Source organism: Xenopus laevis, chromosome 5S (genome assembly GCF_017654675.1).
Source record: "Xenopus laevis strain J_2021 chromosome 5S, Xenopus_laevis_v10.1, whole genome shotgun sequence".
Taxonomy (NCBI): Eukaryota; Metazoa; Chordata; class Amphibia; order Anura; family Pipidae; genus Xenopus; species Xenopus laevis.
In genome coordinates this window covers 115143872-115288050 of record NC_054380.1, presented here as the reverse complement: position 1 = coordinate 115288050, position 144179 = coordinate 115143872, and the positions used below count along the sequence as shown (strand labels likewise).

The following is a 144179-nucleotide window of genomic DNA, read 5'->3' as shown; positions in this document are numbered from 1 at the left end:
TTTATTACATAACAAATATAACTTTTATGCAAATTTAAAGGGGAAGTAAAACTTTACATTCACATTAATAAAATTGCCCACTACCCTAGGAACCTGTAGCAGTCCAGTTCTGGTAATTCCCTGCCAGGAAAAGTCCTGCACTACTCCATTTTGGCAGCCCACGAGTCTCAATCCCTTGTCCCCAAAAGAGTACCAGTCCTATGTAGCCCACATACCTGCCCACATACTTTCCCACTGGAAAGTATTCGCTCCCACGTGGCAGGAACACAAACAGCCTGTTTCTGCAAACAGGAGATCGCTGGATCCTTATCCTTTCCTACCCCTTCCCTCAGTTAACACTCACCCCAAAGGAGTCATACAGACGAGTAGTCTCACACAGAGCTGACAGGAATCCACAACAATGAAATCTTTATAGGCTCCAGACTCTCCCAGTCGAGCACATCACTTGCTTGATACATTTGCTGAACTGTAGCTCCCAGTACTGTCTATAGCACGAGCCTTTAAAGTCCAGTGTCTGGCATCCATCTTCCAGAATATCAGGGTCTAGTTATCTCTGAGCCCACACAGGGCATAGCAATCATGTGGTGTGTCTCCATAGCCTGAGGTCTGCCACTGCAGCACCCCAACCAACGATCACTCTATCCTGCATCCAAATCAAGATGGATTTGTGAGCACATGGCATCTCCTTTTATATCGGTGCACAGCAACACCTTGTGGTTTCTTTGGGATCAGCCATGCTGCACCAATCCAAGAGCTCTGCCCCTGGAAACTCTAGGAAACCCCACTCTCAGTCATGAGGCACCGACCGAAGGGGAAATGAACCCTTCGGCTCCTTACACACTTTTCAAATCCAAAAATTCATTTACGCAGAGGGAGAAGTACATTATTCTGGAATGGCCGTCACAGCCCCCCTACTTGAATATCATTGAAAATCTATGGGATGATTTGAAGTAGGCTGTCCATGCTCAGCACCCATCAAATGTAACTGAGAGATTTTGTATGGACGAATGGTCAAAAATACCACCATCCAGAATCCAGACACTCATCAAAGGCTATAGGAGGCTCAACTAAGTATTGATGTAATATCTCTGCTGGGGTGCCCAAATTTATGCACCTCTCTAATTTTGTTATGAGACATATTGCATATTTTCTGTTAATCCAATAAACGTTATGTCACTGCTGAAATACTACTGTTTCCATAAGGCTTGTTATATATTAAAAGGAAATTGCTACTTTGAAAGCTCAGCCAATGATGAACAAAACTCCAAAGAATTAAGAGGGGTTCCCAAACACTATATTTTATATATAGATATATATAGATAGATAGATATATATATGGGAACAATTTCTGGACTTGTATAATTATTTAAATATGAATAAAGGACTAAAATGACTACAGCAGAGTTATTCATCTTGAACACATGTAGAGCAGCTCAGGTACAATGGGGTCTGTGAATAAAGCTGTCCATAGATGTTGAGATTTTTAAAAGATCCAATAATCATCCTAAGACCACGATTTTCTCGGAACGATCGTACGAATTGACCATCTACTAAAAAGACCAATTTGCCAGGAAAACAAAGGGGAGCTGCCTGCTTGGCCCTGCAAACATAGATAGATTTCACTGGGACCGACAAAGATTTTTTGACCTGGCCGATCAATTTTCTGACAGATGGCCGAAAAATCGTATGATGTACGATCGTTCGAATCCCACTAACCGCACAATAATTTCAAAGGATTGGTCGGACTTCCCTAAAATCGATCGTTCGGCAAGAACAATCATCGCGTCTAATGAATTGTTTAATTTTATAAACACAAAATAATGACATTGCACGAGAATGACTCCCTTTCCACTTTTATTCATCTCCCCATATATTCAGGCAACTATACCCAGAGAAAAAAACCTAATTGCAAGATATAGGCTAAAGGGACTAGGAGGCTGAGATGAATAACAGAAGCTTTTTATCAATGAATATAAGAACTGACAACGGCAGCATCTTTTTGATTATGCAGAGGTCAGAAATAGCACAGCCTTAAATGCAAACTATTCCACAATAATTACTTTTTTTTGTGCTAAATCAAATACAGCAAAGCCAATTCAGGCTTTAGTAGATAAAAGAAATAGTAATAAAGGGAAAAGATTAGGCACAGGGACAATTAGTAGATAACAAGGTAACCCAGAAATCTTCTGCTAACGATATGATAGTTTAAGGGCTAGTCCACACGGGGAGATAGCGACGCGTTTGCGGTCGCGGCGACAAAGCGCCGCGACAGTCGCCGCGACCGGCGCAGGCGACAGTTTTGTATGGGCGCCTATGTAAAAACGCCTGTGCTAACCACACGAGGCGATGCGCTTTTCAACAGTCGCCTGAAAAAGCCTGGCGAGGCATTTTCAGGCGACTGTTGAAAAGCGCATCGCCTCGTGTGGTTAGCACAGGCGTTTTTACATAGGCGCCCATACAAAACTGTCGCCTGCGCCGGTCGCGGCGACTGTCGCGGCGCTTTGTCGCCGCGACCGCAAACGCGTCGCTATCTCCCCGTGTGGAATAGCCCTAATGGTTGAAAACACATGCCCTGTAAGTAATAGCTTTCAGATGAGCATTCATTGACTAATAAATGAGACTTCTCTGATGAAATGAGATGAACTTGCAGCAGGTCATGCTGAGAAAAATGAGCTAGATTATAAGACTAGTAAAAAAAGGAAAGAAAATGAAAAAAGGGTCCTAGATTCCTTCCAAAGGGTATCAGAAAAAACAAGAGACTGCTAAATGAAAGGCTCTAAGAATGATCTGAAGACTTATCAAGTCAGGCTCAAAGAACTAAAAGATTATGGATTGTAGGAGAAAAGACAGAATGTGGATACTGATAATATTTTTCATAGCATCATTGCCATGATAGTGATTTTCAAGACAGGAGTTTATTTCAGACAAGGCAGTGGATTTCCTGTGGTGGGTCATCCAAAGGGTTTAGAGATCCCTGCTGGAAGGTGTGGGGCCTCAAAAAAACAGTATCCCTTGGAAGAAGTCCAATGAGAATTTTGATCGCTGTTTCTACATCAAGGTGTGTCAGCCTGTAGCAGACATGTTCTGTGCTAGGATCAAAAATGCATCTCTCAGGACACGGAGAAAGCTGGATAGATCCCACAGGTAGAGCCCTGCTCTCATTCAAGATCATTGCAAAAGTACTGTCTTTTACTCACTTCAAAGGTTTCCTCAAAAAAAATAATTTGTGTTTGTTTTACTCTGTAAAAGCAACAGTTATCTAAAGAAAACTATAAGACTGACAGACTGGATATTATCTGACAGATGACAGCACCGTAGTGTCTTCAAAGATTGTGATGACTGTTTATTTGGTAAAACAAACAAGAGAGCAAAACAACAGGAATGAGCATTCCAAACAAAAAGAATAATAGAAAAATATCTGCACAAGGTAATCTGGAATTGCACTGGTTGATACTGGGGACCAATCGAACCACTCCATGCACCCAAAACCCAAAAATAATGAACTGCCTGAGCTATATCTGGTCAAAGATTGGCCATATATTAATTGAAAATCCAATGGGCAAGGTCCCCCAAGGACTATCCAAAGCACTGGCTGACACTCGGTGCACTCCATGCAGCACCCAAAACAATGACCTGCCTGAGCTATATCTGGTCAGAGATTGGCCGCATATTTGTTGAAAATACCGATGGGCAGGGTCCCCATGTGTTCATGTCTCTTCTCTAGATAGGCCGCAGTTGTGATCTGGTCAGTGACACAAGATAAAAGCTGCCTAGGGGGGTCACTGAGCTGCTTCTTTATTAGTAAATGAGCAGATCTTTCTGTGTATGGCTAACTTGAATTGGTATATAAAAAATATCAAAAGCAAGGGCTCATTTATTATTTAATTATTTTATTTTTTTAAATGTATTAATTTATTATTACAATTCATTTATTTATTTTTTCTTCTTTGTTAACAATAGCTAGCACAGAGTATAAACATGGGAATAATATCCTATTTAACAATGCACATTGCATATGTGGAACATATTTTCTTTCTTAGAGTGACTTGTTCCAATGGGTTTGAATGGGTAATAATATTCAGTGCTGCTGCTGAGCTGCAACTAATATTGACACCGATTTAAAAGAAATATATTTGACTGCTCAAAGCAGTCAGAAATTGTGCATACACTGATGATGTTGCAAATTCACATGCCCATGAAGGCTGGCACTCAGTAATGTTCCTTTTATGGCAGGATAGAACCTATTTTACGAATAAGTGGGTAGGATTAGTGCAGGAGGATCTGGTGGCCCCATTCTGTGTAGGTTCCCATGTGTGACTGATCGGTGTTGTTATAAAGGCTGAGGTGGAGTTTGTTCAGCTTCTCTGCTATTGGTAGTGGCTGGGCCAGGGGATTGAAACCATAATCAATGAGTAGTAGCCAGTTGGGAGGAGGAGAAAAGTTCTATTAACATGAGAGAGTTAGATAACCAGGAAGGCTAAGGTGGAAAATAATGGTGTTGTATTTACCCTTTTGTTTCTCCTCATTTCAAAAGAAAGCAAAGCTAAACAAAATGCAAAATGCATTTCTCTTTGTAATTTTAATTGGATTCAACAATACAATTTTGCAAGATTTATTCCTTCAGCTGTGGCATATTCCTCCACTGAGTCATTGTGAAATACTGTTTTCTATCAACATGCCCAGAATATTGTTAACTAGAAATAAACCGCTAATATATATATATATATATATATATATATATATATATATATATATATATATATATATATATATATATATATATATATATATATATATATATATATATATAAAAAAGCTTGGGAAGAATAGATAAAGTCTTGACCGTTTTGAAACTATGGATCAAACCAGATTAAAATCAGTTTTTTCTGTTACGGTATGTTTCCAAATTTGCTCATCGCTAAAGGTGAACCTAATTTTCTGCTTGATTATTAGTGATGACCCCTAAACTTAGCACTGGCGGTGTCAGTGACACTCCTACCAAAATCCAAGATGGTGAGCTCCTGTGACAATTTTGATGGCCTGGCTCATTACTGATATAGAAATGTTGATCCTTTAGGGCGGCGCAGTACGTTCACTATATAAATATATAGCACTACTAGCCATATTCATTTTAGTTCTCTTTTAATAAGGAGTGTGAATGATATTATTATAGTACAGGTATGGGACCTGTTATCCAGAATGCTCATTACCTGGGGCTTTACGTATAATGGATCTTTCCATAATTTGAATCTTCATACCGTAAGTCTACTAGAAAGTAATGTAAACATTAAATAAACCCAATAGGCTGGGGTTGCCTCTAATAAGGATTAATTATATCTTAGTTTGGCTCAAGTACAAGCTACTGCTTTATTATTACAGACTTTTAAATATTTGGATTATTTGATTATAATGGAGTATACGGGAAACAGCCTTTCTGTAATTCAGAGCTTTCTGGATAACGGGTTTCTGGATAATAGATCCCATACCTGTATATGTTTGTCTGTGTGGACCAGAAGTCTTTGCCTTGGTTGATTGGCTTGTTGACCCTTTCCATTGTAGCAATGTCAGGGGCTAGTGCCCTTCTTTCTACCAGTGCTCATCCTGAGGATCAATATGATAACGGTAGAGCTCATATTCACAATCTTCAGGATCAGACTATGTAATAAGCACTGCCTACTGCTGCTATTGCTTTCTAGTTGTGTTGAGAGATATGAGAAAGAAAATAGAACATTTTTTTTTTTTGCTGCAATCAAGGAATGGTCGTTTATTGATAACATTCCATTAAAAAAAAGTAATGGCAGTTGGAAATGATGAAGCAAGTGTTATGGCTGACTGTAAATATTCTGTTCACTCATGTTTTCAGCCTGAATAGCCTTATTATTTTCATATTCATTGCTCTTGTCATTCTGCTGCTTTGAGCGCTGCAGATGCCGGTAGAAACATGGTCGAACAGCTTTGCAGGGATATACATAATGGCATTGCTCTTACCTGCAAACGTCGGCAAGTTGATCACGAATTCCAGGAAAGTGCGGAAGCAGAATTTTTATTAATACTACAACTTTGCTCAACAAGGTGGCTCGGTCTGCTGGAATGTATAAATTCTTAATCCATATGATGCACTTTCAGGTTATTTCCACTCAAACAATGATGGCAACAACAAAGACTATAAGAAGCAAGATCAGATGGTGAAACATTCCTTCTTGCTGTATATATAGTCATGCTGCCTTCACAAGTTTTTCTCTGCACATTTGAGCAATTTGTTCCAGGCAACTTTTCCAACAGTAAACTTGCATCTGCAGGCTGGCTGGTTACTGAGATGTCCCATGGCACTATAAAAGAGTAAAGACTTCAGTGTTTGAAATCAAGTCACTTATACTGAAAACCATAACAAGAGAGGATTATATCATATCTGCAAATACATTTTAGTTGCAATAGAAGATACATCGAAGTGAAGCTCCTGCAGGCTCAGGTGTGAGACATGCTTATAACTTTGTGAGGCCCATGTGGGTTCACAACTGCTATTACATTGGCTTCATAGGGTTTCAAATGGGGGGCCTGGGAACAGGGGGGCCAGAACTATGGGGTGTGCTTCCACTGTAGTTCTAAAGAATTCCTTCCTTTCCCACCTATCTTTGAGCAGGGAATCTGGGGAGAGAGGACACAAGGGGCAAGAGAATGGGTTGGTAGGGGCGAGAGGTATTGCTGTGCCCCTCTAAAGATTTTTTGTGGGGAGGGGGGCCCAGCGCAAACTAGTTACACCACTGTTCTAATTGTTCTAGTTGCATACCTCCCAACTGTCCCGTTTTTCACGGACAGTCCCAATTTTGACAGCTCAGCCCACAGTCCCAGTTTCTAAGTGTAAGGGCACACCTGGCGATTCGGGGAGATTTAATTGCCTGGCGACTAATCGCCTCTTCTTTGAAGTGACTAATGTCCCCGAACGCCTTCCCCCTGTCTTGCGCCGGCTATAATAAAAGGTCGCCTGCGGCATGGCACATGCGGCACTTTGTATTCCGAAGTTGCTTTGGGCGACTTCGGAATACGAAGCGCCGCGTGTGCCATGCCGCAAGGTGACTTTTCATGTGCCATGCCGCAGACGACCTTTTATTATAGCCGGTGCAAGGCAGGGGGAAGGCGTTTGGGGGGAGATTAGTCACCCCAAAGAAAAGGCCATTAGTCGCCAGGCGACTATATCTCCCCGAATCACCAGGTGTTCCCTTACCCTTACCGAAATGTCTGGAGTTTCTCTTTGATCTCCTGCATTGAACAGCCAGAAAAAAGATACAAAGTTAAGAATCTTAATTAAAAAAAAAGGCTTTTGGCAGAGAGCCCAGAACACTCAGCACCTGCACTTGTAACTACAGTGTATTTAAAATAAGAAAGTCTCTTGGGAGAACTGAGATTTGAAACATAAAGGGCAAGTCACCTTCATTAACAAAACTGTAATAACACATAAAACATGATCTTAAAACCTCCAGAAATGTGTTCAAGCTTTCCAAAACTTGCCAAATCTTGTAAAATGGACATGGTATTCAGAGAGTGTGGCCACAAAATTGGCATGGTCAAAAAATGATGCAGATCTTTTTGTCTCACTTTCCATTTTTCGAATGTTGGATGGTATGTAGTCGTAATGTTGTCTATGGAGACAGTGTAAAATATCTAATGGTGAGGTCTGCAGATATGATTAGATTTAATTTTTGTGGGAGGTGATTTGTGGGAGCTTGATTTTGACAACAATAAGCATGCGATTATTTGGTGGAAGAAGCATTAGAATCTCTTACACATTGCAAAGTACAATACACTGACTGAACCAACACCTCAATCTTGATTTTTTTTTGTAGAAGCTTTTCCAACTGGTAGTTAATGTCTTGCACAATAAATTGATTGATGATCTACAGACTGAGCATAAAAGAAGTAATTTACAAAATACCTGCTGCAAGTGCTAGAGGAGTAAGGAGGGAGCAAAATGATGTCCCTTAGTGCTCAATTACAGAACACTTGTGGCCGGGGATTTCGGTTCCTTGCATCTCAGAATTAATCCAGTGTAAGATGTATGGAGCAACAATGCAGGAACAATTTAGCACTATCCATAATATCTACCACAGGGCAGGTAGTACAGGGTCCTGGTAGTGTCCTATTCCAGTCATTTTTCCTCTTAGTCTCTTCATTTCTCCACTAGTCTCTAGGAACCATATGACACATTAACCATTGTTTGTTCAAATGCTTGTAGATTAGTTAATGCACGCTTTCTTTCAAGGTGCAAAGGATGCTTAACCACATTAAATTAAATTAGCTAATTTACTCATTCACTTGTGCCTTTTTAGTGAGGCCTGTGTTTATTCTATGCATTGAAGAAGCAGCATGGCTGAAGCTGTATTAGTGAAGTTGCAGTATATATTATGTTTGGGTAAATTACCGTATATACTCGAGTATAAGCCGTCCCGAGTATAAGCCGAGGTACCTAATTTTACCTCCAAAAACTGGGAAAGCTTATTGACTCGAGTATAAGCCTAGGGTGAGAAATGCAGCAGCTTCTGGTAAGTTTCAATCAAAAAATTGAGGGTTTCTGCTCCCATTGGAGGTGCTGGCGACCATTCTTGGACGCTGGCAAATATTCTTGGAGACTATTCTTGGACGCCGGCGACTATTCTTAGATGCCGGCTACCGTTTTTGCGCTTGACCCGAGTATAACCCGAGGTAGAGTTTTTCAGCATATTTTGGGGGCTTATACTCGAGTATATACGGTAAACGTATTCTAGTAACATACATAGTAAGTTCGGTTGAAAAAAGACACACATCCATCAAGTTCAACCTTTTAAATCTATATATATATAACCTGCCTAACTGCTAATTGATCCAGAGGAAGGCAAAAAAAAAACAATTTGCTTCAATAGGCACAAACTTTTTAGTGTTGATAATTACTGCACTTATAACTTTATTGATGTTTCTTTTCTGCAAAAGACCTTCACCAGACATAGCTGGATAACTTTGCAAAGACTTAACTTTACACAGGGTGCAAACAGTGACGAGAGCAAATTTTCACCATGTTCAATTTTGCAGCTAATTTCTGTTTTTCGCAGCGGGCAAAAATTTTCATGAAGCTGCAGCAAAAATTATCCATCCATTTAGTTTTGCGTGTCAAAAAAATCACATAGAAAAAAGGCACTCATTTTGATGCCCTCCAAAAAATATGTTTCTGATCTTTTTGCTGTTTCACGATTTTTGTGTCTGTTTCGTAAATTTTTCGGCAAAGCGAAACATCACAAATTTGCTCATCACTGGGTGCAATGTGTGCAAGGGTAACAAGATTACTTAATTTCAGGAAAGCATGGAAATTGATTATTTACAAAAACACTCCAGCTTTGCTCAATGAGGTGCCACCGTGTGCTGGAATGTATAAATCAACTTCTTAATCAATACGGTGGGCTTTCGGGTTATTTCAGGTCAAGTGATGATGGTGTCCATTTGCTATCACTAGAGAGGTTAAGCACCAGGCTGCTCCATCCAATTATATCATGTTAATTCTTTCTCGGGTTGCGTTTACACAGTTCAACAGATACAGGCAAATTTGTTGTTTTACTAGAATTAAATCTACTGTACTGTGGCCAATATTTGAAATAAGTATGTGTTTCAATTTCAATTGTTTTCTTTACGAATAATTTAAACATCTCATAAGATGTAACAAACATTAGTAACGGTTAGCCTAAAATATCCAGTTCTAGTCAGGGATAAAGGCAATGATCAGTATTGACAGAGAGTAAAATGAGTCAACCGCGTAAAAATTAATGGAGGGAGCAGGTGGGAAGGGGGATCCTGTACTGGCTAACATACTCCTTCCAATTAGTCAGTGTCACTTAGAAGAATATATGGGTAATTAGAGCCCTGCAGCTCCTTTATTTATTTATATAGTGCCAGCAAGTTACTCAGTGCTTTACATTCAATTATAACAATTAGCTGTATTAAAATAATTTAACAAACAATGGGAGACAGAATATATTTATATATATATATATATATATATATATATATATATATATATATATATATATATATATATATATATATATATATTATACTTCATGTACCCACTGTGTAGTTGTTGCTGTATAGTACTGTACAAAGGGGGGTTCAGGACAGGTACACAAAAGGTTAAATAACAGTGATTATTTTAGGTTGGAAGCCTCTTGTGAAATCAGTTGCCTGTCAGTGATCGTTTCAAGCTGAACACAACTTGTGTCTCTAAGATAAGGCTTAGGAAATCTGTATTAATGATTCCTGAAATGTGCTTGAATAATACACGTTACCAGTAATGATGGGTGAATTTGTCCCGTTTCGCCAAAAAATGTGAGAATTTCCCGGCGAAATTCGTGAAACGGCAAAAAATGTGCGAAACGCGAATTTTGACGCTCGCATCAATTTTGACGCCGGCATTAAAGTCATTCGAATAATGCTGATGCGCGACGGTTTTGACGCAAGCAAATTTTTCTGACGCACATCCAAAATTTTATGACACTGACGAAAATTCTCGCGGCATTTTTGCAAATTTATTTACAGGCGCCGAAACGCGGGAATTCGAAGTGAATTCAAGGCTGTCAAATTTATTCGCCCATCCATACCCATCAGTAAAGGTTAATCTATTTAACTGCACCTGTACCTATATACTTGATTAGCATTTACAGCAAGTGCTGTGCTGCTTCAAGAGTTTTATAGCCTTTTGGGGTCACATAATGATTTTTCACCTGGCATGGATTTACTGCAAAATTCTGCATTTTGCCATCTGTGAATATTTTGGTGAAAGCAAAATGACCATTGATAATGACATCCATGGCTCCAATACAGGTATGATCATATATTATCTTTTCCTTGGCTTTTCTGGATTTGGGATCTTTCTGCAATTTGAATCACTATGCCTTATGTGTGCCAAAAATTATTTAAACATTAAATAAACCCAACAGGATTACTTTGCCACTAAAATGGATTAATGTACTTAGTTCCTATCAAGCACAAGGTACTTTTGTATTATTACAGAGAAGAATCAAATAATTGTTAAAAATTTGAATTACCGTATATACTCGCGTATAAACCGAGTTTTTCAGCACCCAAAATGTGCTGAAAAACTGTACCTCGGCTTATACGCGGGTCAGCTAAAAAAGGTTGCCGCTTACTCACTGATTGAAGCCTGCAGTGCTGCCCATACTTCTCCCCGCTCGTGGCTTCCTTAGCACTCAGCCCCTCCCCTCTCAGCCCCTCCCCTCTCAGCTCTCGTCACTCAGTACTCAGTACTGTGTGCGCATTACCGTATTGCGCGTAGGAGCGCACAAGAGTTTAGAAGAGGAGCGCTCGAGACGTGGATGAGGTGCGCGCTCACTCTGTGATACGAGCACGCACCTGTACAGGGAGCGGAGGCGCGCGTCTTCTCCCTTTGTGATGTGCCCTGGGACGCTGCAGCCTCGTAATAGGGGGAAAGGAGGCGGCAGTTTACTTCTCTGTGTAAGTTTGTGAGCTACCATTGTCATTTGAGAGGGAGGACTGATTGACAAGAGCTGAGAGGGGAGGGGCTGGAGCAGAATTATGTATACTTGTGTGTGCAGTAGACCATGTGTGTTAGAAAAATAATGTGAATATATAACACTAGGTATAATTGAAAGGTTAACAGTTCCAGTAATGGCCTTATTGCATGACATGTCCACCTTTTTCACCTTGACAGCAGCATGGAGGAGTCAGTGCATGCTTCAGATCAGTGAGTAAGCAGCAACGTTAAAGCTTTAAATTGGCCATGTCCTAAAATAATTTCTCACCCCTAGGCTTATACACGAGTCAATAAATTTTTCCAGTTTTCTTAGGTAAATTAGGTACCTCGGCTTATACGTGGGTCGGCTTATACACGAGTATATACGGTATTTGCTTAAAGGAGTTGTTCGTCTTCATAAAAGTCTTTGTTTGTTTAGAATCTGAAAACAACTAAACTGAAAAAAGTGTTTGTAAGATGTAAGGTGGACAACCCTTTTAAAATGAAGTCTACGGAAGATGGTCTTCCCATAATTAGGATCTTTCTGGATAATGGGTTTCTGGATAAGGGATCCCATACCATAGGGCTTAATTCAGATTGACCTATAGTGGTCTTTTGATTCACTCTAGGCAGCTATTTCCCTTTCCTGGGGTTATCAGTAATCTAGTTCAAAGTTAGCCCACTAGGTTTCAGTAGGGATGTAGCGAACGGCGGAAAAAATGTTCGCGAACATATTCTCGAACTTGCGTCAAAAATGCGAACGGTTCGCGAACATCGCGAACCCCATAGACTTCAATGAGAAGGCGAATTTTAAAAGCTAGAAAAGACATTTCTGGCCAGAAAAATGATTTTAAAGTTGTTTAAAGGGTGCAACGACCTGGACAGTGGCATGCCAGAGGGGGATCAAGGGCAAAAATGTATCTGAAAAATACATTGTTGATACAGCGCTGCGTTTTGTGCTGTAAAGGGCAGAAATCACACTACATTTCTAAACTTGTGTAATAAACTGCTTTAAAACGTCCGGCGTCTACATGCCAATCAAGTTGTGTAAAGGTTACAGCCTGTTCACACGCAAAGACAAAACGCGGCGCTTACTGCAACGCAAAAAAACGCAAAGAGCTTTCATGAATGATACCGTCAAGTGAGCAAATAATAGTTTTTAATTACTAGTTGCTTGTCACCTCCAGGATGTTCGTCCTGTTGGTGGCAATATTTCTGTAGTGGTGTGTTTAGCAGTCACCGTGCTTGTGCGCACGTGCACGGTCAGGCAGAGGTAATTCAATGTACAGTGAAGTGAACCAAAAAACACTGATTCTGCAGTGTGGGCCCAGTTTTGGTCTACTTTTTTGATCACCTGCGGTGACCATAAAAGATGCGATTTTGCCACTGTTGCAGAAAATTAGGCATGTGTACTTTCCTGAAAAATTATGTTTTTTTTGTCGCAGCCACTGAAGCACAGAGGCCAGAAAAAATATGCCATATGAATGCTAAAAATATAAAAAAATTTTGTCGCAGCCACTGAAGCACAGAGGCCAGAAAAAAAATGCCATATAAATGCTGAAAATATGAATTTTTTTTTGTCGCAGCCACTGAAGCACAGAGGCCAGAAAAAATATGCCATATGAATGCTAAAAATATAAAAAAAATTTGTCGCAGCCACTGAAGCACAGAGGCCAGAAAAAATATGCCATATAAATGCTGAAAATATGAATTTTTTTTGTCGCAGCCACTGAAGCACAGAGGCCAGAAAAAATATGCCATATAAATGCTGAAAATATGAATTTTTTTGGTTGCAGCCACTGAAGCACAGAGGCCAGAAAAAATATGCCATATAAATGCTGAAAATATGAATTTTTTTTTGTCGCAGCCACTGAAGCACAGAGGCCAGAAAAAATATGCCATATAAATGCTGAAAATATGAATTTTTTTTTGTCGCAGCCACTGAAGCACAGAGGCCAGAAAAAATATGCCATATAAATTCTGAAAATATGAATTTTTTTGGTTGCAGCCACTGAAGCACAGAGGCCAGAAAAACCCAGGATTTACCTGTCCAAAAAGTTTTGATTAAAATGAAACCAGTAGGGTTTGCACCCTAGTTTGTAACGGTGGCGGAGGGAGGAGGACGCTAAAGGACAGCTGTGTGTGGAGTCATGCGGCGTGCAGAGAAGGACAGCTGCATGGGGAGTCAGAACAAGTTTTCCGGCGTGCAGTAACCCTCCGAGATCCATGCCTCGTTCATTTTAATAAAGGTCAGGTAATCCACACTTTTGTGACCTAGGCGAGTTCTCTTCTCAGTTACAATCCCTCCTGCTGCACTGAAGGTCCTTTCTGAGAGGACACTTGAGGCGGGGCAAGACAAGAGGTTCATGGCAAATTGTGACAGCTCTGGCCACAGATCAAGCCTGCGCACCCAGTAGTCCAGGGGTTCATCGCTCCTCAGAGTGTCGATATCTGCAGTTAATGCCAGGTAGTCCGCTACCTGCCGGTCGAGGCGTTCTTTGAGGGTGGATCCAGAAGGGTTCTGGCGCTGCCTTGGACTGAAAAACCTTTGCATGTCTGACGTTACAGAGTGGCCAAAGTGCATTGTCCTTGCAGGTGCGCTCGTGGCAGGATTACTGGCACCTCTGCCCCTGGAATGTTGATGAGTTCCTGAAGTGACATCACCCTTAAAAGCATTGTACAACATGTTTTGCAGGCTGGTTTGTAAATGCAGCATCCTTTCGGACTTGTGGTACGTTGGTAACATTTCTGCCACTTTATGCTTGTACCGAGGGTCTAGTAGCGTTGCGACCCAGTACAGGTCCTTCTCCTTAAGCCTCTTGATACGGGGGTCCTTCAACAGGCATGACAGCATGAAAGACCCCATTCTCACAAGGTTGGATGCAGAGGTATCCATTCCGCTTCCTCGTTATCAAGGACTGCATCATCCACGGTCTCCTCCCCCCAGCCACGTACAAGACCAGGGGTCCCCAAACGGTCACCACAAGCCCCCTGGGAAGCCTGCTCCTGTTGGTCCTCCTCCTCCACAAAGCCACCTTCCTCCTCTGACTCCACTTCTGACACCTCTCCCTGCGTTGCAGCAGGTGCCTGGGCTCGTTCTGGTGATTCCGACCAGAAATCGTGCGCTTCCTGCTCCTCGTCACGCTGGTCTACAGCCTCATCTGTCACTCGTCGCACGGCACGCTCCATGAAGAAAGCAAAGGGTATTAGGTCGCTGATGGTGCCTTCGGTGCGACTGACCATGTTTGTAACCTCTTCAAAAGGGCGCATGAGCCTGCAGGCATCGCGCATAAGCACCCAGTAACGGGGGGAAAAAAATCCCCAGCTCTGCAGATCCAGTCCTACCACCCAGTTCAAACAGGTATTCATTGACGGCTCTTTGTTGTTGCAGCAGACGTTCAAACATGAGGAGCGTTGAATTCCAGTGAGTCTGGCTGTCGCAAATTAAACGCCTGACTGGCATGTTGTACCGCTGCTGAATGTCAGCAAGGCGTGCCATGGCTGTGTAGGAACGTCTGAAATGGGCCGACACCTTCCTGGACTGCCTGAGAATGTCCTGGAATCCTGGGTACTTCGAGACAAAACGTTGGACTATTAAATTCAGAACATGTGCCATGCAGGGCACATGTGTTAAATTGCCCAGTCTCAGTGCTGCCAACAGATTGCTTCTGTTGTCACACACCACTTTTCCGATCTTCAGTTGGTGTGGGGTCAGCCACCGATCGGCCTGTGACTGCAGAGATGACAGGAGTACAGATCCGGTATGGTTTCTGCTTTCCAGGCACGTCATCCCCAAGACAGCATGACAACGGCGTACCTGGCACGTCGAATAGCCTAGGGGGAGCTGGGGGTGCACAGGTGTGGAGGAGGAGGACCCAGCAGCAGAGGAGGAGGAAGCAGAGGAAGAAGACGAGGTAGAGAGCGAAGGAGGAGTAGAGGTGGTGGCAGAACCGCGTGCAATCCGTGGCGGTGACACCAACTCCACTGTTGTTGTTGAGCCACACATTCCCTGCTTCCCAGCCATTACCAAGTTCACCCAGTGGGCAGTGTAGGTGACATACCTGCCCTGACCATGCTTGGAGGACCATGCGTCAGTAGTCATATGGACCTTTGCCCCAACACTAAGTGACAGAGATGCGGTGACTTGGCTCTGCACATGGTGGTACAGGTGTGGTATTCCCTTCTTGGAAAAAAAATTGCGGCTGGGTACCTTCCACTGCGGTGTCCCAATTGCTACAAATTTGCGGAAGGCCTCAGAGTCCACCAGCTGGTATGGTAAAAGCTGGCGGGCTAAGAGTGCAGACAAGCCAGCTGTCAGACGCCGGGCAAGGGGGTGACTCGCAGACATTAGCTTCTTACGCTCAAACATGGCCCTCACAGAAACTTGGCTGGGGGCAGATGACTGGGAACTGGTGGTCAAGGTGGAAGGCGGAGTGGAGGGTGGTTCAGACGGGTCAAGGACAGCAGAGGTAGAGCAGTAAGATGCTGGACCAGAAGGAGGGTGGCTTTTAGTTTGTCTGCTGCCTTTGAGGTGTTGCTCCCATAGTGCTTTGTGCTTGCCGTTCATGTGCCTTCGCATAGAAGTTGTACCTATGTGGGTGTTGGGCTTCCCAAGACTCAGTTTCTGACTGCACTCATTGCAAATTACAACGCTTTTGTCAGAGGCACACACATTAAAAAAATCCCACACTGCTGAGCTTTTTGAAGCTGGCAATCTGGTGGTAACAGTAGAAGTTGGCAGCAATGGCGGGTGCGTTGGCCGGCTGACCACAGGTGCCGATACATGTTGTTGCCCTACTGTTCCCTGCGAGCTGTCCTCCCTGCTTCTTCTAAGTCTTATTCTCCTCCTGCCTCTCTGACTCTCCGTCTCTCCATCTGAACTATCCTCCTCTTGCTCTCTTCTACTGGGCACCCACAAAACATCAATCTCCTCATCATCATTCTCCTCAGATGCATCAATTTCTTCTAACAGCTCACAGAAGGAAGCAGCAGCGGGGACCTCCTCATCACTCATTATGTCCATCTCTGTTGTGTTGTCTGCCAGAATTATATCTGGTGTAACGTCCTCATCTCCTTCATCTTCTTCTGCCAATAATGGTTGCGCATCACTCAGTTCAAGAAACTCATGTGTAAATAACTCCTCTGACTCCAGTGAAGAAGGGGCGCTGGTGGTGGAGGAGGTGTTACGTGGGGTGCCCATAGCAGAGGAGGATGAGGATGTTGTGGCAAAGTTAGAAACGGTAGAGGATGGGGTGTGCTGTGTAAGCCAGTCAACTACCTTTTCAGCATTTTGGGAGTTCAGGGTAATTGCCTTTGTAAAACTGGGCAATTTCCTAGGGCCACAGGATAGCATAGCAGCACGGCCCCTAGTGCCTCTGCGTGGCGGCCTGCCTTTGCCTGGCATTTTTTTTAAAACAACAACAACAACTCAGGTGGTGTTTCTGGAGACGGTATTACTATTGATATTTAGACAGAATGTGAACAAGCTCACACAGCTAGGTGGCAGTTGTTTGAAGAACACACTGGGCAAACAATGCCTGCAAGGTCAACGTATACACTACAGCAGTGGATACGGAATATATTATTGCTGCTTGGAAAACGTCACTCAGGTGGTGTTTCTGGAGACGGTATTATTATTGATATTTAGACAGAATGTGAACAAGCTCACACAGCTAGGCGGCAGTTGTTTGAAGAACACACTGGGCAAACAATGCCTGCAAGGTCAACGTATACACTACAGCAGTGGATACGGAATATATTATTGCTGCTTGGAAAACGTCACTCAGGTGGTGTTTCTGGAGACGGTATTATTATTGATATTTAGACAGAATGTGAACAAGCTCACACAGCTAGGCGGCAGTTGTTTGAAGAACACACTGGGCAAACAATGTCTGCAAGGTCAACGTATACACTACAGCAGTGGATACGGAATATATTATTGCTGCTTGGAAAACGTCACTCAGGTGGTGTTTCTGGAGACGGTATTATTATTGATATTTAGACAGAATGTGAACAAGCTCACACAGCTAGGCGGCAGTTGTTTGAAGAACACACTGGGCAAACAATGCCTGCAAGGTCAACGTATACACTACAGCAGTGGATACGGAATATATTATTGCTGCTTGGAAAACGTCACTCAGGTGGTGTTTCTGGAGACGGTATTATTGATATTTAGACAGAATGTGAACAAGCTCACACAGCTAGGTGGCAGTTGTTTGAAGAATACACTGGGCAAACAATGTCTGCAAGGTCAACGTATACACTACAGCAGTGGATACGGAATATATTATTGCTGCTTGGAAAACGTCACTCAGGTGGTGTTTCTGGAGACGGTATTATTATTGATATTTAGACAGAATGTGAACAAGCTCACACAGCTAGGCGGCAGTTGTTTGAAGAACACACTGGGCAAACAATGCCTGCAAGGTCAACGTATACACTACAGCAGTGGATACGGAATATATTATTGCTGCTTGGAAAACGTCACTCAGGTGGTGTTTCTGGAGACGGTATTATTATTGATATTTAGACAGAATGTGAACAAGCTCACACAGCTAGGCGGCAGTTGTTTGAAGAACACACTGGGCAAACAATGCCTGCAAGGTCAACGTATACACTACAGCAGTGGATACGGAATATATTATTGCTGCTTGGAAAACGTCACTCAGGTGGTGTTTCTGGAGACGGTATTATTATTGATATTTAGACAGAATGTGAACAAGCTCACACAGCTAGGTGGCAGTTGTTTGAAGAACACACTGGGCAAACAATGTCTGCAAGGTCAACTTATACACTACAGCAGTGGATACGGAATATATTATTGCTGCTTGGAAAACGTCACTCAGGTGGTGTTTCTGGAGATGGTATTATTATTGATATTTAGACAGAATGTGAACAAGCTCACACAGCTAGGTGGCAGTTGTTTGAAGAACACACTGGGCAAACAATGCCTGCAAGTGCACTACTATTGGTGCACTACTATGAAGAACAGCAAACAGCACTGGACACGTTAAAGAACAGTAAGATAAGTAAAATAAAAAAATATATATATGTATATTAAAAAAAAAAATAACTCTGGTTGGTGCTGAACTACTAGGAGCAGCACACCAGTCCCACTCCCCAACACAGCTAGACTAATAGCACTGGGCTCTTATAGTAGCAAAGTAAAAAAACAAAAAAGAAAATAAAAGCAGTCCTTACAAGGACTATTGGGTTACAGGCAGCAGTCAGTAAATGAGAGATCAGCAGTAGGACAGCTGCCCACAGCAGCTACATACAGAGCACTGTAGTAGAAGGTAGATTACTAGCCAGCAAAGCTACCTAACCTAAAATGTCCCTCAAATCCCTGCAGAGTTCTGTCCCTACAATACAGAGCAGTATCAAGTAGATTACTAGCCAGCAAAGTTACTATCAACTGTCCCTCAAATCACTCAACAGCTCTCTCCCTACACTAGCTCTTCCAAGCACACACAGGCAGAATGAAAAAACGCTGCAGGGCTTCAGTTTATATATGGAAGGGGAGTGGTCCAGGGGGTGTGGGGGTGGTCCAGGAGGGAGAGCTTCCTGATTGGCTGCCATGTATCTGCTGGTCTGGGGTGAGAGGTCAAAAATAAGCGCCAGCTAAGGCGAACCCAAATTGGCGAACGTCGCTCGACGTTCGCGAACATTCGGCGGACGCGAACAGTCGATGTTCGCGCGAATTAGTTCGCGGGGGCGAACAGTCCGCGACATCCCTAGGTTTCAGTATAATTTTGTATTAAAGAGAGAACACACATGCTGAGGTCTCTCTTCCTGAATCACAACTTGCTGGGAGGTGGGTACAGGGGACAGTCTGAGCAGGTGTCAGGTCACAAGTTAAGGATAGTTTTAATTAGTTATAGAAGGCTTTGTTACAGTCGCTCTAAGAGGAAACTTTAGAGGTAATGTATCTAGTGAGCTGTTATTTGGTTTCAAGAAGGAGAGTATTTGGGATTAGCACCCATGCGGTGATTAAGCCACCAGACAGGAACATGAGTGGGTTCGCTCAGGAGCAGGGAAAGTGCCAAGGAGCAACATGGGGCTGGGTAAAATCAAGGAAAGAGGAACGGGGGATCACTCACTGTTCCGTATGCCTTCTGCGCTGTGTGCCATGTGTAGAATGCCCCTCATAGCAAGAAAGTCCAAATTAATTCTGTTTTTTCTGCTTATGAGGAAGTGGTTTGGCCCATGACACGCGTCAAGCGTGTATCTTTAGTGCGCTCCATGATTTTAAATGAATTACCAATAAAAGTGTGATTTAGCCCCGTGAGTGCTCCTGGTTACAGAAAATTCAGCTGGGTCAAATCACCAAGACAGGCTGTACTTCCCCGAAGAGGGACCTCTTTGAAATATCACAAAATGTGGAGGATTCTACTGACTGCATTGAATATATTTTAAGATTCTATTGCCTGACTGCTGTGAAACAGATCTACTGCCTATGTTCAACAAACAAGTTCACTGTTCGAAGAAACAAATAGACTACAGTTATTCCAATCTGGTTGGTCTGTGACCAGAAAACAAACAGAGATCTGCTGGACTGAGAAGCAGTAAGGTAATATTGCACCTCACTGGGAGTTGCCCATGCTAAATTAAGAGGGTTATTTATTAAAGTCTGAAGGCCAAAAACTTGAAAAGTTCAAGATATATTATACCCCGAGGATAGAAAAAGTCAGAATCTGAAAATACAGCATCTTAGACCTACCGAGTTTGTATATAAGTCAATATTAGAGGTCCCTATCCTATTTGGAAGTTTCTGCATTCTGTGCTGGTACTAGCCCGATAATCCGACTATTTCGGACTTTTCGGGCAAAAATCCAAAAAATTCAGGCTTTTCGGGAAAAGGTTCCAAAAAAATTGAGCGAAAACCCTGAAAAATTGTACAAATCAGATTTTCGCTCAATTTTCTCCTGTTTGTCCCCGATCTGATTAAATCATGCTTTTTTATTAATAAATAAGGTCCAATCGTGGATTCTAGTTTGGTCTGACTTTTTTTTACTAATTTTTTCCCTAAATCTGCCTCTCATATAAACATAATTCTACACGTAAAAAATGTTTATGTCTATTTTAAATAATTTTATAGAGGCTTGGAATCACGCTTGTAAAAAAAGACTTTGCATTCAGCTTTGTTTTGGTTTCCATTGGAGCCTTCACAGAGAATGCAAAAAAAACCATAAACAGCTACAGGTAAAATGTTTCTGCTGTTCCATGCCTTTCATCTCTTTGTGTTTTCCTTTGCCTAGCAGCCACCTTTTACTCTTATCTGATCCTAATTCAATCCTGAATGTTAGACTTGACATTTGCCTGTATTGTATCTGCAGGGTCAGACTGGCCTGCCGGGAGAAATTTCAGTGGCCCAAGGCCCTTGTGGCACCAACTACATCTGGGCCCATCCATGATTTGTGGGGTGGAGAGAGTGTCTTGTCTAGAGGTGGGTGGTTGCAGAAATGGGCAGAGAGCCACAGGTAACCTTACCAAAGAATTATTCTAGATCTGTTAAAGGAAGCAGGAAAAGCCTCCCTCCTTCCCAAAATATATTGGGCTTGTCTTGACATCCCTGGGATTCTGAATTTTTGTAGGCACCAGTAATTGCAGGGAACATACTGTTCCAAGCTGGGTTTTTTTTTTTATAACTTTTTGGGTTTAATCACCGCCTTGATGGTCTAACATTTGGTCAGGGCCCCCCTTGAAATAAACCAAGGTTTCATATATGTACCCAAGTATTATGTTATATGTCATACTGTCATATTTACAAAAAAAGTATAGGACAGCAAATGAGTGTTAACTCTAAGGGGAAAATGTATCAATATATGAGATTGTGTTCACAATTTAAGAGATAGAATACATAAATGCAATAGAGCCTGCACTGAGCATACTTTACGCCAATTATTTTAATCATGAAAAATACTTATTTTTATATCTTGCGCAAAACATGTTTGTTCCATACAAGATAAATAATAAGATTTCCAGCGATACAGGCTATTCCCCTGCATTATGCACTCCTGCTAATAAAACAAGGGGGAAGGGAGGGAAGTTGTATACTGGTAATGTAAAAAGCAATGAAGGTAAGAAAATGCAAGCGAGTTAAGGAACTACTCACATTTTTTTCTTTACCATCAAACAATTGATTCCAACTCTCGAAGGATAATAAATCAGCTCCTAAGTTCTTTGACAATGAAGGTCTGATTTATTATATCAATGTATGGAATACGAAACTTATGAAAGGTTTATTTTTCATGTTATTTTGCTTTGTAAGGTTTTTAACATTCCAATTTGCCATTTGTATGCATGATACAATGTTATTGAAATTAGTTTTTTTATATAAAGCCCTCACCTCACCGTGCTTGTCCTTTTATCTCGCATTCACGTTCAGGAAGGATATTGTGCTGCAAAGCAGTGGTTTTCCCCTTTTGTGCTGGTTAATAGCAACATTTTATTTCTCTGAGAAAAACAGTACAACGGTGCAAGGACCTTTATTGCAAATTAATTGTTATTTATAAGTGTCCAAACATTGTGCAGTGCTGAGGAACAGGCATTAAAGCAGCACACTTCATAGTGTTTATTTGAAAGCACTGCAGTTGACTCAAGAAAGACTGCAAGCAGTTGACTGCAATAAAAGAAAAGAAGAAGAGATATCAGAGATCACTGGGATTCAGCTTTTTCTTTTTCTATATTAGGGTTCCTTGGCTATTATAAGAATTTTGACAAGACAAGCCATTAACAATTGAATTATTAATTAAATGTAGTGTCGGACTGGGACACCAGGGGCCCATCCAAAAACCTTAGACCAGGGGCCCACCAGTAAACCTTAGACCACGGGCCAATTCTCTATTTTTCTTCCTCTCCTCACTCAACCTCTATTCTCCTAGTCTATTTTGTTTACATACTATAATCTATTATGCATGAGGGCCAACTGACACCTACACTGATTAAATGTGCCATTAATGACAGTTAGATGGGCATGTTTAAGTTTGCCATTTGCAGGTCATTCCTGAACAGCCGCCTTTCTATTGTTCTATGGATCAGGGCCAACAGCCTGGATGAAGTGAAGAGGAGCTACAGTTGCAGCCCATGGCAGTATACAGTACACTTGCTGACATTGTACACTAGCAGATTAAATATTTAGACTTGCCAGACATCTATATTATATAGAAATGGATCGGGATCATTGGGCCATCATAGACATAAAATTCTATTAAATAATTCAATCAGTATGTGTATGGCCAGAATTAGAGGATGGAAGAGATAACCCAAAATTCATACAACATTGACAAATGCCACTAATTTCCCTGGAGTTAAGGGCCGCATACACTATATCAAATTCTTGTGTTTTTGCCCAAAGTGATGAGTGAATCGTTTTTAATGATGAACCAATGGCATTGGTTAGGGGTGATTTTTGCAGATGTAACTGTTATTGTCAGTGGGGCTCTTTCAGTTGTTCTAATCACTTTGATAATCATTAGAAATTTCTATTATATGTCCAACCCACTCAGAGATTCAAAGTCTCACCCCGTCATGCTCCTAAATTCACTGCTCTGGACAATTATGGAGTTTTTTGGGTGATGATGCATTTCAGTAGAGTAGGTGAGTCAGCTTTGGGTGCAAATACCTGAGAACGTGGGAGAAGGACCTGTTACTGTAGTCCAGGAGTCCAGGGGCTTCTAGCAAATACTGGGATAGTCTTTCTTTCCATTTAATATTCTGTTTGAAATGAGGTAGCAGAAGTAAAAGCCATTGTGAGAACTAAAATCTTGGCTGGAGAAGAGCTGACTCCTACTGCATACATGCAGAACCAGCAGCGAGTGCCGAGAACAGCAAGGGGCAATTGGTGCTTTCATTATAGCAAATACCTTTACAAATGACTGAAATGCTCTTTAAACCAACAACCCCCATATTAATAAACATTATTATGTAGATAGACAGGATAAGGTTCCCTGGATACAATATTCTCTGCCAATGGGTCTGGTTTACTAAAGTGCAAAGAGCTACACCCACAGAAAAAAACAGCTATATTTTTCCCTACAGAATATACACTTTTTCCACAGAATTCCATTTACAGCTGGTGTACACCTGCTCAAAATTCTAAACATGCCACTAAGGAGCTTATTTATTATAATCTATAAAATTGTCTGTTTTCCTTAAAGCTGCCTAGTCACTGTATTTACCTCCATTATTTTTATGGCATTTTTTCCTTCAGAGACTGCTTCTTTTTATGCCAGCATTCTGCTCAGAAAAATGTTATGAATACACATCTTGAAAAACAGGCCATTGTTTAGTGTAAAAATATGTAGCAATATGGGCAAAAACTTGCGCCTGGTAGTAAACAGAACGTTAAGGGCAGTGGGGCCCATTGCTGGGCCCCCCTATTTTATGTAGGAAATAGCTCATATAATTCAGTAAATATTTATTAGTGCTTCTAAATCAGTAATTTCAGTAGAGGTCAGAGGCATTTCCTCAAAGTATAAACCTTACACTCCTGCCCCTGTGTTGCTGCTCTGCATTGTCATTATTTTATATGTAAGTCCTATAAGTTTCTATGTACAGGTATGGGATCCGTTATCCGGAAACCTGATATCCAGAAAGCTCTAAATTACGGAAAGGCTGTCTCCCATAGACTTCGTTTTATCCAGATAATCCACAATGTGTAAAATGATTTCCACTTTTCTCTGTAAAGCTGGCCATAGACGCAAAGATCTTATCGTACGAATCAAGGATTCGTACGATTTTCGGAACGTGTGTGGAGAGTCCCGACATTCTTCGTCTGGTGGAGATCGGTCGTTTGGTCGATCGGACGGGTTAGAAAATTTATGTTGGCTGCCGATAATATCTCTGCATGTATTGCCGATCGCACGATTTTCAGTGGGAGACTGTCACTAGCTTTGTCTATCTTACAATTGCTGTCAGGGGCAGAACATCGGCTGATCTGTTCTTTAACTACTTTATTTGGAATGGTAAGACTTTGATCTGAATGGTTAGTGGCAGGTCGGGAGATGTGAAAGTCCGATCGTACATTGATTCGTATGCTCGGATCTTTGCGTCTGTGGCCACAGACTTATTAGAAGCAAAATCAACTTTTTGGGTTTATCTAATGTTTACATGATTTTCTAATAGATTTCAGGAATGAAGATCCAAATTGCAGAAAGATCTGTTATCCAGAAAACTCCGGGTCTTGAGCTTCTGGTCCCATACTTGTACACTCCATATGCTTATATGTAACTTACGTTAATTACATGCCTTTTTACATAACGTTACACAAATACTTGCATTTACGTAAGTTTGTGCTACCTGGTCAGGGCCCTGTACCCACTCGAATGCTGGCCCTGAGGCAAACCATTGAGTGTTTTCGTGACTATTGTTATGACCAATAAGCAACATTAACTGAGTGCAGAGCAGGTTGTAAAGTGCAAAAAAAAGGCATAGAAAACCAAAGACATATTGGATGATATTGTCACTCACATAGCAGGGAGGCAGCGTCAATAGCTTCTCTAAAGGCTACATGAGCCAACCCATCATTCTGACTTTTCCTCTCTTCATCTGATGATCTTCCAGCAAGAAATCCATTCTGCCTTAGATCCCGACAGTCTTTTCACTTTACTATTTCAATGATTCTTTTTCTTTTAAGTATCAATGGAAATGGTGATGACTGATTTATTGGCAGCTGAATGTATTTCTCACATAAAATATATTTATATTTAAAAAGCATTATTTCTTATGGGATTTCTGAAAATATTTTGTGCATTGTTCTACTTTCTGCTAATGGAACGTTCTCGTGTCCAGCTTTACAGCACAATTTAGACATAAGCATGTAGACAATGAGACAGTAATTAACTGGTAAACAAATCAGGGTGTTTAGTGAGTTTAATGAGCTTCCTCTTGTATTGGTTATATGTTTTCTTGTATGTTTACTGTATACCCTTTTCCCCTCACGGCTCTGGAATATGTTAACACCATACAAAGTAAAGGTAGCCATAGACACACAGATAATAACGTACAAAACCAATTTTCGTATGATATTAGGTGCGTGCATGGTGGGAAAAGAGCTGACCAATATCGGATATCGGTCGGCTCGTCGATCAGGCTTAGCGGAAAATTTTATCGGGTGCCCAAACATCGGCCATTGTTAGTGCTGAATGGTCAGAAACAGGTCAATTTCTATTGTTTCTACCTGTATATCTGATGACTCAGCTCTACACTTGTGTATTGAAACAAACGATCTTTCTTGGAAAGATCTTTTCCAAGAAAGATTGTAATTGTTACATCTATGGCCACCTTTAGTTGCTCTACCCCTGCACACTGTCCATGGTACTGAAATATTCTGCACCATGAGGCATTTTATTAGAATACAGGTTATCCAGAATGTGCAGTACCTGTTTTTTTTTTCTAGATAAGGGGTCTTTTCATAATTTGGATCTCCATACTTTAAGTTGACTATAAAATCCTTTAAATATTAATTTAAACCAATTGGATTGTTTTGCTTACAATAAGGATTAATTATATTTGTGTTGGGATCAAGTACAAGGTACTGTTTTACTATAACATAAAAAAAATGTAATTTTAATTATAATATTTAAATTATTTTATTAAAATGGAGTCTATGGGAAATGGCCTTCTTGAATTTTACAGAATGTTACCTCTTTCGCCAGAGTTTCCTTCACCAGCTTAGACCTGGTGAATAGTGATGGGCGAATTTAATCGGCAGGCGCGAATTCGCGGCAAATTTGCGCGATTCGCCGCCAGCGAATAAATTCGCAAAACGCCCGGAAATAAATTCGCAAAACGCCCGCAAAAATTCGCGGAAAAATTAATCAAAAACGAGATGCCGGCGCTGTTTTGCGAATTTTTCGCCATTTCGCGAATTTCGCGCAAAATTCTGGAATTTTTTGGCAAAGTGAAATGGCGCAAATTCGCCCATCACTACTGGTGAACTGTTTAGATGAAGCTACATCCTCCTCAATCTTATGTCAGTGACATCATATCCTTTATGCCAAAAAGTCATAAATTTCTAAAAAACGCTGGCGTTTTTTTCATATTTTCAAGCGAGATTGCTTTCCAAAGGGCTAATTATTAAAGATTTTTGTGTTAACATTTTTTTTTAACCATTTGAGGGGCATGCTACTTTTGTTTTAGGGTGGGCTCATGTCTAGGGCATTAGAGGATCTCTTTTGTCTTTAATATTCTTCCTTGGACAATTGAAAAAATAAGTGGCCACTTTGCAACAATATCACTAATAAAGACATCTATGTGACTTATATGAACCTACCCTATTTAAATTAATCGAAGCGTAAGAGTACTAACGAAGTTTCGCTAGGCAGAAATGAACGCTAGCGAAAGTTTGCTATGAAATGCTTGCACTGAATTAACTCTAGCAAACTTCACCAGCGTTCGCCTACAGAGACGCAACTGCGCATTTTAGTGAATTAGCGTAATGGCGTACGCCTGGCAAAGTGGCACAAAGCGCGACAGATCCTTTACTGACGAAAATTCATCCTTTGGTGAATTTGCCCCAAGGTGTTCAAGGGTCCCAGTGACCCAGACCCCTCCTCCGCCTGGACACAGCAAATACCATAAAAGTTTTGTCAAGGACTTTGCTTAGTGCACAGAAATGTACCTGTACGAGAGCTGGCTGTGCCCCCAACGATATCTGTCTATGCCTCTGGACTGCTCTGTAGTGGTGGGTGAATTTATGCGGCAGACGCGAATTTCCTTGTTTCGCCACCAGCGAATAAATTCATGAAATTTCAGGGAAAATTTAGTGGTGTCAACGTTTTTTTGACGCCGACAACAGTTCCGACGCCAGTGAAAATCAGACGCACGCCATTAAAATTAATGCGCGCCAAATTGTCACCGGTGTCGGAATTGTCGCTGTCGCCGATTTTGATGCCTGCTAATTGAGGCCGGCGTCAAAATTCATGTTTCGTGAATTATATTTTGCCATTTCGCTTACTTGTTGCTGTTTTGCAAATTTCGTGGGAAATTCGTGGGAAGTTTTTTGCTGAAACTGGACAAATTCGCCCATCACTACTGCACTTTGCCCTCTCTCGTAGTAATTACGTTAATTACAAACTAAAATGAACTATAGTGAACCTTTAAAAAATAGAATAACACGGGCTGACAATAGAGATATCTCTTATAAAACACTCCTCAATGACACATATACCCTATATTCCTGCAGAGACAGACTTTTCTCTTATGGGTACTATAACTATCAGGATTATAAGGACTCCCGCTGAGACTTTATTTCAGCTATTACCCAGTGGTTCAATACGTGTGTAGAAGATGTTACAGGCATATTCTTTACATTGCTATAAATCATCATCAGTCCTGCAGCACCGAGGCAGCAGTTCATATTTCTGCAGGAGAAGTGAAGTATTTCTGTGGCCAGTCTTGTGTTCCAGCAAGCAGCTAGCCAGAGAGCAGGGAATAACTCTTTCGCTGGATTGTGCAGTTATTGTGTTGCTATTGGCAGAATTATTTCTTGGGAATGTAGAACTGTCACTAGAGATCAATACAGGGAAGCTGAGGCCCCAATTTGAAGTGAAAAAAAAAAAAATATATGTGTATATATATATATATATATATATATATATATATATATATATATATAAAGCAGGTGGTATGCTACCTACAATCACCCATTAGCTGCTTAACTACAACTCCAAGCATCTCTTCTTTGGCTGAATTCTTTCATAGATATACTCAAAATATCAACGCAATATTATCCTCTGAGCTATTAATATCCTTATCCCAGCAGGGGACTCCCTGCAAAGATTGAAGCCCCAGGCATCCCCTACAGCAATGCAAGGGATTGGTAGGATATAAGCAGCTATGAGATACTGGATCGGGCATCCCTTTCTACATTGGTCATTAGTAGCACATTGCTGTGATAATGGTTCAAAATGAATTAATCCAGTACATGCCAAAAAAAGCTCTAAATGAATGCAAGTTTTCAACTTGAATTAAAATTTTGAGTTCTGCAGCTTTTAGACAGTGCAAGTACAAGATGTAAGGGATAGAGGGGATTGTACATCTGGATCTATTGTTGCCAGCATCCTTACTCCCACCTGGTCTTAGCTCAGCCCCATCTGCTAGACGAGTGTCCCCCTGAGAGGTGCATGCCGCACCCCCTTTAAATGCAGCACATAAAAAGGCAGAGCAGATGCAGCTTTCAAATGGCCACATGGTGGAGCCGGAACCTTGCATAGACCAGAGCCTGCTCTGCTCTCTCAGCTGCCTTAACCCTTCTGAGCCCTGAAGTCCTGTAACAATCCCAGGAAGAAGTAAATAAATAAAGCAGCATGCTAGAGTGTGTATGAGAAGCCCTTGTTTATATCACACAGCAGGCTCCTGTCACTGTACACATGGCTTTTCACAGCTCAAGCCCCAGTTGCAGTGACAGCAGCAGTGTCACCTGCAGGAGTAGCATTCAGCAGTATGGGCCAGAAAACCACCCAAACTTGTCCCCAACTGGCCACCTGCTGGTAGCAGTGTTCCTAGGAGTTATTGGAAGTTTGGGTTTTTTCAATAACCTTCTGGTGCTGATACTTTTTTGCCAATACAAAGCCCTGCGCTCCCCAATTAACTTGCTCCTGATGAACATCTCTCTGAGTGACCTGATGGTCTGCATCCTTGGGACACCATTCAGCTTTGCAGCCAGCACACAGGGACGCTGGCTCATAGGAGAAACTGGCTGCATCTGGTATGGATTCATCAACACGCTTTTTGGTGAGTTTCCCTATATTTAATCAATTTTACTTATTCATGATGTGCTTTCCCAAGAGAGCGCAAGCCACAGCATGCACGGAACAAGACCACGAGGCAGGGAACTGCATACAATAACTCATCAGGCATGCAGGCATTTGTGTGTGTAGTGCTGAGTGTACATTGTGCTTGGCAGTGGAAATAATACAAATAAAGGCACAGTGGCAGAGACTGGTCTTGTGAAGGTTTTACAGGTTAGAGGGGCAATTGCTAAGATATACAGCTGCACTATGTGGGTTGTTTGACTCAGGATGAATGGATTTTGCTATAGCTGGGGATTTACATAATATTAATGTCACAGAATAAATACTTTGGAGTACAGAGTTTGGAGATCTTTAAACGTTCTTTAACTGAAAGAAATGTAAAGGGCAAGTCAACCCCAACCTGATAAAAGAAAACATCATTCTAAGCAACTTTGCAATATACATTCATTACATATTTTCTATGGTTTTCAATTTATTTGTATATGTATTAGTATTGAAAGCAGCGTTTGTCGGTCCCTTTCTATTCTCTGCCTTGATGGCTCAGACTGTTGATACAATGTAAGACAAGGCAGCTGATTAACAGACCTGACTTTGCTGGGGAACCAAGACTTTAGCAAAATTGTTTAAAAAGTAACAAGTAAAACGTAACAAGCCAGCGTTAAGCAAATGCTGCTTTTTTTTTTTTTTTTACAAATAACTTTAAAAGTACTGGACATTTTTAATGAATCTATATTGGAAAGTTGCTTAGAATTATGTTTTCTTTTATTAGGCAAATTTTTATTTTGGGGTTGACTTGCCCTTTAAGACAGATAAAGAAAATATGCCAAAATGCTAAAAGCACCACCTAAACTTATATAACTTACTTATTCAACTTCCAGAGAGTAAGGAAAGAGACACATGGGGGCAGATTTACTAAAGGGCGAATTGTCGCCAGCGTCCGCTTCGCACACATCACACCACTTCGCTACCACTACGCTAATTCACTAATATGCGAAGTTGCACCCTGGGCGCCTAATGCTGGTGAGTTTTCTCTAGCGTTACTTCGGCAGTACGAGCATTTTATAGCAAAGATGCGCCAGCGTTCCTTTGTGCCTATAGGAAATTCGCTAGTGATCTTGCACGTATGTCAATTTGCATGCGGCTGGTAATTTAAAGGTGTATGAAGGTCTTTATCATAAATGTTGGTGCAAATGCTTGAAGTTACCACTTTTTCTTATACATCTCCAAGGAACCTTAATAAAGACAAGAGAGTTAATATAATGCCCTACACATGAGCCCACTGTAAAATTAATGTTCCATATATTATAAAATGTCTGGAGAAAACTGGTTACCCAAAAAAAGTTTGTCAGCCAAAAAAAGTTTAAGTCAGGACTTTAGCAGGCAATTCCGCTTCAAAAAAATTAAAATTTTCGGCTCACTGGATATGATGTAAGTGACAGAAGATTGAGGAAGATCTAGCTGCTTTATAGCACTTCGATTGGTCTGAGGGGCAAAGGCAACTCTGGCGAAAGAGGTAACGTTCAGTAAAATTCGCATTTTAGTGAATTATTGGAGTAACGTCCATTGCCGAAAAGCGAAAAGTCGGGGTATGAATCACCACTAGCGACTGTCCCGTTCACTAGCGAATTGGCGGCTGCGGGTTGCAACGCTGGTAAAAAGCCGCTAGCGTTAGCCACTTACCTCTATAGTAAATCTGCCCCATGGTGTCTAAGCTTAGTGCATTTGTATGAATACTTTCACAGTTGCACAGGTAGATGAGTACACAATGCCAGGGAGATACACTTCCTGACCCCACTGATTTGCAGTGTAACTATCCAGAAACTTTGCACTACTGGAAGGAAACAAGGAATGTGCACGTTTACAAACACACACACCCAGAAAGTTGTGACACTTACAAATTCAACAAAATAACGCGCACACAGCAAATTTTGTGTATACACATGAAACATGAAACATTAGATGTTTTTGGTGCTTCCAAACATGCAGAATTTATTTATCGGACACTCCAAAGGCACTGCTTGTGCTTCACACACTGTCTAAAAAGTTACACAAAATAGCATAGTCTTCAAACAAATGATGGAATATTGTTATCTGTACTCCTGCAGTCCTAACGAAGAATAGAGTTAAACTTTATTAAAACAACATTGTTCTCCAACACATTTTGAACAACTCAGGTTACCTTCAGAGGGACTTTTTTTGTTTTGCCTTTGACAATGCCTATGATGGTAGAATGTTTTGGGGATAAATGTTGTTTCACCTCTTTTTTTTAACAGTGCCCTGCCTAGAGCTATATTTTGGCTATATAAATCATGTTTCAGGTACCAATCTGGCAGCCAGGACTCAGTTGTAATGTAAGTGAGGTGTGCCATTCCTCTCTTTATTCCTATGCTCAGTTTATGTTTATTATGTCAGGGTTAGGGATGTCGCGGACTGTTCGCCCGCGAACTAATTCGCGCGAACATCGACTATTCGCGTTCGGCGAATGTTCGCGAACGTCGCGCGACATTCGCCAATTTGGGTTCGCCTTAGCTGGCGCTTATTTTTGCCCTCTCACCCCAGACCAGCAGATACATGGCAGCCAATCAGGAAGCTCTCCCTCCTGGACCACCCCCACACCCCCTGGACCACTCCCCTTCCATATATAAACTGAAGCCCTGCAGAGTTTTTTCATTCTGCCTGTGTGTGCTTGGAAGAGCTAGTGTAGGGAGAGAGCTGTTAGTGATTTGAGGGACAGTTGATAGTAACTTTGCTGGCTAGTAATCTACTTGATACTGCTCTGTATTGTAGGGACAGAACTCTGCAGGGATTTGAGGGACATTTTAGGTTAGGTAGCTTTGCTGGCTAGTAATCTACCTTCTACTGCAGTGCTCTGTATGTAGCTGCTGTGGGCAGCTGTCCTGCTGCTGATCTCTCATCTGCATCTGTTCTTCAAACAACTGCCACCTAGCTGTCTAAATATCAATAATAATACCGTCTCCAGAAACACCACCCGAGTGACGTTTTTCAAGCAGCAATAATATATTCCGTATCCAACGGCTGTAGTGTATACGTTGACCTTGCAGGCATTATTTGCCCAGTCTTTAACCAAGTGCCACCTAGCTGTGTGAGCTTGTTCACATTCTGTCTAAATATCAATACTAATACCGTCTCCAGAAACACCACCTGAGTGACGTTTTCCAAGCAGCAATAATATATTCCGTATCCACTGCTGTAGTGTATACGTTGACCTTGCAGGCATTGTTTCAATTTGTTTGCCCAGTGTGTTCTTCAAACAACTGCCACCTAGCTGTGTGAGCTTTTTCACATTCTGTCTAAATATCAATAATAATACCGTCTCCAGAAACACCACCTGAGTGACGTTTTCCAAGCAGCAATAATATATTCCGTATCCACTGCTGTAGTGTATACGTTGCCCTTGCAGGCATTGTTTGCCCAGTCTTTAACCAAGTGCCACCTAGCTGTGTGAGCTTTTTCACATTCCGTGTCCAGAAACATCACCTGAGTGACGTAGTGTGATTTCTGCCCTTTACAGCACAAAACGCAGCGCTGTGTCAACAATGGATTTTTCAGATACATTTTTGCCCTTGATCCCCCTCTGGCATGCCACTGTCCAGGTCGTTGCACCCTTTAAACAACTTTAAAATCATTTTTCTGGCCAGAAATGTCTTTTCTAGCTTTTAAAATTCGCCTTCCCATTGAAGTCTATGGGGTTCGCGACGTTCGCGAACTATTCGCATGTTTTGTCGCAAGTTGCCTTTTAAGACATGCTCACTGGGTGGCATCAGGGACCTAAAAGTCAAGGTAATCGAAAAAGTAAAAATACCCAATAGGGGAGGGGATGTTATCCATGGATTAAATCTTAGAGAGGCCTTCTGGATTCTCAAATTGGATACCAGAATTCCTAATGGTCTTAACTCTAAACACGATATTAGTTATCTATACTAGACTTGTCACCTTTATAAGGTCCAGAGCTGAGTAGAAGCTAATCTCTACCTGTCTTCCATCTCTCACTTTTCTCCCATCCCCTCCCCTCTCCCTCCCCCCCTCCCCCTCCTCTTCATGACCTTAAATCAACGTCAAACCGAATTAGACCGTGATACACAAGAAATGTATATTTACAGTTTGTTTGGGTTTTTAACTTTTTTAACAGTATTACCACGCAAGACGTTTTAGAGATATTTAAATAAAAAAATAATATGTTTTTATTGAGTACCCACTAGGGGTCACTGTTATTTTTTGTATAAAATGTGGCTGTTTGGTATGCACTGTTACCTATGACTAAGGGATTAATTCCCGAAACGCGTCAGGATATACAGCAGCAATAAATCTTTTCCAGAAGTGCCGTCTATTTGTTCCTGAACCTATTGTATGTTTAGCAGTCGGATACTGCTTGACAGAGCACCTGGAAGAGTACCTGTGGGGAGTAGTAGCGGTCCTTTTTTCCTTGTTTCCTATCTTCTTACTCACAGCAGTGAATGCACTGTTACGACCTATAAGATATAGTCATTTGACAGTATATTTTATTATCTGCATTAGGCAGAAAGGAGAAGGGGAAAGTATTTGGAACCTGTGCCTCTGGGGGATTTAACATGCCACAATCCTGCATGTTATCCAACAGTGTTACTGCTTTAAATAATCGATTTATTGTTGGCTGTGAATATACAATAATCACACAGAGATTTATTTAAAGGTCTTTCCTCAAATTCAGGCCTGGATTTGTGGAAAGGCCACCTAGGCCCGGGCCTAGGGCGCAGCATTTTAAGGGGGCGGCATGCTGCCGAACCACACCCAGATTAATTCAAAAACACTGGGGATGTGCTGGAGCTACAATAAATTTCCCGTGCACCGATCCGTATTGCTCCAGTCCAGATGATGAAAGGGGGCAACGAACGGCAGTGTGCCTAGGGGCGCCCACTATGTAAATCCGGCCCTGCTCAAATTATTGCTTAACTGTCTAAAAAAAAAACCTCACTATAACTTCTGATTGGTTGCTAATAATTACTCTTAAAAGAAGTCTATGGGGGAATGTAATATGTTTCGCTAGTGCAAGGACGTTTGCGTCCTTCTTTGACCTTTTTTGCACCAGAATATTTAACAAAACTCCAGAGCAGGTGTTAATGCTAAAGCTTTGCTTAGCTAAAATGTGCAAAGTAATGTTCGCCAGTGACTGATTTTACATTGAGAGCAGTGCTTAAGATGCCATTTTAAATAATGCTTGCAACTTTTAATTACATTCCCCCTGATGTGTTTGGGAATTATCCCCTTACAGCTTTACACCACTGCAGACTGGACAGAGAGTAGATGGCACCAAAATCTGGGTACTGAAAGCATTACATTATTTTGCTAAAATGAGTGCTCCAATGTGGCAGACAACAGTGGCGGAACTACCGGGGGAGCAGGGGGTGCAAGCGGGCCAGGGCCCCCCGGCAGACCGCGCAAATGCGGCCAAATGCGGCCGTTCGGAGGGGGGCGGGCTCGGCTGTGTGTCATGCACCAGGGCCCGCCCCCCTCTAGTGACGCTTCTGGCAGACAATGTCATAGTGCTATATAAGCATGTGTACATTTTGAATTAGATTGACTCACTGGAGAACTCAACATTTATTCCCATCTTAGAAGTTCTTTACTGAACAAAAAAGGGAGAACATGCTGAGAAAGTGAGAAAGTAGCACAGTTTCAAAGAGACAAGTACAGATGAGTATGGAGTACACAGTAGGTGGAAAACTGTGAAGCTATTACAGGAAATGACCTGTTATCCAGAATGCTCAGGACCTGGGGTTTTCCAGAGAAGGAGTAATTTGGATCTACATACATTAAGTAAGTAGTCTTCCCACACCTGTGCTTTGTACTTTGAGAAGTAGCATTTGAATGTGGGTTTATATAAAAGCAGGATGATAGTAGATTGATTGCCAGAGGCACTGACAGCAATAGATTATAACACACAAGATAGACAAATATGACTTGCCAAAGCAAACTATCAAGCTCAATTAGAATCAAATGAGAGGAGGGTAGTCTGGAGTCATTGAGGTTTGCATTAGAAAATAAAGGAGTAGATTTTAACAGAAGATATTTCTTTTGCTTTTCAAATGAAGAAAAGGTCAGAGAGGAGGTTGTCCGTGTATTGTGTATGTGCTTGAGTTTGCCCATTGAATGAGATCAAAGAGAAAGTGAAAAATAAAAAACCCAAGTTGGATCATTACTGTGACAGCAAAAGTCACCTCGAATGAGGAATGTCAATGAATAGGAAGAAAGAGAGCCAGACCTTGGCATTGCCCTTCTTTTATGCTTGGGATAATGTTAGATCTATCTTAGTCATTTAGCCATCCCCATGAATTACCCATGCATTATCCCTCGCCACTTCTGCAGCTGCGACTTTTATACTCTGTGTTTGTAAAATAACAACTTGTCTGATTAAAAGCTTATCACAATGGCACAAACCACTGTTTTTCCTACAGCAGCTCATACTTAACATGAATTAACCATTCATTGCTGGTTTCATCAAAATATCTGTTTAGCAATAAGTTCAATCAGTGCCTGTTTCTTAAAGGGACCTTAACATCCACATGATTTCACAGGGCAGAATTGGTTGCATTACCTATATTGAACAGATTTTAGATTGGTAATTTCAGCTCCTCAAACACATAGCAATTGTTTGACCTTTTTAGTGATCACAGTGTAGAAAATCTGACCTCCCATTGTCAAAGGAGAAAAGGTTAATCACAAACTGAAGGCTATTATCAGGCTTACCGGAGTCTGGAACCAATAAGCTGATGGAAGGCCGCTCTTACAGTACCCCACGAGGTGTATCCTCAATATGCACAGAGGAGAAACTTGTAGGGGAAGGTATGAGAGCCGCAATAATGATGAAAAAATGAAGGACGACTCTCTCACTGTAGAGAAGAAGTAGAATGGTCAGGCAGGCCGAGTCAGGGATGGTAGAAATCAGCGTAGTCGGGGACAGGCAAGGTCAAATCCAGAATGTAGCTGAGTTCCAGGCGTCAAAACAGGAAGGAGGTTCAATAGACGTGGTCAGGAAGTTCCGGAGTCAAACACAATCAAGATTATTCCAAAAAGTTTTAAGTATTAGCCAAGACGATGTCTGAGGACAGTCCTGAACTAAAAGGCAGGTTTAAATAGGCCTCAGCGTCCAATGGCGACGCCTTGCGTCAGCGTCAACGTCACGACGCTGGCGTCGAATGTGGACGCGATGCGTCACGCCGTTACGTTGGTTCTGGACGCGCTGCGTCACGACGTGGATTCTGTCGTCCGCGCCGAAGAGTAGCGCCAGCACCCTTGGACTCCTGACATTGCCCCCCCTTAGGTGCGGCCTCTGGACGCGACCATAAGCAGTTTTACCAGAATTCCGTGACTGAAAAATCCTCACAAGTCTAGGAGCATGAACATTAGCCGCTGGTTCCCACGAATTTTCTTTGGGACCAAATCCTTTCCTACTTGATCAGATACTGTAGCTTGCCCCCTCTGCGCCTTGAATTCACGATGGACTCTACTTCGAACTCCACATGATCCTTCACAAGAACTGGATCTGGAGTAGAATTTCCCCGACCAGGAAATTGGTTTGAAACCATCGGTTTCAACAGAGCGGAATGGAATACTGGGTGTATACGGAACGACTCAGGCAACCGCAACTTATAGGCCACTGGGTTAATCTGCTGAAGTATCTCAAAGGGCCCCACAAAACATTGCGCTAATTTTTGTGAAGGACAGTTCAGTCTCAAATTCTGAGTCGACAGCCACACCTTGTCTCCGACACTAAACTCCGGATCTGGATTCCTCTTTCTGTCAGCAAAATACTTGATATTAGTTTGCGCTTTTAGCAGATTCTGAAGTAGAATCTCCATATTTGATTCCAACAAGGTAAGTCTTTCTTGTGCAGCAGGTACAAATTCCTCCTTTAATAACCCAGGAATCATGGAAGGGTGATAGCCAAAATTAGCATAGAAAGGAGTTTGTTTAGTAGATGAGTGCATAGAATTATTATAAGCAAACTCCGCCATAGGTAAGAGCTCAACCCAGTTATCCTGAAGAAAACAAGAAAAACACCTCAAATACTGCTCCAGTGTCTGGTTGGTTCTTTCAGTCTGACCATTTGTCTGTGGATGATATCCAGATGAAAAAGACAACTTAATTTGTAACCCACTACACAGGGCCCTCCAAAATTTTGAGGTGAACTGGACACCCCGGTCAGACACTATATCCTTTGGTAGTCCGTGTAAACGCACCACTTCTTTAATAAAAGTAGTCGCTGTTTCTGCTGCAGTTGGAACTCCAGGCAGAGCAACAAAATGAGCCCACTTGGTCAAGCGATCCAAGACCACAAATATAACTGAGCAACCTTTGGAAGGTGGAAGATCAGTAATGAAGTCCATAGAGATGGAAGCCCACGGACGATTTGGAATAGGTAATGGTTGAAGCAGACCAATTGGTCTCAAGGTAGAGGTCTTACAACGGGCGCAAGTGTCACAAGATCGAATAAATCTAGAACAGTCGCTACCCAATTTTGGCCACCAAAAATGTTGTTGTGCAAGATCTAAGTTTTTGTAACCCAAAATGTCCAGCCAAAGGGGAATCATGAATAGCTTTTAAAGCCTCAGTCCTTAAAGGTGCAGGAACAAATAATCTCTCCCCAAGGAAATAAAGACCTTCTTGGAAATGTAAGGAAACATTTGCTGGAGGGAGATCAACTTTAGACCTTTCTTGAATCCTATGCAAAAGTGAGGATTGAAATAGTAAGAAGCTGTTAGCTGGAAGAATAGTTTCAGGAGACTTGACCGAAGGAACCTCTTGAGAAAACATGTGAGACAATGCGTCAGCCTTATTGTTCTTTGAGCCAGGACGGAAAGTAATATGAAGTTGAAATCGTGAAAAGAAAAGGGCCCATCTTGCTTGTCTAGGTCTCAACGTCTTGGCAGTTCATAAATACTCAAGGTTCTTATGATCTGTGTACACCAAGATAGGATGAAGTGCGCCTTCCAAAAAATGTCTCCATTCTTCCAAAGCTAATTTGATAGCTAACAGTTCTCTATCTCCCACACCATAATTGCACTCCGAACTTGATAGCTTCTTTGAAAAGAAAGCAACTGGATGAAGAAGGTTTTGGGCTCCCGATCGTTGGGATAACACTGCTCCCGCAGCCACTTCTGAAGCATCAACCTCCAGCACGAATGGTTGAGAGGGATCAGGATGCGCCAAAATAGGAGCCCTCGTGAAACTCTTCTTTAACGTGTCAAATGCCTCCTGGGCTTGAGAAGACCACTCGAATCTGGAACACTTCTTTGTTAAATCAGTGATTGGTCGAATAATCTTTGAAAAGTTCTTAATAAATTTGCGGTAAAAGTTCGAAAACCCCACAAATCTTTGTACAGTTTTGCGATTTGTGGGAATAGGCCAATCCAGAACCGCAGACAATTTCTGGGGATCCATGATGATTCCATTAACAGAAATGATGAATCCAAGGAATTCAATTGTGTCTTTTTCAAATTCACATTTCTCGGCTTTAGCCACCAAATTATGAAGGCATAAACGGCGGAACACTTCTCGCATATGACACCGGTGCTCTTCTAACGACGAGGAAAACACCAAGATATCATCGAGATAAGCCACCACATATATGTCTAGGATATCCCTGAAAATATAGTTGACGAAGTGTTGAAAAGTTGCCGGCGCATTGCATAGACCAAACGGCATTACGAGGTATTCAAAATGTCCGTATCTGGTTCGAAACGCCGTCTTCCACTCATCCCCCTTCCTAATTCGTATAAGATTATAAGCTCCCCTCAAATCCAATTTAGAGAATACTATAGCAGAGCAAAATCTTTGAAATAGTTCATGGATTAAGGGAAGAGGGTAGCGGTTCTTGATGGTCACTTTATTGAGCTCCCTATAGTCTATGCAAGGCCGTAGGGAATGATCTTTTTTCTCCACAAAAAAGATTCCTGTTCCAGCAGGTGATGTGGATGGTCTGATAAAACCTTTTCTCAAGTTCTCATTAATATATTCCAGAAGTACTCCAAGCTCTCTTTCCGAAAGAGGAAAGATGCGCCCAAACGGTATAGGAGAACCGGGCAGCAGATCGATTGGACAGTCATACGCACTATGAGGTGGAAGGATGTCCGCACCTTTCTCATTGAAGATATCCAAAAATTCATGGTAAACTGAGGGCACTGTTGAAAAGAGTTCTTGTTATACCGTAGTACATGCCACCGTTCTGGGACGAACCTGAGAACGAAAACAATTCTGAAGACAATACGGAGAGGAAAAGGTTACAGTTCCTAATGACCAATCAATCACGGGATTGTGTGCTTTTAACCAAGGTAATCCAATAATAATTGGAAACAAAGGAGAGGAAACCACATCAAAACGAATAAACTCATAATGTTCATAATTTATTGAAGAAAATAAAGGTGAAGTCTCCAAAGTAACGGGGCCAGAACTAAGTGGAGAGCCATCGGCCATTTTAATAAGGATTGGTTGAGACTTAGTTAATAACGGCACTTCATGGGTCTCTGTGAAGGTTGCATCCATGAAACAACTGCTAGCACCCAAATCAAGGATTGCCGCTACTTGTAAAAGGTTTTTTCCCCACTGTAATGACATAAATAGAGAGATATGGGCACTTGAAAATTGAAGTTGAGACTTAAATTCAGACTTGAACGAAAGGATTACCCTCAGGTCGGACAGGACAGGAACGCAGGAGATGATCTGCGGAACCACAGTATAGGCAAAGATTAAGGTGCCGTCTTCTCAATTTCTCTTCAGGAGACAAGCCTGGACGGATTAACCCCAACTGCATAGGTTCTGCCTCAGGAAATGAAGAAGCACCGGAAATAGTCGGAGGAGCTTTGGGCATGAACCAAGAGACTTGGGGGGGATAACTTTTCCACCCGACGTTCCCTCAGTCGTCGGTCAATTTGAATGGACAACTGAATCAGCTCCTCGAGACTGTCAGGTACTCCTGTTCTAGCCAACTCATCTTTCAGTTGAACAGAGAGACCAAAGCGGTAATGGTGCCTCAAAGCTGATTCGTTCCATGAGGTATCAACAGCCCACCTACGAAACTTGGCCGCATAGTCCTCTACTGGCCTCTTTCCTTGAGTCAAATATTGTATAGCAGTTTCAGCTGTAGTAGGCCTCTGTGGATCGTCATATAAAAAGGCCATGGTGGCAAAGAAAGTCTTAGCATCAGCCAGGAGAGGATGGGCCCAAACGATGGGCCCAAATCTGGGGTTCCCCGAGAGGAAGGAAATTAATGCTCCCACCTTAGTATGTTCATCGTGGTACGTCCTTGGCTGGAGTGAAAACAAGAGCCTACAACTGTTCCAGAATGTACGAAATTGACTACGGTCACCAGAAAACTTCTCCGGCAGCGCTATCTTTGGTTCTGGGGGAGGTGTCCCCAAAGCTGCCTGTGTCGAAGTGGTACCGGATGTAGAGGGCGAAGCAGTAACTGGAGCGGTAGGATGTAGTTCAGAAAGCCGGGCTTGTACATGATATTCACCCTGAAGATCTTGTACGGCTCGTGTGAGGGCCGCGATCTGCTGAGATAAAGTCTCTAAAGCTGTGGCTTCCCCAGCTGGTTCCAATCTGCTTGGCTCAGACATACTATCAGGCTTACCGGAGTCTGGAACCAATTAGCTGATGGAAGGCCGCTCTTACAGTACCCCACGAGGTGTATCCTCAATATGCACAGAGGAGAAACTTCTAGGGGAAGGTATGAGAGCCGCAATAATGATGAAAAACTGAAGGACGACTCTCTCACCGTAGAGAAGAAGTAGAATGGTCAGGCAGGCCGAGTCAGGGATGGTAGAAATCAGCGTAGTCGGGGACAGGCAAGGTCAAAACCAGAATGTAGCAGAGTTCCAGGCGTCAAAACAGGAAGGAGGTTCAATAGACGTGGTCAGGAAGTTCTGGAGTCAAACACAATCAAGATTATTCCAAAAAGTTTTAAGTATTAGCCAAGACGATGTCTGAGCAAAGGCCTGAACTAAAAGGCAGGTTTAAATAGGCCTCAGCGTCAACGTCACGACGCCGGCGTTGAATGCGGACGCGATGCGTCACGCCTTTACGTCGGATCCGGACGCGCTGCCTCACGACGTGGGTTCTGTCGTCCGTGCCGAAGAGTAGTGCCAGCCCCCTTGGACTCCTGACAGCTATAATTCATTAAGGAGTATGTTCCCTATTTACTTGTTGGATAAGATAGTCTGGGTAACTCATCGGAAGGTGGCAAAAACCATTCATAATGAAAAGATCTACTGTATTGTGCAGTTATAGTAATATTAAATGAGAAAAAACAGTTTGGACTTGCTCATCTTGCCCTATGGTGTATACATAAAAGTAATTGGTGCTACTTGTTTCTCCCTTTTGTTGTAAACAACCTTATTTCCAGTCAAGCTCTTGTTCTTGATCTGCTTGCTGTATTATTTATGCTTAGTTCCCATAAAATGTCTCTGTGCTGTTTTTCTACTTGTTGTAAGTTCCTTAATCTTTTGTTCCTAGGAACGGTCTCCCTGGTGTCCTTGGCAGTCCTGTCTTATGAGCGATATTGCACAATGCTCCGAAGCACCGAGGCCGATTTGACAAACTATAAAAAAGCCTGGCTTGGAATACTGGTATCTTGGATATACTCGTTGGTTTGGACACTTCCTCCACTTTTTGGATGGAGTAAATATGGGCCAGAAGGACCTGGCACAACCTGCTCTGTTAACTGGCACTCACATGACGCCAATAACATATCTTACATTATCTGCCTCTTTATCTTCTGCCTGGCCTTGCCTTTCGCAGTCATTGTTTACTGTTATGGGAGACTGCTTTTTGCTGTTAAACAGGTAAGAGGAATTGTTGTATTCTACTAAACTCTTTCAAAATGTTCCATTTATTTTCTGACCACAAATGACATATATACGACTGCTGAGAATTTTGTAGTCTTTATGTTTTTAATAGAAATCAATACTTGTACTCACAAAGGTTGCGCTATATTTATAAGAAACTATGGTTAATGCATTGACAGTAGTGATGGGCGAATTTCTCCTGTTTTGGCGAAAAATTTCCAGCGAAATCTGCAAAACGGCGAAAAATTTGCGAAACTTGAATTTTGATGGCCGCGTCAATTCGAGTCTATTTTGATGTTCGAGTCAATGGGCGTTCGAATAGTGTTGACGCCTGATGGTTTTGACGTTAGTGACTTTTCTGACGAGTGTCCAAATTTTTTTGTTGCAAATTTATCCGCTGGCGGCAAAACGTGGATATTCGCCACTAATTCGCGCTTGCCAAATCACTGATTGACAGTGAGACCCCATTCCTTTTATTTTGTATAACTGTTCATCAAACCTTGCACCCATGAAAGAACTTTATATTTGCAGCAACTACAGATTTGCAGACCATTGCAGTGGTGTAACTATAGAAGCATCCATTTTTTAACTTTATTATTTGCAGTCACTGCACGGTGTATACATAAGCGAGTTGGGGGATTTGCTGGGGTGGGTGCAGGGATTATGTGATCGCTGCCCGGGCCCCTCCAAACATTTTTTACTCAGGGGGCTTGGTCGCTGCTAGTTACACCACTGGGCCTTTAGCTGTCAGTTTTACAACATATTATGGGGTAATTTCAACCCACACCCAATGTAGCCCTTCCCAGAGTTGCATTAGGCTTGTAGAGTATCTATCTCTCATCTTCCCACAAGAGTTATACAGTTATTACCGTATATACCCGAGTATAAGCCGAGTTTTTCAGCATCCAAAATGTGCTGAAAAAGTCTATCTTGGCTTATACTCGGGTCAGCGGGCAGTAGCTGGGATTGCAGTCACTTTTAATCATTCCTATACCAACAGTTCACTTGGGGAGAGACTGCAATATCCCACAATGCCCTCTGTTGGTTATATGAAAGAATAACAGTGCGCCCTCTGTTGGTTATATGAAAGAATAACAGTGACTGCAATATCACACAGCGCCATCTGTTGGTTATATGAAAGATTAACAGTGCGCCCTCTGTTGGTTATATGAAAGAATAACAGTGACTGCAATATCACACAGCACCCTCTGTTGGTTATATGAAATAATAACAGTGTGCCCTCTGTTGGTTATATGAAAGAATAACAGTGACTGCAATATCACACAGCGCCCTCTGTTGGTTATATGAAAGAATAACAGTGACTGCAATATCATACAGCGCCCTCTGTTGGTTATACGAAAGATTAACAGTGATGGCAATATCACACAGCACCCTCTGCACATGGTAGTGGGACAATGCACACAGTAATCCGTTTGGCAATTCTCTGTCACCATCAACTTTGCAAAGAAGTCCGGTTGATCGCTGGGGGGGTCGCTTTGGCAGAATGTGCGCTGCTGGGAGACAGGGCTGTAGTTGTGTCTAGGCTTATACTAGAGTCAATAAGTTTTCCCAGTTTTCGTAGGTAAAAATTAGGTACCTCAGCTTATACTCGGGTCGGCTTATACTCGAGTATATACGGTAGTACAAGAGCTCTACAGTACTTCAGCTTGCTGTTTACCCCCCAAACAAATTATACATAATATAAGTTATTATTGGAACAAATGTACAAAACCTGGAGATGTTGGTGGGATGTTCACCTTTGACTTAAAACACAGAACACAATGTGGTAGTGGATTAAATGGTAGAACAAGATCTCTGGGAAACACCAGTATGAAGAAAGATTTGAGGGTCAAGTCTTATAGGAAATCTTTTGGTAAAATGTGATACTTTCACTGGTCAGAAAATCACTGAATAAAACTTATGCACCAAGGAAAAGTCAGTAGAAAAGTTGTTGAATGATAGTTTAAGGTGTCTTGCTGAAGGCTGGTATGGGATGGTACAGGTATGGGACCAGTTATCCAGAATGCTCAGCACCTGTTTTCCGGTTAAAAAAATCTTTCTGTAATTTGGATCCTCATACCTTAAAGCTACTAGAAAATCATTAAATAGACACAATGGTTTTGCCTCCAATTAGGATTATTCTTAGTTTGGATCAAGTACAAGGTACTGTTTTTTTATTATTATTATTAAGAAAAGGGCAATCATTTAAAAAAATTGGATTGTTTGGATAAAATGGAGTCTATGTGAGATGGCCTGTGAGAACGACTGCCTGTGGGGAGTGAACCAGGAACTGGGAACACCAGGGTCATGACAGGGCTAGGAAATAGGGAACTGGTGCAGGGTGTTAGGGAGTATGGGCATTTTTGTTTCCTTGGTTGCTATGGGGATGGGGGAGGCAAGAGGGGATAAAGGAGGAAGCAATTGAAGGGGGTGTTTTTGTTTACCTTGAAGAGCTCCTACCCACCCTCCTCAGAGCACAGGGGTAGCGGTATAGGGGGGTGGTATTAGTATAGTTTTGCAGTGGATGAGGCTCCATGAGGGGGGAGTAATATTGGTATCAAATGTAGGTGTAAAAGGACTTAGGCGTTGGGCCAAAGTGATGGAAGGGGCCTAATGGAAGGGGCAAGAATTACAGAGGAAAGCTGCACCTAGGACAAACAACAGGCGGCCCACTCACTGTTGGGTACAATTGTTTGCAGCCTTCAGTAGGGCCTTCGGAGGTCACAAGAAAGTTAATGGTTAAAAGTTATTTAAATGTAATTGTTTAGATATACCAAATAATGTTGCTATATATGTATGTTGGCCATGATTTATGTGAATTTGTTAATGCACAAGTTGCAGACTTTTTCACCCAAAATATCTCATGTGGTCTGGTGTGTTATCATTAGAAAAGGTGGGAGGAGCTTGGTGTTGTTAGGAGGGGCCCATCAGATTGACTCTGCCCCTTTCAAGTAACAGACTAGGACAAACCCTTTGTATTTATGTGGCAATAGATATTTTTATTTATAATAACCATTGAGGTGTAAACTGCATGAAGTGTCATGAGCTAGCAGAGGTCTCTTTATTACAAAACAACAACATGTGTCATTAGCCCAATAACTTGCAGTAAATCCATGGCAAGGTTGTCAGGTAATTTATTGTATGTATCAAGGTATGGAATGTTTTACATACTGTGTATATGTCTGAAGGTTAAAAAATGCATTTCCATACTATGAGTGCTTCAATCCCTTTACAAATCAGCCCAAGAAAATCAGAAGTACCCAATGCAGTTTAACAATTAGAAACATATTTTTATCTAAGAACAGCAGCTGAATTACTGTCCCAAGTAATTAGTGAATTGAAGAACCATTTACAAATACTTCTATAAATCACAAGAATAGAAACAGTCTTGAAAATACAACTGAGAGGAGACATCCCAGCAAATAATGTATACTCATGCATGGAAGATTTATAGGGGTGGAACATGCCTGCATACAATCTAATCGATCTCCGCTGTTTCATTACATTTCAAAGCTTTGTTTGTACATATGTTTTATTTGGAGTTCTTCCCGTGTGTAATTGTATACAGTAAAAGTCAATATGGCTGTGCAGTCTGCTCTGTATATAGCACCTGTGGACCAGGGGATGAATTCATTCTTTTGCTGGGAGAACCCATCGTTAATTGCTGACTTTGCAAATATTTTGTCTTGTAAGCTCACTTGATTATTGAAAAAACTTGGGAGCTAATATAAACAAACATTACTTAGATTCATTCTGAGCCATAGGCACCGGTGGAATTTAGTTGATAATGCATTAATCTCACTAAACTCAAGAGAATCTTTTTGTAAAACCTGCCACTTAAGGGTAAGTCCACACTGGGCGTTTTGGGGAGATTTGGTCGCCTGGCAACTAATCGCCTCGTTTTTGCGGCGACCAATCTCCCCAAATGCCTTCCCTGACTCTGCGCCGGCTAAAATGAAAAAACATAAATGAAAATCACACGCAGCGATTAGTTTTCCGAAGTCGTCCGAAGTTTGATTGGTCACCGCAAAAACGAGGCGATTAGTCGCCAGGAGACCAAATCTCCCCAAATGCCCAGTGTGGACTTACTCTAAGCAGATGAATTGAATGAATTTTTCTCTTATGAGACTAACCTAATATAGTCCATATGCATTACCTAAATCTCATGTGTTGTGGTCTTTAACACGTATATAATGTATAACTAAAATGTCATTGGAAATATAGAAGTATGGTTCCCTAAACATGTAAGCATAAACGGGGGCAAATAAAATGTGAAAAATAATATAACTATGATATATTATGCAACCCCATTTCTATCCATTCCTTTCAAGGGAATGTGTTAAAATAAGTATCCTTTAAAGACCACATTCTTTAAGATGTGTTCCAACTTGACATGTGCTTGAGTCTCTGACTTCATGGGATGTACAAATATAACTTTTTATACCCAGATCTATTAAAAGAGGACAAAAACCTTCTCCACCTAATCGTTGCTGTACTGCAAATCCCAACTTTAGTCTAGCAATATGGGCTAAACCCTCAAAGCAGAATTGCTAAATAAAATGTTCCAGAGCTCTACAAAGTAGCTGCATTCCAAATAAATCCAAATAAAGTATGGATATAAGGTAATAAGGTATGGATGGATATTTGCTGTAATGAGAATCTTGTCTCTTTCTGTTCTTCACACATGTGATGATCTCTCTGTTATAAGCACCTAAAACACTAGACCCTTATGATTTCTGATTGACTAATATCAATAAGCAATTATTGCACAGTAAACTCATTAAGCTAGATAGCATCAAAATAATTGTCAACATGTTCTTCCTTGGGCTACAATATGTAGGGTTGCAGGAAAGGATTACAACTTGCTTCAATTTGAATTACTTAACAACTTTTAGTGATGGATCAGCTCTTTCAGTGTTGAAAAAGAACTTAAAAATGATAATCAATAGAACTATACAAGTGACACACTGTCTAGGGCGAGGTTTCCCCACCGTTTTTTTCGATATTCAAATGTCAAAACAAGTTTGAGACAACTCAATCATCAATCATCCCGGGGGTGCCAAATATTGGTTCTGATTGGCTATTGGTAGGACACTTATTTGGATTGCAAGCCAACAAGAGTCTCTATTTGGCATTACAAGTTTTTCTATGCAACTAAAGCTAGCCTTCAAGCCATGAATTTAAAAATAAGCACCTGCTTTGAGGCCACTGGGAGCAACAAGGGGTTGGTGAGCAAAATGTTGCTCGTGAGCTGGGATCACTGGTCTAGGGCTACATGAATTTTTTCTATGGTTTTATTTCCGTTGTTTAGTGGGTGCAACACCTGTGCTGGGTTTCAGAGAGCCACTAGGGGTCATTTGCTGACACCCTGGATGCAAGTAAGGATGATGGCATGCAGGAAGATTTGTTGCCCAGGGTTACATCTTTGTTATTGCTGGTGACTCTTGAAAATAACATGCCATAGAATAACACAACAAGATCACCGCACGTTAAAGCTATTATTGTGGCAATCTGGCTGAAGGCATTTTCCTGTGATTAAGCCAGATCAGTTTCTTAATCATCAGGGCCAGATATACCCCCCATGCCCAGCATCATTCTTTCCCCCAAAACTCCTGGAAGCATAACACAGTTGCCATGGCACATTAAACTAAGCATGTGAGGAGAAGAGAAGCAATGCTTAATAAACTACAAGGTAGACAATTGTGCATTTAAAAGTTATAATTTATACATGGGTTCATTTTCCAACCTGAACACAATGCTTCCTCTTCTGGCCTAACTAACAGCCTTCCAGCGTAGAGTCCATATTCCAGTCCATCCAGTAGCAGCTGCACCATCTCCTATATATACCTTAGTGAGAGTCAATCTAGTTGTCTCATCGTATCACCTATGAGCCTATGAGTAAGTGCCCATTGGCACGGAACGCGTTGGGCTATACATGTCCTAATAAAGATTCTTTTACTTTTATAATTATTTTAGCTACTGCATTACTACTATTGGGTCTCTTCTAATCTATTTTGTAATTTTTGAATTTCGGCTACCCTTGGACTGGGTTTTTTTGACAAGACCACATTATTATTATTAATCTTAAAGAATATGATTTCTCACTTGATTCTAGGAGCAGGGACACACACCACCATATTTTGAACTCATTGTATCATTGCCAATGATTTAATCCAAGTATGACTATATATGGATGCAATGCAATTAAATATACTATACTCTGGGCATTGGATTATAAATTTTATAAGATTTAAGCAGGCTTGGGTTTTCCTTTCTATCTCCTTAGGGACAACCAAACATCTATAGAAAGGCAACAATGACCTGGGCCATTTTTCCCTTTCACTAATGTGGCCCTGGTTGTCATCAGTGATACACCTGCAAGACTCATAAACTCCTACCCTAGGGTTAGCATTAACATTGATTGCAAGCAGAATCTTAATGGGAGAGATCAATTAAGTATGCTGAGTTGTTGCATAAAAGTTATATACACTTGTGTGTTTATATGTAACTAAATTAACTTCAATAAAGTGGAAAAGCAATATTATTGATTTAGGCTTCAACAAACATTAGAGGACTATTATTGCAATACTTCAAAGTGGTCGATTTAGAGACAGTGATATTTGGTGTGCGACTAAAAAGTTACAAAAGCAGGGAATGATACCATTTTAATTGGATTTACAATTTGCGCTGCAAGACATGCTTTCAGGAGAACCCCTGTTTTCTTTAGGTTTACTAGTTCTTATCAGGTATATATGGGATAATGTAGCCTAGATGGACGCAAAAACTTAAATGTAAATGTTATATGCAAGAGCCTTTGCCTGTTTATTGGAGCCATAGATGTGACCTATGAGAAAGCAATGCTAAAGGGGAACATAGGGAAATTCAGGGACTAGGCCTCCCTTCATTCCAGGGGACTAGTGATGAGCGAATCTTTTGGCAGCCATGGATTTGCAGAGCAAAGCTAAACTACGGCAACAATTTTCCGTGGGAAAATTTGCTGCAACAAAAAAAAAACACCCTTTGACTTTAATGCATTTGGTCAAAAAAGTTGCCTTAAAAAAAAACAGATATTGACTTGAATGTCTTTGGACAAAAAAGTCACCTTAAAAAAAAAAGCCCACTTTCTTTAATGAATTCGGAGCGAAAAAAATATTGTCCAGCGGAAATTAATTTTTTGACGTCCATTGACTTCAATGCACTTTGAATTTTTTTTGCAGTTTCACAATTTTTTTGCAGTTTCGCAAATTTTTTGGTGAATCTAGACAAATTCGCTCATCACTACAGGGGACCAAGCTGTCTTATCATATGGAAAGAATAGGTCATATCAATGGCATTAATAAAACGACAATGGGTCTTGAATTGCATTATTGTGTATGCAGCTTATATTATTATTGTCCAGGTATCCAAGGAATCCCAGCACCATTTAAAAACACGCTGAAGTGGCTATTTCTATTCAAGTAAGCCAAGTTGCACATAATAGGATACTACAAATAACAGAGGAGTTGTGTCACCATATAGATCTGCTTAGTATCTTTATAAAGGTCACCGAACTACAGATGAGCCACAATAACAAAATACGGCGGGAGGTCCATTATTGCTTATTATACACAAGTATTCGTTTTTTGAGATTAGAAGCAAATGTCAATGTTTTACATGCAAAAGGGAGGGAATTCCCAGCAGTAGAGACTGTGCAGAGCACACGATAATATAAATGTCTGTCTAGTATAAAAAGGATTATAGAATGCATTGCTAACAGGATTAAAATGTTTTTCCTGATAATAGGGAGATCAGTAATTTAAAACATATTTCTGGCAATAAAGGGGTTTAAAGGAGAACTAAAGTTTAACTGAAGAAGTAGGGCAGAAATGTTTCGGGCTTCTATACCAATTTAATGCCCCCACAGCCCTTTAGCAGCAACTGTGCCTCCAAAAATGCCCCATAGTAGCTCCCCATCTTTTTTTTTTTGCTCATTCGCTGCCAGGGGTGCTTCGCTAATGAGGCGAGTTGAGGCTGTCGCCTCAGGCTGCAGTGCCCCACTAGGTACCAGGGGCGGCAAAAATGCTGCTCCTGGTACTTTAAGAGCGAATTTCCGTGGGAGGGGGGGCAGCAGCAACTGCTGCTGCCTCAGGCGGCGGAGGGGCCAGGATCGCCCCTGTTCACTGCACATATTCTGTGCTGCTGTCACTTACTGAGCTTAAGGACTGATGCACAAGATACTGAATGCATATCATATAAATGTCACAATATGGGCTAATTAGTAAAAACAATATGATTATTGGTATATATATACTCAGAAACCAGCACAATTAATATCAGAATTTAATAATCAGCCCTGTAGCATCAGCTTAAATGACAGGCAAACCTCGATTTTGCTTGATGATTATGCTTGATGACCTCCAAGCTTAGCTTCTCAACCGCTGCTCAGAACACACTGAGCATGTGAGTGTCTCAGATACTGTACTCCTAACAAAATCCAACTTTTAGGTTGGTTCAATACGTTAAGTATATAAAATATGGCATTTTTAGCCATATTCATTTTTAGGGTTTAGTTCTATAGCACTGTACATAGCAGAGTTGTGCAATATAGTTGTGTAAACAATATAGAATATAGAAAAATCACACGACAATTTAAAGGCTCTAGGTTGCAGGTTGGTGATCTGACCGAGGAGGCTAAACCCCACATAACATGCTAGAAGGTAAATAATATATTTATGGATTTGGTATTTGTATTATAAATGAATGCCCTAGTATGGCTGGCTCAGCTCAGAGAGTTCAGTTCTGTAGTTAGGGGTCTAAAAGGAAATTGATATTTTGTAGTCTTGTTACAGAACGAGTACTGATACATAAATATCTTGGCGAGGGTGCAAACAGATGCTGCCTGAGCCATTCTTCTAGGTCTGGAGCAGCTGCCTATTACACATTGTGCATAACATCACTCTGCTGTTCACCCTCTATTATTTGAATGGCCCCTATGCACAAAATGAAATAGAGAACCAACGCAATCTGTATTGAAGGACACCATGGGGCATTCACCCTGGGCTTAGAGCCTCAGAAAGGGGCCCTGTGCACCATGGGGCATTCACCCTGGGTTTAGAGCCTCAGAAAGGGGCCCTGTGCAAAAAGCACCCCTAGTAAAAGTAGACATTTTTACATTGTTCTATAAATGGTAAATACTGTATTATTCATATAATGTTCATTGTTCTATCAGCAGAAGTTCATCCATTGCTTCCCTTGTACCCACGACATTCCCATTTGTTTAATGCTGAGCATCTGCAAGCTTCATTTTGTAAATGTGTAATTTAGGATGGCCGTGATCCGGCCAGTGTTGGCCACTACTGATCAAACCCGCGGATTATTTGTAAATATATAATGTTCTATATATTTTCCTTCCTATCAATCATTAACTGGAAGCCAGACATATATCAGGAAAGCTGATAATCCGCTCATGTGAAGACCATATCAGATACAGCCTTCTCCAGATGGGTCTCCAGGGGTTATCTGATCATTTGACCCCAGGCCCACTCTTTAGTCCTCCACTTTTTGCTCCCCATTCTCAAATTCCATCTCTGCTCTTTCCTTATCATGTAGACTACAGTGACACACATATGCCCCATCCACAGCGTAATGTATTCCTTTGAGACAAGTCTCTGGCAGTTTGAACATTGCTAGAATTTATTTCCCTGATAAGCACAGACTGAATTATGTTCCCTCCAAGGGACTCTTAGATTCAAGTACAAGTTTCAAAGCATGCTATTCATCAACATGATTTATTGCAGAAATATATCGGTGATGCTCCAGATTCTCAGTCTGTATGTACGGAATCAGTATGCAAATCCACTGTGGCAATACTGAAGAGTAATTATGAAGAAAAATCCATATATTTTTATTTAAAAAAAGCTTCTGCGTTTTATTACACAGGGACAGAGTATATTCTCTTCCTCTGTTATAGAAATAGCCATAGCAGACCATTTTCTAGGAATAAATTCAGGCATTTATCATCCTACTTTTTATTGCTTCATAAGCAGTTTTTCGTAATAGCCTGGATCTTTGCACTGTCATTTCTATAAGTTTGACTTGCTTATAATTATAACAATGTACATAGGATTCATGAAAATTATTCACTGTTTGGTGAGGTTCCAAGTAGTGGTAGACCAATGCTGAAGTCTTCAGGGCTGGGGAATGGGTTTGGGTCCTACCCTGAATGACATAATCATATGTGTATAAAACATAAATATGGTTTTATGAAAATGTAAATTAATGTGAAATTGTGCTGCATAAGTGGACTGTGGGTAGTGATTAGCCCCCATTAGGCTCTGCATAGACAGGCAGGATTGACTGGTTGGACAAAATGGAAGGGAGGTGAGAGTGAAAATAATAATGTTAATTAGAAAAATACTGATTCAATGCTTGCAAATACACCCTCAAGTCCACTGTTGAGAGTCTGTTTAGTGTTTTATTGGCATGAGCAGGCACCATTTCAATTACTGTATGAGATGGTGGAGAATTTAAGTGGCTTAAAACAGATCTGAACCATAAATGTAAATAAAACAGGAAACACGTATTAAGCAAATAAGGAATGGTCATAATGTGTCACAGAGTGTCCTACATAATACTCAAACTGAAAATTGATTCCTAATTGTGCATACTAAACTAAATATTGCTTTCTGCCTTATAACATGTGGAGGGCAGGGAATGAAGCCTTTTATGATTACAAGATCAAACAGCCAAAAAGGCAATTCTTAAATTTCCCATTCAATTTTTCAATAAAAACGAATAAAGTATGCAGAGGAAGAAGCTCCCTAAACATCACAAGTAATTCCCTAAACTGCCATCTAAACTGACCTGTACAGCTAGCATACACATAACCATCTTCTGATCTCACAAGTGCTCATTGTAAGTTATAGAACAGCTGGAGCCCACAGTGTCACATGTAACGTCTTCTGTTTCTATTACATAGTGTAAAGTGATACTGACATTACTTTGACATATTTGCTAGATTGGGAAAAAGAGGTTGCAATTGTTCTATAAATCATGGCATTTTTGGAGTTACAGTCACTTTAACTCAAGGGTCTGAGTCACTATAAAACATCAAAGATCAACTCTGTGGGAATAAACAGCAGTCCAACTTCCTAAACCACTCAATAAAGCCTCAAGTTGGAATTTTAGGCTGCAATAGTCTCAAAAACATGGCAATTTGAAAAACTGTAGTCTCCAGTCCATTGGGTTTTTGGACTTCACACTGTAACAATGCAACAAATTGTGAAGAATGCCTTTAAAGGAAACGTATAATCACTGGGGGTCAAACTTTAGGCAGTGATTATAATCGCTTAACTGAGACACTGGGAAAAAATCAGCGGCATTGGGTAATTCTGTAGGAGCACCATGTTGCAATATTTTTTCGTTCTTCTCTTTGGCCCCTGGCTAGGAATAGTACAATGGAGTGAAAAGCCACCTTTTCACATCTGATTTTTGCTGTTCACCAGGACTTGGGCAGAAAAGATGAAGAGAAAAATGAAAGAAGGTGGCAATTAATGAGCTCCTACAGAAACAACCTGGTCCGGGGATTTTGTGAACAGGATCACTGGCCCAGGGTTTCAGGTAAGCGATTATAATCATTGGGGGGAGACCTAACATTTGGGCAACCCCATGTAATTATAACCTTCATTCGATAAAGAAGAAATAAGTTTGCTGGATATACTCCTGTGGCTGACTTCTTGTGTTTTTTTTTGTAGTTTGGAAACCATATTTTAAAAATAAAAAGGAACTTTCCGGTAACAGTAATGTCAGCCACTAACTGATTTGTCTTATAACCTATCACATTCACACAAGGGCCAATGTTAACCTACCTGTGTGCTTTAGAATTAGGGGAGGGGAATGAGGAGTAAATCCAAACTCCTTGCAAGCAGTGCCCAAGCTGGACTTAAACCCCAGATACCCACTGAATCTCTGTGCTGCGACTGCCCTATACAGTTCAGCTGCCTGTTATTCATCTTTTGGTTTCAACTCTCTCATCCTCTTTCATGATTCATAATTGGTTGTAACATACAAAGTCCAAACACCATGAATATTCCCGCATTCTGCACAGAATCTACTTCCACCTTCTTGTACTATCTGCAATTACCCTTGGTTAGGATTCTTCCATGCAATTTCACTTTTCTTATTAGACTATCCTATGCAATTTCCTATAAATGTCAGCACTGTTAGCTAAAATGATGGTTGCTTGTGATTAGTTGCTGCAAGTCTACTGTGCCTATTGACACAACCTGCTTTGGGTAGTCTGGAAATACAGTACTGTCACATTCAGAGTGGTGGCTGCTAAATCGTATTCCAGGCTTATTTGTGAATTGTTTAGCAGAAAAGGTAGGACAGTTGCATTTTTGAAACTATATGGAAGTGCAAAGAGTGTTTTTTTTAACAAAATCACAATAAGATTCCAGTTGCCTCCTCTCTCCTGCATATTCTTATCCTCCCCCAAACTCTTGACTCTTTTCTCTACAAATCTGCTGATTTCCATGCAAGTAACATTATGTTGCTTTCCCTGTAGAGTTCTTATTTTTTTCTACTGGAGCTACCTACCCTTTGCATGGTATGGTTATCCAATATATTGGTTCAGTTGCGAGATGTTTAAGTTGACAAGCGGTTATTTATCTCCCCTTAAGGTGGCCATAGACGCAAAGATCCGCTCGTTTGGCAACATCGCCAAACGAGCAGATCTTTCCCCGATATGCCATTAACGAGCATGGCTATATCGGGGGTAATCTGGTTGTTCAGCCGTATGGCCAAACGATTCGATTACGATGTGCAATGGGCTCCGGCGGAATCGGTCGGGTCAAAATCAACCCTGACCGATCGACCAAACGACCGATCTCCGCCGGACGAAAGATGTCGGCACACATGATCCGAAAATCGTACGAATCCTCGATTCGTATGATAGGATCTGTGTGTCTATGACCACCTTTATGCTCTACAACAGATCTTGTCTGCCCTCCTGTCAGTGCTCTCCTATCTTCCTCAACTTGCAGCAGTGAATGGGAATTCAGAGTTTCTATGATAATAAAAAACAATTAATATGGCAGATCACTTTGGGACACATTTTATAATGGAATGATTTGTTTATGGAAGCGATAGATATAAAAAATCCTCCACTAGAAAAACTTGAAAATGTTGAATTTAAATGTGATGGCTTTTAGTGTATTCTCCTACAGGCTGTAAATGTTTTAAGGCTGGATATAGAATTTGCTAACAATGATGAACATTCTTGCAGCACATTGTACAATTTTCCCTGTACAGATCTTTTCTTGGAAAAGGGCAAGTGGCAGATGATTAAACTGCCAGTACTGAGTGGCTTTGCTATTACCTGTTCTTTGTCAGATTAAAAAGATTCCTCTTCTATCAGGCAGGTCATATCCACTTCTATTCTTTTCCAAAATTTAATTCTGATGTTCCTGCTGTATGTCTTCCAACTGATTTGTCTGTAGTGATGGGTGAATTTGCGAAACGGTGCGAATTTTTTCGGCAGTTTTGTGAATGTATTCGACGGCAGCGAATCGCGCACATTCGCCATGAATGTGCGCCTGGCGAATAAATTTGCCCATCACTATTTGTCTGTCTGCTACAGATGTAAGTCACTTAATGTAAATGATATCCTGAAAAGTTTACAGAGCCATGAGCATCTTCTTGATGTGGTGATACTCTCTAGCATGGCTTAGTTTTTCTCATTTATATTGACAGCCTCCTATTGCTCCTCACTTTTCTTTCCACTTTCTATGAACCCCATGTTTAACAGATCCCATACTAGTAGCACACTCAGGGCTGCTTGCTATTATGGTGTGTTTATATTGTATTATTCTCGGTGGGGTGCAACTGCTGCAGAGTTGTGGTTGCCATTTCATGTCAATGAAGAGTTACTTTTCTATCCACCTGCGGCAATTCTATTGATTTTTTTGTACATGATATACATGATATATATATATATATATATCTATATATATATATATATATATATATATATATATAAGCATTCACAAAGTACCTGCACTCCTTCCTTGTTGCTCCTATGTGGGTGCTTGGTCAATCAGCGTATACAATGTTCAAAGTGGACCAGCACACCGAAGTTTTCAATCAAAAGAGTTTTATTTCAACATCACTCATGTGTCCACAGATCCTATCGTACAAATCGAGGATTCATACAATTTTCAGATCGTGTGTGCCGACATCTTTCGTCCAGCGGAGATCGGTTGTTTGGTCGATCGGTCAGGTTTGATTTTGACCCGACCGATCCTGCCGGAGCCCATGGCACATCGTAATCTGATCTTTCGGCCATACGGCCGAACAATCAGATTACCCCCGATATAGCCATGCTCGTTAATGGCATATCGGGGAAAGATCCGCTCGTTTGGCGATGTTGCGTCTATGGCCACCTTAAGGGTCTTAATCCTCTGTCCAGATAACTAGTTGATTTTTTTATTGAAAAAAATCCTAATTCGCTCACATACATGCAAAATTGCACCACAGGAGCCATACTCCGGAGATTAACCAAAGCTATGAGTCACTGCACTAGTAAAGTACTACGCTTACAGTATGCTGGTAAATGATCCCCATGTAGAAGTATTAATTACTATGTGCAATTGGTAAAATTGCACATAATCAGGCTAGAAAATCCCACTGACAAAAAACTGCATTAGCGCATTGATGCAGTCATCTTCCAATAACTGCCTAGGCCCCAATTATAAAAAGATTGTTGGTCTGGGAGCCAAATGATTGGATTATCCCAATTTGTCCCACTGACCTCCCCAAATTATTGGATGTGACAGTATATGGCCATCTTATGGTGCACCCCTTGAAAAATCATTTCTAGAACCAATGAATAATACTGTTATATAAAAATTAGGGATGCACCGAATCCAGGATTCTGTGCGGGATTCGGCCAGGATTCTGCTTTTTTTAGCAGGATTTGGATTTGGCCGAATCCTTCTGCCCAGCCGAACCGAATCCGAATCCTAATTTGCATATGCAAATTATGGGTTTGGAGGGAAATTGCGTGACTTTTTGTCAGATAACAAGGAAGTAAAAAACTCTATTTATAGATTGGCTCTATTATAGATATGGTCTATTTATACATGGGTTCTATTATAGGAATGAAGCTTATTTAAAGATGGGTTTTATTATAGTTAAGAAGTATATATATATATATATATATATATATATATATATATATATATATATATATATGGATTTTATTATAGCCATTAACTTTATTTATAAATGGGGTTTATTATAAGAATTTATCGATTATATTTATTGCCAGTAAGGGATTTGTTATCCAGACACCATCTGTGTCATCTGTGTTTAAACAAAAAAGTCTTTATCTTTTACCAGTTTACTTTTACCTCCTGTGCTGGCACAAAAAACAATTTTTGAATTTGAACTCGAATGAAAACTGGCAAGCTTTGGGAGTTGCATTTTCTGTAATGCAATATTGGTGTTATTGACCCGGCCTGTGACCTCGACTACTCTTTCGTCTCCTGAATTTGTACTGCTCTGCCCTGTGGTATCGACTCGGCCTGTCTCTTGACCATGCTCCATGTTCTTTGTTCCTTCTGAAAAAGTTTGGTTTCCTTGTCTGCCCAGAACTCGCTCCCTGGTCCTCTAACTTTAAGACCTGGTGGCATCTGAGTAGCAGAGTTCTGGGTTTGGGATACCATTTGTAACAAACAGATAAGCTTTGTACTATACAATGGGATTTTTCAGAATGTATCTGTTATCTATTGTGTATCTTGTGCTGGAATGGCTGCCCCCCACACAGCAGCTTGTTTATATAAACTACACTTTTGTTTCTGACGCAAACACCCCCATTTTACCAGTGCAGGGCTACATTACATTATATTGTGATTCCTTTAAAACACTTTTTGGTGTTACTGTTCCTTTAAGAATAGTAGAATGTAATATGTTTTTTCGCACCCATTTTTTAATCCAAGTTTTTCCAATTCTAGTTTTTAGTACTTGTGCTGGCAATCAAGAAAAAGCTGAGTTTGAAATCAAAGGGCCAGTGATTGATGTTTGACTTGGAGCTTGGTTATTTTTGTTCTCTCACCCTTTACGACTGAGGTCCTAGCTATCTTTAGAACAGATCAAAGTATCTGGATTACTTACATGTGGGTTGGTTTCCAGCTACCCTCTTGGTGGCTTCTAAAACTGACTGGTCCAAAAGTGGATCCATTCTAAGGACATCCAGTCTTCTTTTAATTATTTTCCTAATCTAGTTAGCCTGGCTGCTGTAAGGAGTAATAAACAACGTTGACTGTACATTTAACGTTTTTGTGAATTATTTCTATCTCTTTCGTTATTTTTCTGTCTACCGCTTTGTTTCTTCTTATTGGCGCCACTTAAGAGATCCTTTCTTGAAGTGTAACAAACAAGGGAAAGTTGTGCTCACCACTATTTTTTAAAACCATTAGGCGGGGGTGCAATGAGGCTGTGACCACAAAATACATATAGTCAAATACAAGAGTCCTCTGCACTCAACCCATTATCAATATATTTAAGACAGAGACATTTTGTGCATACTGCTACTAAAAAATGCCTTCCCCTTTAAACAACACAGGGATTTTTTATCCATATATTGCAATATATTTATATATTTAAGGGTAAGGCATTTTTTAGTAGCAGTATGCACAAAATGTCTCTGTCTTAAATATATTGATAATGGGTTGAGTGCAGAGGACTCTTGTATTTGACTATATGCCTTTCTGGAAGTGGCCACTGCTCTCTCATAGGCTTCTTTTATAACTTTTGTGTTATATTTCCTTTCCAGGAGTCGATCCCAGAGTGCCATGACTTGGTTCTAGAAGGCATCCCAGGTGGTGCAAATGCACCTTAGACACAAGAATTGTCCCACCATGATGCCCCCCAGAACCGATCTGGGATGACAACTGTCAACTGACAAGTTGTCATCCCAAACATAGATTTGTCTATTGTAGGAATCCCTTTGATTACAAAGTGAAATTATAGACTGATAATAAACCAAAAGTCTAATATGTAAATTTTAAAGGACACATTGTTTTAATTATACACACTATATAAGGTAGAGAGCTGTGACTAGACTCCACCTCTGATGAAGTGCCAGAGAGAGGCACGAAACGCGTCAGGTGACTAGACACGTCATGGTTTAGTTAAAGGGCTCCAGGATGATACCTGTTTATGTTTTTAAAGATACTTGGCAAGAAAAACTTTTTTTTATTCAAACACTACCCGTGGTTGTTAAAAGCTCCCGTCTATCTATTATCATCTTTAGAACAGATCATTAGACCATAGAGGACAGAGATCTTATCTGAAGCCCTCAATTTATGCCACTGCTAGATTTTAAGAATTTAAGAGATTTGCAAAACAGGAAAGTAAAGAACTCTATGGTAGCTCTTAAACTCCCTAAACTCCAACTTCACTCCCCAACAGCATCATAATAATAGCTTCTCTGTACTTCTAGTGCCCCAGTTTGTGCATAAACAGACAGCTCTTGATGCTTAATACCTCTGTTTATGAGAATTTTATTTCCTGTTACTATGACCACACAACGCATCTAAAGTGTTGTAACAAGAAAGACCTTCTTGACTGTCTTGTTCAAATTAGAGCAGAAGCCACTTACGCTCCTACTCCCGGCCTCTACATTATGGATCTGCAGTGCTGGTTATTGACTTCCACTGTGTATCCATCAATTCACATATTTAAAAACTTACACTTTAAATGAACAACAATATAAAACAAAGGCAGAGATCTTAATAACATTAAATTCAAGGTTGGATGTACTTGTCTACGCATTGCTAACGCATACACTGAAGCTATTTGTTTGTACAGCATATCCCATAATGGGAGCCTTTAATATATTAATGCAGATTTATTCATAATGAATGGAGATGGAGAAAATTGCAAAAGACGAAAAGAAATGATACTAGAAAATCAATTAAAATTTAGGTGACATGAGTATTTTATCTTTTAGCTGGTAACAGAATGTAATGAAAAAGAGCCTGCCCTGGGAAATCTAAGTTAAAATGACAGCTAAGCAATGATGGATATGAAATAACAGGCCAGGGGTGAGTCAGGGAAGAGACAAATCCTTGGTTAAGGAACATAGAAATGAGACTTTTCCCCTTGACTTGCTAATTTCTTCCTATGCTTTTTTTAATAAAGTAATAACAGACCTCTGTACTGAGTTCAAAGTACTGAGGTTTTCAGCTCTGAAAGAGAATTTGTAAAGAATATTAGATGCAATGCCACAAGGAATGAGAGAGCAGAGCAGAGTATTACTAAGGGAGCATATTTTTACCAGATGTACTGTTGGCTTGTTATCATAAATACATTCGAAACAATAAATAACAAACTATTCAATCTGAATCTTAATAAATGGGATTACAGATTGTAGTATGGACAAGCTGATTGTATATTTACTCAACTCAAATTGATTCTGTGATAATTGTCATGGGGTTGTCTGTCCCAAGTCAATAGTTCTGTGTCTTATTAAAGCAAGTAACAGACAGACTTGAAACTTTGCTTGATTGGTAAGTGATAGGGATGTGGTTAATTCAGGACTTGTACATATCAAATTGAACGCTGGGCATCCAAATCTTGTATCCAATCTGTCCAACCATGTGCTTGGTTATGGGGCTGATACAATCATCGACCCGAGGACCAACAGTAAGATAATATAAGGAGAGAATCACATCAATGTGCCAATACGGTCCTCACAAGGGATTTTCACCCCCCACGATAGATATCTAGTTGATTTTAGGCCATATATCTATCAGGGAGGCAGTTTGAGAGGGCCCATACATGGACAGCTACACTACAAACTTGATCTGAAGAGGCCAAATCAGCAACTTAAAGGGATTCTGTTATGGGAAAACATGTTCTTTACAAAATGCATCAGTTAATAGTACTTCTCCAGAATTCTACATTGAAGTCCTTTTTTAAAAACATATTTTTTTATATTTAATTTTGAAATCTGACATGGGGCAGGGCATGTTGTCAGTTTCCCAGGTGTCACCAGTCATGTGACTTGCTCTGATAAACTTCGGTCACTCTTTTCTGCTGCACTACGAGTGAAATTGTCTCCAGCCTTTCCCCTACAGAAGCCCATCAGCAAAACAATGGGAAGGTAACCAGATAACAGCTCCCTGACACCTGCATTGCTAACAGGCCCGGATTTGTGGAAAGGCCATCTAGGCCTGGGCCTAGGGTGGCAGTATTTTAGGGGGGCGGCATGCTGCTCGACCACGCCCACATTGGTTCAAAAACACTGGGAATGCGCTGGTGATACAATCATTTTTTTAATTCCCACGCGCCAATCCCCAGATGATCCAGATGATGAAAATTTACATGAATAAAGGGAAGGGGACAGGGGCGATGAGCGGCAGTGGGCCTAGGGGCGCCAACTACGTAAATTCGACCCTGATTGCTAAAAATGCCCCCACCTAGTGGTATATATGAATAACACTCATTAGTAAAAATACAAGTCCAGCTCAGCCAAATTGTGACTGCTCCAGTTAAATTGAGTAGGAGAAACAATAGCTTATCTGAAAGCAGTTTCATTGTGAATTGCTGGCTCTTTCTGAGAGCACATGACCAGGCACAATGACCTGAGATGGCTGCCTACACTGCAACATTACTATAAAACTATAAAAAATACATGTATTGGTTCAAGAGGAAATTGTAAATTGTAGAATGAATTACTTGAAAAGTACACAGTGTAATTCAGTAATAAAAACTATACCATAAAAATTATTTCAGAATCCCTTTAAATCTGCCTGCTTATGAACAGCTAAATACTGGTCTGGTACTAAAAAGTCCAACAGGTATAATGATAATCTTGTTCTGGTTATTTTTCTTTCTCATATGTCCCTACTAGTACAACTGTTTCTCTGTACAAATATCTTGGCAGCACTTTTCTATTACAGTTTCAAGAAAGCAACTCAGTATTGTTACTATGAATGACATACAGTATCTTCCATTAGCAATACTTACTTTCATTATGCAGGTATGGGACATGTTATCCAGGATGCTCTGGACCTGGGGTTTTCTGGATAACGGATCTTTCTCTAATTTGGATCTTCATACCTTAAGTCTACCATAAAATCATATAAACAATAAATAAAACATATTAGGCTGGTTTTACTTCCAATAAGAATAAATTATATCTTAAGGTGGTCATTCACAGGCCGATAAAAGCTGCCGATAGACCGAGTCGGCAGCTTATTGGCCCGTGTATGGGGCCCCCCAACAGGCTTCACTCATCGCAATCTGGCCGAAAGTCGGCCAGATCTCGATCAGATGGGACTAAAAATCCCGTTGGACCGCGGCCGCATCTGTTCATTGATGTGGTCCTGTGATCCGCCCGCCCGTTACAATTTGTTAGGATCCGATCGTTGGGCCCTAGGGCCCAAGATCGGATCAGCCTGATATTGCCCACCTCAAGGTGGGCATATCGGGGAGAGATCCGCTCGTTTGGCGCCATCGCCAAACTAGCGGATCTCTCCGTGTATGCCCACCTTTAGTTTGGATAATGTACAAGGTTATTATTACAGAGAAAAGGGAAATAATATTTAAGAATTTAGATTATATGGATAAAATGAAGTCTATGGGAGATGGCCATTCTGTAATTCGGAGCTTTCTCGATAATGGGTTTCCGAATAACAGATCCCATACCTGTAATGGAATATTTTCTGTAAAATACCAATGCATAATGCCTCCGAGCCTTCTATAACCCAACAGCTAATAATGGCTAAGAAGAAATGCAATATGAATTAACAAAATTCTCAGTGGGCTACTCTGATGACCAGAGAAGAGTAAACTCAGTCACCTTTAAAGGTTGCGTTTTTGATTGTCCTCACATCTCAGTGAACAGAATTAATGGACATAGTAATGTATTGCTTAATGACCTGAACTTAATTTACTTGCAGCCCTTTTAGTAATTCACTTTTGTAATTCTTGGGACATCAAGGGATGTGTGTTTGACCAAAATGCCTTGAAGACGAAATGCTTTAAATAAATATGTGTATATATATATATATATATATATATATAACAAACAAGGGAAAGTTGTGCTCACCACTATTTTTTAAAACCATTAGGCGGGGTTGCAATGAGGCTGTGACCACAAAATACATATAGTCAAATACAAGAGTCCTCTGCACTCAACCCATTATCAATATATTTAAGACAGAGACATTTTGTGCATACTGCCACTGAAAAATGCCTTACCCTTTAAACAACACATATGGGATGACTTTGACGTAGTTGGCCAGCTTAAATATATTGCAATATATGGACAAACAATCCCTGTGTTGTACAAAGGGATTTTCACGGGCGTTTCGCTAATTTATTTGCTGGCGGCGAATCGTGCAAATTCACCGCAAATTCGCCGGCGTCAAAAACGAGACGCCGGCGCCGTTTCGCGAATTTTTCGCCGTTTCGCGAATTTCGCGCGAAATTCGCGAATTTTTCGGCGAAGCAAAACGGCGCAAATTCGCCCATCACTATTGTTTATCACTAATAATAACAACAACAATAATAATAATAATAAAACAAATCTAACTGGTCAAAAAAGGTTAATCGAAATACTAAAACTGATAATGTGTCAGGTAATTCCATGCTGTGTTTTTATTATTGATTTATTCAAATAAACCTTTGAGACAAATAGAATTACAGAGAGTTCTTTTTCTAGTTGCTTTCTGAGCTCCTCTGGGACTTTATGTATCTAAACACTGTTAACTTTGCTCCTCAGAGTATTTGGTTTAAGGAGAATTTGAATAGTAAAAAGATAAGATACTTATGTTTTATATTTTAGAATCACTTTTCCTTGAGAGCGTTAAAGGACTTATATCCTTTGTTTGCCTGGGACTCAGACATGGCTTTATCTGAGTATCTCTACAGTGAACATTCCATAATATGGATTAACTTCACATGGTTATTAGAGAAAATCTAGAGGATTTAAGCAAAATGGCTAAAGATGGATCAACAAGGAATATAGAACTGCCTGTTTTGGTAGCCAATCAATAGGACTCAATTACTGATGCAAGTACACCATGCAAACTGCTATTTTAGACTAAACTATCCATATTTTTTTAACCACAATGCAGCTTCCCCAGGATTATAAATTAAATGTCTCTGTCTGCGGATTTGTGCTAATTGTGTCCAATGAGGCAAAATGGGTGGTTCCCCTTTTAAGCTGCCATGCGTGCTATCCAATGGGAGGTTGAAGTGTATATTGCACCGATATGCTCACCTTGAGTGGGCGATATCAGACTAATCCATTGGGTCCAGCAATCAGATCACAAGGCTAGGAATGCAGGCTGTCGGATGGAGAATCGTTTCAGCAAACCGATGTGGTCCTTGATCCAACAAGAATTTTAAACCTGAAAGATCGAAATCTGTCTGAAAAGCCCATCGAAGGTCCCCATACACTGGCCAATAAGCTGCCAACTCAGTCTATTGGCAGCTTTTATCTGCCCATACTTGGCCACTTTAAGCTGCCATGTGTGCTATTCAGTAAAACAGATTGGATGGGCACAATATAGCTTGGAGCAAATAGCCACAAGTATAAAAACTCTAACACATTTTATTTTACCAAAGTGTTCCTCAACCAAGTGTTTGACTAAATGAAGCTCTTAGACAGAGCAGTGCATTGTCTTATCCATGGAAGTAACTAAAAAATAACCACTGCAGCAAAAATAAACTGCTTATGGGAATAGAGGTGAAACAAATTAAAATCTGTGCAGCAACTGGGGGTCCATGGATAATGTTGCAAGCTTTTAAGATGCCAGTGTGCCCTTCTTAAGATTCTTAAAAGCAAAACATATACAGTATAAGTAGTATCTGTAGCCATTAAAAATCAATGTTCTTGTATCTCAGTTCTAGTTATCAGATTGCCATATGACATAATACAATCTTAAAATTTGTAAATATTTTGATCACTCAGTCAGCCTTGAATCCCGTTCAATCCCCTGTTGTATTGCACATGTTGTGTTGACTGGATCCAATCCAATAATTTATATACAATGGATCGCAATAATAAAAAATGGCAAAGGCAGTTTTGTTCAGTTTTTTGGAGACTACGGAATGATCCATTTATGTGGATTAAAGGATGAACATGACAATATCCAAACACATCAGAGACAGCAAGTTATAATTAGACCACTGCTTTATTTTATAGTAGGACACAAATAGCACTTATGACAGGTACCCAATATGTCATCTGTATATATGTACGTATTGTATCTGACATTTCTCTCTATATTATTAGACACATTTTAGAATGTTTCTATACTTTAGGTGCCCTTATTGATTTGAAAATCATGTTCTTTTAACTGCCAATTCTAGGTTACGATAGAATAATCTTATTCATTACAGTTTCATAACGGGAATTTAATGTTGCTTCTGTATAAGGGAAAGAATCTATCTTTATTTTGTAAAATAGTAAGGGGCTGATTCACTATGGGTCGAATATCGAGGGTTAATTAACCCTCTATATTCGACTAGGAATTGAAATCCTTCGACTTCCAATATCGAAGTCGAAGGATTTAGCGCAAATTCTGCGATCGTACGATCGAAGGATTATTCCTTCGAATCCAACAATTCGAAGGATTTAAATCCAACGATCGAAGGAATATCCTTCGATCAAAAAAACGTAGGCAAGCCTATGGGGACCTTCCCCATAGGCTAACATTGACTTCGGTAGCTTTTATCTGCCGAACTAGGGGGTCGAAGTTTTTTTTAAAGAGACAATACTTCGACTATCGAATGGTCGAATAGTCGAACGATTTTTACTTCGAATCCTTCGATTCAAAGTCGTAGTCGAAGATCGAAGTAGCCCATTCGATGGTCGAAGTAGCCCAAAAAATACTTTGAAATATGAAGTTTTTTTACTTCGAATCCTTCACTCAAATTTAGTGAATCGGCCCCTAAATCTTAATTCTGGACTAGTGATGGGCAAATTTGTCCCGTTTCGCTTTGCCATGAATTTCCAAATTTCCTGCGAAATTCACGAAACTGGCTAAAAATTCACGAAACAGCGATTTTGATGCTGTCAACAACTTGTCCATCACTATTCTGGACTTTAACAAGTATAAAAGGACCGATTGAATATGTCAATAAACGGTACTGACTTGCTAAACTACAAAAATGTGCTAACACTATAGACTAATAATACTAATTAAGTATAGTAATGTCACTTTAAGAAATAGGTACTCCATTAGTAAATGGGTGCATGGTGGGCAAATTAGGCAGGGGGCCAGTGGTATAGTTTTAATTCTTTAGAACTATAGAGGAAGTGGACCCCACATTCTGGTTCCCCCCCCCCCCGCATAGGAGTATCAGATGTTTAGTGAGTCTGTCCTGCACATTCCAACTTTTAAGATGTTAGTGAGATCACTGATTACATTTATGTTTTAAGCATTTAGGTAAAACCACTTACATATTTTAGGACTCTTTTCATCTTGATCTTGACTGTTTTTTAAGGGCACATACAATAAAAGTTAACAACAAATTATACTATAAATAAATCTCATCTGAGCAGAAGAAAACTTTCTTTTGTAGTGTAAAGTTCTTTGGCATGAATGTCTTGTCTCCTTCAGTCTTCATATAGGACATGTTGGCGCCCAAGTGAGTCAGTCTCTGTCTATTTGCAGAATTCTCATCTTGTTCCTTAGATCTTTGTGTTTCTTTCATGTCTCGCTGTGGTACCTTCACCCGCTTGCTTGTCTTGCTGTAGAAGTCATGCAAAATACATCATATTGTACTTAAAAGCATAAAGTTTAAAAGCATTTAAACGGTATTTATTTTGTAGCACCAAAGCTCCTGAGACATCTGACTCCCAGCAAATTATGCACAAGAGAAATATTCTTTTCAAATGTATGAAGTTTAAAGTATTTATATGATAATTGATGTAACAAATACAGGGCACTGGGGGTCATTTACAACAGTAAAGTGCAGTTAAAAGCACAGGTTACCATGATTTCCCCCCCATAATTTCCGTGTACAGGAATTATTCAGAAACCCATTATCCAGAAAGCTCCAAATTACAAGAAGGCCATCTCCCATAGACTCCATTTTATCCAAATAATCCAAGGTTTTAAAAACTATTTTCTTTTTCTCTGTAATAATAAAGCAGTACCTTGTACTTGATCCAAACGAAGATATAATTAATCCTTATTGGAGGCAAAACAGCCTATTGGGTTTATTAATATTAATGTTAATATAATTTGTCACAAGTGGACACTGCGACTGATACAGTTGAGGCCAATGAGTAAGTAGCTTTAGTCCACAGACTGAAAGACTCGTATAAACCATTCCCAAACCCCTTAGTCTAGCAGAGTAATGCAACCCCTCCCTCACCTTGTTCCATTGTGAAATGATGGGTTTTTAAAGTGCACTTAAGTATGCACTTTGACACATTTTAGACACAATTGCTGCTTGTGAATTGAAAGGCAGAACTGACTGTGCATCAGCGAGGGTAACTATAATAGTGCAAGGAGCAGTTTTTTTTTTAAATGGGTTGTTCACCTTCAAAAACTTTATTCAGTTCAGTTGGTTTCAGATCTCTTTCTATCTGTGACTGCTTTTCTAATATTGAAGTTTAAAGTTTCATTTTTCACCTTCTAAAGCAGCTCTGGGAAGGGGGGCCGGACGCTGACTTTTTTAAATTGATACATTTGTTATCTTTATCCCAGCTGAGCAGAATCCCTGAATTAAAGGCAGATAAATGCTAGCATTGGTTCGCACTTTAACGCCAGGTGTTACTGAATTTGACTCCGCAGATTTTACTGAACATTACCTCTTGCGCCAGACATGCCTGCAATGGAGTGCATAGGACTTCCCTATTTTTTGTTGAAAAACGCTGGGGTTTTTTCATTTTTTCAGGGTGATAGGCTGCAAAAGACCATAATTTTTTTTTTTGGGTACCCGGGTTCCCCCCTACATTTCCTAACATATGGCACATAAACTATACAGTGGGCTCATGTGTAGGGCATTATAACAACTTTATTTTATTACGGTTCCTTGGCCTTGTGTAATGTAATGTATTTGCTGCAACATATACGTCCATTCAACTTTCACTTTCTGCTGTATGCAAATTAGCCGACACTAGCGCAACTTCCCCTTGCTTGGCGAAGTAACACAAGCACAACTTCGCCAGTGTTCTGTGCCCTGGACGCAACTTTGCATTTTAGGGAATGAGCGTTGACCTGGAAAATTTACTCCTGGAAAAGTGGACGAAGCAGTTGCTAGCAAATTTACCCCAATTTACCCCAATTTGGGAATTTACCCCAATAGTTGCTAATACTCCACAGATACTGCTGAGAAATAAGTAATTGTATTGCCTTTAATGACATGAGCTGGGCTTCTGTATTTTATATTTTTATGTACAGGTATATATTTTATGGTTACACCTCAGCCAAAGTCTGTCACCAAGCAATCGTCTCTGGCGATGTGGTGACTAAATGCCCATGAAAAAAAACCGTAGAGCTTTATTTTAAGCATCTCTCATTATAGTATTGGATCATCTTTAATATAATCAGAATGAATGAATGACATTGCTTGATAAATGCAATTATTGGTCTGTACAAAACCAGTAGTATTTTAATCTATGTACAACGTTTATGTTTCTTGTTTGTAAGATATCTGTTTGCACTCAGTATTACTGAAGCATATATTGTGACAAAATAACCTTTCTAAAGGTGGTGTACTGGCTCCACATTCACATCAGGAGCAGAAAGGGGACAGACTTAATCTGAACCACAGAGTAAAGGAGAACACTGCCTGTATGAATTGGTAATTAGCATATTCTTTAGAATTGATTTTTACTGGTTACTGCTTTGTATATTTAGAGATGAGAAAATCCATCTGAATATATTAGTCATGCCTTACACCGATTTTACACCAATTTGCACCTTCATCAGGTCAGACTAATCTAAAAATGTAGAACTAAAATGTATTCTAATCTATTCTAATCTAGTGAGTCATTTCTTGGAAGATATGGCTACCTTGATTGGTAGGATATGAAAAACATTGCATGGGAAGTAGTGTATCTTTAACACCTTAACATACTACACGGAAATGTAGAATCACTTGGTTTCCAAATTGTGAAGTGATTTCTAATTTCTTTTCTATTTCTTTTCTATTCAGTACTGTGCTGCCATACTGTAATAGTGTCCAGCAACCCCTGCACTTGCACATGGGCTGTACAAAGATCAGAAGAAGAAAATCATTTCTGTAGGCTACATACGCTTGATCAGGGCAGAGTAGAGGATGCTGAGAGAACCACATTCTTGGAAGTTGAAGAGCATCGCTCAGGGTCTAAGGCGAACGACTAGAATCACTAGGTAGTTCTTAGCCAAATTGGCACCACCTAGTGATTCGACCTTCATGGTCCTTTAAAGTAGTTAAAACACAAGCAACTAATTATCATAGATCAAAGTAGAGGAATATACATGAAATATCCCAGAAAAATACTCTGCCATTAAACTGGATTCCTATTGGCAAAAAAGAGCCCCAACAACAATGAAACACATACTAAATCCACCTGGTTAGAGGATATATTTGCACAACTGTACTCACCAATATAGGACTTCTTAACGTTTAATAAACAGTTTGGCTTGGCTAGAAATGAATATCTAGAAAAGAGACATCTGAACAGAATCTATATGACATAATCTATGGAAAGAAAACTGATTTGGCCTTTGAAGTGGACATTGTAGATCTGTTTGTTATTTCATTTGTGCTAATGACTAAAGTAGTTGTTCTGTTCTAATGGATATGGAACTCCAGCCTTGATTTATTTTTACAAGCATATAATTATTCACACCCACTGAGCGAGCTGTAAACAGAAAAGCTTGTTGTCTGAAGTGACTTTGAGAAGTGGTCATTGCCAGGGGCGGCAAAAATCCTGGTAACTTTAAGAGCCAAATTTCTGTTTTTCAAACCAGAAGTTCCTCCCTTCTAGCACAACTCTGCGCTAGCATGTGGACCCCCAGGACCCCTTACAGCTCCAAAAAAGGTGAGCATGGGGGGGGCATGTGACTTTAACAGCAAGTCACCTCAAGCAGCGAGGGTGCCAGGATCACCCATGGAAGGATGTTATTCTGTGGAGGAAACTCAGAGGGGCAGATTTACTAAAGAGCGAATTGACGCCAGCGACCGATTCGCACACTTCGCACCACTTTGCCAGCTGCAAATTAGTTACCATTACACTAATACACTAAAATGCAAAGTTGTATCCTGGGCGCCAAATGCTGGGACTTTTCGCTAGCGATACTTTTTTAGTGGAAGCATTTCATAGTGAAGATTTACTAGCGTTCATTTATGCCTAGCGAAAAGTCGCTAGTCATCTTACACTTAGGTCAATGTGAACAGGACAGCTACATTAAAGTTGTATGGACGTCTTTATTAGAGATGTTGGTGCAAATGCCTGAAGTGGCCACTTTTTATTACAAATGTCCAAGGAACCTTAATAAGGACAAAAGAGATCCTATAATGTCCTACACATGAGCCCACTGTAAAATGAATGTTTCATGGCCCTCAAAGGTCTGGGGAAAAATGTTAACCCAAAATAGTGTGTTAGGACTTTTGCAGGCAATCCCGCTTAAACAAAGGAAAAGTCGCCAGCGTTTTTTCAACTTTAATGCATTTTCGGCAGACAGGATATGATGTAAGTGACATAAGATTAAGGAAGATTTAGCTTTATTTTAGCAGTTCGCCTGGTCTGAGGTGGCAAAGTCAATTCTGGCGTAAGAGGTAACGTTCAATTCACCTGATTGAAAAGTCGCCTGGCAATAGAGTGCGAACAAATGCTAGCATCAGTCTCTTTCGCTATCGAATTGTTGTCTGCGCCTGTTAGGGAATTGGTGATGTCCCTGTGGATGTGATTTCTGGCAAAAAGTCGCTAGCATTAGCCACTTCGCTTTAAAACCCAGACCAGTCTAGAAACCCAAACAAATTTTACAAAGAGACTCTCAGTCCTCATAAAAAAGAAGGAGATTGTATGACAGTTTGAATGAGGCATGTGAGTAAACAAAAAGACACCCTCATTTGATAGAAAAGGACGATTGCATAAAACTATATTGATTAAAACTGGAATGAAAGCATACTTGCAAAACAATGTCACATTGCTGCTTCATGTATGAACCAGGGCTGAAGAGCTGATTAACAGATGCAAACCATTAGGAATATTAGTCCGTATTTTAATTTATTTAAAATAACACACCTTACACCTTGCGCCCTAATCTCCTAAAAGGCAACGAAGATTGTAGCAAAATGTCATTACTGTACCCTGTAGTGGTTGTTATTGCATATATTTGACGATATTGTATTTTATATAGATGACGCAAAAACGTACTGCTATGCAGAGATGAAATTATTGATCACTTGCTTGAAGTAGGCAGTTGGGTGATATATAGTACCCCCTCTTGTAAAATATAAGGATATTATAAGTTACAGAGGAGTTTCATGACCATATAAAAACACGAGGCCGAAGGCAGAGTGTTTTTATACAGGTCATGGAACTCTGAGGTAACTTCTAATATCCTCATAATTTGCAACTGGGGGTACTTTATTTATTATAATACACAAATTTCAGTGAGTCATGTGACAGAAATGACATCAGAACTTACCGTTTATAACTGATGACATCAGAATTCACAGTTTATAAGGATATACTTTACAAGATATTCATGGCTTTTGTGTATTATAATATAATTATACTTACAGAAGAGACTCCATTCCACATTCTTATGGGCTGATACTGATGGAATAGCGCAGATATTCCTTTTTTTTTTTTTTTATAGAACTTTATGTAACGCTCTCATATTCTGGTTATCAGATTTTAGGGGTCATTTACACAGTGTGCAGAGTGCAAAAAAAGGCTGCCATTTTGTACACACTTTGCCCACTGCATGGTGCATTGTGCAAATAGCAGAGACCTGCTGACTGATGCTTGAATCGAGTGCAGCCTGTGTTAGGCCACAAATTATTTGCAAATTAGAGTGAGAAAGGAGGTGCAGCCCACATTTGGGCCATGTACTTACTGCTTGCACAAAGTGCACAGAGAGACCGATTTTCAATCTGCAATCCTGGGGTTCTGTTAGGTGAGTATCTGCACTGCTTACCACTCTTGGCACTTGGGCTTGTAAATTAACCTTTTTATGTTTACCAGTAGTTGGCAGAGAAGATGGGTGTCTTTTACTGTGTTCTTCCACATTTTCACTGTATTACATGACACATGGATGGGCGAATTTTTTCGCCTCGTTTCGCCGAAAAAATGACGCCCATAGACTTGTATGGAGACGTGCGTCAAAGAAAAGCCGCGCGACAAATTTTTTTTGACGCCCATAGACTTTAATGGGCGTCTGCGACATTTCGCCGGCGGCGAATTTTGGACGAAACGAAACGGGTCAAATTCGCCCATCCCTGCATACACTACAGGGGAAATTTGTTCAATTCAAGATCATGTTTTTTCAAGCTCAAAATTTCGATGTTTATGATTTGAAAAAAAATATCAGAATTTTTGTAAATTAATGAAATTTAAAGGAAAACATTCAGCAGGTAAAACCTGTCAAGCTTCTATAGAAATTAATCGGAGGTGTATGTTCAATATACAGTCAACTGTATTTTTTTTAATAGCCAAATTTATGGAATAGAATAGATACATAGAACAGTGTGATTTTTTGATGGCAGTTAACTTTTTCAATGCATTCAAGCTTTTTCATAAATATGCTAGCAGTTGAGAAAAAAGTGGGGTCACAAGCAAGTTTTAATTTTGTTCTAAAAAACTTAAAGGGATACTGTCATGGGAAAACATGTTTTTTTCCAAAATGCATTATTTAATAGTGCTGCTCCAGCAGAATTCTGCACTGAAATCCATTTCTCAAAAGAGCAAACAGATTTTTTTATATTCAATTTTGAAATCTGACATGAGGCTAGACATATTGTCAGTTTCCCAGCTGCCCCCAGTCATGTGACCACCTCTGCTCTGATAAACTGTAGTCACTCTTTACTGCTGTAGTGCGATTTGGAGAAATATCACCCCCTCCCCCCCCAGCAGCCTAACAAAAGAACAATGGGGAGGTAACCAGATAACAGCTACCTAACACAAGATAACAGCTCCCTGGTAGATCTAAAAACAACACTCAATAGTAAAAGCCAAGTCCCACTGAGACGGATTCAGTTACATTAAGTAGGAGAAATAACAGCAGCCTGCCAGAAAGCATTTCTCTCCTAAAGTGCAGGCACAAGTCACATGACTGGGGCAGCTGGTAAACTGACAAAATGTCTAGCCCCATATCAGATTTCAAAATTGAAAATAAAACAATCTGTTTGCTCTTTTGAGAAATGGATTTCAGTGCAGAATTCTGCTGGAGTAGCACTATTAACTGATGTGTTTTGAAAAAAACATGTTTTCCCATGACAGTATCCCTTTAAACTGGAGAAATTGACTTCTATTTGTATGGGCCAAGACTCCTTAATGAACCAGATCCAGCCTGGGGACAATTATCTGGAGAGACCTGGTATATGCTTTACTAGAATTCTAAGCAGTGGTAAATTTTGCTGTATTGGCAATTCCACTACACCAGTCAATAGCTGGGTAATTCCAATCTTCCTTAAATCGTTTCCCCTGTCAGTTCCTACTTGGCTTCTGCAGGGGTTGTAGTCAGGCTCAAGGATGAAGCTCAAATACAGACAAACAAACAGTCCAAAAAGTGGTATTTAAAGGATTAACAAGAGTTTCAAGTCTTCAGGCATAGTTCGTTGCAGGCAGCAAACAGCAAAGTTAGGATCAGGCAAAGGGTCAAAAACCAAAAAACAGTCCAAGAAAATAATTTAGAGCTCACCCAGGAAGTTGCAAGCAAAGTCCTATATTCAATCATGTGCTTGGTCCCTAGTGTTTATTTATAAAAAATGTTATGCCAGACACAACACAATGACATCACATGCTGGTGCTCAGACGTCACTGCACCGGTGCCACCACCGATTAATAAAATGTAATTTTTATTTTTCATTTCCCTCAATCAAACTTTTAAGTGCTAAATCCCATGGATTAGAATAATTACTCTATAAACCACGAAAACATCTCTATCTAAAAGCTGCCAGGGTCATGTAAAAGTCAAAGGAGCTGTCCAGTTGTAAAATGTTTCTTTGCTTTGAGCTTTTACAGGTTTTTAGGGTTTGTAATTTCATGCAAAATTATTATAAAAAAAACAAGATTTCTGAGATTTTCATATTCTTTATGGATTAGTTTGTGCTTTCAGATTTTTATCTTTTAATAAATAATTAAACATGAAGGTTTTTTTTTTAATGTGAGTTTAGTTGGGGTTGAAAAAAAACGTCTAAAATGACACAAATTCGAATTTTGATAAATAGGCCTCTAATAGTTCATGAGTAGGCAGTTATTTTAATATTTTATATGCAATATTATCTTTCCATAGTTCCATTAAGATAAAAAAAAGTCAGGGTTTGTGGCTGTACTTCTATGGTTGGTGGCTATGTTTCAATGCTGACAGAAACACCGGGCAGCTTTATTGAAATCGGGTCTTAGAAGACACAGATACAAGTGCTTATTGCAGGGTAGCCATGGACATTACATCTGTGAATGTTCAGAATGAAAATCTGTAACACTAAGGCATTGATTAGAGGATCTACTATAATTATAGCAATAGCGGCAATTAAAAAAGTCTCTTTAGATCAGGTTTATCATGATCAACATTACCCTTTCTAGCAGGAGTGGCATGTGGTTGGAATTCAGATTTACCCTCCAATGTCACTTTTGGTGGAATTCTTCATTATGATCTTTTACTAATTCTACAATACCTCCTCCTTTCAATCACCTTTCAGTGATATTCATGTTTTATCCTGACTCTTCTTAAATATTTATTTCTACAGCCTGGTGTTTTCCACATTACTCTAAAATAGTGATGAGCAAAAATTTTTCACGAATTTCGCCTCTATATTTATTGTGACACGTTGATCGCCTGTACATGCAATTTTGAGGCAAATTACCAATGGTAGGCAGGTTTAGCAGAGGACTGGGAGCAAAAGACAGGGACACCACATATTCAGGTTTATTTCACAAGACTTTTCCTAACAAAAAATCATAGGAATACAATTCATTAGCTTTCACGCATTTAAAACTTTTCTCACCATTCAGAGCGACTCCTGCACTCATGTATATTCAGGGTTCTCTCTATGGGGGAAATTGACTAACCTGAGAAAATTCGCCAGCAACGGCTTTGCACCCGTCGCTACACTTAGCCAGGCGAAAATTCGCTCAGACAACGCTAATTTACTAAAATGCGAACTTGCGTCCAGGGCACCGAACGATGGCGAATTTTCGGTAGCATTACGTTGGCAATCAAAGCAAAGTTGCGCTAGCATTGTCTAGTTTGCATACGGCGGGAAGTGAAAGTTGAATGGACGTATATGTTGCAGCAAATACATTACATTACACAAGCCCAGGGAACCTTAAAAAAATAAAATAGAGTTGTTATAATGCCCTACACATGAGACCAGTGTATAGTTTATGTGCCATATGTTAGGAAATGTGAAGTTGCGCTAGTGTCTTTCTCCTTCGCTAGTGAAGTTACACTTGTGCCCGTTGGTAAATTGGCGAAGTACCGAAATGACGTCACACTGGTGAATTTTCTCCAGCGTTAGTCACTTTGCCCTAAGCATCTCTACTTTCACCTCCAGGGATACTCATTCACCGCAGCTCCTTCCAGCATACGGAGGTATCCACTAGCCTCTCGCCTTCCTCCAACAAAAGTAGGTTTCCCAGGAGCTCACACTCTCCTCCAACAGGAGGGATTCAGGGACCCTGAGGTGTAATCTCACATCTCTTTTATTTGCTGCTCACCTAATCAGACAGTTACCTCTAACTGGGCAACTACAAAACCCTAAAGGGAGTATGGAATGGAGGGTCCACCCTGCTCTCCTCCGTTCTCTCCAGGGACCCATTTATCCAACTTTTTCTAAGCTGGCCAATAAACACAGACTTACTTGCTGCAGCAACACACAGTTTTCCCTGGAGATAATTGTTTTCCAACCTAGCACTGGTACATTAATAATACACATAATCCTGGGCATTTTAATCACAGCTCTTACAATACAGTATATGCATACTATATATATGTTGTGCAACACTGATAAAGCAGGCACCTTCTTTTTGCTCTAAATGGTTCTGGAGGAACATCTTGCATGTTAGTATCATAGTATAACCAAAGGGCAGATTAAAGAACAGAAATGAGAATAACTGGCAGATAGGTTGTTCTGCCTAATTCATTGCACTGTATGTGTTTGTGAGTGTGTGATGTGGTTTCTAAGTGATGTGTGACACAAATACAAAGCACCTTGACCCAGTGACCCAAACAAGCAATCCATTACTGTAGCACAGTTTTCCCCTTCCCTTTGGACTTGTGATATATTATCTTGCAAATGGATGTCCGTTCAATCAATTGGCATTAAACAAGCAGTTACCTCAAATGGCAGATCATTAAGTTGTGGTTTATGTTGACATTGTTGGATAATGGGGCATCAATCCCTCTTTTCTCTTATGCACAATAGTGAACTGGTTTTAATAAACAGAGTGAAAGAATACTGTAACGAGTATTGAAATGAATTACACAAACAAAAATATATTTACAAAACAATGTGCAATGTTTAGATCACAGAGTGAACCTTTTTGCTGTTTGGATCACACACATTGGGGGGGAGAGAAAAAACTCTGCCAAGGTAAAAATAAGGGAGGTCTCAGTTTAAAGGACCAGCAATGCCATTAAGTGAAATTATTTTTCAAAGGTTTAAATCATCTGCCACCTACAAATAAACCAGGGGTCCCCAACCTTTTTCACCCGTGAGCAACATTCAGAGGTAAAAAAAGTTGTGGAGCAACACAAGCATGAAAACATTTCTTGGTGCGAAATAAGGGTAATATTTGGCTATTGGTAGCCCCTATGTGGACTGGCAGCCGTGTACATGGCCTGTTTGACAGTACAGCTGGTTTTTATGCAACCAAAACTTGCCTCCAAGCCAGGAATTCAAAAATAAGCTCCTGCTTTGAGACCACTGTGATGAACAACATCCAATGGGTTGGGGGGCAACATGTTGCTCACAAGCTACTGGTTGGGCATCACTGAAGTAAACAATTTCTTGCCAACAAATATCCTATTTTATTTGAGGTTTTCATTCTATAGTACTGAGCAAAGAGCCCTTATATACCATGCAGTATATCTGTTATCTACTATGTAAACGTGTGCCCTATTTCTTGCACTTGAACTTGAATGACAGCCCTTATGGCTAGCTAGACAGCAGTTTATATAAACTATATTTGAGCCTCTGAAACAAACATTATATTTAGTCATGGAAAAAACAGCATTGCTTGTTTAGGATCCTCACAAGACCATCTTTGTATCTTAAAAGGCTACAAAAAGACATTATCTGTTGGTAGAGAAGATAGAAAGTTAGATTAATGGGTTAGCACTCATTAGGTGCACACAGTCAAACTATTTGGCATTCTGTATCAAACTGAGCTGGGTGATTAACTCTTACCCTGCAACAATGTTGAATATACAATGGCAAGTTGTATACAGAGTGAACAATTCCAATTTCCACATTCTATAGCAACCAATCACAGGGAAGCATTAACTGCCCACTTGACAGCTAATTGGTTGATATGGGTTGCTAAACCTGCTCAAACTTTGTAAATTTTATTCACATAGCATTTATGCTGTCAATGTAAAAACAAGAAAGGAAAACGAATGCTACAAGCCTATTTACTGTATACGGGTAACATAAGACATCAACTGTTCCTATAGCAGAGTCTTAAATATTTTAAACTATTTAGATATTTTTGTTCATATTTAGTAGTATTTTAACTGAGCAGGTCAGTGGTCCAACAATAAATAGGCCAAGATGTGAATTCACTGCCTACGGGTGCATTTGCAGACAGTATATCATGAACTAGAATCTAAGCAGAATAACAAGAAAATTGAAAAACCTCCTACTGACAGAGGTCTGGATATCAAAGCACTTTAATAACAGATTGGACATCCCATTATCTGTGGAATCCTGGTGATCCCTGTGTTTAGTGCAGAAGGGGGTGAGAAGAAAGCTCACAAAAGAAATGCTTTATTCTAAATATATTGAATATATATTTATGTATTACCTCCCTGTGGATCAGTATAAATAGGGTCTAGAGAAGTTTTGAACATGATGGATTTTTCCAGGTACCATTTTAAACCTAAGGTTACATATTGCTTTGTAAATTGCTTTGTAAATAAATGTATATTATTTGCCATTCAAGCCTCTCATGGCCAGTGTTGTTGACCAGTTTGGATGTTATTGTCCATACAGTACAGAAAACAAAATACATTTAGGAACCATTATATTTTTACTTGCTGAACAATCTAATGGGCAAATAATTGCACTGGCTAATGGATGCAGTATAGTATACAAACACATCTTTACCTACTGTATTTTGGATACACACAATGGGACCAGAAACACCAGGAAATGAAAACAGCTTAAATCATTTATACTTAAAGGAAAACTATACCCCCAAAATGAATACTTAAGCAACAGATAGTTTATATCAAATTGAATGACATATTAAAGAATCTTACCAAACCGGAATATATATTTACATAAATATTGCCCTTTTACATCTCTTGCCTTGAACCACCATTTTGTGACTCTATCTGTGCTGCCTCAGAGATCACCTGACCAGAAATACTACAACTCTAACTGTAACAGGAAGAAGTGAGGAAGCAAAAGGCAGAACTCTGTCTGTTAATTGGCTCATGTGACCTTACATGTGGTTTGTATGTGTACACAGTGAATCTTATGATCTCGGGGGCGGCCCTTATTTTTTAAAATGGCAATTTTCTATTTATGATTACCCAATGGCACATACTACTTAAAAAGTATATTATTATGATAATGGTTCATTTACATGAAGCAGGGTTTTACACATGAGCTGTTTTACTCGGTATCTTTTAATAGAGACCTACATTGTTTGGGGGGTATAGTTTTCCTTTAATGCTTTGTCTGCACTTTGAAAATATCTTGCGATTTCTAGACAATATGATATTTTTAAGGTTGTCCATGTTAGCAGAGTTGGGCACACATACATCAAGTGGCTAAAATGCTCTGATCGGACCATGTGGCCCTGAATTTTCACTGGTCAACCTGAATTTGTTTGGCTTGGCTAATAAGCTCATATGTGAATTAACCAGACTGCCATCTGCCAATAAATGCACTAGAGTAATACACAAGTTACAATTTAGCTAAACTGTACAAGACAGTCTGTGCATATAGTGACCTTTATTTCTCTGTAGGACTCATCATTAATGTGTCCAAAAATGGACACAGTGGTTTCAAACACTGGCACCATTATTTATATAAGGCACTTTCATCTGAAGTCGATCCTTGCACTTCCCTGTAGTTGCAAGGAGCTCCATTATGTCCATCCTGCCTCCTGTTCCAAATCACAGGCAAGTGCACCTATTGACATAGGTAAACCCTGGCGCTACCTCCACCTTTAAGCTGGAGGTAATTCCAGGGTTCCCAATGCAGACTACATTAATAGGCCCAGCTGTTGTGCAAATATGTTTGCAATGCATCAGAGTCATCAAAATGCCCATGCCAGAATCTGGCACAGTTACATCAGACACAGCTTCCCCTCACAGTAGTAATTACACTGAAATTATAGGGAAATATGTATAATTGTGGGTAAAAAAAAAAACAGGGTGAACTGCAAATCCAAAATTGAAGCCCTTGTATGTTTGGCTGAATTGTTGACAAATTAATTTGGTTGGGTACCAGGATCTTCCAAACGGTGCCAGCTCAATGTTTATTACAATATGCAGAATTTAGCAACTGTGCTCGTATAGTTTTTTTTAAAAAAAAATTAGAAAACTCATCCCTTTGCTTTTATGCTGGAAAACCACTGATGTAGTTTTTCTTTTTTTTTATTATTTATTGTTTTCAGTAACATTTACAGGAAAAAGGTCTGACAATTTTGAGATAAAGTAAGGCAACAGCTTTTGTTTCATTGAAATAAAACTTAATACAATTTTTCCATCAGATCTTCAGGTAATCTTTACCTAAGGCTTCCTGAATTACTGATGTAATTTTCTGACATTTTTATTCTGTAATTCCCAGGTCAGTGGAGTAAATAAAGGTAATTCACGTGCCCGGGAGCAGAGAGTACTTGTCATGGTCATCGTGATGGTTGTTTGCTTCCTGCTTTGCTGGCTGCCCTATGGAGTAATGGCATTGGTTGCCACGTTCGGAAAGCCAGGCATCATATCCCCTTCTGCAAGTATAATCCCCTCTGTGCTGGCAAAGAGCAGTACTGTGTATAACCCCATTATTTACATCTTCTTAAACAAGCAGGTAAGTCACTGGCAAAACACACAGCATAAGAGAACTTGTTTTTACTGTAAAACGTAATACTCCAGCTACTTAATTTTTTAATTAATTTTTAATCATTTTTTAATACATTTTTTAATATCTAATAAATAGTATTTTTTGCTCCAAGAGGTGCTGTGCCACTCCCTTTTTCTTTTGAATATTTTGTAAAATGTAACAATCACAATTGCAATAGGTATAACCAAATTATGACTATTTACCGGTGAATGTGACAATGTTATCCTGTTATAAGGTGCACACGCAAAAAGACAAGTATTTGCTTCTCTTATGACCTTAATGCCTCTTCTCATTTCCCACACAAGGATTTATTCTGCAGTGAATTCATAGGGGACTGTTTAATTCCAAGAATCGTAAAAATTGTTGGAGGACATGGATTGGGATTAACCCCAAGATCCTAGGCTACAATTGACTGGGGTGTTTGCTTGATTGTCTCTTTTGGATCGATGTGCGTGGGTGTAAGATGGGTTGAATTTGATAGGCAGGAGTCTGTTTCATATGCAACCAGAATCTGTGTACAAAAAGCTCTGTTATCCATGTGAAGACTTCTTTGCTCTTTCATATAAATCAGCTAAACACAACTCACCTTTGCCTCCACCTGAAGGCAGTAAGTTTCAAACAGCTGTTGCTCAAGAGACATATGGCCTGCTACCACCAATGTCCTCTGCTTTCAGCAAAATGTCCTAAGCATCTCTCTCATGCCCACTTTATCTCCCTTTAAACGATTTTCTCATTGCCTGGCCTGCTATTTCCATCACTATTGTGGGAATTTTGTTCATAGTGTTAGATTCAGGAAGAGGTTAGTAGGAGGTTGATGATAGAAAAGCAAAGAATCGCATTGTAGCCTTTAACCCTAAGCCCATTTCCCCCTATATTTTTCCACCAGCTTCAATAATTCATATCATCATATATCATTTGTCCATTAGACTGAAAAGGACTTCTGGAACATTATCCCCATAGAGTATTTAGTTTGTTTTGTGCTACTTTTTCTATTTCACACCATATACTTTAGCCTGTTGTTGATGGTATATTTTCTTCTCTTATTCCAACTCAAAAACACGATTGGTACCACCAATCTCTAAATACAGATTTTAGCACGGTATTACATCTACCAAGAAACACACACACACACAGACAATCTTTACCTAGGAATGATGGTTAAGTGCTGAATACAGGCCAAGTATGCACAGCTATAATACCTTCTGATAGATGTAATCCATTGATCTTTAAGTCACTTTTTCAATACAAGATAAGGATTTTAACTTGTACTGCATAGGAGCAGTGGTCTTAGAGAATGGAAATAAAAGGTGTCAACTACCTTTCTTTACTTACTTTAATAAATGGTTCATTAATGGTAAGACTGCTCAAATGTCTTTGTGACTTTAATGCCCCTTTAAAGGGGGCAGTATAATGTCCAGTTCAATAAAAAGAGTTTCTGCTGAACATACTTTTTGACTATTGTTTTAATAACAGGTAAACAGGCAAAATGCGAAACTAAAAGTCAAATTCTACTTCACGGTTCATATGATCACAATCAAACAAATCAGCAGGCCACTGAGAATCCTTCTGTTTAGTGCAAGAAGTGATAAAAAAAAACATAATTAAAACAATAGTAAAATGTAGGTTCAGTGCAAACTTTATTCATTGAACTGATGTTGAAAAAAAAGGGGTATACTGCCCTTTAAATGCTTGGCTGATAAAGAGGAGACATTTGAAAATCCCTTCAGCTGTAAATAAGTGAATTCTAAATGCGATCCCTGAAACAAAGCATCCAATGTAATTAACACAAAAGCCTCCAGAGATATTAATGTTTCTTACATCAAATGGTTGTCTCATCAGTTGTAGCCACTGCTTGTTAATATGCGAGTGTTATGGTCCAACGCACTAATGTTGTAAATCCATTCTGTTTGACTTTATGACCAGCAAAGCCTGTTTTGTTGTTCTCTAACTAATTTGCTTGTTAATAATTCATCCTTGTTTAGAAATGTAATTTCCATTTGTAAGTACTGTCAGAGAAAACAAGGAATCTTGCAATTATAGACTGGGTGCACCCTCTAGAGCAGTGATCCGCAACCAGTAATTTGTGAGCAACATGTCCAACCCCTTGGATGTTGCTTTCAGTGGCCTCAAAGCAGGTGCTTATTTTTGAATTACACACTTAGAGGCAAGTTTTGGTTGTATAAAACCAGGTGCACTACCAAACTGAGCCTCAATGTAGGTTGACAATCCACATAGGGACTACCAAATGGCCAATCAGAGGCACTTATTTGGCACCCCAAGAACATTTTTCATGCTAGTGTTGCTCCCCAACTCCTTTTACTTTCTGAATGTTGCTCATGGGTTCAAAAGGTTGGGGATCCCTGGTCTAGAGGTAGAGGATGTCCACCTTAAATAATGTAGAGGGGCCCCACAAGTCAATAATAACTTCCCCACTGTAAAGCAATAGGAGTCATTTATTTTTTAAAGACTTTTTTTGTCATTATGATGAATCTTTAGAATAAAAATGGAGCCATTATTCAATGCAATCTCTAAATCTCCAGATTGCACTGTAGCATATAGCACACACACAGGGGCACATTTACTATGGGTCGAATATTAACCCTCGATATTTGACCATCGAAGTTATATCCTTCGAATACCGAAGTCGAAGGTTTTACCGCAATTGGTTTGATCGAACGATCGAAGGAAAGAACGTTCGATCAAACGATTAAATCCTTCGAATCAAATGATTAAATCCTTCGAATCGAACGATTCGAAGGATTTTAATCCATCGATCGAAGGATTTTCCTTTGATCAGAAATTACTTAGAAAGACTATGGGGACCTTCCCCATAGGCTAACATTGGTGCTCGGTAGGTTTTAGGTGGCGAAGTAGGTGGTCCAAGTTTTTTTTTAAAGAGACAGTACTTCGACTATCGAATGATCGAATAGTCGAACGATTTTTAGTTCGAATCGTTCAATTCGAAGTCGTAGTCGAAGGTGGAAGTAGCCAATTCGATGGTCGAAGTAGCCAAAAAAATACTTCGAAATAACAAACTAACAATCACAAGTCAGGAAGGAATTTTTCCCCCTCTGAGGCAAATTGTAGAGGTTTCAGATGGGTTTTTGCCTTCCTCTGGATCAACTAGCAGTTAGGTAGTTAATAAAAAGAAAAAAAAAGGGTTGAACTCGATGGACATGTGTCTTTTTTCAACCTTACTTACTATGTTACTTGGCATTTTTTAACTGGAAATTTGCTGTTGGAAAGTTGCTATGGCCTGCTGTTGTCACATACAGTGAGTATCAACCAGGAATGAATGTCACCTTCATTACACTACAGAGCAGCACAGGGCACAGGTCTTACATTTAACAGAATGGGAAGCAGCTGTTTTCAGGGAAGAGCTTTTTGATTGCCTTAAGACAGCAGACAACAAAACCTCAATCTGTAATTAGCTTCTTGAAAGATGATCTTTTAAGACTTCTATTTCTAATGTGCAATTCATCAATCTGACCAGGTCCATAGAAAGTGTAAGTGTAACTTATCAAATGGTTCATTCTCTGTATGAGTTATATCCATTGGTTGCTTACTTCGATCCCAGAAAGCGGAGTGGAGAACAAGATAGCAGCCCACTAGAAAACCTTGAGAAGTACATTATTGCTTGATAATATTAGCACATTTTGGGAACCTTATGGTATCATAAAGGTACAGTTCAATTGTTCAGTGTGCCATGGGCTCAGTTGAAGGGTTAGAGGTAGTGAGCAGAGATTACTAGTGGGGTCTGAATAGCAATGAGGGGGTGGCCATGGCTCATGGATTAGTGCAGAATAAGGGGCATAAATGAGTCGGTCAGAGAAGGGCAGGCCAGTTGCTGAGCCAAGTAATATTGTCTTAGATGTTAATGTTACTGGGTTAAGCTCTGGAAAGCAATATTACTACCGGGCCCTCTGTTTCTCAGTTCCTTTTCCACTGCTAACAGTGCACTTCTTTCTATGTTTAAAAACTTGACATTGATTTGGAAAGAGGAGCCAGAGGATATATTTATGTATTTTCTAAAAGTTTAGTAAGCCCCACTAGTTATACATTTTTTTTTTTGCAAGTGAAGCAACAGTAGAATTCAAACCTTTTACTAACTTGTTTGGGCTGAGGGCTGATCATTGAAACTGGTGTCAAACAGTTATTCCTTGGAGTTTTCCATAGAATGAAGATGTATTATTTTTCCAACCTATCCCAAGTCCCTAGTGATGGGCAAATCTGCATATATAGACAATAGGATAATAGCAAGAATTGCTTCCTGACAAGATCTTACATGGGATGTGCCAAATTTCACAGAAGTCTTCTAGGGTGTTATAAAGTAATTTACTGCTTATTGTCCACCCCCCCCCATGATTGTACTTTATTTGTTCAGTGCCTCCTTTCCCATTTTAACAGTTTCAGAATTTAAATGACAGAGTAAGGATAGCTTCACATAGGTACAATGAATTTGTGTAGAGTCACACTCTCACCAGGAGATTTTAGCCACTAGCACCAGATCTGGACTTGGATAAAAAATTGGGCCTTTGTGTAATTGGAATGTCAGGCCTAACACCAGCCCAAGTCTATGGCTTCTTACTACAGCTCCTCATAATGGCAGCAATGGTGGGAGGATTTGTGCTTTAATCTTTCCCAAAGAGCGTTTGAGGCACAGGATTGCTTCAGAGCAGAACACGGCGGGGGATTAACATAGGCTTGAATCTATTGAATAGATTTCTTTTAATTGTGCATTTAGGGTCTGTATTGCCCCCAGAGATGGATTTCTTTGCAGAGAGAAAATAAAGAGGAGTATGACAGGCTATGAGTTCATATTTGTGTGTTGGAAGGTTACTTGTTAGATGCTACTACAAGGTCAGTTACATGTATCTGTTATACATAAATAATGAACCTTTTGGCCTTTTAAAATAAGCAATGCAAATGGAATAAAACTGGAGGCATGTTTGAACTTTTAGCTGCTTTTCTCATACATGATTTACCAGTACAGGTATAGATCCGTTATCCGGAAACCTGTTATCCAGAATTATGGAAAGGCTGTCTCCCATATATTTCATTTTATCCAAATAATTAAAAATAGTTTTAAATGATTTCCTTTTTCTCAGTAGCTTGTACTGGATCCAAACGAAGATTTAATGAATCCTCATTGGAAGCAGAACCAGCCAATTGGGTTTATTTAATACTTACATGATTTTCTAGTAGACTAAAGTTATGGAGATTCAATTTATGGAAAAGATAAGTTATCCGGAAAACCCCAGCTTTTGATTCTGAATAACAGGTCCCATACCTGTATTATTTAAAGGGGTTATTTACCTTACAATCGCTTCAGTTCAGTTGTTTTCAGACTTTGCACCAGAAACAAAGACTTTTTTCAAATGCTTTCCATTTTTTTATGTTTTACCATTCTTACAAAATTGAAGTTAAAAGTTGAATGTTCGTGCCTCTGGTATTTCAGTATGACATAGAAGACATTGAAGGTGAAAACATGAAGTAAATTGATTTCAAACTGTTCAAATATTAGTCTTCACACTTCATTTTATTTAACAAATATGTATTTATTTAAAAACCTCTTTAAGGGTAAATATAAATAAAGATTTGAACATCTTTTTTGTAACCAGTTACCTTCCCGCTGTTAGGCTAAACCTCCTGACCTACCTCTTGCTCTACTCAACTATAAATGTATAAAATACACATGCTGCATGGCTAATTAATTATTGGTTCTGATGCATATTTCATTTTGTATTGGCAAAAAGGGAGATAGAGACCTGAACTAATGATGGCTCATGTATATTTTATAGGAGCAGTATCCAGTTCTATGGAGCTGGTTTAAGAAACGATTTGGTAACAGCTGAAGGCATCGGACATAAGGAAATGTAACACATCCTCAGGGAAGTCATTATAAAGGTGGTCCTTGTGTATGAGGTTTACTTACTCTATAGCTGTCTAAGGCAATTCAATGGTTTCCGTATACTGTACCTAAAAGATGTACTGATCAGTACAGTCTGATAAATAACCCCCATAATCTCTGCAGCTCCATAATTAATGTGTGCCTATACTTGCAAGTATTTAACCAAAATGGACTTAGCATGGACTTTACAACTTAACATGTGCTGGCAATTACACTGGAATTCTGGAAATAAATACTGTGCTTACATATAAGCTTTATATACACGTATATAAAAAATATAGATGTTTTCACTTTTAAATTAGTTCTCTAGGGTACAAAATAAAACGACAGAAAGTTTATTAAGGTGTGTTTTATTTTAAACTAATGACAGATTTGCCGCCGTTATGCTTCGGACCATTGTTACAGTGGATGTTTCTCAAAGAAAAAGCATGTATAAAAATTACACCTTTTTTACTCCTTTTTTCACATGGAGATTCCTGCTGATGTGCAGCAAATTATTCAGCTGTTTTTACACCACTTAATAAATGTGCCCCGCAGTGTATACTTGCCTATATATGTGTATAATAACAAACCTGAAAAAAGTGTTTGGATTTGGCTGAATCCCAAAACGAGTGCTGGATTCAGTCAAGTCATTAAGGTTCATTTAAGAAATCAAGTGCGAATTTTACAGAATTCCCACTAGCCTGGACCTGCCAGTAATTCCAAGGTTCCCTTAGTGGGTTGCATCTATGACCACAATTGACTTGTGCTGTGTGAAATGGACACTATTGCGATTCAAATGCAAAGAACAGCTGTACACCACAATTTGTACATCATTTACCAAAATAGGTGCTACTGTATATGTTCAACTATATTAATATATAATATATATACAGCATGGATGTTGAGCTACAGTTATTAGCAAATCATTTACTGGAAACATACTCAATGTAGAGCTTGGTACGAGTAAGGGTTAACTTACCAAATGTGCTGGGGGTCCAGGTGCTCAAGCACCAGACCTTCAGTTCGGGAGGCAGACATCATGCAAATGTTTGGGATAGGCTGGCACAAACCGGACCACACTCCATTAATAGATGCAGTTAAAAAAGTATTTATTAGACAAAAAACATCTAAAAAAAACCCTTAGCCCATGACTAAGTGCCCATAAGGCACGAAACGCGTAAGCTGTTTTTATGAGATGTTTTTTTCCTAATAAATACTTTAACTGCATCTATTAATAGAGTGTGGTCCGGTTTGTGCCAGCCTATCCCAAACATTTACAGTTATTATCATCCTTCTGACAGGCGGTGCCTTGATTCAGCTCTACCATTGATTGACCAGTGGCCAAGACAAACAAATGGCCTGTAAAACTGATGCAAAAAATATTAGTTTCATGTTTTTCCCTTTTTATGAACATTTCGTCTTTGCACCCCACTGCTTCCTCTATTATTCATTTATTTTTTTCACACTTTTCTTCTGTCCTAAAGCTTTCCAATGAAAATCTTTGAATTCCAAGAACACCTTTTACCCCCTCTCTATCTTCTATTTCTTTTAGATCTGGTTAACAGCCATGAAATCCCAGACTAATCTTGATTAATAAACTGATTGGACGTTTCATAGAACGGAGCTGGTTTTGGCTCTTGACTATTACTGACATGTAATTTTCCATACACTAGCAGCGAACATTTTCTCTTTCTCGTAGGAAGTGAAGCATAAAATCCTGCTCTTTCCCTTTGACAGATCCCTTTATTGGCTACCCAGGACATGTTCACTAGTATTCATGGCTACAGCTTGGCCTGGTTTAGTGATAGAAGCGACAAAGTTATCGGTTCATTTTGCACCTGGCTCCCTTATTTGAATATTTAAAATGCAGCCGCAATTCGAAGCTCAGGATTTAACAAAGGAAACATTTTATTTACATGTTTGCAAAGTAAAAGGTTTAATTGGTTCAATGAAAATGTTAGATTTGCCTTAATTTTACACTGCATGCCATAGTTTGCTCAATATGTATCCTACAGAATTTACTGTAAATATATATAAAGTATATACTATACAGAGTGCAGTATCAGCCCTGAAAGAGCTAAGCAACTCATGGGGCTCTACAGGCTGTCATTTTGTGGCCCTTAGCTCTCCTGCAGTTGTTCCTTCCCCTCTATAAATTAGTCCTAATACATTTCAGACAATAGACTTATGGATAAATTTCACTGTGAACAATGAAAATTTTCTAACCTGATCGATCGATTTTCTGAAAAATGTTGGACGAAAAATTGTTAGGTGTACAACTGTTCGGTCACTCACCAAACGATAATTGGGGATAATTGTTAGGGAGAGCAAAATCTTAACATCTTTGGCAGTATGCAATCTTTTCAATAATGTTGTGCTGAACATAGTTTTTTACCTTTGCTTTAAATTAGGAAAAATGCAATGAAAAATGTTATTTCTTGAGCATGGGGAAATTTGAAAATGAAACTAAAGCTATATTATACTTCCCGAAAAGCAAAAGAAGAAGATTTTACATTTAATACAGGAAGATTTTAGGTTGATAATAACTAGCAGTCTGGCGTTTTGGTGTGTGCAATACACTGCTAAGGTCGTTAGTTCTGGGGATTGGCAAACAGGAATTTTTAAAAACTAGCATATCTCCTAAGAAGCCCCAGGGCTTCCAAACCAACGTGGATGTGGCCAGGGCCACTCCTGCCATGAGGCAAGGTGAGACCCTTGCCTCAGGCGGCAGTGAGCAGCCAGTTACAAGAGGTAAGTGTAACTTTAAGAGCCGAATTTCCAGGTCTTAACCGCAATTGAGCTCAATGCATGAGTGATGCTGGAAGGAATTTTTGAGGAATAATTGGCAGTCGCTTCAGGGCCGCCAGCAGGGCTGCTGAACTTCTCTCGTGGTGGGCGATGCGGCTTATGCTGGTAGCAGAGTTTGGGGCCATCCTCTCTGTAGGCAGAGGCAGCCTAATACTCAGTGGTGGTTATTATGATTAGTGCTGATCTCAATTGGCAATGGAATTGAAACGCAAGTCTTCAGTGAGGAACGGCAGAGCATAGTATCGATCTTTTATGGAACTCTGGCTTTAGAATATTGCCTTGGGGTGAGGCTGACAAGGTCCTATTGTTAAAATGTGAATAAATGCTGTGGCCGTTTTACCCCATTTCTGGCTCCTGGTGTTTCAACTATGTAACAATGGGGTTCATTGGGATGGCTCTAGGTGAGGGGTCAATTGAGAAGTCCCCTTTATCGTGTAATTTGCAAAGTAATTTCTGTATGTCCATTCTTTTTTCTGCACAGCTCATCTTGACTAGTTGTGCCATTAAAACAATGTAGAAGTAATCAGCTCTTCACCAGCAAAGGCCCCAAGACTTCTTTCAATGCCTTGAATGTTCTGTAACTACAGGCCTGTAAAGAAGTATAATTTACATAAGCCCGCAAGTCATTGTGGCAACTGGAGTCTTGGCTGGGGGAACATTGACTACATTTGTTTTAACATGTACATGAGTAGCAGAATCAATAGCAAGGGAAAACAGATACTGCTTTGAATAGTGAGTAACGATCATTAAAATCATTGAGAAAGTTATGAATGTCTGTTAGAAAGTTGCTTAGAATTACTCTTTCTTTCATTGGGCAAAATACTTGCTTCTTTTATTATTTGGGTGAAAGTCTTTTAGTTGACAAATGCCAAGATGAATAATTAAAAAGAAAGTTAGTGTACCCTTAATAAATTATCATACTTCACACACTCAAAATCTTTCATTCTGCTCCTTCTGTGATTACATTGCATCCAAAAAAGTTAGTATGGAATTGTTTTTGTATCGTACGTATTTTTTTACACACCAGATCCACGATAGAAAAATATAGCATAACTGAAGCAAAAAGTGATAGTTGATGCCTTGTTGCATAAAAACCTGTAAAGCACAAATATCATGTAGTTCATACAAAATACAGGTATAAATCAATTTGATTGACAATGGATTCAGTAGCAGACACTGCATGGATAAACGAAGACACATGGGTGCTGTTCATGACAGATAGAAAAGTACATTGAACCAAGAACTTGTTAACTCTGCAAGGATCTCGACTGTAGAGCTTAAAGGAGAATTCAACCCTAAACTTAAAAAAAACCCTACCCTTGATTGTGCATGATTATTGGCATGGCACAAATGGTTTCTCTATGATGTTTTTATGTACAATAAATTGCACTCATTTTACATTGTGCATGCAAGCTGTTAGATTTTTTTAAAGCCAATGCTTAGAAACCCAGAATTTCCCAAGATCGTGTTGCATGTAACAGTAACAAACTATCATCTTTCTTATCTGCTGAGAAAAGCAAAACTTCTCAATATTCACTGACCTATCTGGTTAGATCCCAAGAAATAAAAGTCATTTAAGCAGAATATTAAATAAATATAGGAAAATGCTTTTATAAAAGGTTTACCGGTTGGAAGGAAAATCTTTCTTCCAAGAAAAACAAAAAGGTTAACATGCAGCAGATCTGTCAATATGACTTTGGTATCTGAGATGCTTATTTTTTTATCTATACTGTACTGGAAACATTTGGAATGACAGCATCTTACATTAACACAATGTTGTCATCATAAAGTAACCAATTCATTTAAAGGGCATCTATTACTAAATCATCACTGCTGTACCCCCAACAGCATTTGTCTGTGTTGTTCTTTGACTTGAAGTTTCTCTTCAATAAAGAAGTCATATATTCCAGCCACAGAATTCAGTTGAAGTCATCTAAATACCATTAGCCTATGGAGCATGTCTTAAAATGTGCCCCTTTTTCACAGATAGGAATCCCATGAAATCATTACCAATCCCTGTCTGGAAAGCATAATCTACTTTGCAACTAGCAAAACCCTAGGTTCACTCACATGAAGGAAGAATTTATATTTTCCATCTGAGCTTAAAATGTGAATACAGTTTGTCTTATACTGTACATTGATCAGTGGTCCCCAACCCCTGGGTTGCTGACCCTTGGTGGAGGGTTGAGAAAGTGCGCTTAGCTGGAAATTTAGCTTAAAGGGATACTGTCATGGGGAAAAAATGTCTTTTTCAAAATGTATCAGTTAATAGTGCTGCTCCAGCAGAATTCTGCACTGAAATCCATTTCTCAAAAGAGCAAACAGATTTTTTTATATTCAATTTTCAAATCTGACATGGGGCTAGACATATTGTCAATTTCCCAGCTGCCCCAAGTCATGTGACTTGTGCTCTGATAAACTTCAATCACTCTTTACTGCTGTACTGCAAGTCGGAGTGATATCACCCCCCTCCCTTTTCCCCCCAGCAGCCAAACAAAAGAATAATGGGAAGGTAACCAGGGGCAGCTGGGAAATTGACAAAATGTCTAGCCCCATGTCAGATTTCAAAATTGAATATAAAAAAATCTATTTGCTCTTTTGAGAAATGGATTTCAGTGCAGAATTCTGCCGGAGAAGCACTATTAACTGATTCATTTTGAACATTTTTTTTTCCCATGACAGTTTCCCTTTAATGTTTATTCGCTCTTCTACATATACCTTTAGTTTACAATATATGCCTAAAAGCCCATCTTGAAAGAAACTCAGAGTGAAAACTTGTTTGTTGACGTAGAGTTAGAGGTTGAATTTGAGTGGTTTTAGAGGTTTTAGAAATCACAATTAAACTCTATTTCTCTAAAACCACAAATGCCATGAAAGTTATTAAAAGATGCAAATATAAAAGTTACAACAAAAAAACTAAACAATAAAAAATACGAATATACCCAAAAACCTCTAAAAATGTAAAGACCTCTAAAAATTTAAAAGGCTAAAAAAAGTCCAATAGGATCAGCACAGCTCCCATTGACTCCTATGGGAATTTGAAAGCTTTTACGTGGCACAGTTTTTGTATTTGAGTTTTTCGTGGTTTTTACACTTGATAAATCTTGAATTTGTAGAGTTTTAGATGGAAAAAAACCCCAAACATTTATAGAGAAAAAACTAAATAACTAAGACTTATGAAATCCGGATGTTTTAAAATCGACCCATTAAACTATGGCTGAATGACCAAGTGTTTTTATGTTATTGTGAGCTGAGAGGTCTGATGGGGCATTAACAGTGATATTTGGTAGGTAGTGATGGGTGGATTTGGGGCGTTTCGCTTCGCCGAAAAATTCGCAAATTTCCTTGCGAAAATCGCAAAACATTTTTTTTTACGCAAATTTGTTCTGGTGAATGAATTCGCCCATCACTATTGGTAGGTGCTTATTTGACCTTTTGGATACCCTTGGAAATACAGCAGGGTGGCTGTACACTAGTGTTTTCCTATATCTGAAGCTTTACGCAAGGTTAATTAACCAAAGTTTAAGGGGCGCCAAACGCTAGCGTTAATTCGCTAGCGTTTGGCATTTTCGCTACTGCGCAAATTCACTAACGAACGCTGGCGTAGTTTCGCTAGTGTTACTTCGCAACCTTACGCCAGGCGAATTTTCGCTAGCGACGAAACTACGCAAATTCACTAACTTGCGCAGTGTAGCGAACGCTACCTTTTACGCTAGACTTCCTTCACCACCTCAGACCTGGCGAAGCGCAATAGAGTAGATAGGGATTGTTTCAAATAAAGTCAAAATTTTTTCTAAGTCCCAAAAAACGCTGGCGTGTTTTCTACATGATGGCTGATAGGCTGAAAAAGATGGAAAATTTTTTGGGGCTCCCCTTCCTCCCCCCTACATTTCCTGACTCATGGCAATTTACCTAGACAGTGGGCACATGTGTAGGGCAAAATAAAATTTTTATTGGCTGATTTGAAGGTTTTCTAGGCATTTGTAGTGCAGATACGTGTTCCTCCATTTAAATTTGAATTTCGCGCCGTATGCAAATTAGACTTTGCTAGCGCAACTTCGCTTTATATAGCGAATCAACGCTAGCGCAACTTCGCAAACTTACGCTACCCCTGTGCGCAACTTCGGATTTTAGTGAATTTGCGAAGCGCTGGCGAAAATTCGCCTGGCGAAGTGCGGCGAAGAGCGGCGAAGTTGCGCCTGGTGCAACTTCGATTCTTAGTGAATTTGCCCCTAAGCCTCCAAGGGAGCTTGAACTGAAAAGCTTTGATAACCACCACCACCACAGATAAAGGTTGAAGAAAACACTTTAAGATTATCTATTGGTTTCTAATGATGTGATTTGGATGTTTGAAAGGTGGGTTCCTGACAGGGTTCCTAATAGGTTGCAGGGTAACTGGGGTGGATGGATTTCTCAGAAACCCTCACCATGTGAAAGCTGTTTATTGATTGATCCTTTTCTAGGCAATGCAATAGAATTTCTATAACAAACAAGGGAAAGTTGTGCTCACCACTAATTTTTCAAAACATTAGGCGGGGGTGCAATGAAGCTGTGACCACAAAATACATATAGTCAAATACAAGAGTCCTCTGCACTCAACCCATTATCAATATATTTAAGACAGAGACATTATGTGCATACTGCTACTGAAAAATGCCTTACCCTTTAAACAAAACAGGGATTGTTTGTCCATATATTGCAATATATTTAAGCTGGCCAACTACGTCAAAGTCATTCCATATCTGGCCAGTCCTACGCTTAATTTTCATCTGATTCATTAAGAATTCAATTGCTTAATTATACGTTTTACAAAGGGACTAAGTTTTACCTGCAACTTACTCGCTGCTTTCAAAGTAAAACTCCCAAACTTGGCTGCCCCTTTATTAGACACCAGTGGGATCACCTGACTATAGCTGGGAAGGGTGGGAGCTACAACATGGAGCTGGTCACTGCTCCTGTATAAACTATAACAAACAAGGAAAAGTTGTGCTCACCACTAATTTCTAAAACCATAAGGCAATGAGGCTGTAACTTTGTGAAAAGTCTGCAATCGGTATTTAGTCTATAATTTATTATATTACATTTTAATTGTTCTCTCAGCCACCTGATTCAAATAGTTAGTGACACATATGTTAGTACAAATTAATCACCTTTTATTTACACATATGCAAAAACCACATATATTAAAAAATTCCACACATAAATATATATCAAAATTAATCAGTATTAATAGAATTAATTAATTGATATTGAATTTGATGCTGTTAATCAAAATTTCATATTCCAAATTGGTAATTATGGACCAGTTATAACAATATAAGTAAATGGAGGGCACACCTAGTTCTAATAAACATAGGCAAATATTAAATATGAGGTGCACAACAAACCATGAGTCGCCCCTACCGAGCGACCAAATATAACAAGTACAGAAAATTGGGTCTGCACACTCAAAAGGAATTTTCGACTCAGGTGGTGAGATTTAAGATATGCTTTACTTAATAAAAACAGACAATGACATCATCATCACAGCGAACAAAAAACATTTCACATTGTCATAATATACATACCACCCTTAAGTACAGAAAAGGCAGACAAGGGAATACAAGTAGCGGATACACCTGCCTAAATGAGAATGACCCCAACGTTTCGGCAAAATAGCCTTTGTCAAGGGGATTTAGGCAGGTGTATCCGCTACTTGTAAGATTTTTTCAATGCCCATACTATATATATAAGGAGTACTGTGCTTCTCACTGTTACTAGGAAAATAGTGCAGAAGTAAATGCCGGTATACGTTACCGCTTCATAATTGCTGAAGTGATTACTCCTGATTATGGGTTTAGCAATCCGCACCTTGCCCATCATGCGGAGCATTTTTATCGCCGCATATACAGTAGCATTCGTCTGGGTGACACTTGTACGATTTTCCTTTTTCAGCTGCGGGTGTTTGTTCTTTTGCATCCGTGTACATGGTAACAGCAGGCAGAAAGCGGAAAGCGTTTTCCCTCATGGATGCACGCAATTTGAGTGTAGGACTGGCCAGATATGGGATGACTTTGACGTAGTTGGCCATCTTAAATATATTGCAATATATGGACAAACAATCCCTGTGTTGTTTAAAGGGTAAGGCATTTTTCAGTAGCAGTATGCACAAAACGTCTCTGTCTTAAATATATTGATAATGGGTTGAGTGCAGAGAACCTCTTGTATTTGACAATAGAGTTTCTGTTTCATCTTGATGGACAGTAATAAGTCACTCTGAAATCCTCCCTCCTTGTGTTAACGTTTTTACTAATACTAACCTCTTTTATTAATACAGTGTATCTGTAAATGAATAGATTTTCTAATTAGCAGTGCTTGCAATTACATTAAAGAAAGTAAAAGTCAATACCCAGGTACAGGATAGGTGCATGGCCTACAGATTTAGGTTTTAACTTATGGGATATATCTAGGAAAAAAAAACCAGGAAGGAAAAATTGTAAGTGATGTTATGTCCAAGCATATAATTCTGTTCCAGCATTTGTGTTTAAATGGTTTTTTATTTTTTTGGGGGAAAGCAGAACCACTTATTTATAAAGCACCCTAAAATCACCAAGGAAATCAAATAAAAGTGATGTGTTTGATGAAATGGAAATGACATCAAAGTAAATGGTGCATCTATTACTTAGTAAAAACTAAGAGATATGGTTAGGGGTAATATACAAACACACTAATGCCTTGGGTAATGTTTCCTACAAAGTAATATTAAAAGAAAATCAGAGAGTCAGTAAGTAACCACTTGTCATTTCATCTGTTTCATCCAGCTGAGGACCCAGCTCTTTCTCTTTTTATTTAACATAGTTGTAATCACTAGGACATTCTACATTGATATGAGTAATACATACATACATATGAAATATATGCTGCATCCTAAAATGGAGCCCCAAATATACCATCTCTCTAGAAATAAACTGTGGTCTCCACGTTTTGCCCCTGAGCTCTCCACCCTTCTTACTAAGTGGAGCATCTGGCCAAAGCTTCAGTATTCTCTGTGTAAGTGTAAATATTATGTAACTTAATTAAGTAGTTAATTGTGGAAACCAAGAGAGCTGCAAAGCAGGAAGTAGTATTCTGGTTATTATTTTAGATAATCAGTCACTCCAGCCTTTATACATTACATTTTTGGCTAACTAACTATACTGAAAACATTTTTTTATTTTGCACAGCCTATCTATTTAAACTGTTTTTATTTTTATACTGAACAATCCCTTTAACTAAAGAAGTAGCTAGAAATGTTGTACATTATGTTTTTGGATTCTTTACCAGCCCAAGGTTACCACAGCCCTTTAGCAGAGAAGATCTGTGTCTTCAAAGATGCCCCAGTAGCTCCCCATCAATTTAGATGACAATCAGCAGCATGTTTTCTTCCCACAATACAGAGTTGTGTTCCCAGAATTCTGGTGTCATTGTCACCCAATACTAATCTGTGTCTGTACTTTGTTGCCAATTACATGCAGCTGTGCCAAATATAAGTCTGTCTGACATTGTTTCTGGTGTTTGCTGGTGTCATTTCTGGTGTTCAGTGTGCATGTGACAAGTGCACCTTATTATTTATTTTGATATTCTAATATCAATCACATAAACTATTTACATACATTTTAGTTCAATCAAACTACCAACAGATGCCGAAGCAGTCTACAACACTAACATTTTGGGACAGTTTAGACTTCAGAGAATAAATACAATTCATGCACATTCTATTATCCCCTCCCCTTTTTTTTTATGGACTCGATACCATAAAAGCATTAACAAGAATCCCAACATGTTAAGGGAAAGGGTGAGGACAGGCCGGGCAAGGCCAAGTCGACCCTATGCAACTTGACTGGCCAACTCTAGTTCTGGCCCTGAGGACAAGATTCAGGAGCTTAATTGGAAGAGGATGGAAAGAAGACCTGCTTATCAAGGGGTTGCTTGGATATGTCACCTAAACATGATATATGATATCATTCAGGTACTGTATGTTAGCAGGAGAGTGAGAGAAGAATTGATAGTTGATGCCCTCTACAGGCCTTCAGGACTCTCATTAGGCACTTCACTGCTAGACACACCTGCTCTTCTCCTCCAGGAGATGACCCAAACCTCTACACATAACTGGATAAATATGTTTGTACAATGCACATATGTCTTATACTTAGGGGCCAATTCAAAAAGGGTCGAATATCGAGGGTTAATTAACCCTCGATATTCGACTGGGATTTTAGCGCAAATAGTGCGCTCGAACGATCAAAGGATTATTCCTTCGATCGAACGATAAAATCCTTCGAATCGAACGATTCGAAGTATTTAAATCCAACGATCGAAGGAATATCCTTCGATCAAAAAAACTTAGGAAAAGCCTATGGGGACCTTCCCCATAGGCTAACATTGAGTTCGGTAGGTTTTAGATGGCGAACTAGGGGGTCGAAGTTTTTTCTTAAAGAGACAGTACTTCGACTATCGAATAGTCGAACGATTTTTAGATCGATTCGAAGTCGTAGTCGAAGGTCGTAGTAGCCCATTCGATGGTCGAAGTAGCCCAAAAAACACTTCAAAGTTTTTTACTTTGAATCCTTCACGCGAAAGTTAGTGAATCGGCCCCGTAATGTATTTCAGTTGTTTCTCAAAGGGCTTCGAAGAAAGGTCTCATCATAATCGCTAGCTTAAAACATGATGCATTTCCTGGAAGCTCAGCTCAGAATTCATTAGACATTTATTATTCCATATCAATATTCTTAAAAAGAGAGAGCGAGCGCAAGCATAAAAGAGAAAGCAAATTCATTTGATAAGCACTTTTTCTTCCTGACACTGTGCGAAGCGACAAATTTTACCTTGTCTGATAAAAGAAATTTCAGTGACAGATAATGTTTTCTTATAGACCCAGTCTTTGTGTTCTGTTTATTCTGCGTCACTTTATTTAATGGCTGTTAGAGTGCTGCACAAAGCGAAATAACTAAATGACAGCCCATCACTCTTTGTTCATTATGAAAAGTCATAGGAAAGCCCAGCAGGGGGGAAACAAGAGGATCCAGGTGCAAAAATACACAAATAATTATATTCCTTCATACTGTGATGGATTTGCTCTAGGGGCATGTTGATATATTTATCATTGTAGCACAGCTTGATCTATTGCAGAAGTGAAGCTTAATCAATATTGTCTTTTGATTTAATGTTTACTACTGCTGTCATTGGATCTGACCAACAAAAAAAGGAAAAGTATGTATAAAGAAGTCCAGCTAGATTTAAACAATTGAATTTAATTTAAACAAATACATTGTTCAATTTAAAATTAGACTGATGCAGATCGAAAATCAAAAATATTTTTTTACCGTTGACGTGCCTTAGTACAAGCTTGAACAAGTATTGCATGTGTATAATGTGTTTTTTATCTCATGGATCTTTAGTGAGGGTGTGCTGAAGAATCATACAGCTATGTCCCCACTTTTCGGATGCAGCTGGCCTTTGGGTGGGAAAGGGCAAATCAGACGTCGCTGTTGACTTCAAAGCAATGCCCTTAGCAGCTAATGATTGTGATGATAATGGCACCCTCTTGTGCAGTTATCTTTAGTGCTACTCTGTTGCCTTCAAGATAGATGACATGTGCTGAAGCCATGAAGGCTGATTAAATGTGATGAAAACTGCTCATGGGTTTTTAAATCATGCCGAGTCATTCCATTTCTCATACTGCCTTCCTTAGTAACCTCTATGGGGTTTTTTTTAGTTGTAATCTGCTAAGACAATATTGCTCATGTAACCTACCCTAAACATGTCCTTTTATTGATATAACATAAAAGGATATTTGCAAGAGAAGCACCAAATCCAGGATTCATTCAAGCCTTGAAATAATGATATATGTATTCTTTTATTTTTTTATTTGAGAATTTTTTTTAATCAATTAAAGGGATCCTAGTGCAGTCCCTAGTGAAAGAAAGCGCAGTTCTAAGCAGCTTTTCCATATACATATACGTTTTCATTGGTGGAAATGTAATTGATATTTATTAGTGATGAGCAAAATACATGCATCAGACCCAGAAAACAAAAAAGGTTTTCAACTGCAAAAACTTTCAAATGCTAGGGTAAAATTACACATTGTCTACAAAAACACATGGAAAGTGGCTCCTTTTATTTGTACAGGTATGGGACCTGCTATCCTGAATGCTGGGGACCTGGGGTTTTCTGGATAATAGATCTTTCCGTAATTCATAGTCTACTAGAAAATCATATAAACATTAAATAAACCCAATAGGCGGGTTTTGCTTCCAATAAGGATTAATTATATCTTAGTTGGGAACAAGCACCAGATACTGTATTATTACAGAGAAAAAAGGAAATTTTTTTAAATTTGTATTATTTAAATACAACGGAGTCTATGGGAAACGGCCTTTCTGTAATTCGTTGCTTTCTGGATAATGAGTTTCCTATACCAGTATTTTTATACCAGTTTACTAAAATAGCCCTGGTAGGTAAGCTAGTAAAATCCAAGTTTTCTATGGAAAGAACAGTATTTATTCCACTCTACTATCATTATGACATTGGCAGTATAGCCACTCTTCAGTAAGGTGCTTGATAGAGTGAAAAAAAAACAGATGACAGTTTCCACCTTTGTTTGCCCTTTGTACTTCAAATCATTTTAATAAATAAGTCTTAGTGAGTAAGTTCATTTCCAGTGTGTCTACGATCTAAACCCAATCATTGATTGGATTTAAAAAAAAATAATACAGTTTCTCCAGAAGGGTAATATTTTTTCCACTCCATTATCATTAACAAATCCCCATTATACAGCACCTATCTCCAGTCTAAAGCTGGCCTTAGACGCAACGATCCGATCGTATCGTGGATTCCCAACATTTATCGTCCGACGGAGATCGGTCATTCAGTCGATCGGACAGGTTAGAAAATTTCTGTCGGCTGCGGATAATATCTCTGCATGTATTGCCGATCGTACGATTTTCAGTGGGAGACTGTCACTAGCTTTGTCAGACATAACTATCGTACGATTGCTATCAGGAAAGCAAAGCAAAGGCAGTGGCACACTACTACACCCGAAACATGTAGTGTGCCTACACTGCTAAATAAACACATTGCAGTTTAAAAATACTGCCTGGAGCTGCTTGATTCAATTTGCTTTCCTGATATCGTATCCCAAGGTGTGACACAGACACCTGAACCTGCAGCCGTAAGGAACTGAACATTGGGGTCTGTATCAGAAAAACTTCTTTATTATCGTACGATTGCTGTCAGAGGTAGTACATTCTGATCTGTTCTTTTACTACTTTATTTGATCGGAATGGTAAGACTTTGATCTGAATGGTTAGTGGAGGGTCGGGAGATGGGAAAGTCCGATCGTACGTTGATTCGTACGATCGGATCTTTGCGTCTATGGCCATTTATAGCTGGCCAGTATGGCTTATGGTGATTAGATACAGCAACAATTTCTAACGTAAGCCTGAAACTTGACAGTAAGAAATAATGACTACATGCTTGGACTTATTGTAAAAATTGCTTGCAAGTAGGGCCGGAACTAGGGGTAGGGGGGGTTGTCAGGCACGTTCTCTGCCTCCTACCCCCAGTCGGGTCCTCTCACTCCTCTGGGCCCGACTGTCTGCAATTGCGTTGATTAGCGTTGCTTAGGGCGTCTGGCCGGCCTAGCCCGGCTCTGCTTGCAAGTACAATTTGTGTGCCCCAAAGACAATTAACTTACATGAAATGAAGTACTCTAGGGCTGTTTTTCAAAAAATGATTAGCAAATGTAATATAAGTGAAACCATCTGCCAACAAAAAAAATGTTGGTTTTAGCTCTACAAATGGTGTAGTAAAGGGAAAAACAGTAGTGCTGTTAAAGGAAAAACTTTGAATTGAATTTCTGTTTCATTAAAATTTGGTCTTGTTATAGCATGTTAAAAATGGTGAATGAATTGAATGCAGTACAGATATGTTCTCCATTACCTAAAAACCCATTAAACAGAAAGCTCAATATACTGCAGCACAATTTCTCCTTGTGCTCTATTTGAGTAAACCATTCTTTACATTCAACAAATTTACTTTTTCTGTGGAATAATTTGACATTCCAGTAGGACAAGTACAATCCTAAAGCATTTCTTATGGAGACACGAAGATGATGTTCTGATGCCTGGTGGGAGCCACCCCTCTATGACCCTTGTTGTGCTGTGCAGGACTCCAACTTTTACTCCTGCCTGATTTTATAAACTGTTATCCCACCCAAGTATGTGAAATAAAGACACTGGGATTGGGAATGTAAAAGAAATGGAATTTGAGTGGCCTGCTGGCCCTAAAGGGAAAAGGGAAAATTCCCCCAAAGAGTGATGGCTTTAGTGCTGTTTTGAATTTTTTTTTTTTTGCATTTACATTTTTAGAATGTGTTCTCTCAGTATGTATGAAGTTACACTTGTCAGGAAGGCTTGGTTAGTTGTTACTTTGCCCTGAGGGAAGGATGAGTTCCAGTGGGAGAGTAAAGGTGGCCATACACGGGCCGATAAAAGCTGCCGACAGACTGTGTCGGCAGCTTATTGGCCCATGTATGGGGGCCCCCGACGGGCTTCCCCGATCGAGATCTGGCCGAAAGTCGGCCAGATCTCGATCGGATGGGACAGAAAATCCCGTCGGATCGCGGCCGCATCTGTTCGTTGATGCGGTCCCGCGATCCGATCGCCCGTATACCGAATGCTAGGATCCGATCGTTGGGCCCTAGGGCCCACGATCGGATCTGCCCGATATTGCCCACCTCAAGGTGGGCATATCGGAGGGAGATCCGCTCGTTTGGCGACATCGCCAAACGAGCGGATCTATCCATGTATGGCCACCTTAAGTTGGTCCTCACAGTAATTTATTTAAGAGTAGGGAGCCGCGCGCTTCCTTGGTTATGCACCGACGTGATGACGTCATTGCACAGCGGAACAAAATTTCAACTATTTAAAGGGGCCTTGTAGTTTTACTCATTGCCCATTGTTAGGTTCTATTTGTAACGTTCCTAGGTGCCTGATTCTATCTGTTATTACTGGTTTTGATCCTTGCCTGCCTTTTTGACTATTCTGATCCTCTCCTATCCTGACCTTTGCCTGCCTGATTTCTCTGACCTCTCCAATCCTGATCCTGCCTGCTTGTGACTACTCTGACCTCTCCAATCCGACCTTTGCCTGTCCACTGACTATTCTTCGTTCTCCTATCCTGATTTCGGCTTGTCTGACGATTCTCTGCTTGTGCTGGCCCAACCTGCCTGTTCCTGGTGGTGTTCTTCCTTCCAGTATCCTGGTGAGACAATCGTGCCCCTTTGCTCATCCAGAACCGTTAGCTTTGCTCCTCTCTCAAATAAGACCTGATGGCATCCGATTAGCCGAGGGCTCCTCCCGAGGTGAAAGGCGGCGGTTATAGGCAGGAGTGAGAGCCGTGACCAGGGAGCTTAGCTTGGGTTCTGGATATAGGGTGCCGAACGTGACAGTAACCCACTGGTATATGTTAATAAATCATTTATTTGGTTCAGGAATCAATAGTGCCCATCATTTCAACCCCTGTGTGTGTATTCTTACAACTCAGTCTACCTCGTACTACCCTTTTGTGATGTTCTGTGTATCAATAATTGCTCACCAATGACATGCAGTACAGCTGCCCTCAATCACAGCACCACTACATTTATGTCCCTCTTACATGAGCCCTCACTCCAGGGACATAAATGTAGAGGTTTTGTGAGTGAGGGCAGCTGGAAAAGGAAATACAGCTAGGAAAGGGTAACAGTTACATAGGGCATAGTTTATTTGTCTGTTTTAAATGGAACGAGCACATTCTGCCAGTAGCTGAGTAGGCAAAAAGATGATGTGACACCCACCAGATAACTACACTGTGTGTCTAAAACTCCCCCACAAAGGAAACTGAGATGGTTATGATAGCAGTGTATCAGTTTAAGATGTTTCTGATTGCTTTGCAGTAATGGAAAGACAATAAATAGTGTCATGGATTTGCTGATCTCAGATTGATTGTCTGGGTGCATTACGTGTAAAGCGTACATTGCAATTTCACACAGTTTTGAAGAGGATTTCAAGTAAGAAACTTGGGGATGAGTTTATTATTTATTGAGTGTTAACAATGGTTAATGACTGGTAAAAACTTCTGATCGGTACTCATTTAACAAGCTGGAAAAATGCTTTTCTGAATCACTTTCTGCACTTTAATTTGCAGAGAGATCATTTTCTTACTATGGTTGTTAGAAGTGAAATGATAAACTCGGTGGGTCTCTATAAATCACATAAAACTGCCCATATGTAAATCACAAAAGAAACGCTGAGTAGCAATATGGTTTCATAAATTGGTTACCCCTAAAATTATAAAACAGTTGTTAGATCATTATGGGCCATATCTAATTACAGTAGTTCAACTTTATCAACAGATTTATACCATAGTGTCAGTATATGCACCTAATACAAAGCAGTCAACATTTTACCGTAGATTCTTCAAAACCATGGGTAATATACAACAAGGTGGGCTTATTATAGGAGGAGATCTTAATATACCTTAAATCACCAGGTAGATATGCAGGCACAAATAATTAAACCTACTTGGAAAGAGATTTCTACACATGCCTCCAATCTAAAGAAATATCTAAAACGTTATAGTCTCTATGACTCATGGGGGTATATTTATCAAAGAGTGAAGTTAATAGTGAAGTTCCACCACTAGAGGGAAATTCCGCCACTCTCCATTCATTTCTATGGGATTTTTATAGGCGTATTTATCAAAGGGTGAACTTTCACTTTCACCCATTGATAAAATAAAATTCAAGTACTACCACTAGAGTTATCATCAAACCAATTATCCAATTTACAGCATTTATATCCATTTCAAAGAAAACAATCGATTGCAACTTTGCAAATTCTACTCGGAAACCTTCAAGCAAAACTACCATAAGAGTCTTGCGGAAATACAATCCCAATTTCAGAAATGGAGGCCCTTTCATATTTCATGGTTAGGTGGGATGGCTCCAGTCAAAATGATGGCTTTGCCTAAACTCCTCTACTTATTTATAACACTTCCTATTACCATTCCCAAGGCATTTATATACCAAGCACAGAAGACATTTAATAATTTTATTTGGGGTGGCAAAAAGACCAGGATTCAAAGCAAACATCTAACGCAAAGCTTAAGAAAAGGAGGGTTTGGTGTTCGGAATCTCGAAAAGTATTATAAAGCTGAAATTATGGAGCAGATTATAATGGGGAATCTTCCAGCAAGTCATAAACATTGGCTATATACAGAACAACAAGGAATAGCTCCTCTAACACTGTAGCAACTTATGTGGTCAGACAGCACGTCAGTAATAATAAAACATCTGATATGTATCATACTACCAATACTGCACTTTCTGTTTGGAACAAATTTAAACTAAAAAACATATCCACGTTTTTCCAGCCAAAGATTCCCCTATTAATGTCCTGGAAACAATGATTCCAGGGCTCAACATTAAAAATTGGGAGGCCATAGGTCTGAGAACTAGCACATTTAATAGACCAAAAATCCCTGAAATCATTTGAGGGGTTACAAAGGGAATATCAAGTATCGAAACATGATCTGTATAAATATTTCCAAATCCGGCATCTTTTACTTCCATATATTAAGGACTTGCCACAAAATCAAACAACTTTTGAGACTATAGTGCTCAAAAGTTGTTTGAGCACAAAACAACAAAAATGTATATGCTTCTTTCGGACAACTTGAAAATAGATAAACCTAATGACATTCTGAAATGAGAACAGGACCTAGATATAGACCTTTCGATGGAAAAAAGATTCAAGCTGCGAATGCATCTCTTAAATATTCTAAATGTACAAATCATTTAGAAAATCAAAGGAAAATACTTTATAGATGGTATAATACACCAACAGTTATTCATCAAATATTTCCCGCAGTGCCTGCAACATTCATTCTTTCTTCTTTCCTTCTTTTTTATAATGTTCTTTTTTTCTTATAATGTTTTTTTTTTTTGTTCTTTTGTTGTAAATCCCAACGTTGGTTTTTAAAGTTGGATGATTGTAATTTGAAATATCAATAAAAAAAAACAAAATGTAAACCACTGTAAACTCATGAAAGATATCATTTACTAGTACAGGTATGGGACCTTCACCTGTTATCAAGAATGCCCTGGATCTTTGTTTTTCCAGATAAGGGATCTTTCTGTTATTTGGATCTCCATACTCACCAGAAATCCAATCCACAGGGACATCACCAATTTACTGGCAGGCATAGAGGAAAGAGACCTTTGTTAGCGCAGTTTCTCGCTCTTTCGGCAGTTGCATTTTCACTCAACCATTACTAAGCAAATTCGCAAAGTGAGAATTTTCCATTAAGTTGCCCCTTTTGCCAGAGTTTCCTTCTACAGTTTAGACCTGGTGAACTTATAAGATGAAGCTACATCCTCCTCAATCTTGTGTCAGTGACATCATATCCTGTATGCCGAAAAGTTACAAAAATATTCATATTTTAAATTGGGATTGTATTTAAAGGTTGTGACTGTTAAAAAAATTTGTTTTAACATTATTTTTTAATGTTATAATATTTTGAGGGACATGCCACATTTGTTTTAGTGTTGGCTCATATCTAAGACAATTGCAGGCAACAATGGCCCGGGGCTTGGGAGGCAGAATTTCCCAACCGCATGCAAATACGAGCATTGGAGACTGGGACTTTGAAAATCTTCCGCGTGTCTCCAGTGCCAAACCAGATCATCGTGTGCATGTGTGCAGGTGCACACGTAAAGAAAGGCAACAGGTAAGGGCCTGGGAAGTTAAAGGGATTCTGTCATAATTTTTATGATATTTTTTATTTCTAAAATATAAAATTTAATTACTGAACCGGCAAGTTTTTTTAAGTTTTTAATATTGGTGCATAGGCAGCCATCTCAGGTCATTTTGCCTGGTCATGTGCTTTCAGAAAGAGCCAGCACTTTAGAATGCAACTGCTTTCTGGCAGGCTGTTGTTTCTCCTACTCAATGTAACTGAATGTGTCGCAGTGGGACCTGGATTTTTTTCTTTTGAGTGCTGTTCTTAGATCTACTAGGCAGCTGTTACTGAATATTGTGTTATTGAGCTACTATCTGGTTACCTTCCCATAGTTCTGTTGTTAGGCTGCTGGGGGGGGGGAGAGGGTGATATCACTCCAACTTGCAGTAAAGCAGTAAAGAGTGACACAAGAGTCAGAGCACAAGTCACATTACTTGGGGCAGCTGGGAAACTGGAAATATGTCTAGTCCCATGTCAGATTTCAAAATTAAATCTGTTTGCTCTTTTGAGAAAAGAATTTCAGTGCAGAATTATGCTGGAGCAGCTCTATTAACTATTGTGCGTTTTGAAAAAAACAATTTTCCCATGACATTATCCCTTTAAAGAGGAGATGTGGAGGGGACGAGAAGGGAAACAGGAAGGGGAAAGGGAGGGGGTGGAGGATAATGGGAAGGGGAAGGGGAGGGTGCAGGAGAGGAAGGAGACAGGGAAGTGGAATGGATGGCTGAGGGGCACTTGGACATTAAATCTGGGCCTGTATAATAGAAGATCTCTTTTGCCTTTATGTTGCTTCCTTGAACATTTTTATTAATAATTTAAGCATTTGCACCAACATCACTAATAAAGACATATATACCTATTTGTATCCGCCCTTTTCAAATTGACCTAAGCGCATTAGTGTATTAAAGGAGAACTAAAGCTTAACTGAAGAAGCAGGCTAAAAATGTGTACATTTTGTTTTCGGCATCTGTACCCGTCCATGGAAACCACAGCCCTTTAGCAGTACGGTTCTGTGTCTCTGAAGATGCCCCAAGTAGCCATCCATATTCATTTCTGAAGATTCACTGCACATGCTCTGTGCTGCTGTCAGTTACTGAACTTAGGGACCCACTCACAATATACTGTACACATGGAATATACAGTAAATGTCACAAAATAAGGTTGATTAGTAATTGATACCAATAATTATTACATGGTGGCACAGAAACCAGTGCAACTAGCATCACAATTTAATAATCAGCATTATAGCATCAGACTATATTACAGGCCACCCTTATTTTCTGTTTGATGATTTGCAACAACTTCTAACTTTAGTTTCTCAACAGCTGCTCAGAGCCCACTGAACATGTGAGTGTCGCAGACACTTTTCAAGATGGTGACCCCCTGTGACAAGTTTGAAATCCTGGATCATTGCTGCTATTTTAGGGTTTATTCTCCTTTAACAAAGTTTCACAAGGCAGAAATGAATGTTAGCTCAGTGGCTGCTGCCACTGAGCTCTAACCCTGAGCTCCTTAGAACCCAATAGTGTTGATCTACAGTACTTTGATATATAGTATGTGTCAGTTTGATTCTGAAATTTAAATTTAATCAGTGCCTCCAAAGATGCTCCAGTAGCTCCTTGTCTTCATTTCTCCTGATTCACTGCACATGCTCTGTGCTGCTGTCACTTAATGTGTATATGTAATAATTCTGCTGGAAATGTATCAGGTTACTACTAATCTATTTGTTCCACATTACAATATAATGTGTGGCAGTATGTATTTTGTACAACAGCTATCAGTGTAGATACTGTGTGGGAATGATGCCAGTCTAGCAAATGTAAAGCTACATTATCTATGTGTATAGAAGTGAATCCTGGGGAAGGCAGCTTGTGTGCACTGAATCATTGATTGCACTATAAACAATCTTCAGTGCAAGTCCAGTTTGCCCTGAAATGCCTCTTTTATTTTAATCAACAAAGATTTATAAATGAAGTCTAATCTCTTTAAAAAGAAAAGGGGAATTAATTTTGATGTGGAGTCGATAAACTAAAACAATTTCCTTTTTAATAACTGTATGTACAGTATGATACACACGGGAAAAGCCAGAGAGAACAGATTGCTCCAAAATAACAGCAATAACTCAGCTTATTGAATTCTTGTACATGGGAAAGCCCTTTATGTAGGAGAAAAGCCATAAAGCACATTTATTGTTTTGTAAATATATAATTGGTCAGAATCATGTCAATGCAAGAGCAATTCTGGTTTGGAAATGAAATGGACGCTAAGATTGTGATTAACAAAAATGCACCATTGTACGGTATGTAAAAAAACATGGAGATTTGTGTCTGGAAATGCCACTGCACTGCATTCGTAACTGACCTTTTGATTCGTTAGAATTAAAAAAAAATGAAGAATAGAATGAAAAGTAATTTAAAAATCACGACCAGTTACAAACTGTCTTAGAAAGTCAATATCTGTTTCACACTAAACGTTAATTAAGATGAATGTTAAGTACCATGGGGAAAAGAATTACATTGACATGTATATCTCTTTTATGAAATTATCAGTCTGGATCACAGTACAGGTAAAGTATGGGACCTGTTATCCAGAACACTCTGGACCTGGATAATGGATCTTTCTATAATTTGGATCTCCATACATTAAGGGGCAGATTTATTAAGGGTCAAATAGTAAATTTGAATTCATATGTTAACATTTTTTTGGTCAAAACTCTCAAATTCGAATTGGAAATAAATCGAGATCCTTTGAACAACTCGAATTCAACTATTCGCCACTTAAAATCTGCCAAGTTCATGCATAAGTCAATGGGAGACGTCCAATGACCCATTTGAAGATGTTAATAGCCTTCCTGGCATTCGAGTTTTTTTTGGAGAAAAAACTAGATTTGAGTTAAGTCAAACGCAAATCGAATTTGATTAGAGTTTTCGGGGCACATTTACTGAAGGATTAGAATGAAAAATACTTCGAATTTCTAAGTATTTTTTTGGCTACTTCGACCATCGAATTGACTACTTCGACCTTCGACTACGACTTCAACTTCGAATCTAACGATTCGAACTAAAAATCGTTCGACTATTCGACCATTCGATAGTCGAAGTACTTAGCTTGAGTAAAGGATTAGAATGAAAAATACTTCGAATTTCAAAGTATTTTTTTGGCTACTTTGACCATCGAATTGACTATTTCGACCTTCGATTACGACTTCGACTTCGAATCTAACGATTCGAACTAAAAATTGTTCGACCATTCGATAGTCGAAGTACTTTCTCTTTAAAAAAAACTTTGACCACCTACTTCGCCACCTAAAACCTACTGAGCACCAATGTTAGCCTATGGGGAAGCTCCCCATAGGCTTTCCTTGCAATTTCTGATCGAAGAAAAATCGTTCACTCGATGGATTAAAATCCTTCGAATCATACGATTTTTCCTTCGATCGAACGAATTGCGGTAAATCCTTCGACTTTGATATTCGAAGTTGAAGGATTTAACTTCGATGGACGAATATCAAGGGTTAATTAACCCTCAATATTTGACCCATAGCAAATGTCGGTAATATTCGTTCGAGTTTTAGACGTTCAAATGTTTTCTTAAATAACCTCCCAATCTAATTTCAAGTATATTCGAATTTATTAGAGTTTAAAAAAAATTCACACAAATTCAAAATTCGACCTTTGATAAATGGGCCTCCAAGTCTACCAAAAAATTATTTCAACAAGTTTTTTTGCCCTAATAAGGATTAATTATGCCTAAATTGGGTACAAGGTACTGTTTTATTATTACAGAGGAAAAGAAAATAATTTTTTACAAATTTTTATTATTTGATTGAAATGGAGACTACGGGAGATGGCCTTCTCATAATAAGGAGCTTTCTGGATAATGGATCTCCCGATAATGGATTCTATACCTGTACATCAGTTCTAACACATCTTTTTATCTTTCTATTTTAGTTCTACAGATGCTTCACTGCCCTGATTCATTGCAACAAAGACGCCTTAGTCTCCAGCAACAAAGGTTCATCCAAAACCACCAAGATCATCTTAACCGTTCGCAAGCTGCCAGATACTAACTTCACGGTCAATGCGTCTTCCACCCCACCTACCAGCTCAGTGGCAAAAAATGAAGCCAACAATGCCGACAACAAAACTCACAACGGCAACACAAAACCAGCCAAGACTCTAGTTGCTCATTATACAATTTGATGTAACTGCTGTAATGTGACTTGTTCCTACTGAATAGGGGAGGATGGTGGGTTTGTTGCCTGAATGATGATGATGATGATGTGAATGAAATATTATAACCCATTTAAGGCAGGCGGATGGGCCTGTCGATTCTCAGGACACATTTGCAGAATTAACTTGACAGGTATTGCAGTTTACAGAAAATGTTAAATGTTAGAACCCCTTCCATCTCCCCAATTTTCACTACGGTGGGCAAAGAATTCCAGTGAGGTCCTGTTTTCCTTATGCACTGGAACTCAAAGAAGTTGGAGTAGGGACTGAAGATTCTGGACTTAAAGTTATTTGTAATGCATTATCAGGCTGTTCTTTACATGTATCTGTGTTTGTCTGTTTTTCTGTGGAAGAGAAATTCTTCTGTATGTTTATGTGCATTTCTAAAATAAGTACAGTGTACACTGTACTTATAGTGTGGGTATGCAGGGCAGGAGTTTTTCCATGCAGTTTTAGGAACACTGTGATCAGAACACAGAATGTGTACTTTTGCCTGAAAACACTGTGTAATACTAGATAAAGGAGCACATGTTTTACATTAATGCTAGAAAAATTATCAGCACTTTTTGTGCTTGCATGGGGGAAGCCATTTCCTGGTACTCACACAACTCTGCTTCCTTTCTTGCTAACATCACAAGCCTTATCATGGCAGGGATTTTAGATATGCTCTCGGGATTAAAGCCACTGCCCCACAGGAAAAAAGCTGTATTTATTTGCCTGTTTCTGTAAAAGGGCTCATCAGCATTTACTGCACTGCTGCTAGATATTCTGGCAATGACAGACACAAGGGGATTAGCACTTAGCTAAGTGAATTGATGTATTGAATTAATAAACTAATTAGGCATATGGATCTGAGCCTGCTAATGTGATTGGATCCTATTAAAACTTTTGTAAGGAATGAAATGGAATTATAATAAAAGAGGGTAATTGTGTGATGAGAGCATCATTTCAAGATCACAAATGCATAAATATAATGCTTAAAACTACACTGGGTAATATTAATGTAACAGGTGTTTGGGAGGGAGTACCCAAATCTTGATCTTGTTACTGCAGACTGCTATATAATAGGGACCCGGGCAAGGGGTCTAACTCCCAGCAACTCCCAGTAAGCACTGATAATAGTAGACTCTCTCTTCAGGTAGGGCCCTCGCTTATACATTCTGTATAATGGATGCCATACCTCTACTAGAAATTGTTATGGCGGTAAATATTTAAAATAACTTCAAGCCACGGCATAGTTATCAGATTTAGACTAGACAGACAGATGCGGTTGTGAGAGTGAGAGTGAGAGTCCCTGCAGGTTGGATGTTCTAGTGATATACTGCAGAAGCACAATGACAAAAGCTTCTGACAAAGACATACAGTATCCAAAGTGGGTGTTGAGGACATGCAGCTGCTGTGCTGTATATACTGTACTTGTACTTGAAAATTAGCAGGTGAGGCATAAGATCAGTTTATTAGCTATCTTTTGCTATCATTTGCTGAGCACTGACTGCTGTGTCAGGCAATGGCCAATGCACATTAAATTAATGCATTTTCAGTACAAAGACCAGTAAACTACTGTATAAACATGCAATAATTAGGGTTGCCATATTTCCCTGCAACTAACTCTGGGTAGGGGGTTAGGGTTAGGCCTAGATTTGTGGCAGAATTAGTTATGAGCACTGGAGTCTCCAATGATGTGCTGGACCTGACAGTAAAGACATACATGCGTGCATATTTGGAAAACTGGGCAGGAAGCTTTGATCCGAAGAGCCCTTCCGAAAAACCAGGCTGTCCGGGTCAAAACCAGGTGGCAGGTGGCAACCCTAGCAATACTTATAATGATTATCCCCTAGATCAGGGGTCTCCAACCTTTTTTTACCCATGAGCAACATTCAGATATAAAAAGAGTTGAGGAGCAACACAAGTATGAAACATTTTCCAGGGGGTGTCAAATAAAGGCTGTGTTTGGCTATTTGGTAGCCCCTATTTGGACTGGCAGCCCACAGGACACTCTGTTTAGCAGTACAACTGGTTTTTATGCAACCAAAACTTACCTCCAAAACAGAAATAAAAAAAATAAGCACCTGCTTTGAGGCCACTGAGAGCAATGTCCAAGAGGTTGGTGAGCAACTGGTTGGGGAACACTGTCCTAGATTAACATCAAACATGCTGAAACCTGTGAATATTTCTTCATACAGATGATTAGAAGACCATTATACAGGGGTTTATCTGTGCGCTGGTTTCTGGATTAGCTACTTTGCAAGAACCACGAATTTAGAAACATGGACTATTTTCAATTTCATTCAGTTTGTGCTTCAATAAAGAAATACTAACTACATTGGAAGGCTCTCCAGTTCCTACTTTTTCTGGTTATGATACTACATGGAGGTGGCTACTCCAGAAACTGTCGACGAGCCTTAAAAAAATTGAAACAATTTAAACGAGTGGATTAACAAGGAATACATTGTCTATTTTCAATTTCCTTCATAGTAAAATTAAAAACAATAAGCAAAAGGTATTTTTTAAGGGATTTCCTGATTTTTTATGATAAAGTGGACTTTGGACTTCTATAACCTGGTCCATGCATGTTGTGCCAAGGTTGAAGGAAATGCAATGTGTGTGTGTGTACACACACATATAAGGAGTCACTTACTGGGATATTGTTGCATTTCATGATTAAAAGAATGGAACACTGTGTGGGAAAAATACATTGTCAAATGCAACATTGTCTGGCAAAAATACCTCACTTTTGGGATAATAAAAGTCACAGAATTATTAAAGTACTTTTATCTATTTTCCTTTATTTTTATTTTTTTTCTTAATGTTCATTTATTCAAAATGCATAACTCTGGTCACGTTTTTCAAGTGTTTATTATCAAAACAGAAAAAAATAAATGTAAAAAAGAATTGCCACCTGATTCTAAGCACACAATCTATTGAAAACCTTGTCCTACCAGACCTAAATTGTATTACATCTTTATTACATATTCCTCTAGGTTAGAAACCAGTCCTTTGTGCAGCAGACACATTGTAAAACATATGGGCCCCAATGACTATGAAGATTTTCATTCATCCAGGTCATAGTATATCTAGTATAGGTAAATCTAAAAACAACTGGACTTGCTGAGTAATCAATGAAGACGTTTCACTACTCATCCGAGCAGCTTCTTCAGTTCAACTGACTGGTGTGGGAAATTCTCGGCATATAAACTCTTCCACTAATCCAATCACAATGGCACATTGTAACTCTTCAAAGAGGTGTAGATTCTGTGTAGTTACTGATTCTGTGTGGTTAATTATAAAAAACCTGGGGGTGGCATGCGCCTCATGTGGACTGGTTACTGGCCTAGAGAATTTGATCTCCTACTCGACAGCCACATGGAACAGAAGGAACAGGTGAGGCAGTAGGTGCAGCCGGGACCCCCCCCCCCTCGTCCGTGCGCATTTCTGCAGCGCGCAATCTGCCGGGGGGGCCCTGCGGGGGTGCCCTGGCCCAGTTGCACCCCCTGCTCCCCCAGTAGTTAAGCCACTGTGTATGTCCAGAATGCTTAGGACCTGGGGTTTTCTGGATAAGCACCTTTGTGAATTCCATATTTTTAGTTTTAGACACATGTAGTTATGACTTCTAATACTAGACTTTTGGCTCAAGTGAGAGTCAGAAACCCTAGGTTTAAACAAATCCAGGAAGTGCATATACAGTAAGGGTCCCTGACACTGGAATTTCAAAGTGAATTGAAAAGCTGAAGCCTGCCTAGCAGTATAAAACTGTATTACAATACTAACATTTTAAAAACTGTAAAATATAGAAAATAAACGTAAATTGCAAAGGGCTCAGGGACTCAATCTGAGTGAGTTTACATTGATTCTTTTTTTTTCCCTTTAAAAACAAATTTTCATATTCTGTGTGCTCAGGGGCATTAGGCATAATAGTCTTCAACCAAGTAATTAAGAATAGATGATTGGGATGTACAAGTTCATTTCTGGCTCTCATTTAAAGAATGTAGTGCCTAAAAGTATTTAGACATGCTAAGTAAAGCTGACAGTTTTCTACATTTGCCTGTTCTGAAGAACTAAACAATGAGTTAATTCCTGAACTGTTGGTGAATACCAGCTCATGCTTAGCAATTTGAAGTAGGGATAATTTTAGAACCTATTACCGTTACCAGGATTTATTAACAAAAATATTCTGATGGAGGAATCTTCATGCAAGTGTAGAAATGAGAAGGAGATATGTCTCACAAATGGGACCTGGGACTTCAATTGAATCATCAGAATATGGTTAAACCATTGAATGCTCATGATGGCATAAAACAAAATCACAATTGCATATATGAGTTGCTTTTACATAGTCTTGTATGGATCAGAGCTGGATATTCATTTCTAGAACTCTTGTCTACCTGTTGAGTAGCTAGCTGGCAATTGTCATTATTTTCAACAATTCCAGCTCTGGCCTTCTAAATACATTAGTTCCAATGGGTACACTAATCTTTTAAGAAGGGTTTCTTATGTCTAGGTTGGACAATAGAGTCACTATATGCAGTGTGGTTTTATTGACCTGGTGGATAGGAATGGGATTCGTATACAGGTATGGGAAACCCGTTATCCAGAAAGCACCAAATTATGGGAAAAGTCATCTCCTATGGAGGATAACAGGTAGAATACAGGTCCCATACCTGTATATTCAAATTGGTCTCTCAGCAGAATTGTCCCATACAGAGCAATATGTTTTATTCCCTTACTGTTTAATGCAGAGTTAGTGTGTTTAAAGCTTTGTCTATCATACGATTGCTGTCAGGGGCAGAACATCGGCTGATCTGTTCTTTTACTACTTTATTTGATCTGAATGGTTAGTAGCAGGTCGGGAGATGGGGAAGTCCGATCGTTCTAAGATTCGAACGATGGGATCTTTGCATCTATGGCCAGCTTTACTTACAGAGCTGAGTGTATAGATTGTGTAGATTTCTCCTTTGTGCAAAACTTTTACATAGGGAAGGTTCCAAGGTCATTGGATCTTAATATAACCATCTGAAATATCTCTACCTCTTGAGACATTTAACATATAGATGAAAATAATTGTCCGTCCCCTGCTGGCCTTCAAACATTTGCCAAAGGCGTTTCAACAGCTTTGAAAATATTTGCAAGTCTCTTGAAATTTTATGTGAATTTTTCTTCCTCTGAGAGATAACATAAGCAATTACATTGAATTGTGCTGAGCAACAAGGCTCTGCCTGAGATTATGTCCAGCCTTTTGCTTAGCAAGGAAAATGCACCTTAAATGATATTGGTGTAATGATTGCCTTCCCACCGGGGCATGGAATCTAACGCGAGAGTGCAACTGCTTGTGCATTCAGATGCTTTGAGCAAACCACACTAGAATTAGCCGTCTACTGAGATTCTTGAAATATGCTTGGGGGGCAAAGTGTTTTGTAGCACTGCAGCCGAGGGAGAAACATCTTGACATTGCCCCAACGATTGCCTGAAATCGTTTGTACAATTTCTGGTGTTGTCAGCAGAAGTACAGCATTTAAAGTACATAATACATTGCTCATAAAAAAATATTTTATCGTTTTCTACAGTGGCGTAACTACTAAGCATTTTCCCCCCCAATCTTTGGAGGGGCCCAGTGCTCTCCCCTACACAAGGTCCGCCTCTTCCAAGATCATTCACTCCCCCTGTCTAGTGACCCCCCCCCACGATAAGCCCTAGGCATGTGCCTCTTCTGTATACCCCTAGTTCCGGCCCTGGGGGGGATGCAGCTCCTGCTGGTAGCAGATTTGGGGCCATCCTCTCTATAGGTAGAGGCAGCCAAATACTCAGTGGTGGAAATAATGACATAGTGCTGCTCTCAAGCCTTCACTGAGGAACAGCAGAGAACAGTTGCAGTCTCTTATGGAATTCTGGCTTTAGAATATTGCCTTGGGGTGAGGCTGGCAAGGTTGTATTTATTTGATCAAATGGTAATAAATGCTGTGCCCATTTTACACCATTTCTTGTTCCTGCTGTTTGATTAAGGTATGTAACAATGTAATAATAAACTAAGGGATGCACCGAATTCACTATTTTGGATTTGGCCGAATCCCCGAATTCATCTTGGAAGATTTGGCCGAATCCCGAACCTGAATCCTAATTTGCATATGCAAATTAGGGGCAGGGAAGGAAAATTTGGAAAAAATTGGTTTACTTCCTTGTTTTGTAACAAAAAGTCACGTGAAATCCCGCCCTCCCCACAATTTGCATATGCAAATTAGGATTCGGTTCGGCCAGGCACAGGGATTCAAATCCTACTGAAAAAGGCCGAACCTTGGCCGAATCCCGAACCGAATCCTGGATTCGGTGCATCCCTACAATAAACCAAAAAACTTCACTGCATCATGCATTGGATTTGATTACTCATCAGCAGTTTAGCATATAGAGCTGCTAGATTTCACTCTTTATTAAAAGATCCATAAGACAATAGATCTTAGGTAGCAAAATGACATTTATATGTATCCATGAAACAATAGAAGCATATTCCAGACAGAATTGTTGACATAGTTGACATGTTGAAATGAAGATTATTGTTGAAGATTGTTATTGCCAGGGAGGCAGATGGTGTACACTGTCAATTTATTCTCTAGCATATGACAATGTGAAATGAATGATTAATGCCATGATTTTAAAATACTACGACAGCCCTATATTCTGCACCCCAATACAATGAGATTTAGCTCTTAAAAATTGATATTAGCACCTCAAGCACATGGGCTTGATATGTTGCACAACTAATCCCAATACAAGAAAGACACAATACAGACCAAACTTTTGGTGGTGCAAAAGGCTGCAGCTTGTTTATTGAAAATTCATAACAAATTGATAATTCATTAATTAACCTAACAACAGACAGCCTCTGTTACAGTTCATCAAAGGCCACCATATTTATAACCAAGCTATACCAACTTTGCCATACCTTAGCCAGAGCCAAATCTTACCAAAACTCATTCCTCCGCTTACAATTCAAGCTGTGTCAAACTATTTTTTTCTCTTTAAATAAGCATGTGTTAATAGTAGCCTAGTCTCCTAGATGACAGTATGAAGTACTGATGTAAACCCACCCCAACAGAGCCTCTATTTGTGCCCCTAACTTTCCTGCCACTGAACAGGTGCACCAATAGTCTACCAGGACACTTACAGTAACTGTGTCTATTACCCCAGAGATCCTAACCTCTAGTCACTTGCTGGACTAAACCATTAGCTTCCACCAACCCATGTGCAGAAAGGGTTCACATTTGTCACAAATTTTGCTTCATTATACTCTATGTTAGTACCAACAAGCAAGTACAGGTATGGAATCCATTATCTGGAAACACGTTATCCAGAAAGCTCCTAATTACAGAAAGACCCCCATAGTCTCCCATAAGCGCAATTTTATCCAAATAATCCAAATTTTTAAAAATTATTTCCTTTTCTCTGTAATAATAAAGCAGTACCTCGTACTTGATCCCAACTAAGATATAATTAATCCTTATTGGAAGTAAAAACAGCCTGGTTTATTTAATGTTGTCATAGTAACATAGTAAGTTAGGTTGAAAAAAGACACACGTCCATCAAGTTCGACCTTTTAACTCTATTTTAACCTGCCTAACTGCCAGTTGACCCAGTGGAAGGCAAAAACCCAATTTTAAGCCCCTCTAATTTGCCTCAGAGGTGAAAAGATTTCCTTCCTGACTCCAAAATGGCAATCGGACTAGTCCCTGGATCAACTTGTACTATGAGCTATCTCCCATAACCCTGTATTCCCTCACTTGCTAAACACCATCCAACCCCTTCTTAAAGCTATCTAATGTATCAGCCTGTACCACTGATTCAGGGAGAGAATTCCACATCTTCACAGCTCTTACTGTAAAAAACCCTTAATATTTCTATGGAATATCTTAATCAGAATGGATGACCTTGTGTCAGCTGGAAAGACCTACTGGTAAATAAATCATTTAGATTATTATATGCTCCCCTTATATATTTAAAAATAGTTATCATATTCAGCACTATTATGATTCTCTCTTTGCCGCTGGAATAACAAAACCAGAACAAAACAATGTTAATGTGTTTGCTTGTGGAGCTTTGTGTGTCTTTCATTGAGATCTGTGTATGTCTTTCGTTGCACATTTCACTGTGTATCTGCAGATCAGATCATTATTTTTCAATGGCTTATCCGTTTATACAAACTGTTCGCTTAAGGTCATCACAAGGGTGAAAAGATGTTCTTTTCTGCATTCCTTTTATCTAAAGAAAGATCCACAGTAAAACTGAGTTTTACAATCCATTGTAAACAGTAACTTCCTTTTAAATTATAGCAATTAGGGATGTAGCGAACTGCCGATTTGGTGTTCGCGAACGCCGTTCGCGAACACCGGCAAAAAATGCGAACGTTCACGAACAGTTTGCGAACTTCGAACACCGCTAAAATCGTTCGATTCGAACGATCGAAGGATTTTAATCGTTCGATCGAAGGATTTTCATTCGAATCGAACGATCGAAGCCATTCGATCGAATGCTTTTCATTCGATCGAATGCTTACAATCGTTCGAACGAATGGAAATCGTTCGATTTTTAGCGGTCGAAGGAATTCGAATGGTCGAATGGTCGAACGATCGAACGCGAACTCAAAATGCGAACGTTCCCAAACGTTCGCGAACATTCGGCGGACGCGAACGGTCGAAGTTCGCGCGAACTAGTTCGCGGGCGAACAGTTCGCTACATCCCTAATAGCAATACATTCATAATGCTCTTTGCTGGGAATGCCCTTCCAGGGTGATGTTGGGATGGAATATGCTATTAATGCCTTTAAGAGGGGCTTGGATGAATTTTTGAACAAAAATAATATCCAAGACTATTGGGATTTTAAGGTCTACAGTTAGTTTAGTATAGGTATGTGTATTTTTGAACATGTATGGGTAAGGCATACGTTATCCAGAAACCCATTATCCAGAAAGATCTGAATTATAGGAAGGTCATCTCCCATTGACTTCATTTTAATCAAATAATTAAATTTTTGAAAATTGATTTCCTTTTTCTCTGTAATAATAAAACAGTAGCTTGTACGTTATAATGGATATAATTAATCCTTATTGGAGGCAAAACAATCCTATTGGGTTAAAATAATGTTGGATTAATTAATGGAGATACAAATTACAGAAAGACCCCTTATCTGGAATCCCCCCAGGTCCCGAGCATACTGGATAACAGGTCCGACACAACTGGGGATCATTTTAGGGGTTGAATTTGAGGTCTTTTTGCTAACCAAATTATATATGTCACAAATTCATTGACAGAATTATTTCAAATGCTCATGCCATTGATGCAAAAGGTCAACAAAAGACCAGCATAAAAGTAAGAAGCATAAAAGTATTCCCTGTAGAAATCATTTGGGTTTGGTAAAAAATAAATAAATAAAACCACACCAATAAATAAATAACACATTCTTATTATTACACAAATATAACAGTGAAGCTGACGTTTACAGCCTAACTTAAAATATGTATAATTAAACATTCTTCTTTGTGCAATCAATATTCATGGATCACACAGCAGATCGAACAATTTATGACAATATGTAGGGATATAAGAAGTGTTCTAAAATCAAAATTCTATATGTGTAAACGTATGTGTGTATAAATGGAAATAATAACAGCATCTTATCGGATAAGCCTTCTGAGGATAAGGGACCACTGGGAAAAAAAATCTATATGGGAGAAATAGAATAAGGAAAATCTAGATACAGATATTGTCCATATATCTATAATACATTGACACCCTTAGAAAGGAAAAAGATGTTACGAATGAAATGATAAAAATGTATTCTACAATTAAAGTACTTTAATCGATTTGAACACCAAACATTGATTCTTTGCACTCTGTTGTGCAGTTTTATTATATTATTTTTCAAAAAACTTATATAATTATAAAGAATTCAGAATACAATTACAAGTAGTGATGGGTGAATTTATTCGCCAGGCGCGGATTCGCGGTGAATTCGCATGATTCTCCGCCAGCGAATAAATTCGTGAAACGCCCGCGAAAATTCGCGGCAAAAATTTGCCGGCATCAAAAAAAATTTTTTCGAAAAAACGGACGCCGGCGTCAAAAACGAGGCGCCGTTTCGCTAATTTTTCGCTGTTTCGAAAATTTCGCGCGAAATTCGCAAATTTTTCGGCGAAACGGCGCAAATTCGCCCATCACTAATTACAAGTACATGTAAAATTATACAAGTAAGATTTTGCCAAATGAAATAAAACATAATTTTATGCAACATTAAAGGGGACCCATCACCCAAAAAAAAATATTCAAAATCCTATTTTATCACATTAGTCAAGCAAAATGAATTTTAATTACACAATATAAATTATCTGAAACTTGTTTCCTTGAGTCTGTGAATTCATAATTACATCAAGCAGGCAGGAGCCATTTTGTGGACACCGTTATTAAGGCAAGTCTTAAATCATCTCAGAATCTTGTTTGTGCACCAGAATAGGGGACCTGATGTCCATCCCCATGTCCTGGCTACACAAAATGGTGAAGAGAACGGGGGAATGTGGGGAGAGTAATTGTCTGACCCGCCTCTATGCCTAAGGCATAGAGGAGGAGCTGACAATATTTGATTGACAGCTGAGATTTTAAATGAGTTTACAACAGCTGAATGAATGCTTTAATACAGAAATTGGATTTCATGTTTAATTTGAAAAGGACTTTTATTATACAGATTTTTGTGTCTGGGTGTCCACTTTAAAGTATTAGGTGGCCATACAGGGGCAGATTTAAGCTGCAGATCAGAGTCCTTTAGTTCTATTTAGCACCTTTCTTGCCTGTGTAAGGGCCTCTGCCAATATACTAGGTATACTAGGTATTATGTCTACATTAATACAATGTATTTGATTGTTTTTTTATTTGTTATTTTTGCTACTGGCTAACACAGTACCATAGCTACCCAAAACATAACAAATTGACGAGGAGATGTCTCTTCTACCTCTGCAGCAGCCTGCACCTTTTCTTCCAAACCCTGGTGAGCCTACCATACCTTTTACTGCTTGGATCCGTATGTTTGAAAATTGCTGCTGACCAAGGGGAGATTTCTGCTGCTAGAAAGCGTGCTTTACTTATTCACTGCCATGAAACTGCTCTTACTGCTATAAGGAACTTTTTCATGCCAAGAGTAAATGTGGTTGCTGAAAGAAACAAATTCCGCCAACGTGGACAACGTGGAAAAAACAAACTCACCTCGCATTAGAGAGAGACTGCTCCTAGAGCAGGATTTAACCCTTGCAAATGCTATTTCAGTTGCTAGCCAAATTGAAAAAGCAGTGGCAGAGGCTAAAACTTTCAGGGAACTGCTGGGAAAGTACAGATTGTGAATTCAATACTGTGGCCTAATAATGCACAGTCACAGGCAAAACACTGTGCTAGGGAAAGAGATTCACCTACACTGCAAAACCATACAGCAAATACAAATAGAAAATGCTGCTTTCTCTGTGGTTAAACACAACACACTGCAAATCATGTTACATGTCCAGCAAAAGCTAAACGATGCTGCAAATGCACAAGGACATTTTGCTAAGATCTGCCGTAGTTCTACTAAAGATGTTCATGAAGTCACTACTACAAATTTTACAGTATTAAGTGTGGATAAAGCTGGTACATTTATTCCAGACAAGTTTATATGCACTGTCAGTGTCAGTACTGCTTCTGCTGACAAGGGACACTCCATTAACGTGATGCTTGATACAGGTTCAGCTGTTTCTATACTACCAAAGGATATTTTCTTGAATTAAAGATCCGCTTGTTGCACCTGCCCTGAAACTGGTCAGTTACTTAAAGGATCCAATCCCTGTGCTTGGTTGTTTGCCAGTGACTGTACAATTTGAATCAAATACTGCAAAATCTGACATTTACATTGTGAATATACTTGGAAGGGATCTCTTTGCTGCATTAAACCTACAATTAGTTGATGGTCTCATTACTACAGCACCAGTGCCGGCCACACAGCCAGTGTCTAAAATTTCACCACAAAGCAACACTTCATTGGGTTGTGCAAAGAACTTTGTACACAAAGTTAAGGTGAGACCAGATGTAAAACCAGTACCATTCCCTGATTCAGCATGGGAAAAACTTGCTATTGATATTGTTGGCCCTTTTACAGATGCTCTTATAGACTGTAGATTTGCTATAATTTTGATAGACTATTACAGTATTTTACAGATGCTCCTATAGACTGCAGATTTGCTATAATTTTGATAGAATATTACAGTAAATGGACAGAAAATGAAATGGGGAGCTGTGAACACAGTGTTACTAAGGCGATCACACTGCAAGTTTGTGTAGATTAAACTACTAATCACAAGAGGCGAAAAAAAGAAGAAGAAGAAGTGAAATCAAAACACTGTTAGTCTAGTTTATCTTAGAAGTGAGTGTCTATAGACTAACAGTGTTTTGATTTCACTTCTTCTTCTTCTTCTTTTTCTCCTCTAGTAAATGGACAGAAATTGCATTTGTTTCTCATATAACATCAGCTACAGTAATAACATTTCTGTCTACAGTCTTCAGCAGAGAAGGTAATGCAAAGGAGTTAATATCAGACAACAGACCACAGTTTGTCTCATATGAGTTTGAATCCTTTCTGAGAGAGAGGAATATTGTGCATAGGAAATCTTCAGTGTATTGCCCACAAGCAAATGGAGAAATCAAGCGATTCAACAGTCTGAAAGAAACACTACAGACAGCAAATCTTACTGGGAAATCTTGGAAAGTATCTACAACAGAGTTCCTACATAACTACAGAGCAACATGCCATGCAACAACCCAATCATCTCCAGATGAATTATTACATGGCAGATAGATGCGCAATAAACTACATGTTGCAGACATCAAACTTCCACAAAATACTGTGCCTACAAAATCATCTACTGCTGACATTGTGAAACGTCAACAAGCCAAATGTAAGGCTTATACTGACAGAAAACATGGTGCAAGAGAAGTATACTTTCAGCCTGGATCTTTAGTCAGAATTAAGAAACCAGGAATACTGAAACAAGGACAATCTAAATTTACTACACCACTTGAAGTGAGACGCCAGCGAGGACCATACACATATGTACTGTATGATGGACGCATATGGAATGCAAGTCATCTTGCTCCTGTTAGATATGACTTTGGAGAAGCTCCATTTGATGAAGGACATTTTCCTACTCCTGATGTCAACTGCAATAGGCCTGAAGAAAGTGAACTTATAAGGCGTACTGAGAGAATCTGAAAACTACCTGCATGGACCAAGGACTATGTGATGTGACTAATGTATATTATTGCTTTAAGATGCATTGTTGTTGTTGTTTATTACATTTGCCCAAATGCTTTCCTACTATAGGGGGAATATGTGGTGTTTATACAAATGGCCTATAGATGTCACTGTGCTCAGACTTATACTGTGCATACTTCCTGACAGCTTAAAAGTGAAAGTTACTGTTGTGTAATGCCTGCATGAGTCTCTGCTAATAAAGCACTGTAATACTCTACTCATCCTCGGCTACCGAAAATATAACAAAAAGTTAACTGAAAGATGAACAATGCTCTTTCTTCGTGAACTCTCTACATCATACCAAAAGTTAACTCAAAGATGAACAATGCTCTCTGTTAACGCTCTACATCAGGAGTGCCCATACTTTACTAATGAGAGGTCTGCTTTTTTTGGTGTTGCCCCAATATGATCTAGATCCATAAAAGTATTGTTAGCATTCTGTTCCATGGAAAATATTATTTAAATACTGATTTATGGGAAAATATATATTGCTATAATTAACAAACAACTATTTATTATGTAACCTTAATGTAATAAATATCTGAATGAAACAGGAAGGTGATTTGTTAAATTGTCTTGAGATCTACTGATCACCAGTTAAAGGTCTACTGGTAGATCCCGATCTACCTTTTGGGCACCCCTGCTCTACATCATACTAAAAGTTAACTCAAAGGTGAACAACCCCTTTAGAGAGAGGGCAAGATAAAACAAATATATTTAGTCATAAGACAGTGTGGCAGCATTTTAATGAACTTCCACTTTGACACTGGGGTGTGTAAACATTCCATCAAGGATTCTATAGGAGTAATTTACAAACCCTGGGTGCAAAAGTGAAAGAGTACTAAGAATAAGCACAAGAGCATGCACTTTACTGCTTCCTTAGACAGCAATAGAGCTGAGGAATGAAGCATTAGCAGCTGAGAAAGAGAAGAAACATTCCTTTACTGCATAAAGTCAGATTATGGTTTTCCTTTTATAACTTATTACATGGAAATTTTGAATAAAATTGTCTTTAAAGACAGAAGGAAATTAGCTTTGTTACAAGTAGGGAACAGGAATAGAGAGCAATGTATATAATATAGATAGTTACAGCTTTCAACATGTTCAGTTAGGATCATTCAACCAGGGAAAGTGTTAAATGAAAATTGGCAACAGTTCAACAAAACTAGCAAGGCATGCTCCCCAAAGAGCCCTCTGCCTAAAGGGTGTGAATTACGACAAGCATGTTGCACTAATACTCTACATCACATTCATGTACATGGGCAAAAGTAGTCATTTAGAAACACATAATGATCCATTCCGAAAGGGTAACAGAACTCTGTTTCCAATAACTTCTTCCCTATGTTCCTCATGTTTTCCAAGCTGGCATTTAAACGTTATTCCATCACATTCTAGACAAGACATATTACTTTCAATTTCACCTTTCATTGCCTCTAACGAGGCTTCAATGCCTGAATCTTCTGCAAAAAGAACCTAGAAAGGAAATAGTGGCATTAAGTACAAGGACAAGGTACTGTTTTATTAATACAGAGAAAAAGAAAATAACTTGTAAATATCTGGATTAGTTGATTATAATGGATTATTATGGGAGACAGTCTTTCCATAATTCGAAGCATTCTGGATAACGTGTTTCCGGATAATGGATTCCATACCTGCATTCTGTGTATTCTGCCATTTCTTTCAGGAAGTCTGGAATGTAAAATATGATAATAATTCCTGGGAAGGTAGCGATCAGTGAGAACCTCAATGGGACAATAAACGAGTAAATTCTACTGTCTCTTAATTGCTGAAATGGGCTTTGAGTAACCACATTTGTTTCCTTCATAAGATCTCTTTGTATTCCTTTCTACAATCTACACATCTGGCAACTGTCTTATAACTTCTAATTTATAATTTGTTATAATGTCAAGTTCTAATCTTTTGAAATGGGGGCAAGTACAGTGATGAGCAAATCTGTCCCGTTTCACTTTGCCTAAAAAACTGCTTAAAAATTCGCAAAGCACTGAACAATTTTTTACAACAGTTTTTCCATGCACAACTTTTTCTCTCACTCTAAATACATTAAAGTCAACTGCCATTTTTTCTTGTGGCGACTTTTTGTCCAAATGCATTAAAGTCAGTGCGCGTTTTTTTTTGCAACTTTTTTGTCATGGCGACTTTTTGTCTTGGTGACATTTTTGTCTTGGCGACATTTTTGCCTTGGCTACTTATTGTCCAAATGCATTAAAGTCAATGGGCATTTTTTCTCAAGTTTATTCTCACGTCAAATGCATAAAAGCCAATAGGCATTTTTTCTTATGGTGACTTTTTTGTCTCAGTGACATTTTTGTCATGGAGACTTCAAAAATCTATGCCTGGCAAAAAAATTCACTCATCACTATTCAAGAATAAGTGCCTGATCACCACTTAAATCCGGGAAATAATCAGGGAATAAATGTTGTTTTAGATTTCGCCATTAGTAGGAGTTGGCAACTTTATTGTGTGTGTGTGTGTGTGGGAGGGGGGCTCATCCGGGATTCTTATGCATTTGGGAGGGGGTTGGGTGTCTCATCCCTCCAAAAAGGTTGTTGTTGCAGGGAACAAACACATAAAAAATAGTTTTGAAATATGTATTATGGTCACCTTTGTAGAAGTCAGCACTATGAATTGGCCTTTGTAGGTGTGTGTGGGGTGAGATTGACATGGTCCCCTACACTCAACAAATCTAGAACCCTCTGAACCCTGAAAGTCATGTGGTTTTGTGAAGTGAGTTTTTTTCTACTTCAAATGAACTTCAATGTCTCTTTATTTATTAAAAAACATGAATATAAAAACCTGGATTGAATACAATTGTAAAAAAAAAAAATTAATTTGTGAGCTTTCATGCTTAAAAAAACCCTCAAAAAACTTGAAAATCTTGAATTAAAAAAAAATAGCTTGAATTTCACTTAGGAAGACTACCATAGACTTCTACATGAACTCGCAAGCTTTTATTGTTTTGAAAATATAAATTGAATTTTTCCGTTCTTATGCAAAAGAAATTCTAATTCCAGCAAAAGTTTTAATTTGAACGTTGATAAATCACCCTCTTATTGTTGACAAGCACCGGGCAAATACAGTATAATTCAATTCTCAAATAAATTGCTTTATTTGAGAATCCAGAAGTGTTATCATATATGCAAAAGGTATCTAAATCATTTTCGTTAAATTTTGAATTGTTTGCTAGGGTGTGCTTTGATTTGGTTTTAGTCCCTGGAAATGACCTGCATCAAAATGTGAGCAAAATGATAATCTTAAACAGTAGCTGCTTATCAGGGACAATGCTAATAAACTGAGATTAATTTGACAGCATAGCATGGCCTTATCATTCTTGTGTTCTAGAACGTACAACATTCAAAGGGATGTATATCAGGCCATCGAAACGTTTCGCCAAGCGTAAATTTGCCAGGACAACGTTAATTCCCTAAAATACAAAGTTGCCTCCAGGGCACCGAACGCTGGCAAAGATGTGCTAGCGTTACGTCGGCAAGCAAAGCGAAGTTGCGCTAGCGTTGGCTAATTTGAATACGGCAGTAAGTGAAAGTTAAATGGACGTATATGTTGCAGCAAAATACATTACACTACACAAGTCCAGGGAACCTTAATAAAATAAAATAGAGTTGTTATAATGCCCTACACATGAGCCAATGTGACGTCACTTTCAACTGCATAACGTACAACACTCCCTACCCTCCTTTTCTCTTGCTGGATTTCATGGGGAAGTATCTATCAACAGGGGAGTCGTTTTTGGGGCAGGGGGTTTCGCAAAACTTTTATTTACAATATAAGCATCCGAGGGCCACCTCCTTAAATTTATCATTCTAGGCACAGGCCCTAAAATGCCTATATGGTATATAAAAAAAATGCTTATGTTCCCAGCTTCGAACAGAGGAGCATGTGCACTGGCCCAGGACCACACATATGACTTTAGCGTGTGTGTGTGTACCACTTTACTAATCATTGCAGTGCAGGTTAGGAACTAAAATGACACAGCCAAACATTACAGCTACCATCCTGATCAATATTTAGATAAGTAAAATTGGAGATCAGTTAAGTTGTGGAATATGTGGGAGATGCAGTGAAGGGCTGAGAGTCATCTACACTGATGTATAACGGTCATTTACAAAGTGGAAAGCAGGGTGAAAAGTGTGTGTAATCCAACAATTATTCACCCTTATTGCTTTGTGCATTCCACTGTATTATTGCTGTTCTCTACAGTCTAGAATATAAATCGCTGGCAGGATGGCACTTGGAGAGCTTTGTTTTCCGAAGTCGCCCAAGTTTCCTTGTGAGGCAACTTCGGGTAACTTCGAAAAATGAATCGCATCCCGCTTGCGATTTACATTCTAGCCAGTGGGAAGGATTTTTGGGGAGATTAGTCGTCTGAAGAAGAGGAGATTTGTTGCTGCACGACTAATTTCTCTGGAATCTTAGCATGTGTCACCACCCTTAGAATGCGGCTGGAAGACATGTCGCCCCTAAAAATCTTTCTGCCCTAGTCCCGGGCCTTTGTGGCCTCGCCACAAATCCGGGCCTGTGTCAAGGGTCTTAGTAAACAATGTCTAATCAATGACAGTGTCTTAACCAAGAAGTATTAAAGATCCTTTTTTTAATAATTTGTTAAAGATTGGAATGATGATATATTGGTACTATAATCATTCTATTAAGAACAAATAATTAGTGATGGGAGAATTTATTCGGCAGGCAAGGATTCGCGACAAATTTCAGCATTTCTCCACTTTTGAATTCTTTCACAAAACTGCTGGAAAAATTTGCCGCCGGAAAAATTTGCTGCAGCAAAAAAGTTGCGCGTGTAAAAATAATGCATTTTGACATAAGAGTCACGCGTATAAAAATTGTCGTGCTCATAAAAATTGTCAGGCGTCAAAATTATTTTGGTGCCCATTGACTTTAATGCATTTGGACAAAAAGTTGTGCATGTCAAATTTGTCACGTGTGGAAAATGTGTTGAGCGTCAAAATTATTTAGACGCCCATTGACTTCAATGCATTTCGCGCTTTTTTTTTTTTTGCGAAGCGAAATGGGACAGAATTGGGCCTCGACTATGAATCATTAGACAGTTGTTATTGCTCTGCTTTTTTGGAAAACTCTTTTTGAAAGTGAAGCACATGTGCTCCAGGAAATGAGTAAGCAAAAAAAATGTCTTTTAAAAATAATTTTATTTTCCCAACCCTTCTCTCATTCACAAGGAAAGCAATGGGAATAGAACATAAATAACTTGGTTCAAAAGTTTCCTTTTTCATTTTAAAGGGAAAATGCTGTATCTTTTTCCCATGTCTGATATTTGCAGTAACAGTTTCATTTGAATAAGTATTAGTTCTTCTGAGGCTGTACAAACTGTACAACCCCACAGAATACACCACCACAGAGCCCCCCTCCCATCAATCACCGATCAGGAGCATGTACAGTGTGAGCCAGTACCCAGTCAGCTTCCACCTGCTTGGCAGAAGTCATATTGGACTCAATACGAACAGTGCAACTCTGAAAAAAAGGTACCAAGGGAATATTCAGGGCAGATATCTATGTGGTTAATTTGAAGGAATGGGGGCTATCAGTTAAAGACTTGGCGTGGGGTTTTGTTCTTATTAGTGTAAGCTCTTTGGGGCAGGGACCTCCTTCCTCTTATATCTGTCACGGTTGGCACCCTCGGCTCTTACTTCAGCCTTTAGCAGCCGCCTTTCACCTTGGGAGGAGCCCTCGGCTAATCGGATGCCGCCAGGAGAGGTGCAAAGCGAGGGGTTCTGAACAAGCACAGGGGCACAACGGTAAATGCAAAGTCTTTGGGCAGAAGGTCGCGGTACAAGGCTTAGGCAGAAGAGTAGTCAGATCGGGTCGGGGCAGGCAGAATGCAAACAGAGTCAGGCAGGCAAGGGTCAAACCAGGAGATCACTCAGAGGGGCTATAGAATAAGCAAAGTCAGATATCAGGCAGGGGTCAGTATACAGATGTCAGAATAGTCAAAAGCCAAGCTTACAGAAAGCACAAACGCTCAGAAGCACCAGGAACAAATCCTATAACGGGCAATGTGAAAATAAATTTTATGGCTTTAAATACTTTTAAATTTTGCACCACTGCGCGCTGACGTCATCACGCCAGCGCACATGCGCACATAAACCAGGAAGAGGTGCGCCGCGTGCGTCCTAAGAAGACTTGGAGGATACCTGCATGGCGGGCGTCGCCGTCGAGGGGGCTGCAGGTGTCCCTGCATGCCCCCAACCCCCACGAGACCACCAGGGTAGGTTGTTACAATATCTTTAATACTTAGCTCTTTTTATGTATTTATTATTTTTATGCATTTATTATTGTAATGACCCCTGTTTGTTCTATCAAGTTATTATTCTACTGTACAGTGCTGCGTGTATAAGTAGCACTTTATAAATAAAATGATACATACACGCAGGCTTCAGTGTTGTTTGCTTTTGCTGAGGTTAGCTACACACATATTGCTGCCATGAGCCACCTGTAAATAAAGGCACTTTAATGTTCGTCTCTCTATTCTTTTGTTATTGACTTAAAATACATTTCACATTATACTCAACCAAGTCGAGCAATATGGATGGCCGGAGAGGTTTAATTTTTTTACTGAGTACGGTGTGCTCATTATATACTGCCTGGGGATATAAAACATTAACACATAAAGTTTACAAATCCTGACATTGAGATCTTTCAAGAACCCTTCTTTGATGTTTTATCTGTTTTACATAGCAAATGGGGTAAGGTTCCTTGTGATTTTAAGAGAAATCCTCTCTATCGTGATTCCATTTTTGTGTGGAAACATTTATTTTCTCGACATGGGTATAGTTATACGGAAACCCCTTTCATGCCAGCTAAACTGTTACTCAAACCCTCAGATTATCAAAAGTCTGACTCCTTTTTATTTTCTTTTAAGAGAAACTTATTAGTTTTAGTAAAAGACATTTTTGACCCTCTTACAAAAACCCTAATGTCTTGGTCAAAGCTTAAAGAAGAGTATAAGCTTCATGATGCTGATAGATACTATTATTTGGCTTGTCAGTGTGGTCTTTCTCTGCTCCATAACAACAAAAATCTGGTTTTAGCTGACCATTAACTAGCAGATGAATTGGCAGGATTTATGGAACTCCCTTGTTCAATTTCTATTGGCTCTTTATCTAAAATATTTTGGAATAATTATAGTATAGACTCACACCCATTATCAAATTCTTCCATCAAATGGTCTGAGTTTTTGCAAACTCAAGTATCTCCCTTAGACTTGGTGAAATCTATTTATAATTATAATAAATTAATTCTAGCAGAGAGTTGGAGAGTTCAGCATTTTAAGCTTATCCATTTAGGCTATGGGAAAATGTTTTCTAAAGGTATTTCTAATGCTCCCCTATCATTTTGCCCTAAATGTGATGAGACTAATGTTTCACTTTTCCATTACTTATGGTCCTGTCCAAAGATTAATTTATTTTGGAAGAAAGTCACTAGTTTTTTGAATACAAGATTGAAGATAAAATTTAAATTGTCTCCAGGTCTTGCATTACTGCATCTAGATAATAATATGTTTTCTTCAACTTCTAAGTCAATGTCTATCTCCCATGAAAATGAATTACTTACTACTTATTTTTTAGCTGCTTCCAGGAAAGCTTTACTTAATTTTTGGCTACATAAGGAACCCCCCTCATTATCGGACACCATTTCTTATATGAATCAGCTTTGCTGGCAAGAAGCCTTAATTATTAAATCTCAAGGAAGTGATTCTAAAGATTTTTTTAGGCAGATTTGGTCTCCTTATTTTGAAATATGCAACTCTAAAACTGGTGATCATATTATGCGGTTTCTTCAACTGTAAAAGATCTATCCGACATTCCAGATTATTAATGGGCTTTTTCTTTCTTTGTTTTATTATATTTGCATCCACTGACTTAGTTAGTAAGTTAATTTTTGTTAGCTCTTGTTAATTTTCTAATATGGTATACTTTTTGACAATAACATGCTATTTAGTCGACTGTACCGTTCTTTCTTCTTCTGCATAATATTTGCTGTCTATTGATTCAATTTGTTTAATGTGAAAATCAAATAAATTATTTCAAACTTAACATTAACACATGCAGCTACTGGTTTTAGCGTATATAAAGATACGATATGATTACTTTGTGAGCAGCACCCTGCAATAGTACTTTTATTCTTTAAGCCTTGTTTAATAAATAATCATTGGTGAGTTATATTTAACATGCTGTTGGAGCTATATAGATAAATAAATGGAGGATGATGCCAAATAGTATCAGTACCTTATATCAAAGCTGAATATTAACTCACAGAGAGGACCCTCGAGTAACTGTTTTTCACAGAAGCAAAATGAACAAAAAATGAGAGCTGTTGGATTCCTTGAAGACTGCAATAGAGATAGAAAATATGATGAAAAGCTGGTCCCGGCTAGCCCAGCTAAGAAAGTTGGAACATCAAAAACAGACATTATCAGTGCTAGGGGAAAGTTGCCTTGGCAGGTGGGCCCACAAGTTTAAAATATATGCACAAAAGAATGTTTTTAACACACACTGTAACCTACAGCATTAAATACCCCTCCGAATTGTGTCTGTATGTTACCCTCCCATTTAGTCTGTAAACCCTTTAGGGTAGGGTCCTCCAACCTTTTGTCTCCTTGACACTGAGCACTTAATCTGTATTGTAATTATATTTTATATTTATGTGAATTGTATTTCAATAATGCACTTGTTGTTACTTATTACTGCAGTGGCCTCTTGTTTGTTACTACAGGTATAGGATCCCTTATCCGGAAACCCGATATCCAGAAAGCTCCGAATTACGGAATAGACTCCATTTTATCCAAATAATCCAAAATTTTAAAAATGATTTCCTTTTTCTCTGTAATAATAAAACAGCACCTTGTACTTGATCCCAACTAAGATATAATTAATCCTTATTGGAAGCAAAACCAGCCTATTGAGTTTATTTAATGTTTAAATGAATTTCTATTAGATTTAAGGCATGAAGACCCAAATTACGGAAAGATCTGTTATCTGGAAAACCCCAGGTCCCGAGCATTCTGGATAACAGGTCCCATACCTGCACTAATGTATTGTTTTGCTGTACAGTGCTTTACCCTTAAGGAGCAGTGTTCAAATAAAAATATACATACACACATATATAGCCAAGAAGGAATTAGAGGGAACATTGGTTAAGGGATACTATTATCACATCAATAATTTTATTTTCTGAAATATTTCTTTTTAAACTTTGTGCACTTCCTATTCATGTAGCGTTGCTCAAACATGGCAGAACTTCAGCTTTGTGAGAGAAAGAAAGCATTTAACTTGCTAAAAAACTATTTATACTGTAAAAAAAAATGCTTAGTTTATTTTTTCCCAATAGTGTCCATTTTCAGACAATATATGTGCTCAGGTTTTGCCAGCACTTTAGTCAGTATTGTAACTATTGCTACTCAGGGTTAGCTGGGCCTGGTGGGCCCTTGCCCTGGTTGACCCCGCTGGCCAAGACCGGGTCCCCTGATGCCCAGACCTCTGATCTCCCTCCCCCGATGCACTGAAGGTAGTTTTGTGGGTGGCGTGGTGAGGGCCCCTTATGGGGTGTGGGGCCCCTGTGGGTTCTGCTCCCACCAGTCTGCTGCTAGATCTTACATGAACCCATTTACGTATGTCTCAACATTGGAAAGAGGGATAAAAAGATCTGCCCCACAGTGCAGCGAAATATTTTGACCATGCCCATTTTGTGGCCACACCCTCTAAATACCGTTTCCATTTTACAAAATTTGGCAGGTTATGGAAAGCCTGAAAACATTTCTGGGGGTTTTAGGGTAATGGTTTATGTGTAATTACAGTTTTGCTAATGAAGCTGGAATTGCCATTTAAGCTGCTCGTCTCATTTTCCTCAAGAGACCTGTATATCTTAAAGAGTTACAATTGTTTCTTTTCTTATCTTAAATAATTACAATTGTATCAATGTGCAGGTGGTGAGTGTTCTGGGCTCTCTGCCAAAAGCCTCTTTTTTAAATTAAGTTTCAGAAACATTCTACCATCAGTGAAGGAGATCAAACTTTCAGTAAGAAACCCAGGACTGTGGGCTGACCTGCAAGCTGCATTCAAGGCATTTATTGCACACATGGGGCAGAATGTGGAAAATCAAGTTCAAGTTCTCTGCCAGTGGATAGAAACCAATGGAAAAACTCCAGGGGCCTTAAGGTCATGATATAACCTTAAAGAGTCTATAAGAGGAGGAAAAAAAAAGCTAGCTTCTGTGTTTACAGATAGGTAGACTGCTTCCAAGTCAAGCCAACCCAATCAAGCAGGAGAAAAACAGCTTTTTAAACAGAACACAAAGGTTTTTCAATGTATTTGTATGCTTTGTATTAATGAAGAATGAAGCCTAAAACATATAAATTAAATGGTAGTGTTCCAGCTGTTTTTGGCCCGGGAGATTAGATGGCAGGGGCAGTTTGCTTCCATATCGGAAGATTTACATTAATTCCTAGCTTTCCATGAAAAAAAGATACAGTAATACGGAACCAATCCTCCTGATTCCCTAGATAGAGCTATTGTGTAATTTTAAAAAAATTATATTGCAGGCACCATGGCATTACTGTGGCTGAGCCGCAGGCACTATTTTATTGAAAGATTAGCTGCGGATACAACGGCATGAAAAAAAAAGCAGGGGGTGGCACAGGATAATTACACATTGCGGCATATGTTTCATTAAGCAACATCTTTAGGTATCATTTTTTATCCCAGAGAAATGCCTCCTTTAAAAATTTTATTTAAAAATCGGAATTTCAGCTCTTTAAGTTACCAGGAGCGACTTTTTGCTGCCGCCGCATGAGGTGAGTTTCTCGACTCATGACAGCAGCACCCCTGAATGTGTTTGTCTGCACACTGAGCCCCATCAAGCCAGTAAGATTAGCTACATTAATAACAATATATTTTTATTTTTTAAAAACGAAGAACAAATTTTAAGTACATGCCCTATTTATTGATTCATAAAGAAACATTCTTTTCAGACCATTTATGGATCTGGAAAATTGAAGGGCTATGCATGTCTCTGAAAATTAAATTAATTAAAAAAATTGCCCTGTATTTTAATGACAATAATTACCTATTCTCTCTCTGGGGCAAATTCACTAACCTGCGGAGTTGCGCTAGCGCAGCCTTCGCCGCACTTCGCCAGGCGAAGTTTCACCAGGGTGCCGCTTATTCACTAAAGTCCGAAGTTGCACTCAGGGAGGTGAAAGGTAGCGAAGTTGCGCTTACGTTAATTCATCAAGCAAAGTGAAGTTACGCTAGCGATGCCTAATTTGCATATTGCGCCAAGTTAAAGTACAATGGACGTATATGCTGCAGCAAATACATTACACTACACAAGCCTGGGAAAGCTTCATAAAATAAAATAGAGTTGTTATTTTGCCCTATACATGTGCCCACTGTATAGTTTAGGTGCCATATGTCAGGAAATGTATGGGGGAAGGAGGGTACCCCCAAAACAATTTACGATCTTTTTCAGCCTATCACCCTTAAAAAGTAAAAGATGCCAGCGTTTTTTTGGGACATAGAAAAAATGTAAACTTTTTTTGAAGCAAGCCCTATGTACTCTATTGCACTTTGCCTGGTGTGAGGTGGCGAAGGCAAGTCTGGCGCAAGAAGTAATGTTCAGTAAAATGCGCATCTTAGTGAATTAGTGTAGTTATGTCCCTTCGCCACAGCGCAACTTTGCCTGGCGTAAGGGTGCGAAGTAGCGCTAGAGTAAGTCCATTTCGCTAGCGAATTTACGCCAGCATCCGTTAGTAAATCGGTGAAGTAACAAAATGACGTCACGCTGGTGAATTTGCGCTAGTAGTCACTTCGCGCTTTAGTGAAGTTGCCCCTCTGTGTGTTAAATGTAAAAGGGATGTGTTAACTGTAATTAGACGTTTAAGAAGAATTATCATTTCTACTCATGTCCCTAATCTGCTATATTGCAGCCTGTTTTACTACTTTCTCTTTTAAGGGTGGTGGCACATGGGGAGATTAGTTGGCAAGCGATAAATCTTCGCTACTGCAGGCGACTAATCTCCCTGAAATGCCTTCCCAATAGCAAGAATGTGAATTGCCGGTGGGGAGTCACCCACAGTAGCAGAGATTTTTATCACTTGATGACTGATCTCCCTGTGTGTCACAACCATTATATAGTTGGTCCTTGCTCAAGCCTGTCTCAGTATATTCAGGCAGAATTATTTAGGAGAAGTTTTTCTAAACCTTTTGACCTAGGCCATTATTTCTTGATTTTTTAGCTGTTTTCATTAATAGAACCTGTGCAGGGCTGATTCAATGAAAGCACCATGTACAAGCCCTCTGTGTTATAGCTATTCTATTCAGCTTGTTGAGCTCATTGTTCTGAATGACATGGGACCATTGCAAGAAAAACACCTTGTAGGTAGCTTTCCCTGGCCTGTCTGCCTTTCTGTTTGGGAGATATTACATTCTGCCCTTCGGGAATGGATGGAAAAGAGGAATACAACTTTTATATTTCACTACTCTTTTCAAAAAAGGCATTTAAAGGGCAGCTCTGCTTGTCCTAAGGCCAGTGATATCTGGGCTAGGATGAAAACAGGCCAAAACTGCATTGACAATGACAAACAGATAAAAGATAGGTATATTTTAAATTGAATGCAAATGGCAGTGATGTAAGTCCTTAATACAGTAGTACAATACACTAGGGGCAATTTATTATGCTGTGTAAAAAAGAGCAGACTTCGCCGTGTAAAAAGCGGCATACAAACTGGCGTAAATTTTTACCCTTTTTTTCTTAGAGTGACTTCTGCTGGAAACAACTAAAATAATGGCGGCAAATCTGCCGTTCAGGTGGTGTAAAATGACATACAACTTGATTAATTCACCGTTTATTTTACACAGCTTTTTACACCGTTTTTTGGCGATTTTATATTACACAGTATGATAAATATGCCCCTAGGTTTGATGGAGTGGTCTAAATGATGCTGTGCAGGACAGTGATAAAATATGGATTCTTTAAGTGTAATTTGAGATACATAGTTACATAGTTAAATTGGGTTGAAAAAAGACAAAGTCCATCAAGTTCAACCCCTCCAAATGAAAACCCAGCATTCATACACACACCCCTCCCTACTTTTAATTAAATTCTATATACCCATATCTATACTAGCTATAGAGTTTAGTATCACAATAGCCTTTGATATTATGTCTGTCCAAAAAATCATCCAAGCCATTCTTAAAGGCATTAACTGAATCAGCATCACAACATCACCCGGCAGTGCATTCCACAACCTCACTGTCCTGACTGTGAAGAACCCCCTACGTTGCTTCAAATGAAAGTTCTTTTCTTCAAGTCTAAAGGGGTGGCCTCTGGTGAGGTGATCCACTTTATGGGTAAAAAAGGTCCCCCGATACTGTATGTTTTTTCACAAAAAAAAAATAAGGATATCCAAACTGTTGCTTTTCAACTGCTGTTAAAGCTTCCAGCATGCCTGAGCAGTCGGGAGATATGGGCTAGTGCCAACATTACAGGATATCCTTTATGTATATATTGGAAATATCTTTCAATATAATTTGCCTTTATAATCTAGAAGTAGTTCTTTCCCCTGGACCAATTTGGTCTGAAATTGTACCACCCAAGACTGTCGAGCTTGGCACCCCATACCATGTCTCTTTGCCCTGTGTAACCCTGCCTTTGTCCTGCTTACACCTGCTCATGCCCTCGAACCAGAATGGGGTTTTAGGATGGTATTTACTAGTGTACATTTTATTTTTCATAAGCATCTTTATTAAATGTTTTCTCCTCATTCCCAGCATGTAATTGGTCAGTGTTCTTGGTACCCTTTTATCATGATTGGTGGTACATTATATTACTACTCAACATTCTTTGGGGACTGCATTGTACCAATAAGTCAAAAACTGAATCCTAAAGAAGACTGTACCAGAGGGCATTAACCCAACATGATATGCAAAGATAATATTATAATTTAATAGTAGTCAGAAATGGGTCTCTCCGTGTTGTTCAGAAGTAGTATAAATATGAGTGCCGGTGTAAGTTTTACCAGATTCAGGGGATAAAGTATCTTTCAGAATAAAAGAGCAGAAGTGCAGTAAACTTGGATCCATTGTTTGCGATAATTAATGTTTTAATCTTTCAGGGCTGATTCTGTCTACAGGCATATTTTCCCTATAACTCGCCTGAAAGGGAGCCATGCCTTATCTCAGCTCACACAGACCCACCATTTCCCAGACTCAATGCTCTTGTGTGAGAAATGACTGCCACTGAGACTATATATGAGCACAGTTTCTACTAGGCATTGAATACAGCTGGAAATATCAAATGCAAGGGAAGGGTAAAACAGCAGAGGCCATATTGCCTACTAATGAGCTACCATATTGCACTGCTCCAATCTATCAGTAGGTAATTCAGTTTTATTCCCATGATATAACGTAGGTTTCCTTGGGCAGTTAAATCCTAGCTTGGTATTTTCCACTGAGCTGTTGATTTTAATACAATGTAATCATTTTGGGGCACAGAAAGAATACTTTGCATTCCTGTAATCAATCCAGCTTGATTTATCATGAGAAGTGTTTACTGCATGCTGATCAATGGAAAAAGACACTGAAGTTTGACGACAGCTAAACCACAGTAAGTTGAGCCAGCAGATAGCGAAGTGGAAAGCACATCTGCTGCTCAACCCCGACCTTGTGTCGGATTTTATTCCTGGGTTGGGTTGAGATTTCAGCATCAATCAGCGTAGACTCATCTGAGGGGTGTACAACTGATGTAAAACAATCTCCCTGTATTGCAACCTGTGCACAGCTATTGCCCCCATGCCAAGACTGCAGTGCCTTTTTGTGCCTCATATACTCAATACCAATGATATTGTTCTACAGACACAGTTTATGTTCCTAAAAGATTCACAGTCATGTTTCACATTGATTTACTTATGATTCTGCCATTTCCTAACAATTATGTTCTGGATTATCATACTTCCAAAGATTATTGGCGGTTAATATCGATTGGCGAAATTTTTTGCCAGTCATGGAAATTCCACACTTCGCCATCTGCAAATAGTTTTGTGAAACTGTGGCAAAAATCCACTGTGAAAAAGGTTGCTGCAACAAAAAAGTCGCCAAGACAAAATTGTCGCCAAGACAAAAAAAGTCACCATAAGAAAAAGACAGGCACTTATATTTTGAGCTCTACAGGGGTAGCTGTGCTGTGAGATATGATGGTGCTATATAAATAAGGAAAAAAAGATTGGTAAAAATAATAAAAACATTGTTAATGAGCCAATTGTCACAGAGAACCTTATATATCTGAGAACAGTGGTTTGAATTTCTCAGTATTAAAGCAGGGTTTTATTATCATTAATTTGTCCTTTCAGAGTGTTGCTAATCCAAGGTCGATAATGATAACAGCCTTCAGGAGTACATCTGCTCCTATTGTAGGTTTAGTATATGTACATATATTAATAGTTCCCTATTCATTTGTATCACCTGATGATGTTGTGATGGCTGATTCTGTTAATGACTATAAGAATGGCTTGGATGATTTTTTGGACAGACATAATATCAAAGGCTATTGTGATACTAAGCTCTATAGTTAGTATAGGTATGGGTATATAGAATTTATGTGAAAGTAGGGAGGGGTGTGTGTATGGATGCTGGGTTTTCATTTGGAGGGGTTGAACTTGATGGACTTTGTCTTTTTTCAACCCAATTTAACTATGTAACTAACTATGTAACCTATGTCCTGGATTTACGTGTGAATACTCTCAGAATTTCAGAATAAACGCATGGGAGGGTGTTTTAGGTCTTTACAGTCAAAGGAATATAATTTAAAGATTGATGGCAGGGCACTTTGTTTGGTCCATTTCCCAGCTACTGATATCTATATATAAATATATATTCTGTATATAGATCAGGGACACTTAATACATATGCATATACGTATAGACTTACAGATGTGAACAGTTGCATTCCCAGAGGCATATGTCAACATTGACCTTGGACTAAAACACACAAGTTCAACACTCTATGCCAGACATGTCCAAAGCGCGGGCCGTCGGGCAATTGCGGCCTGTTTTCAAATTTACACCGGCCCTCAGCCTCCATCATGAAATGAATAATAATGAGGCCCCCCAGCACAGTGCGATCAGGAATCCCATAGCAGTAATCTTTAGGGTGGAAGGTGTCAATAGACGTACTGACGTGCCAGTACAGTAAACTAAAGAAGTATGGCGTCACAGTACGTGTCTATTACTAACACCTTCAGCACACAGGCAGCAGTATAGATTAAGTGGCAGATCATTTCACTAATGTGTCCAAATATTACTATTGCGATTACTCGATTCCTGTAATTTAATGTTCATGGTTGAAAGAATGTCGGGCTGAATGATCGCCCCCCACACATTTTCACCTCATCAAATCTGGCCCTCGTTGCAAAAAGTTTGTGCACCCCTACTCTATGCACACTCACCCATAAAATACTTCACATGGGGATACGGAGGGTTCTAGTCATAAATTTCATGTTTTTTCTCAAAGATAAAAAATAAAAAATAAATATATATATATATATATATATATATATATATACACACATATATATATATATATATATATATATATATTCTAGTTTCTTTCTAGCAAAGGATTATGGGAGCAGAATGGGAATGTAATAAAATGTGTTAATGTTGATTAAACATTTATGCGACAGACGGCATTATTATTATTTATATTACCCGAATAAAACAAAATCGGCCAAATGGGAGAAGTGAGAAGAATCCATCACAACATGAACTATGTTTTCAGATTTGCCCATCATACTAACACCTGCTGCCTTGTCTGGCTCAGGTAGGGGCATTTTCTGATGAGGTGCCAGGTATAGAGTGGCAGGAACATGGCAGGGGTCAACACTATGTCAACATTTCAGGTTGTAGAGCTTTTTCTCATGATTTATTGATCACCATGAAACAGGACAATTAATTTCAAAACCCATTACAGGAATAATGACCATGAATGGCAAACTTTATAGCAGTAATAATACTCTTATACACGCCTATAAATTTAGCAGCTGCATATGACAGAGAGAGACTGGGTGCTATAATGTACAAAATAATTGATTCTTTTAAAGTCTTCTCACTGGAAAGAACTAAGGGCCTGGTAAGCAAGAGACTTATAGACTATTACATGGAACACACAAATAACAATGTGGACTTGTTTGCTGTCAGTGCATTTCCCTAAGAGAGCACATTGTATAGTCAAGATAATACCATTGTAGTGATTTCATTAGAGATCTCAGAAAAGGAACTTTGAGGGGGGGTGCAATTACAGAAGCAGTGTTACACTATAAAGCTGGCCATAGACGCAAAGATCTGATCATACGAATCAACGTACCATCGGACTTTCCCATCTCCCGACCCGCCACTAACCATTCAGATCAAAGTCTTACCATTCCGATCAAATAAAGTAGTTAAAGAACAGATCAGCCAATGTACTACCTCTGATAGCAATCGTACGATAGTTATGTCCAACCAAAGCTAGTGACAGTCTCCCACTGAAAATCGTACGAATGGCAATAAACGCAGAGATATAATCGACAGCCGACAGAAATTTTCTAACCTGTCCGATGGACCAAACGACCGATCTCCGCCGGACAAACAATTTCGGGGGTTTTCCACACACGGTCCGAAAATCGTACAAATCCACGATTCGTACGATCGGATCGTTGCGTCTATGGCCAGCTTTAGAGAGTTTATGCTGCCCTTAACAGTTCAGGCAAAATAAATTGCACTGACACGACATACTTGGTTTTATATTGCTACTTAGTCTTGACAAGGTAACAATTTTCAATTGAAAATATGCAGCAAAGCTTAATTGCACACCAATATCTTTTATTGCTCTGCAAATTCACAATTCCTATCCCTTTCAACAATCCATGGTTCATTTGCACCCCTGGGATTTGTGGAGTAAGATGGGGCTTCTGGGCAATTCCTGGCTCCAGGCACTCCCAAGCTTCTGTGTTCCAGGGGATACCATACAGGTTCCAGAAAGATACTCCAAAATATTTACTTTGAATTAAAATACCTTTATTTATTATTTATTATATAAGGACAGAATAAAATTCTGAGGATAAAGATTGTCATTACTGTCAATTTCACCAACCTAGAGCTCAAGTTAGTCCTTCTAGTGGGCTTTCATTTTAAAAGGAAATAACAGTACTCCAGACTTTCAGATGATGATTGTATCTTGTCTTCTGTCAATTGCTTTTGGCAACCTTATTCTAATGGGCCTATAACTGAGGTTGTTAGAACACATTATATGCCATTGATGCTCCCAAGGACGTTCAACAGAGAACTGCGTGTCCTTGTATTGATCACAAACACTGACAAAAGTCAACCCAAAGATCACACAACTGCGCAAGTTAGTTGTACTGCAGATATAATTTGCCTTGCATAAAAAAACCTACATCTAACACCTTTATCTAGTATTATAGATGGACAGAAAAAAATTGTGATGATAAATAATGCCATTACCAATAGAGGCTAAACTAGTCTTTATACTGGCCATCCTTTTTAGAATCAAATAATAGAAGCCCTGGGTTTTGAGATACATGTGTGCATGAAAAATGACACCTCTCCTTCTGTCTAATGCATCTTGTCTTTTTCTTATAGGAACACTTTTATTACACTGATTGTAGAATCATGTTGAAAGTAAGATATCACGTTCAGCTGTAAAATATTCCTGAGCATCATACTGGTACCTGGGTCTGAATGCTAACAATGCAAAATGAATACTAATAAGCTACTAACAAAAATGATGGAATGATTTTCAGTGGGACTAATTCCCTTATATTCAATATAATTGCTAAATCAATTCGAGGAAAAAAACCATGGAACAATTTTTAGACTACATCTAAATGTTTCATTATGGATGCCGATTGAAATAACAGAACTAATTTATGTCTATGTCTGTAAATAATGTGAATTATTTTAGTAGAGAAGTTTGTGGAAAAACTGTGGAAAAACTTAGTTAAAGGGATACTGTCATGGGAAAAAATTTTTTTTTCAAAATGAATCAGTTAATAGTGCTGCTCCAGCAGAATTCTGCACTGAAATCCATTTCTCAAAAGAGCAAACAGATTTTTTTATATTCAATTTTAAAATCTGACATGGGGCTAGACATATTGTCAATTTCCCAGCTGCCCCAAGTCATGTCATGTGATTATGTAGTTACGTATTTCCCTACAGTCTGTCACCAGTCAGCGGCTCTCTTATGTTATATATCTGAGGTTCTAGCCAGAACAGAGAATTTTATCCTTTTTGGCAAAGCGAAATGGGTCAAATTCGCCCAAGCCTAGACATGGATGCTCCTAGAGATCACTGAGTTCTTGATGTAAGAAAGCCATAAGAAGACTAAAATAACGAAAACACACAGTAATATTAATATTTCTAATGTTATATTTTATAGAACGGATATGTTAAAACAACCTACTTTATTTATTTAGCATGCATACAAAGATAAACAGGGATGTTTAATGGATGGATTACGTCATTTTAGCATTAGAAGGAGTGCTCATCATTATGCAAGTTGCTCCCCAATGTGCTTTCATAAAAAAAAAAACTAGCATTGTCTAGATATAAAACTGAGCAGGTAAAGCTTATCACTTCAGGTCACTGCTTTCTGCCTTAGCCATAGCTGTGTAAGATGCTGCCTACAACAGAATGATACCATATGCAGCAAAGGCAAATGCAGGTATACAGTGGGGGTCATTTATCAACACTGGGCAAATTTGCCCATGGGCAGTAACCCATGGCAACCAATCAAATTGCTGCATTCGTTGTTCTATTTGCAGCTGGCTTTAAAAAGCTAATCACTGATTGGTTGCTATAGGTAACTGCCCATAGGCAAATTTGCCCAGTGTTGATAAATGAACCCCTGTGTGTGCCTTATTTATGGTCATTTGCTGAATATGCTAAATTGCACTAGCCATCTGAATCAATTACATGCACATTAACCAAGAAATAGAGCATGCAAAGTAGTCACAAAAGAATAGAAATTAGAGTCAGAGCAGTGGTTTTAAACAGCAACCCTTTATATCAGGTAAAACACATTACGTGTGATTATATATAAAAATCCGAAATTATCGCAGAATTTTCTGAAAACTACTCCCACCAAATCCGCACAGGTTTTTTTCCCCTTTATTTATAAATAGATGTTTCTGAAAAGTTCCATGTGCGGGGAAAAAAGACGGAAAAAATTGTGAAAAACTTGAATCGTGCGCATTTTTCGTACCTGAAAACCAGAAAATCTTCAGATTATTGCACGAAACCCAGCGAATTTATTAGCCAGGTGCGAATTGCTGGTGAATTTCCACGTTTTGCTGCGGTCTAATAAATTTGTGAATTTGCAGTGAAAATTTGCTGGCGTCAAAGTTTTTTGGATGCCGGCGACGGAATAGTTTCGCAAATTTTACGCCCGTTTCACTAATTTTGCGGGAAACTGGATAAATCCGCACATCACTACCCAGCGGAGATCAGGATATCTTTGGGA

At 39.3% G+C, this 144179-nt stretch overlaps 1 protein-coding gene across 1 annotated transcript; it reads left to right on the top strand.

The window, feature by feature from the left end:
- The first annotated feature begins 28714 nt into the window (after window positions 1-28714).
- tmtops.2.S (multiple tissue opsin, gene 2 S homeolog) lies at window positions 28715-110691 on the top strand. Its single transcript, XM_018265858.2, has 4 exons — window positions 28715-29245; window positions 41776-42104; window positions 80298-80531; window positions 110013-110691. The coding sequence occupies exons 1-4, from the start codon at window positions 28882-28884 to the stop codon at window positions 110262-110264; spliced, it is 1179 nt and encodes a 392-aa protein (XP_018121347.1). The 5' UTR covers window positions 28715-28881; the 3' UTR covers window positions 110265-110691.
- The last annotated feature ends 33488 nt before the right edge of the window (window positions 110692-144179 follow it).

Coding starts and splice junctions, on each gene's coding strand:
- tmtops.2.S (XM_018265858.2), top strand. CDS start 28,882: ATGGCTTTTCACAGCTCAAGCCCCAGTTGCAGTGACAGCAGCAGTGTC. Junction 29,246..41,775: donor ATTCATCAACACGCTTTTTG/GTGAGTTTCCCT, acceptor TTTTGTTCCTAG/GAACGGTCTCCCTGGTGTCC. Junction 80,532..110,012: donor ACATCTTCTTAAACAAGCAG/GTAAGTCACTGG, acceptor TTTCTATTTTAG/TTCTACAGATGCTTCACTGC.